The 103,909-nt window shown below is 41.3% G+C and overlaps 4 protein-coding genes across 7 annotated transcripts; 1 reads left to right on the top strand and 3 right to left on the bottom strand.

Moving 5' to 3' along the window:
• Positions 1-2,739: 2,739 nt before the first annotated feature.
• rps6kc1 (ribosomal protein S6 kinase polypeptide 1) lies at positions 2,740-37,546 on the bottom strand. The gene is made up of 16 exons (XM_049590573.1): positions 37,378-37,546; positions 36,196-36,231; positions 35,067-35,187; positions 34,576-34,691; positions 34,400-34,493; positions 34,252-34,305; positions 33,720-34,142; positions 32,868-32,992; positions 32,444-32,542; positions 27,658-27,705; positions 26,904-27,036; positions 22,799-24,442; positions 19,510-19,599; positions 9,779-9,861; positions 7,274-7,369; positions 2,740-5,503 (listed from the first exon to the last, which is right to left on the bottom strand). Exons 1-16 carry the CDS (start codon positions 37,477-37,479, stop codon positions 5,402-5,404), a joined length of 3,366 nt encoding a protein of 1,121 aa, XP_049446530.1. The 5' UTR covers positions 37,480-37,546; the 3' UTR covers positions 2,740-5,401.
• A 109-nt stretch (positions 37,547-37,655) lies between these two features.
• On the bottom strand, positions 37,656-51,844 carry moxd1l (monooxygenase, DBH-like 1, like). Its single transcript, XM_049590584.1, has 13 exons — positions 50,841-51,844; positions 48,930-49,076; positions 45,287-45,439; positions 44,976-45,059; positions 43,421-43,576; positions 43,206-43,311; positions 41,114-41,286; positions 40,925-41,013; positions 40,210-40,306; positions 40,010-40,069; positions 39,494-39,588; positions 39,248-39,359; positions 37,656-38,410 (listed from the first exon to the last, which is right to left on the bottom strand). Exons 1-13 carry the CDS (start codon positions 51,150-51,152, stop codon positions 38,255-38,257), a joined length of 1,740 nt encoding a protein of 579 aa, XP_049446541.1. The 5' UTR covers positions 51,153-51,844; the 3' UTR covers positions 37,656-38,254.
• Positions 51,845-54,219: 2,375 nt separating this feature from the next.
• On the top strand, positions 54,220-80,513 carry snx9b (sorting nexin 9b). 4 transcript variants are annotated; one of them, XM_049590580.1, is made up of 20 exons: positions 54,220-54,507; positions 57,162-57,248; positions 59,316-59,390; positions 61,103-61,225; positions 61,889-61,966; positions 63,869-64,031; positions 66,647-66,682; positions 69,777-69,915; positions 70,894-70,978; positions 71,170-71,295; positions 71,401-71,518; positions 71,614-71,744; positions 71,853-71,956; positions 73,448-73,551; positions 73,722-73,799; positions 74,009-74,085; positions 75,953-76,042; positions 77,438-77,552; positions 77,644-77,735; positions 77,856-80,513. In XM_049590580.1, the coding sequence occupies exons 1-20, from the start codon at positions 54,496-54,498 to the stop codon at positions 77,901-77,903; spliced, it is 1,881 nt and encodes a 626-aa protein (XP_049446537.1). In that variant the 5' UTR covers positions 54,220-54,495; the 3' UTR covers positions 77,904-80,513. The 4 variants fall into 4 exon arrangements, with proteins under 4 accessions (XP_049446537.1, XP_049446539.1, XP_049446538.1 ...); XM_049590582.1 differs by lacking the exon at positions 61,889-61,966 and having other exon boundaries at positions 54,221-54,507; XM_049590581.1 differs by lacking the exon at positions 66,647-66,682 and having other exon boundaries at positions 54,221-54,507.
• Positions 80,514-83,445: 2,932 nt separating this feature from the next.
• Positions 83,446-90,107, bottom strand: LOC125897023 (techylectin-5B-like). The gene is made up of 8 exons (XM_049590047.1): positions 89,917-90,107; positions 87,584-87,799; positions 85,509-85,628; positions 85,313-85,427; positions 85,076-85,213; positions 84,661-84,877; positions 84,335-84,530; positions 83,446-84,254 (listed from the first exon to the last, which is right to left on the bottom strand). The coding sequence occupies exons 1-8, from the start codon at positions 90,070-90,072 to the stop codon at positions 84,108-84,110; spliced, it is 1,305 nt and encodes a 434-aa protein (XP_049446004.1). The 5' UTR covers positions 90,073-90,107; the 3' UTR covers positions 83,446-84,107.
• Positions 90,108-103,909: the final 13,802 nt, after the last annotated feature.

The raw sequence follows: 103,909 nt of genomic DNA, 5'->3' as shown, positions 1-103,909 counted from the left end.
TGTGGGAATTTTTTTTTTTTTTTTTTGGAATCTCCGTTCACTGTAGAGGCATGCAAGAAAAACAAATGTTTCCTCACAAATTCAGCGAAACGTGGTGAGTAATTTACTACACTAGTGGAAGAACTCCTTCATGTACAGCAGCTTAAAATATGCTCGGAGGGATTCTGTGTCTGTTGTGAAGGCACATCTCACATCTGGGCTGAGTAAGATTGACAGGTTTCTTCTCTGAGCTGAAGTGAACCTCTCGCCCTGAGTGTGTGTGTAATGAGAGACAGGTCTTATGACAAGCACTAATCAGCCCAGACTCTTGACCCTGGAGCAACGAGGCTGACACCAAGGGGATACACCCCGACACTGCTAACAACTCCCCCGACCTGTGTGTGTGTGTGTGTAGACTAGTGTGTCATTTCAGGTAATAGAGTTCATGTTGAGTGAATTTTCTTCAAAATGTGAAAATATTCTGATATGGAAGGGTTATTAAACCATATTTTAAGACATTATCAGGAATTAAATAAATGTTAAGTGATCTTGTTGGTCTTTAAAAACAAATCTATGTTTTGTTTTTTATTGTTTTTTTTTTTGTTAAATGTTTAAAAAACCAAAGTCCCTTTGAAACCAGTTATTTCCAAACCCCGAGTTCTGTCCTTCCATGGTACAGAAAAAGCAATCCATGCCCTTATTGCATCAAGACTGGACTATTGCCTTTATCTTAATCTTTCCAGTTTCTATTAACTCTATTACAGATGGTCCGAAATGCAGCTGCAAGGATGTTGACATGTACTTAAAAGTGAAAGCACGTCACCCCAGTTCTAGCTTCTCTTAATTTTATCCTCATTCACTTAAGAATTTGATTTAAGATGTGAAAGATCAGCTTCCCGTCTCTTAATGGTCAGAGCCCATCTTATATCACACACCTTAATTACTGGCACTCGGCCCGTAGTTCTCTTAGAACTGCTGACAAATTCCTTGGACGACCTACCATCACGACTAAAACTAAAGGTGGCAGAGCCTTCGCTCTCTGGGACCAGTTCCAGTTGTATATCATGTGTGCTCCCTCCATCTCTGATTTGAATTAAGGCTAAAGACACACTTTTATTCACCAGCCTTTTTGGCCCACTAATCCTTCAACTTGGTATCACGTCTATAATTCTGTATTTATACATTGGTGTTTATTGTTGTTGTTGGTATATAGGCCCACTCTTTTTTTACTTTATATTTTAATGACCCTTTAGCTGCACTTGGTCAGCTTAAGCTGGATTTAAATGTGCTCTAGAACGATCACCATAACCACCATCCTCAAGTGGGAAAAGACAAATACAGTGACTCAGATGTGGATCATTGGGTCTAGTTACATTCAACAAGGGACTCAGTGCCAAAGTTTAGTGGTTTGGCAAAAGAAGCATATGTCGGAGTGGTGTTCTTGTTCCCTGTTTTTATGCAGAGTTGTCAAACTCTCTGAGTCCCTCTGACATATTGGTTGACCACACTAGTGGTCCAAATGAAGAAGGATCTGATACAGCTCAATGCAGAGTTTCCTTCAATGAGGATTGCATGTTTCTGCATCAACACCCGGCAAGTGTGGAGATATGGATAGCTAGAAAAGGTCAACATTGTCAGGAAAGCCATCAACAAATGCATAAAAAAGGCTACTGGCAACTTCGGTGGAAAGGTTAGTGAACGCCCCTTCCAGAGATATTTTGACAGGGAAATATCAGAAGCCCGAACCACTGACCCCTTTCGGCGCAAAGGAGCAGTGGCTCTACTCCGAGCTCCCTCCGGATGTCCAAGCTCCTTACCCTATCTCTAAGGCTAAGCCAAGACACCCTTATGAGAAAACTCATTAGAGCAGCTTGTATCGGTGACCTCATTCATTCCGTCATTACCGGAAGCTCACGACCATAGGCGAAGGTTGGAACCATAGATGAGGTAAATCTTCGACATTGGACCTTTAAACGTCAAGACATGGTCTTAAATTTGAATTTGTGATCTTAATTGCTGCAAACATTTGATCTTATTTCTTTTTGTCAAAATAAGTCCAGCTCTCCTGTGTGAAAGTCCACATCTCTGATGTTGCACGTTTAAAACCTAGCACTGAACCTAAAAATGTCATTTTGCTTCACACTTGAAACTTACCTGTTCGCAAAACGTTAATTAATCTAGCTCACCCTAGTAACCATATTCCAAATTAAACCTACCTCTGCCAGGGACCACATATATACTACTTACCTTTATACTTCCCTGCAATGGTTGAGTAAGAAAAACATGATTTGTCCAAAAATCAGTCATAAATCTGGTTAAAAAGTTATCTTGAAAAGGTTTTAAAAGCATTACATTTTAGTGTCCTATACCAAGAGACACCTTGTTAATGAAAAACTAAGTATGATTTTCAAAAAGTTTGCTACACAGTTATTGTTTGTCACATTTCCCAAATGGACTGTCAGATAATGAAGGCATGAAGCTGGTAATACCCCTACTGTATCCAAAAAAGGCCCATGTGTATCAATGAGTGCTTGAGATTTACTGTTATGTATGTGTGTGTGTGTGTGTGTGTGTGTGTGTGTGTGTGCTGGCTCCTACTGTATTACCGTCTCGGTGACACTCAGCAGGAGTGACAGCAGTTTTCTAGGACTATCATCGGCCCTGCTGATAAGAGGAGCCTCAGAGCAAACACAACACACTCCCAGCTCCTTACACGTAATCGCTGAATCTACAAAAGAAGCAACATCAGATGTTCTCATCCAGGTAAGTTTATTGTTATCCAGGGTGCACTGACAGACCAGTACAGTTACACAGCACAGACAGGAGTGAGTATTCAATAGAAAACAGAATCTGATCTCACTGTGGTGTTTATGTCTGATAAAAAGGGTTAATAGTTGAGATGTGGACCTGGTAATTTACAGAATCTGTCAGTTAACATATATCGCAGTGCAGTGGAGTACAACAGAGTGCAACATCTACAGTGGAGTGATTATCTGTGTGTTGTTAGAGACATGTATTACGATGCGTTTGATATATGCTCCAATAAGTCTCATCTGATTACACATGAAGTGATATATGGCGTGTAATGTCACCATGGCAATGTTTACCATGTAATTCAGTCATTGTAGATATTATAAAATCTGCATTAAGATCTGCGTTGCAAGTTAGCAGATGTGTCGCTCAAACATAAAACAATCAAAATAAAAAGGATTTGATTGATGAGGCAGTAAGTGATTGACATAAGTTGGACATTATTGAGGCTTTGAGACCTGGGTGTACCTCTCACTTAGCACGACATCCTTTAAAAGGTCTATTTACAAGACACGTATTATTTATTGTTCGATACATTTTCCATAGTATTAAATATATTACGTAAATCATATTCTCCCATGCAGAAAATGCAGTATTGTACAGTACAGAGAGTCTCCTCTGTTATTCATAAAAACAATCTGTAAAAGGGCTGGTATCAGATGTGTGGTTGAAGCCTCATTCTTTTTTATTCTTTCTTCAATATATGAAAACACGCACTCTGTTCCAGCTATAATCTATTAAATAATTCAATCTTCATATAACTAAACACTTCACTCAACAACAAAACCATCTTCTACATCAAAATATTTTGTTCATTTACCTTGTTTAGTGTTCATCTCTGTGACTGTATGTGGGCTGGTTGGCTGTAAAAGGGTTTGGCAAAAAAGTCTCATAGGAAATGAGATATCATATCTGTTCCTACATCAGTTCAACGCAAACCCAGCATCAAATAAGAAGCTCAACCTGTCTCACTCACAGCTAATCTCAGTGGGCTCTCTGAGGAATGATGAAAGTGTTATAGGTGGCGACAAACTGAGTGTATTGCACGTGTGTTCTCAGGAAAGCGGACTTAAAGCTGGGGTAGGCGGCTTAAGTTTGGCTTCAATGGGCAAAATCCCGTAATAAACTTTGATCACATTGTAATTTAAGTGGACTGAGAAGACTAGACTTCTGCACCTCCTCTTGGCTGTGTTTTCAGGCCTTAGAAGATTTAGGCTGTAACAGGAGACTTTGGCCAATAAAGGTAATTTCAAAAAGAGGGCATTCGTAATGGCTGTTCCACATATGCAGATATGTGTGCACATCCCTTCAGTGAAGGCCCGATTCAGTAGGTCCTGCTGAGAATGTTGCTATTCAAGTATTGGCATCAACTACCTATACTGTAAAGCAACCCGAAAAACACTTGTTAATATCTGTGAAGCGTTTCAGAGATGAAGAGAAAACCTTCTGCTAACCAGAGCTAAAGGCTCATGGCTGTGGCTTCAAGTTCACCTTCACGTAGCTACCATTACAGCCTCGAATCACAGGGAGTCCTCCACCTCACTCCCTGCTGCTACAGACCACCTCACCGGTAGGAAAGTGGGCAGCAGCTTCGGATAAAGACCCCCAGTAAGCGGCCACAGCTATCCAAATCCAGCAAGCACAAATCCCAACTCTGGGGAAGTGGCTGGACAGCCCTGAGTACCTGCCGGATCAGCAAACTTTCTGTTGCTGCCATTACACAGGTTAGTCCCGGCACTGCTGCTGGCCACCAGCCTGCTGTGGAGGTGTGCGCTGGCTGAATTTCAGCTGCTGACCAAAGGTCCGTCCCCTGAGATGCTGCCCGCTCTCCTCCCATGGAAGCAGTCCACAGCGTAATGAAGCAAGGCAGAGGGATGCTGGAGTGCCTAGCTAGCTAATACTTGTCTAATTTGCAAGAAGGGGCTGAGCTGTGTGCAACTCTACAATGAAATAGGATTATTTAACTCCATGTAAGGAAACACTGTGGGTGCATATGTCTGTGGTCGTCTGGTGGGAGGGGCTTAGGACAGAGAGGGGAGAGCTACAGGAGGAGGGTGAATTTTCAAATTCTGCTGTTTTTTTCCCTTTTCCAGATTTCAGCCTACCTCAGCTTTCAATCTATGTCAGTTTAAATGGATGACAAAAAGAACTTAATAAATGCAGTGAAAACATAAATGTCACCTTTCATTCTCACTTGTGTCATTTGGCTTACAGCTCATGTATGAGGAGTGTAAAAGCAACAATGTAGTCGTTGATCATCACTCAGTACCAGCACTTGTAAATGTATAAATTATTGCACCACACATGTTGTTAAGTGTTCCCTGCACCAAAAAGGTTACACAGTAAACCCTCTGTGAGATAAAGATATGAGCAATTTACAAGGAAGGTAATACTGCTGCTTGGCAAATTCCATACAAAAAAACAAAAACAAAACAAAAACAAAGTACATGGGGACTGAGTGGCCGTACACAAAATGAGTGGTGTATGCAGAAATGCATAATCTGTATTTACTTTATATCTATTTGAGTGTCCAGTCTGAGGGGAGTTCATTCAGGACAGCCAGTCTCCCAGCATGCAGTTCTGGTTCCCACAGTCCCACAATGCACAGCGTCTATTTGGGCCAGTCCACTCTGGCAAAGAAAGGGTGGGATTTGATATCATCCACGCCTCCCACTCCTGCCCCCAGTCTCTCCATTGGGTTGTACTGGAGCAACTGCAGGACAAGACGGAGACCAAAAGAAACACACACATTATTCATTAAGTAGGAGTAATAGTGATGTCAGCTCCTTCACAGCACAAACTACACTGGATTCATTGCAGATTTGTGCCATGTTAAGCAGAAATAAACCCACGCTGATCATATTAATGTACATCTAAAGATTACCAGTGTTGAGGATTTGCAATTAGCTTTAAGATATTAGTATGGTGCATTAAGGATACGTCTGCTATGTCTAGGATGAGTCTATCTGTTATAATCTGCCAGAAAAATTCATTCATTCCTAATCATTTAAAATAGTTATAGTGGGGGCTGGTTTTTATTTAAAGACCATTTTCTCAAAAATCACTCATTTATCTCAAACTGTTCTCAGTGCTGTGATGCCTTTTACTTGCTTGTTCTGTAAGTGAAGGTACAGCTTTTACAACTGTTGAGCAGGTATAGCATGTAATACTAACCCAGTTCTTCTTCCTCTGTATTTATTTCAAATACACCGCTGTTGATGTTGCAGGAAATTGCATATTGTGCATACTTTCCCCCTGGGACAGACTAGCCAAAACCCAAGTTAATCAAACACCACATATACACATTTTTACTTAAGTACTGTAGAATACTAATGTACTGAATTATTAATACAGTTACGATAAAGTTGAATAAAGTAGCCACGGGGCGTCGGTGGCTTAGTGGTAGAGCAGGTGCCCCATGTACAAGGCTGTTGCCGCAGCGGCCCGGGTTCGACTCCAGCCTGTGGCCCCTTGCTGCATGTCACTCCCTCCCTCTCTCCCCCTTTCACACTTGTCTGTCCCATCCATTAAAGGCTAAAAATGCCCCAAAAAATATATATAAAAAAAAATAAATAAATAAAGTAATCACTTTCATAACAAAATTTAACAAACTACTGCTGTGATAAACTTGAATAAATAACTGTTACAATAAAGGCTGAAGTGTTGATGTTTATGCCACGAACATGAAGCTCTCAACAGCTTTAAACATGAGAATTTATTCACTATGAGCTGGAAACACACTAACAGCTCTCCAGCTTATATATTAATAGTATTCACAAGTCGGACTGGTGCTCCAAGGTTGCAAAATGGGACTAAATAGTTGCAGTCTGGAGCCCTAAAGGTACAAAGGCTTCCTCTGCTCACACTATCATTAATCTGATAAAGTTAAACTGCTAGTGTGGCCTCATTAAACATGATGGTTTATTCACTGTAAGATGGAAACAAACTAACAGATATCCAGTTCATAAATTATTAGTATTTAAAAGTTGCACTGGTGCTCCATGGTTGCAAATTGAGACAGAATAGATGCTCAGTATTTGTAGCTTAGTGTGAACGTGCAGCTCCTCCATGAAAAGTAAAAACTGGAACATAGCAGTTATGGTGGATGCCTGTCCTCACTGTAGTTGGCTTGTCAATAGTATTGCTATTCTGCGGTTATCACGACAGCCCTACACCATAGGAAATGATTATTGTGTTTACCAGCCAGTAAGAGAGTGAGTTAAAACTTTCAGATACTCATGCAGCAGATTGTCACTTTAACATTATCATGCACCATCCCTCTTTAGAAGACGCAGTGAATGTGGCATTAGTCATGTTTCTTTAAATTGCACTTGCAAGTGTGAATGACTTTTGTAAAGAATAGATCATAAATACAGAATTACAACAAAAAGATTGTTTTAGGCAGGGAAAATCTATTTGACTGAGCCACTCAATTAAATTCTGAAAAGATTAAAATATCACCAGTAACACACTAGACTCTCACCTGCTCCAGCAGAGATCTGGCCTCCTCTGAAACTGACTCGGGGATGTTGAGAGCAGTGTGGCGACCAATTCCCGCTGGATGGCACCGCAGCAGTGACTGCACAGAGGGAAGGAGGGGTGGAAAGAATAGATAACTATCAGTCAAAACACAGACAACCTGACAGACTGAGAGCTAGAGGGACTGATATAGTGACACCCGCAGAGCCTAGGTCAATGTGAGAGCATCGGGACAAGACAAATAGGAGGAGACCAAAGAGCCCGAGCACCTGAAACAACACTGATCACACCAACAACAAGGTAATGATGTAACTACTGTTGCTCTTTCTTAGAACTGCTGTGTGTGAGTCAGACAGAGTGGAGTGTGACAGAAAGAATAACATGGAAAAAATGATTGTTAGTTTGTTCTTCATGTATACAGAGCTATTTTACTGGAAGAACCAACAGTTAAAGGAACAGTGTGTGAGATGTACGGGAATTTAGTGGCACCTAACAGTGAGGGTTACAGGTTGCAACCAGCTGAAACTTCTCCTGGTTAGAATTCCTTCAGTGTTCAGGAGGTTTTTACTGGGAGCCAAATTATCCACAGAGGTCTCTTCTTTCCAAAACAAAGACACCAGGTCATTAAAGCTGGTAAAAACACTGAATAGAGCGGTTTCACGTTAACAAATCAGTGTTTTTTCGCCGCTCTGCTGTTTGATGCCATCATTTTCCTTCTTTACTCTGTCGTGGTAACGTCTCTACAGGTAACATCAAAAACCCTGTGGTGTTGTTGTCATACAGTTTCCATGGCAGCAGATCGCTCTGTGTTTCTATTGGTCAAAGCGACAGCTGTGACGGGAGCAGTCGTGAACGATGAGAAAATCAAACATGCTAGACTTTCTGTCAGGATGTCGTGAAGCATCCCAGATTTTGTTGCATTGGTTATATTCTACTATGACAAACTACACAAGACAAAACGATGGATTATGGCGTATGACGCTCGTTGTTCAGGAGGGCTAATATTGTAGTGTGAACCCAGCATCTGATAACAAAATTTTTTATTTTCAGGTGATTATACACTGAAGAAAACATATTTATTATACTATATTACATTTCTGAAATATATCCCCCTAAATCCAACACACTGTACCTTTAAGTAGCGGTAAATGTAAAGCCTTTTAATTTGTTTTTAGAGTAAAATATAACCACGTCAAACTGTCAATTACAAGGAACTGCTGCACTCACGGAAACTAAAAAAACAGAAATAATCTCAGAAATGAGAGAAAGGGAGCACAAGACCTGCAAGTGCTTTTTCAACCACAGAACGCAGCCCCATTGTTAAAATAATTGACAATAATGACCATAATCACTCTATGTTGCAACAGCACATCTTTCAGTGCATCTACACCTACAAATTGAAAATGTTAGAACAGAGCGTGTGCGGCAAGAGAGAGCCCGTCAACTGTTTGTGTTGGGGGACCCTGTGTGTGTGTGTGTGTGTGTGTGTGTGTGTGTGTGTTTTCCATCAGTTAGGTCAGTTGCCTCTCTCTTTCTCTCTCCCGATACGTGCTGCAGGAGTTCTGGCTGTGTTCCTAGCTGCAGTCAAGACTGCTCCAGGCAAGATCTTATCCTGCAAGGATCAAGAGACACTATGTGTGCCTGTGTGTGTGTATCCTTGCCAGGGCTGTACCCAGACATAATCATCAAAGGAGACATCTGTGTGACTGAGTTGTTTTTTTCCAGGTAAGTGGGTGTGTATTGTTCTACATGGGAACAGTAGCCTAACACCCCGACTCATGTTTAGGGCCATTGATGGGAACCACTGATAGCTGATATGAAAATATGCCCACTGGCAATCAGTTAGAATTTATTCAAATTTAATAGACGATGAAGAATTGAAGGGACGCTCTGCACCTGCACTGGGTGTCTGTGAGTTTAACTGTGTGTGCATTTGTCCTTCAAGTTGTAATTAGCATGTGTTTGCGCGCACATATCACAGCTGTATCTGTTGTCTCTGAGACGCTCCCCTTCCTCCCAAGCCTGTCTTAAAAGACTGTCCCTCAGACACCCTCTGATCCAGGACCAGCCGAGGCGCAACACCTTGAGAGCTGCCCCGGTCTTCACCTTCCACGCCGACCTCAGATCGGCGTGCTCCAAGCCCAGCGCTGCTCCAGGAGCCAGCAAAGGAGGCCCGGGGAGAGGTGACCCCCTGGCCCAGCAGATGGAGCTCAGGCTGGGGGAGAAAGTCACACCGACACCCCTGGCACTCCCCGAGAACCAGAGTAGGAGACGGCAGCCAAGACGCACCTCACATACACACACACACACACACACACACACACACACACACACACACACACACCAAAACAACCAACTCCACCTACAGACACGTACAGACACGCGCGCCGAATCATACACAACCTGGCACGACCATAAAGAGTGCGGGAGAGTTTAAAGCCAAGACACCTACAGACGTCCCACAACACCTCAGCAACAAAGATAACATTTTTCACACTTTTTGACTCACCATGCCTGTCAGGAGCTCAAACAGGACGGCACCCAAGCTCCACCAATCGCACGCTGCCGTCTCCTCACTGATACCTCCCACCTCTGAAACAAGGGCAAAAAGAAGGGAAGAATTAATCAATAAATCAACACGCAGAGAAATTAGTCATGTGTTGGGGAAGAATAATCAGCTAGTGATAGACCGAAAAAACAAAACTAACCAAATATGTGTAATTAAAATCATTTACCAATCTTAAGATTAGCTAAGTGCATTAAACCCCTTCAGTGATTACATCAAATAAACTCTCAACATTAAACACCGCTCCGCACTCACATCTTGGATTACTTAATATTTCATTGAATTGATACAATCAATTCAAAACGAGCACAAAAACATGGACACAGTCTCACACACACGCACACACAAAAGTGTGTGTCTCATAAAAGGGTGATTTGCATAATAAAAAAGCAGTTAAATTGAGGAAACCGTCTGCTGCAACTTCACACCATCTGCATGACCCGACCTCAAACACAAACACACACTCATACGACGTACACACACACACACACACACACACACACACACACACACACCAAGAAATGTAAAGCAGGAACAACTGAGAACAAACAGTGAAACATTTCTGTTCAGTGTCCTTAACCCCTGCACCGTTTCAGCCCCTGAGAACACAGCAGAATAAGGCTGCAACAAATGTTCATTTTCATTGGTGATTATTTTCTTAATTATTTGTAAAATGTCAGAAAATAGGGGCAAATTAGTAACTCGCAATTTACTAAAGCCCAAAGGCATTTTGATCAGACGTCTCTTTTTTAGCCATTTAATGGTCCAAACTCCAAAGATTTTCAGTTTAATGCGAAAGCAAATTTATTTATAAAGCACAGTTTATACTCAAAGGCAACTAAAAGTGCTTTATAGATGACACAGGTAAAAAGCACAAGAAACAAATGACAAGCCAGTAGATGCTCAAAGAATATAAATGTTAAAGGCAAACAGAGCAAAAACACACATCTGATTTAAAAGAAAATGAATTCTAAGCAATAACAAACAGGAAGGTCTATAGTTTGGATTTGGATTCAAAAGTGCTCAGAATCACCCCAAGTCTCACCTTCTCTGGCAGTTTATTCCACATTGAAGCAGCACAGAAGCTCAAGGCAGCTTCACCACAATTAGGTTTGACTCTGAGAACAAGCAGTAATCCAGAACCAGCCGACCTGAGAGGTCTGTGAGGTTCGTACTGGGTCAAGAGATCTGACAAGTACCTTTAACCTAAACCAGTGATTTATAAAAAGCAACAGAAAATTTAAGTTTACAATGAAAGAAGTAAAAAGCAGCGAATAAAGGGTTCCTACACATTTCCAGGGACAGAATTTCAAAACTTTTCCATGACTTTCAAGGACCCAACATAAAGACAAATAATAATAATAATAAAATTTTTGCCCCACTTGCCCTGTGTTTTTCAGACATGTCAGATTCAAACTGTATTCAAACATAATTTCAGATAGCTGGCATACATAAAAGGCGAGACAGTTTGCAGAGAGAAAATTAAGACACATACATGATGATAACAAAACATGGTCACACATCGACATATATTTAGCAACAGACAGCTAGAGAACATAAATTTGCCATTGCGATTACTGTAACAACTTCATTACACACAAAAAAAATCAAAATCAAAACTTTCAATGATTTTTCTTTCCTAGTGATACATATTTGATCAAAATATTGATCAAGCGAGTAAGCTCTCAATAGGAGCTGGGGTAAAGAAACATCACCAACGAAGGACCAATTGCTAATAATGTGGAAGAAATCTTTGAGAAATTGACACACATGAGACACTGAGACTACAAGAAGCACAACTAGAAAGAACATGGGAGAAATGGACTCTATACAAGACTCAAAAAGACGACACTGGACTGGATTAATAATCAATAGATTCACTAAACCTTAAGGCTGTAAAATGTGTATTTACCCAAGCAGTTTCTGTTTTGTTAACTCTCATTATTTTATTGTGCTGCTGTAACTGACATCTCAATGTCACAAAAATTGTTTTAATTAATTGCGAGAACCCTGCAAATCTGTTCCTTTAAAAATAACTTAAAGGTATACCATGCAAGATTGTCAGTTACTGTTTGTGAACACGCTCGCCAGCAAAAGTAAAAGTCGACCCCAGATTCCTCCTCGTTTGGCGCCTCACTGTATTTGCATTTTTCAACATTTTATCTCTTGGATGCCTGCCGCTTATGTTCTGGCACCTGGTTGCTACCTTTTTATAAAGCCCCGACCTCACCTGAGCACAATCGAGGTACATAGACATTAACGTCTCAAGCATAGAAAGTAAAAAGAAAATACATACAGAGGGCGGAGTCTCTGAAGAAGCATACACCACCACACATTTTTAGTGGGTCATAAAAGACAATACAAAGGGATTAATTCTGTATGAATCTATACTTTTTTTTGTTAGGAGAATCCTACACAGTTTATTCTTAAACAATTAATCCATTACCAAATCAGCAAACCCTTGCAACCTTACTACAGACCCTGATGACAGTCCGTCACTGAGACTCATGTCCCGACAAACAAAACTAATCAAAGGCTCGTTTACCATATTTTACTTTTTCTAAAACCCTCCCTCTTTGGCCTTCTGTTAGTTGATATTTAAAACACATGAAAAGACCACGAAACCCTCTCAAGGCGAACAAAGTCTGTCCACTGTCTCGCACTGTGAGAGCCTGAGCTACAACCAGCCAGACAGCCAGCATTATGGAGATGTGTTGAGACTCCACAATATGTGTTTAAGTAAGACAGAGGAACTGCGAGTGATACTCATTTGCTAAAGTCAAAAGTGTATGTGTGAGTGTGTGTGTGTGTGTGTGTGTGTGCTAGCTCCACTGGGTACCAGATGGCCTCTTGTGCCGCTCAGCTTCCCCCTGCTCTCTCTCCAGAGGGCCGGGACCCAGGGTCACGGCTGCGTGTGCCCAGAGACCAGGCTCCTCAGTTGGGGGAACATAAGAGACAAAGACCCCTCATCTCCTGGAGGCTGCCGGGAACTCCAGGGACCAGCGCAGCTCTCTTGCAGCAAAGGTTACAGAGGGCTATGATACGACTTCCATACACACACACACACACACATGCACACACACAGCCAACTGAGCAACCAGTCTTCAGGGCTCCCCAGGACTACTGTTTTGACAGCCAAGGAGAGAAGATCGTCATTGAACGGACTAGTGATACCTGCGTAGTTATGAGCTGGAGGGGAGATGCTGGACACACATACACACGCACACAAGCACACGTCTCAGAGCAAGGTCGATGTCATCACAATGGATTAATGTCTAAGGAGCTGCAGGGAGAGTACAGTGGAGCTGGCTACACTTACCGCTCTGTCAGAGCGAGGCAGGGAGAAGGGGAGACAGAGAGAAAGAGGATGGGAGGGGAGAATTAACTGCATCCACAGGCCATGGGTCATTCAAACCCCACTGTTACACTGTGGCATGTGTATGCTTTCCAGTCCGACCGTACCTCCACTATGCTGGCGTTCTCTTCCTTGGACAGCACAAGAAAAACTTTTTAAACGAATCAGGAGAATTCTAAGAAAACAAAAGGATACGGAGCGAGTTAAGACACACCGGCGCAAACAATACAGCGCGTTCACCTCGTGGCCTCTTCTTCTTCCCTTTCCCCTCAACAATACAGTTCCCTCTTGCTTTGTATCTTAATCGCACTCCATCTCCTCTCTCCTGGGGGCCATAAGGAACTTTCTCTCTTCTCCTCTCAGACCAACTTCCCTAAAAACTCAACCAACGGTCTCTGTGGAAAGGGGAAGTGAAGTAGACGCAGGTAGGAAGTAAGGAGGATCGGTGTGTGATGTTCCAAGACTGTGTGTGTGTCTGTGTCTTATGAGCTGTGGAGGCTCACATAAACCTAATGAGTTATATATTCAAAGATAAACGAAGCAGTCCTATGTCTCTTCGCTGTGAGGACAGAATATTTAAAAATATTCAAATAAAGCAGAAGTACTTTGAGGTAACAGTTTCTTACTTGAAAAGCTTTTTAAAACAATGGGATGACACGTCTGTGTTAAAAGGGGAACTGATCTTTATCTTCCACTAGATCACACTGTGGCTGAGCAGGTAAAAGGACAGTAAAAAAAAAAAAACACAAAGCAACTATGATGACTGAATCACCACTAACTGACTTCTTACCTCAGAGGGGAAAAAAATACTGAATTTCCCTTTTCTTAGACACTGAAGACAATTGGTTGTGGCCTTGCTTCCCTCTCGCCAGAACAATAAACAATTACCGTTTCTGCTCGAACCAGGTTGCGTCACACTGTGTCACTCAACAGCTTGTTTTTTTTTAATTCTTATTAGAGAACAAAACATTAGCCATCTGATGTTTATCGGTAATGACAGAATGGTGAGAAAGTAAATAAGCAGAAGTGCAGGATAAATAGATTAATACCCTGCCGCTGTGTTTTCCGAGTCCACTCCCGTGTTTTTTTTGGGTGTGAATGTGCGCGTTTTAAAAACATGTTTCCCTCCGTCTTACACACACACACACACACACACACACACACAGTCACACACACAACGCACATACGGTCACAGCAGGCCCCCTGCTAGCTTTCTGGCAAACAGTCATAAATCTGTCATCAGGAATGAAGCCATCACTGGAGCTGACCCTGTCTGGATAAACAGCAATACATAACAAGGGCAGGAGAGACACACACTCACTAACCTCTGCGTAAGTGTGTGTGTGTGTGTGTGTGTGTGTGTTAACAAGCACATGCATCTACAGCTACACGCATGTACCAAACATAGGGGTTTGCAGAGATAAAATAAAGCATATAAAATAGCTGTTACTCAGTGATATGTGATTCAACAACAAAGACAGGTGGACGTAAGAGACGCACAATAAAAAGAGAAAAAGTTGCCAATGTTCGAGAGCAGCACCGTCAATGGAGGTAGAAGTGCTACTATCGCTCAACAACAGCATAACACACCCCCTGCTGGCTGCTAATATGTATTACATCCATTGATCCACATGGGATCAACAGTCGTTTAACTAACAAGACCTTTCACACCTGTGCTGAGGTCAGTTCATTTCACCAAGGCGCCGGCTCTTACCCCAAACATTCTCTTATCTCAGAATATTTTATATTATTTGTGTGAGCTGACTGTAAACACCATCGATGTGTGATTCAAATAACACTGCTCTAATGATTTTTATCACGTCAGGAACTGCTTTGAATGATATGCAACTTTTATGTAAAGACAAGTTTCTATTTTTTTTTTGCCTCCACAGACACTGTGTGCAACACTGGTCTTCAAACATCTATATTCCACAGTGCTGAAAAGAGAAATGTATTAGTCAATTAATAATTTACATTATTTGTCAGCAGGTTATCTACAGCTATAAACAAGCTAAAATTAACTGTTGTTAACACTTTTTAATACCACTTTTTTGGCCTTACTTTAAGCCCAAACTTGGGATGGAAATACATGCCGTAAGTGAAAATATCCTCTTTCCAAGACCAAGTAAACACACTGATGTCAGTTCAAAATAAACATTAATGTAAAATGATACTGATCCACAGTAAAAATAAGCAGGCAGTCTGTTTAGTAAGGCCTCAGTTTAACGATGCATTTTCATCGTGCGATCTTAATGAATAGAGGGGGCGAAAATAAATGTTAAATTTTGTTCTGGGGTCTAATATTTTTTCCCTTCTGTTAATATTATGTATCTCATAATGGCAACGGTGGAAATTCTCACAGTAACATGAAAAAACAAAACATTAAAGATCCAGCTAATCTGAATTTAAGACAACTTTATACTCTTAAAACCCATTAATTAGTAAATGTGAATTTAAGATATCATAAGACCTTTTAAGGACCCGCAGCCACCCTAGCCAAGTTACTCAACCAAACACTGCTTGCAGCTTTTTAAGTCTAAGTCTAAGTAATTATTCAATTTTCCAAATTTCATGCCATTTTAAAGTTTCTAGTTATTTGATTGCAGGTCAGACAAAATATAACATTTGAGGAAAGCACACTAAAAACAGTAATCAACACTTGTGGGTGAAAACAGTCAATGCTTGCAGTCCTAAACTTTGACTTTTCTTGATAAAACCAGCAGGGTCTTAACAGCACTGTAATAATTTAACTGTAAATCAAATTAGGGCTCCACGATATATTGATATTAAATCAATACTGCAATTTAAGACTAGATATTGTCTTAGATTTCAGGTATCTTAATACTGTCAGTGTCTTTTCCTGGTTTTACAGGCTGCATTACAGTAAAATGTTGTAATATTCTGAAATTAACTTCACTGTTCTAGACGATTTAATATTAGCCATTACCCACTTAGTCGTTACAGCCACATTACTGATGAGTATTTATCAAAAATCTCAGCTTACATATTATACTGGGCTGGGCAATATGTTGATATTGTATCGATATTGTGATATGAGACGAGATTTTGTCTTAGATTTTGGATATCTTAATACTGTCAGTGTCTTTTCCTGGTTTTACAGGCTGCATTACAGTAAAATGTTGTAATTTTCTGAACTTAACTTCACTCTTCTAGATGATTTATTACTTGCCTTTACCCACTTAGTCATTATAGCCACATTATTAATAATTATTTATCACAAATCTCAGCTTAAATATTACACTGGACTGGGCAATATATTGATATTATATCAATATTGTGATATGAGACAAGATATCGTCTTTCTAGATTTTGCATATCTTGAAACTATAAGTGTCTTTTCCCAGTTTTACAGGCTGCATTACAGTAAAATGTTGTAATTTTCTGAACATAATTTCACTGTTCTAGCTGATTTATTATTTGCCTTTACCCACTTAGTTGTTGTAGCCACATTACTGATGATTATTAATCAAAAAATCTTAGCTTACATATTACAGTATATCGTTGCAGTATCGACATTGAGGTGTTTGGTCAAAAAAAGTGATATTTGATTCTCTCCACATTGCCCAGCCCTAAAGCAAATATACATTTGTTAGCATCTACCTTTTAAAAAATGAATACTTAATTAAATTGCAAACCAAATTCATCCTTACATAGAGAAGACTGTTCAGCATATTACAGGCTGCTTTTCAAACCTACCGCCCACACACTCTGACAAGTGTTAAAACCTCTAGCTGCTTATGTTAACAAGAAAATGACTACATTAATTACACAATGACTTAAGTGGCAAACACGTCTCGGTTTAGCACTCAGATTCAAAGCTACATTATGCACAAAGCTCCTTGCGCTGAGCTTCACTCCTGTGTGTTTTTAGGTCATCTGCTGCTGGCCACTGAACATATGCCTCTATGTGCTTCTATTTCCATTAGGAGGCTTTTAAACAACCTGTTACTACGGGAATAAAAATGCACACTTTGGATATTAGATGGAGCATTTGTTGCTTTCAGATTTATTACAACAGTGGCACACTGTATGTGCTAGTCACAAGGAGGATTTAAATCTGAAGTGACCTTCCTGGCTTGAGAGAGAGGATGAATATAAGAGAACAGCTTAAAATAAGTGCGTGGGAGAGTGAACGGGTGTGAGGGTCGTTGTCTCGGGTGTTCGTCCGCAGTTTTTAGCGATCCATCCTGCATGTTTAAGAAAGGTGTAATCAAGCCAGCCTCTAAAATGTAAAGCCATACGCTTAAAGCAGCAACACACTGGAAAATTTCTCCGCCCATAGATGTCACGTGCACACACCCAGGCATACACACATAAACGTTCCCCCCCACACACAGAAGTGCTAAGTAGGGACATGGTGCTGTAGTCTAGCAGCAGTTTGTTTTAGGCAGCTTGTAAACAGCATGCCAGAGCTGCCACAAGCCTGCTGAGGGCAACACATGGGGTTACAGCGCTGCTGGCTCACTGCTGCACAACAGCACACTCTACAGGACAATCAGAGAACTACTACAAGAGCAAGCCTCTCAACAGAAAGTACAAAAACAGACATTTCTAAACTAAAATGTTAAATGCTACTGCCATGATGACTACTCTGTGTAGCCTTTATATGTGATTCCTTTGAGGGAATACTTTGCCAGTTTTCAGACAGCTTTGTATCATAATAACAAGGGTAGTATGTGTAAATGAACTGTGGTAAACTTTCCCCATCTTACAAGATCTCCCTGCTCATCTCTCAGCTCAAGTGAGTCATCCTCCAGATTTTCACTGGCTCTAAGGGCTTTTGCTCATACTCCAGATTTACTTCTGCTCGAATTCTGACCACACTCAAATCAAACTACAAAACTAGGCAGTGCTGGCCAAATACAAACCAAGATTCTGTTACTTTATTGCTTATTTCTTGCCTAAAATGTATTCAGAAAAACATTTTTGTGCACTGTTTGGCTGTAATATGAGAATATGTGAACAAGTAGTGGGTGCAACAGTTGCCTGTATTGTAAAAACAGAGGCTGAAAATACTCAAATGATAAAACTAAGCAGTGCTGATCAAACATGAAACAAGATTCTGTTAATTCATTGCCAAAAACTCATCTGAAATGTCCTCAGAAACATTTTTTGTGCACTGTTTGGCTGTAATATGAGAATCTGTAAACAAGTAGTAGGTGCCACGTTTCCTGTATTGTAAAAACAGGGGCAGGAAATACTTAAATGATAAAACTAGGAAGCGCTGATCAAATATGAACCAAGGTTATGTTACTTTATTGCTTATTTCTTGGCTAAAATGTCCCCAGAAACATTTTCTGTGCACTGTTTGGCTGTAATATGAGAATCTGTGAACAAGTAGTGGGTGCCACATTGCTGTATTGTAAAAATGGAGGCTGAAAATACTCAAATGATAAAACTTAACAGTGCTGATCAAATATGAAACAAGATTCTGTTAATTCATTGCCAACTACTCGCCTGAAATGTCCTAAGAAACATTTTTGTGCACTGTTTAGCTGTAATGAGAATATGTGAAGTAGTGGGTGCCTGTATTGTATTTGGAGGCTGAAAATACTGAACTCAAATGGTTAAACTGAGTTGATCAAATACAAACCAAGATTCTATTACTATGTTGCCTATTTCTGGCCTAAAATTTTTTCAGAAACTTATTTTAGTGTACTGTTTAACTGGGATTCAGTATCATTGGTTACGAGCTGGCCACCATAATGTTTCAAGTGTTGAAATGAAAAAGCTCCCATTATGTCATCCACCAGTTTGAGTTTTTATTGGTCTGGTGCTGCGCAGTGCATTCTGGTAGTTGTAGGTGTCTACCTCTCCAGCAAAAACAAACACCACAGCATTTGTTCTCCATTTCTCTGATCATGTAGCACCAATTTCAAAAATATCTGTGTCTTTCTACTGCATAGACAGTCTTGCTTCATTAACAGACCATCTTCCCAGTAGTGACATACGTATTAAATGGCAATAAAGCAAAAGAGCAGAATGAAAAAAGCACTTTTGCGTATGGGTTTTGGTCGATTTCAGAGTCAAGAAGAATCAATGTTCGTGTGTTTCTACTCTCGAGGGTAGTTTGTGTACACTTGGATTGTTTATTCATGTCTGGCTATGAATGAGGGTTTTGTGACCATGGGAAAGTGGCCTACTTATGGCCTTGCATGCCTGCATAGAATTAACCCCACATAAGCCTCCTAACTGACACGCACACACACAAAATAAGGCACCCAATTAATAAGTATAGAACGTGTACATGAGAGAATCACAGAGATAAAGTGTATAATCATGTGTGTGCCTTTCTCACCTGGTGCACAGTACATATTGGTGATGGCCTCTTTGTCACAGGACTCCTCCACATCATTCCAACTACAAAAGTAGGTGAGCTGAACGTGACCTAAGGAGACAGGAAGAGTGGGAAAGTGTTAAACTCAGAGTGTAAGACACATTCATCTAATACTCTACCTCTGATCAACCCCACACAATCAAGTGTCACCTCGACTCGCTACTTTTCAAACTGTTTACTCACCTTTGGAGCACTTCCTTCCTCCGTTCCTTTCTGCCTCTCTACATCCCTCCACGAGCTTTTCAAGCACACAGCCCCGGCGATTACTCCTGTTTAGCGGCTACCCGTTAACGCTATCATTAGAACTAATGGTGTCATTAGGTAGCCGTGGCCATTAGCCTGGGCTAGCCAGACTGATGCACCACACTACGCCGTTGATGGGCCCTTTAGAACAATAATTACCACCAGGGAGACGAAAACAGCCACTCAGCTAATTAGACGCTTGTTGATAACGAGGTGGAGAGAGATGATTGTAGGACGACAAAGGAAGAAGTTGAGGGGGAATCTGTGACCTCTTAGTAAAACAACACTTTTGCATCTGGAAGAGCCTTCATTTTAGTAAATAGATTACATCATGGTTGACTGAGAGAGACGGTCCCTCAGTCAAATACTATCCGCACTAATAAAGGCATAAACAGAGATTTCAACTTCGATAATTCTCTTTTTATGCTTGAGAAAACAAGCAAAATAATATGACATCCACACAGTACAGCTGCTTCAGAGAGATATGGTTTTATGCTGGCTGTAAAGAAATATGAGCAGATGTCACCAAGAGTTTATAGGATTTTCATTAGGTATTTATTGAACTATTCATCTCTGAAATATCTGCAGTGAAGCTCTCAATAGGCCACCAAATAGGCTGTAAATGATTCTCCTCCTGCAGCATCTGTTCAGTGCGTTTCTTGGAAGTTGACTTTTAAATTCATGTCAAGTTCCCTGGTTTTGTAATTTGGTGCAGTGTATCCATCTTTGCTTTTAAAGTAATCTAAATGGCCCGTTATCTCCACCATGAAATGACAGGAATCATGTGTTCGGGTTTAACAGCAAGCAGATGTTTGCATTCTCTCAGTCCATTAAAGTTTAATAAGACTCACAGATGAATCTCGCACTAAGCTGATCTAGAGCTCTTCTAAAATTTCTATAACCAAACTGTATTGTAATGCTGCCCTGATATTATAGCTTGTCAGTAGCAAAATAAGTGACATTATTGTTTGGCAGTATTACAACTAATATTCAGGGTTCCTACATGCTTTTACTAATGAATTTTCAAAAGTTTTCCATAAAATTTTACCCCATTTCCATGACTTTACTTAACCCTGAGAGACCCATGGGACCTTTGACGATCTTGGATAACTTTACTGTCTTTCAAAGGCTATAGCAGGCTGAGATTTGATGCAAGAGCAAAGATATTGGTATCATGTGCTACTAGAGAGAAACCTTAGTAATCCATTGGTACCAACTATATCAAGCTAGTTTGTCACAAAGGGGCTAAAATAACACTCCAAAGTTAGGCTACATTTTGGCAAAGGAAAAACTGGCATGACCTTCTGCGTAGGGATCCCTTGAACTCTGCCCTCAAGGTATCAGAAAGTGGTTCAATGGATACCCACGAGTCTCCCCTGTACAGACATGCCCACTTTATGCTAGTGCCATACAGTGCAAATTGGTTGTTGTGGATTCAATGAGATCAACTTTGTTCATGTTTGATGATTTTAGCCCCCATAGCAGCCATTTCGTTGTAGTAAGACCTTTTTTGAAACTTGACCTCACTGCAAAATATGACCTATAGAGTGTGCCAGGGCTGACGTCAAAACCCGGAAGTTCAGCATCGCGCTGGTTCCCGGAAGAGAAAGTGAATGTGATTTTTGCATTGCATTTTGGATTATGTCAGAAAATAAGCTCTGTGGCTAACACAAGTTTATGATACTTACAGGTTTTGTTCAGCGAGATAATCTTCACATATGAACACCTTTCATACCGCATTTGAAGCTTAAATGCGATCGCCAGAAGTAAAAAGCTAACATTAGGCTTTAATGGACTACATGACTACTCCACGGTCGCATGACTCTTGACGTCACCGCCACTAAGCTTTCAACTGATTTCGGCCGCTTTATTTTAAAAACATTGTATAATGGGGAAATCGGACTGTTTAAGCTAAATAAGAAGCTGTAATGGCGGACTGCCAGCACTCTCGTCTGTTCGGGGGTGATGACGTTTTTGTCCCCAACAGGGTTTGTAGTCGTATTGAGCAACTTGTTAGCAACCGCCTTTTTTACGACACATAAAAGCTTCAAAATTCACAAGTAGGGTATTTACTGATGTGTTTTATGTCGTAGAACAAAACCTGAAACTCGCTTAAGTTTTTGTTAACCACAGACCTTATTCAAGGCATTTTACCAAAATCCCATTCAAAAAACGTAATGACTTTTAGACGAGAGAACCAGAAGTGCTAAAAGTGCTAACGGAGTTCCAGGTTTACTGGCACACTCTATTGTGACCTCGTGAATAATCTCAGCGTCATGAAACCTTACAACCAGAAGCTAAAGGCCTCGGGCATTCAGAGGATATGGAGGAGGCTGTATCAGAGGATGTATTGCTTTCATAGGTATATTGACAACGAGGGGGTTTCTTAGCAGTTTTCGGTGCTCGCTGTCCTATTCCTGAAAAATGCAATTCTTACATAAATCTCCAAATGTTAAATTTGCATGGATTTTTCTATGGTGTTCTCCAAGGTCTTGGTGTCTTAATGTTGTATCTCTGTGAAGTTTTGACCATTTTTATCAATTCATGTGCCTAAATTTAGCACCAAGTCTGTGTAACAAATGTGTATCTATCCAAAAATTGCTGCAACAACTTACGGCACATGATTGAGTGTGGGAAGGGCCATCATATAGTTCCATCATAATGTTTTAAGCCTATATACACTCTTAACATACCTTTAAAAAATGTAAATAGGTGCCGAACCAAAACACAGAAATTGTTACATATTTATGACTAGAAAGACTTGACACAGTGCTGAGCTGCATCTCAAATTAACTCCAGGTTTTCTGCTTTCAGATGATTTATAGCACTTCTATTAGACATATACTGTTGACCTGTTATGTCCCCCTAAAGATCCACTGTCCCCATGACTTAAATGGGTCCATGGTAAAGAGGGGTGGAGTAGAAGAGGTTAAGAGAGTGTGAGATAAATGACAAGACTGAGGGATCTGGGTTAACAAAACTTGATAATAAACTGTGGTATAAATACCTAGGTGGTCGAGCAGGATGTTGTTGGGGTTCAGGTCTCGACAGATGATGCCCTCTTGGTGCAGAGAATCCAGCGCTGTCACCATCTCCACAGCCCAGCATCGTACAAAGTCCTCCGGGATACGAGCTTGGGATGCAGCCAGCGACAGCTCGTCCAGCTCTGCGAACAGCCGCGATACTTCTTTATCAAATTCGCTGCCACCTGTATTACTAATAACTCTTGATGATTCAATATCAAGATCTAATAAACTCTCAACCACTGCACAGGCCTCAGTCCCGTTTGTGGCTGGGCTTTTGGGGTCTGGATTCAAGTCTGTATTTCTTCTTGAACTGGTCCCTAGTTTATCCTTAAGCGTGTCAGTATCTGGAAGGTCAAAGGGAAGGTCGTTATTTTGGCATGCAGGATGAACCTCCATTTTGTCAGAAGCCTCTTGCCCAAACACCAAGCTGCAGTCATCCCAAAGTGAGTTAAAGGGAGAGGAAGATGCAGCACTGGTGTCACAGGTTGCAGAGGCTGTAAAAAAAGATGAAAGCTCCTGCTCCAGTGGCTGCTCCTCCTCCTCCTCCTCAGGCTGGCTGGGAAGCTGTAAAACATCAGGCTGGATGAGCTTCTGAGGAGAGGCTGTGGCCTCGAGGCCCAGACACACCCCTGAAGTTTCAAATTCCTCCTGTAAGGAGTCTACGGTCCCACCTGTTACAGGGAGGTTGACCAAAAGGTCTGGCGGGTGACCCTCGTCCTCTACTACTGCCTCTTTAAATGATATGACTGGCACTGATTCATTGGAGCCTTTATCGCTACAGTCAAACCCCCAAAGCTCCGAGCTGTGGCCCTTGACCTCCTGAGCCAGCTCTGGAAGATCGTCAGTGACATCCGAGCCCAGGTCTGATGTAGAAAAGACAGGGATTGGCTTATGACAGGTGCGCTGCTCTCCTGAGTCGACACACGTCACTTCGCTTGCACTGTCTTTACTGTCAATGCGGAAAAACTCCATTGGCGTGTGCTTGGACTGATCCAAAGACAGAGGCACAGCAGGGGAGGGCAAAGGACTGAACACGTCACTATTGTCCTGTCCCTCGCCACGGTATTGCTCAATGTCAAGGGTGTGGCCACTTTTTTCGGACGACTCTGTGAAAAAGCCGAGTTCCTGAGAGCTGATGGGTGAAGAGAGGCTGTCGTTGCTGAGCAGCGAGCGGCTACGTGAGGAAGTGGTGGTCGTCCCAGCGGGTACCTCCAGTGACAGCACTTCCTGTTCACTCTTCTCTTCCTCCTCTTCTAGTGCATCTGGTTCTACTTTGTCTTGTTCGTACTCATTGCAAAGTGTCAAATAGCTGTTGGTGCACTCCTCCTCAGAGGTGGCCCCGGAGTCCGACTGGGCCCCGGTTTGTTCGATAAGCCTTGAAGGGAGAACATTTTTCTGAGGTGACGCGCTGACTTTCTCCCCTTTGTTCTGCAGCCCTGAGACAGAATCAGAACAAGCAACTGTTCCAGAACCAGAACTGGCTGAACCAGCATCCAGCTGTGGTACAACATGTTGTGGAGAGTGGACAGCCGCTGTGTGGCTCTTCTGGATGAAAGGAATGTCAAAGCTCTCCTCCGGGCTGGAATTACGCAAGTACTTTCCAATGTGAGACCACAGCTTTCCACCTAGAGATGAAGGAAACAGGGCATTAAAGACAGAGAAAAAAGAAGGGCGTATCTAACGCAGTGGTAAGCAGAGGTCTTAAGACAGAAAGCTGGGCAGTGTCTGGATATTTCAGCAATAAAGTAGGAACTTTTCCAGGGACGTTTTCGGGAAATCTCACCTGGGTTTCAACCCAGGTAACTCTGGTCTAAACTTAGTTCCTAGGCCATACTTCCTGTCTTCCAAAAAGTCCTCATTTTATATATGTTTCATTTGATTATTTCTATTGTTTTTATCTTGTGTTGTTAACAGTTATTGTATTCTTTTATTTTGTTTACTCTAATTGTTTGATTTGCTGTAGCTCTGCGCAATCTATAGGGCAATCAGTTGCCAACTTTGCTTATTTAAGTCAGTGATGGTATTTTATCTTTCTTATTTTTTGTTCTTTGTATTTTCTTAAAATTGCCTCATTTTATTTGCTTGAATTCGGCATCATTCTAAAATCTGGGATCAACCACGTAAAGCACTTTATGAAAAAACTTTAAAAAACTTTATTCTTATTATTATTATATCAATGGACTGAGGGTTCACATCTAGTTACCTGCTTTGCCCAACTGGTAACTGAGTCAGTATTTGGGAGGCGGATGACTTAAACACTGCAGCTTAAAAAAGAAATTAATAAAAAGAAATTAAATGCTCTCTGTAATCCATTTAATTTACCAGATATTCACATTTCTCCCGATGCTATGGCAGTGTGCCTATAGGTATCTCTTACTGTGCATTCAAACCAAAAGCGTCATGAGCGCCAGCGGTCGCTCAGGTCGCTGGCATCGCGCTGCCTGGCAGCTCTGGCAGCTCTGGCAGGACTTGCAGATGGCTGCCAAGGGGCGGGGCTTTCAAGCTGCACTGCAGAAGATTTCTTTCTTTCTTTCTTTCACTGTCCCGCATTGAGAATATTCCTGGTCTGCTGCCTCAGCGGCGTCGCTGCTCATTTGCATAAAGTTGAGCTTCTCTCAACTTCACAGTGACGCTCTGGTTGCTGGCATCGTGCTGCTCACTGCTGCCGATGCTCCAGACGCCCTTCGTAGCAAGCGTACATTGAAAATGAATGGCTGCCGGCCACTTATGACACTCATGACGCTTTTGGTGTGAATGCACTGTTACATGTGATGCATTTTAAAACCTTTTCAAGATAATTTTAAACCAAATTTAAGACAGACTTTTGGGTAAATCATCTTTCTGATTCAAGCACTGCAAGAAAGGTAGGTAGTATAAATGTGGTCCTGTGCAGTTATTAGAGTGAGTTAGGTTAATCTAAATTTTGCCAACGGGTAAGAGCTCGAATTAAGTGTCTGGTTCACTGACAGGTTAACATCAGAAATGTGGACCTTCACGCATAAGAGCATGACTCATTTTGACAAAAAAATAAAACATCTGCAGCAGATAAGACCTCAGAAATTCAGGTTTCAGGCTATTTAATGTCTTTTAGGGCCTTATATTTACAAAATTGAATTTAAGACATTTTAAGACTTTAAAGGACCTGCAGACACCCTGTGTAGAAATCCAAAAAAGGAATGTGCGAAAGAGACTTTAAGCTCCTGACTTTGGTTTCCTTGGTAGTTACTGAGACTAATTGTTAAAAAGGGTAATTAATTTCCACTTAGGAATGAGTAACAAAGTCAAACTAAAACAGTTACGCCTGAACCCAGTTTGGCTGACTGGTGTTGTGTGTGTGTTTTAGGTTGCTAGTGTAATGTTAGCATTTTGACGTCTCTCTGTCTTACACACACGCACAGACATACAGATACACACACAGCTGTAGCATGAGCAATTGGAAGCCAGCATCTGTTGTGTGTGATGAGAATGGATAGGGAGTTCACAGTGATGATAATGATAGCGGGGCAACTCGATGGCTTAGAAAGTAAAACCATCCACATGTTGTTTTGTCCAATGTCACTCAGGTCACTGCCTCCCCCTGTCTGCCTGTCTGTCGTCATTCAACCCATCAGCTGCTAACAGCATACTAAAGAAGTATAAGAAGCAGCCCTGGATCAGAGCTGGGACGTAACTGTGGTGAAACTACGCCTTTTCCTGGCATTTGATTGGCTTTATTAGATCATGTTCATATGATATTCAATACTGTCCACTAATATTAGCGCAGGGTGGTTATAGAGTGCACCAGATTGAATAGGTTACAGGGCATTAAAAAATATGGCTGCATTTCATTGAACGCACTCACCCACACACACGAGCTACACACACATCCTAGAGTGAGTGGGATGTAAGGAGGCCCAGGTGTTGGCATAGCTAATGAAGCATGGCGCCACCTGGTATTCAGAATAATGACCTGTGACACACACCCATCTCTATCAAACATCTGTCTGGAACAAGGGCAGAGGGAGGGGTGGGAGAAGAGAGGAGGAGGGACCGGGTGAAGGAGAGGAAAAGAAAGAAGAGGGAAGATGAAAGCGGTGTGCGTCTTACCTTCGGCGTACTGCAGCAAGAGGAAAACTGTGTCTTCAGAGACAATGAACTTCCTCAGCTGCACCATATGGGGCACGGAGTGAGGCATTACTGTCCTCTTTGTGCGTCCACAGTCGCTGCTCTTCCTCAGACCCTGCAATAAGAAAGGAGAGGAAGATGAGGTGAGTAATTAAAGGTGAAGCAAGCAGGGAAATCTGCACTTAAGGACAAGAGGAGAAACAAAAAATTAACCCAAATATGGAGGGTATGAGCGGCAGGAGGTGAAGGAAGGTGAGTATTTTAGTTTGTGTGAAGAATAAGGCGTAAAAAAATGAGGAGCAGAGTGTGGCAAAGGAGAAACCTCCCATTAGCGAGTTGCCAGCTTTGCCCCATGGCAACCCAAAGTCACTGGATTCATCAAGCCACATACAGCGCGTGACTTTAAAAGAGCCACACAAATCTATCAGCACTACACGTAAAGTTCACATTGGCTGCATGTGTGTGTGTAGGGTATGTGTGTGTGTGCGCGCACGTGTGTGTATTCATCTGTGCCTGCGCTGTGCGTTGGCATCTGGCACACGTCTCACACCTGAGAGCAGAGGAGCTGACAGGGACAGGCCCATTAGAATCAATTACACCGGTCACACACAGGGGCTTCTGGCACACTTCACACTTACACTTACAGTCAGGACGACGAGCAAGCGGGGTGCGCGCGCACACACACACACACACACACACACACACACACACACACACACACGTGTATTAAACTTACTTTGAGGATGAACGTCTCTTGTGTTCTCTTGTCCATGACCAAAAGAACCTGTGATGGAAGAGTGCCATTAATTGCCAGATATGAACAGACAGTCTAAGATGATGTAGTGGTTGTGTCCTCCAGAGCAGTGTTTTTCAACGACTGGGTCAGGGCACACATGAGGGTCACCGCAAGATAAATGTAGGTCCCTAAATTATGCCAGAAAAATTGGCATTAACACATCCGATCCTGCTGTGTTGCCTAAATCAAGTCCCAGCTATGAAAAGATTACAAAATGAATCTATAGATGTCTCCTCGCAGCTGTCTGCCTCCGTCAACCAGTCAAGTTGGAGTTTATTTCCACGTCTGCCCAGGCTCATAAACCGGTAATATATGCAGTGAAGACTTCAATAAAAGGTATTATGCTTATTTTTTGGCAGAGGTGGTGTTGAAAAGTATTTTTTCAGATCATAATGGTGTCACAGTGAAGTTGACCTTTGACCTTTTGGACATAAAAAGTCCTCATTTCATCAATTTATCTCATTAGACATCTGTGTGACTCTGTTTTCATAATTAGCATATGAATTCCTGCCTTATGATCAGAAACATATTTTGTGATGTCACAGTGACCTTCAACCACCAAAATCTAATCAGTTCAACGTTAAGTCCAGGTGGACGTTTGTGCCAAATTTGAAGAAATTCTCTCAAGGCTTTCTTGAGATACTGCATTCACAACAAAGAGAGGGGCAACGTCACAGTGACTCTGAACTTTGACTCCCTAAATCTAATCAGTTCTTTGATGAGTATAAGTGGACGTTTGTGCCAAATTTGAAGAAATTTCCTCAAGGCATTCTTGAGATATCACATTCATGGGAATGGGACATATAGACGGACAATCTGAAAACATAAGGCCTTCGTACATGGCTGTCAAAGAGGCATAAAAATGTCAAACATTTGCTGCTTCCACTTTCTCTAATATATAGTATTTCTGTTTTTCCCTATAAAAAAATAAAAATACACATATCATGCAAGATTTTCCTAGAACACAATGTAAATACTTATACAAATGTCATCTCTCCCAGTCACGACCCACTACAGAGACTCTGCCCTCTGCCTGTATTTTCTTATATTCTGGTGAGCTACGAAAATCGCAGACACATCGCCAAAGGAAAATGGCAAATATAGGGAGGTGAAACGCAAAGCGGACAAAGCTGGGATTGGCTTTCATTTTCACTTTAACTGGCGATATTGTTTCCAAACAGTGTCCAACAATTTCTACATAGTAAACCTTTAAAAAATCATTGTAAACTGAGTATCTTAAGATTTTAGACAATCGAACTACGATGGCCAACACAAAAACGCAAAAATTAGATGGCCCTATCTAAAGCCAGTGTTTGATTTGTCCCTGCTGGGCTACTGTAGAAACAGCATGGTGGACTCTATGGAACAGGATCCATTCCGTATGTACATATAACAGCTCATTCTAAGGTAATTAAAAAATACTCAATATGTACTCAATACTTATTTTCAGGTGATTTTAAAATAATGAAACCACAGTTATGAACATTATATACGATTTCTGCCAATAGATGCACCTATATCCTACACACTGGTCCTTTAACAATAAAAAAAAAATGAAATCATAAAAATAAATCATTAGTTGCAGTCCTAATGTACACCAAAAAAGCACATGTGAGCAACCTGCGAGCCAAACATTTGTGTTCATCTACTGAATGCACACATTTTTTTTCCTGTGATCCTTTTTTTGAATTTATTTTGGAACATATGTGGTCCTTAAAAAAGGCACTTCAGATTCATGTAATGCTTCATGGCAGACACAGTAATTGTCATCTCTAAATCTCAACCTTCTTTCCATATCTGTGCCTAAATTCTACTTAAAAAGGGAGCTTCTAGGTTGCTCTTTTGACTTCCTTTACCTTTCTCCCTTTGGCTCTTCCTAATATCTTTATTTCCTCCCTCCTTCTGTCTGACATCTCCATTGCTCTTCTGCTCCCTCCCCGTCTCAGGGGAGAGCTTGAGCATATGTGTGTGACCTGGCCTGTGTTCGTGCGTAGTGCGGTGCGCGCGTATGTTTTGTGGGTGCGTTCTCTCCATGTGACCCTGGCTGGGACCAAACAGGTGCAGGCTAAATGGATATGAATGGAGCTGTGAGTAAACAGAGTGGCAGTGCTAGCCAGGGCGCTAATATAATTAAGACACAAACATCAGGGAAGGGGGGAGGTGGAGAGGAGGGGCGGAGGGGTGGGGGCAGTAGGGTGAGGAGCTCTCTCCATCTGTCCCCTCTGTCCCCATTAAAAGTGAAAGGAGGAAGGAGGAGGAGAAAGAGGAGAGGAAAGCCGGGTCATTTCTGGATGATGCAGTTTCCACTTATGGCAGTTCTTTTTTGGTTGTTTTTTTTCTGCCATGTGTCTGATGTGTTTCTGACATATTGTGGATTTTGCGTGCACCTCTGTAGAGTAACACATGTAAGTACTGTGTCAACATTTTCCTTGGGGTTTTGTGTGTGTGTGTGGAGGACGAGCATCATTGATTCAATGTTGTGTGCCGCTCCCTGAGCTGCTTGCCAAGTCATTTCATGGCTGAGTGGTGAAGTTGCTTCGCCGGCAGCTGGTTGAGAGGACCAGCAACCTAAACTGACCTTGTGGTAGTCATAACTGACGCTCAACATACACACACTCAGCCCTTACCATACCATTCAGTAAATCTATTACGCTTTATTGCTTCGGATGAAAAAGATGGTCGAAGAAGGAAAGGACACAAGGAGGAGAAATTTGACACATCCACATTTGTCCTGTCTGCCGGACACAAGTGAAATTATTTTGTTAGGGCCTCGATTACTGTTGCCACCTTAAGGATTTTCCTCTTCAGTACAGGGTTGGGTACTGTTCATGTTTGAACCAATACTGGTAGCAGCTGAGATACTGTGTGTCTGCACGTCTAGCAGTGATATTAGTCTATTACTAAAATGATATAGAAAAGAAAATAGCTTCCGCCTCCTGTCTGAAGTTGAACCAGCCACTAAGCAGAACTCCACTGCTGGTCAAGGAGCACCATGGCTGGTTTCGAAGCTTCGGGCACTTAGCAGCACTACAATCTCCTGTTTGATCACGACATTCTCTCCCAGATGCATTCAGGTACCAAAATTTGGTGAATTTGATTAAGCATGAATCTGTACTCAGTGGTATCGACGTAATTCTTTTGGTACCCAAACCAACGTCCATATATACTATATTACTGGAGAAGAACATTCTGACATCAAATCAAATACATGTTTATTTCCTATTTAGATCAGTTTTTGTCTTTTTGTGTCTTTTCCTCACTTTCTTGGTAGAAAAAAAAGACAAATTATTGATTATGATTATGGTTGCAGCAACACGCCTATTTCAAGGTATATACCGTGAAATGAAAGTTTGTTATCATACTGTGTACATTTGCTTATCTACGTTATTGAAAGAAAAAGCAGCTGGATGACAAATCTCACAATTATTTTAGTTAGATACCTGATATCCGAGGATCGGATATCGGCACCGATCACGTTATTTTTACAAAATCGGAATCAGTAATAAAAGATCGGAGGAATCAAAACAACAAAAATGGCCAGGTTTTTCATTTATGTTTTTCATTGTTGCCTCCGCTTTCCAATGTATTGTAACTGAGCGCCCTGGGTTTGCCTAACTGAGTGCAGCTAATGGGTAATAAACGGACAGGAGTCGAGACAACAGGTTCAGCAGCCACCGCTTCTCTCTTTATTCCGAGCAACACAGCCACACCTACAGCCGAACCTCGCCTACCACAGCCCTATGGCAACTCTGGAGGGACAATTTGTTCGCAATTCAGAATTTGTTTACATTTTGTGCTGCTGAACCACTGATAAGCTTTTTGGATATTATTTAAATAAAAAACAAACCTTATGGGACAACTTGGATGCATTCTTTTTTTTCTTTCTTTCTTAATGCTTTACAAAGTATCGGATCGGACTCGGGTTCAAAATAAAGCACTCTGTATCAGATCGGATGCAAAAAAAATATGATCGGGACATCCCTAATTAAAATAATATAACGTTTGCTCAACCAAAAATCACCTTTACATTTTCTTTCTTTAACCCTTCAAAGCCTGGAACGACATCACTTGTCTTATGCTGCTTTCAGACACCTTTCGCAGGTATTTAAACCTCTGAACCCTGACCTAATTGGTGTGAATCTTTTCAAAAACATGGGAAAAAGGGCAGTGAGCAACTTGATGGGAAATGTCCCACAATTTGCAAAAAATTAATAGATTTAGGGTCTTTTTTTTTTTTAACTAGGGCAAAAAGAAAAAGCTAAAAAGAAACCATTATATTTATAAGTATTATTTATTGTTACATATTTAAAATTATGATACAGAATTATTAGAATTTTTAAGCATTTCCTTGTTTTTATTCTATGTTATTTTATTTTAATTTGTTGTATTTTACTAATTTTCGTGTTTTTAATTTTCTCTATTCACTAATTTCCTGCAATTTTTTTGTGACATTTCTTGTTTCGTTGCTCATTGCCTTCTTCTCATGTTTCTCGGAACAAATTAAGCCAATTTGCTCCAGTCTGAAAGGGTTAAGGGTCAATCTGACTGATTATAATAATTCTGTAGTACCGTGACACCTTGAAACTGCAATATTTTTTGAGATGGTTATTATACTGTGAAAATCTCATACCATTGCAACACTAATTATGTTAATAAATGAAACAACATTAAAGAAAACTCACAAAACGTGGCTGCAAGTTGCAAACATTGTCAATAGTAAACTGACCTTATCTATGACCCCCAACACCCTGTAAGCTCTCAGCTCCTCAGATGAACTCTGCTGGCCTCCTCTGCTGGTGGACGGGCAGCACTGTGCCCCCAAAGCCTTGGACAAAAGAACATTTCATAGAGCATTAATGGATTGTAATTTCATCATTAAATCATGGCTGTATTCATTGGTTATTGTATTAATAATAATAATTATTATTATTACTAATTACTTGTTTTGGACTGTCAATGTGCATTATAAAAAGACTGGTTGAACATTTTTCTCCACAGACTTACTGTACTGTTTCCATCTGTAACAAACCCAACTGTACTCTGATATAGTCTCAAGTGGTATCAGGACCCCAGTGGATGCATGCACACAAAGCAGATTTGCATAATCTAACACACAGTATACAGGCCGGCAGCATTTCCCTCCCACTCACCACTGTCTGCGTCGACCCTTGACCCATGTTGCTTCCCAGATGCTGACTGGATATCTGTTCCGCACGCATCAGATACTCAGCAGTCTTCTTCTTCACTGCCTCTCGCCGCGTGGGACTGGGCTCACCTGAAAAGGGGTGAGCGAGATCAATTGTTTTTCTTTACCTAGCAGTTTTTAATAGTGCGGGGTGAAAAGTTTCTGCACAAGCATTTTATTTACTGACAAAACAGCATGTTTTATTGGGACAAGCTGCTAGAGGCGAACTCGAGTGGTCTAACTTGCTGGTACCCACATTCAAAAAGGTTCTAGCGGGCTGCTTTCAAAGTTTGGGTTGTGACCTACAGCACCTGTGGACCATGGCAGATTTTATTGGGCCTACTCATAGTCATGGCAGGTACAAGCTAGTAGACCGTGAAAAACATTTTATAGTGTCCTTTGTGACTCTAGAGGGAGCTTCATCATGTCAAAAACTGGACTTGGAGGTGGGTCTATGTGTCCTGGAGGATTTCCATGTCCCTGGCAAATGGGAGACACTGCAGACAAATATCTGTTTTTTTGATTATCTGTTATTATTTAACTATTTTAAAAGCTTGAACCGTCTCTTTTTAACTTGCCTCTTGTTGCCATATATGTCTCTCTCATTGTCATATAACGTACAGGTTGTGTCACTGATGTATATGTGTAGTGAAGAAACAAACAAAGTCAGAGTGGAGATACAGAAATAAAAAATTGTATACAACACTCTGTCCAACTTTGGGTACCAATGTAAACCCTGTCTAAGAATGGGCTAAATAAAAACGGAAAACAACTCTTTGTGTATCTATACTTTTACCCAGCTCTCTCCCAAACTGACCTTGCACTCCTTGCAGAAGCAGGTCCACTCCGCTGCGATAGCAGGAGAAAGCTGCCTGAAAGTCTTGCTCTTTCTCCTTCTGTACAGCCAAACAGATGAGCTCACTGGCTCTGTCTAAGTAGTCTGACTTCACGTCTTTGGGGTTGCCACCGCTGGCCTTCTTCAGGCTGCCGGAGAAGAGTGGTGTTCGGCCTGGCCAGCTGACCTCGGGGTTAGGGGCTGAGGAGGCAGGGACAGGGGCAGGAGATGGGGTGCGACGATCATGCAAGGAGGGCAAGCGAGGGCTGCAGCTGCTGCTAAAGTTGGTGGCTCCCCCCTGTGGCTGGTTTGGGGAGGTGCGGCCCGAGGCCATGCCATCATCCAGCCCAGCCAAAGAGTCTGTATCCACAGCCAGGGAGGTCAGGTCGCTGTCACTGGACGGGCCTGGGGAGAAGAACATTGCTTAGACCAACACATATACACACCTCATAATGAGTTTACGTATGAGCTCTAATGTAGGTGGGTGTTATCTTGATACATAAACAAACCTTACCTCCATACTCAGATGTGATAGTCAAATCATCCGCACCACTGATGTCTCTTTGAACTAAAAAAAAACATCCACACATCTCTGAGCAAGTATGACTCAACAGACATTGTAAATTAAGAGGAAGATAGATCTTGAACGTGTGAAACTCTACCGTCAGAGCTGCAGTCTGATAGACTGTCTGCCAGGAAGTCAGAAAAAGGCTCAGCTGGTCCGATGAGCTCCGAGCCGTCGTGGACTTCACCTCCCTTGAGAAGAATTTAAAACATTGCACAATCCACCATCTGTCTGAGAGTATGTTTATGTTTATGTATGCGTGTGTTTGGGTACCTTGAAGAAATCTTGGATGTGCTGACTACTGTAGAGAGCAGGGATGTTAGCAGAGAACTGGAGCAGATCTTCAGAGCACTGTCGTCTTTCCTCGACTACCGAGTCATCAAAACGACCTGCACATGCATTCATGGACAGGAAGACAGACAGAGTAAGGTACAAAGTAAGAGTAGTGCTTACAGAATGAGTATTAACACTGAGCTGCCTCAAGGGGGAAGAGTCGTCGCTACTTCTCTGGTGGTAAGAAGATCCAGGATTACAGCAGTATGTCACTACAACTGTTTGTCTTAGGTCACCTCAGAGAAAGTTCCCTAACATGAACAACCAAATGTTTAAGCAAAAGAGAGACCAAAACATCAAACAGAAGAAGAAAGCTCTACACAGACATGTCCAATTCAAGCATTTTAAAAAAAAAAAAGAAGCCTTCTGTCTTGTTACTTTTGTCAGGACAAATGTCTGACACAAAGGAATCAAGGTGATTAGTTTCTTACCAAACACTTTGGCCTTGGCAAAGGGAGGAAACAGCTCCGACTGGCTACATACATTCTTGTGCAGCTGCCAGAGGTTCTGATGAAGCTTCCGGAAATCACTGTATCTCTTCCATACTGTTATCTACAGAAAGAGAGAGAAGAGAGATGGATTAAGATTGGTGGGAGGAGGACTTTGGGAATCAATAATCTTCACCAAATGGACTATAGTAATTTTCTCTACCAAACACTGCTAAAAGAGGGAACCTGATTTTGTATTTGTCTGTAAAAGTAATCTAACCCTAATCTATTACTGTGAGGCATAAAGCAAAACGAGCAGAACAGGAGCACTGCTCAGGAATGGAGGTATGTGTTCCAGGCAAAACTCTTTCACTTTGTCTCAGAGACACACACATGCACTAATTTACATCATGCCTGCTGCATTAGAGCTGGTTCCAGACTAGACTGCATTCCTCAGCATATGACACATTTAGGAGAGCTTGCATGTGAGTTTTGACAGCTTGTTCGGGGGAATAGTTAAATGTTCCGTAAAATCTTTTAAAAGACTAACTTGAGCAAAAACAAATCCTTAAAATGGTGACACTAAAGATGTGACAGGTATTATTTGATACTTGAGCCGCTGATAATAAAAGCCTGAGTGTTCATAGTCTGATTTAAAGACAATGAACTTGAAATGTAAAAAAGAAAAGCAAAAAATGAATGAAAACAACTCTTCTGATGTTGACCTAACTCTTGGCTTTTTATATTAGTTACACTATTTTTCACAACTGACTTTTCTGGACGGATAAATGAAGCTTGCTTTGTAAAATCTAATGTCAAAGGAGGTGGACAAGGAACTAGAGCTGCACACAACTTGCACAGCTTCTTACCACAAATTTACTGGTGTAAATTTCATAAATAAATAAAATAAAATAAAATAAAATAAAATAAAATAAAGCTATTATTATAAACTGGTCTTGGATGGTTTCAGAAGTCTTAATCTGAGGTAACAGATCACTTATTCTTTATACAGTAGCAGTGTTTATCTTCCAAACCTGCGGGAAAATTAATTCCACAATATTCCATCCAACTTCTGCCACAGCTTTGCACACTCACAAACTCCCAATACACAAATAATGGCTGCATGTCTTACCTCTTGGACATCCTCTGGGTTCTTCCTGGAGATTATCTGTGTGGAAAAAGGAAAAGAGAAACCTTAAAACTTCAGACTCTCTCAAAAGTCTATTCTTATCTTAAAGTTTAGGATGCCAGCGCTGATTTTGCTGCTAGGACCTTCTTGTGAGACTGGCACGAGTACGAGCGGGGACACAGCTCTGACTGTGACAATGAGTGCATTATATAGAGAATGACGGAAGTCTTGAGTGTAGGAACGAGACATCACCAGCAATCATAATAAACAGGATGGCGGGCAGGCGGGGACGAAGAAACTCAGCCTGTCCTTGTCCTATCTTATTAAGATGGGAGTATCTGAAAAATCACTGCATGCACTGGCAACTGGAGGTCTGAGAAAATGTGGATGAATTATAGGATATGTTATTAATTTCATCATCAGATGACTTCTCTTTGCAAGCACTTGGTGTGTGAGTTGCTGGATATTATCAATGGGGACAGGAAGCCATGATTACAAATGACAGCCTGGTTGTCCAAAACTGAAAGTAAATGTTGTGTCGGATTTTTCTCCTACAGTATAGCAACACTTTACACTTAGAGATAGATACAGAGGGCTTAAGCAAATGACATACAGGTTATAAAGTCAACCCAGGCTTTGGCATCTCTTCATCCAAGTCTGTTTTGATAATGGAGACCCCCCACAATGCTAATGACTGATTTCAAGGCACTTTACTGGGAAGCTTGCCTGAGACTGTAGTGTCTGTATTAAACAGCTATTTAGTTATGTTCTGCTCACTTATAATTGGCATTATCTCTTTAATGCTACTCTATTGAAACGCTAATTAAATACAACACTAACAAAGCTAGCTAGTTAGCTATCTAACGTTTAAAAGCAGCTACCTAGGTCGGAGTCAATCAGCCTGGCTAATGATGCTAATGAAAATTAGCATCAAGATAATCCACTAGAGGGGAATAAAAACACATTTTAAAACATAACCATGTCTGAATGTGCCTGTCAGCTAATTATGCAGTGTTCACAAAAGCTGTTAACACCGACAGGTAATCCTCAAGCGGTTTTAAAGTAACGTTACTTGTGTTTACATCATGTTAGCTTGGTTAGCACAGCTCAGGCTACACAGCTAGCTAACAACACTTAGCATTAGCTCTGCTGTCAGAGTGCCCATTCATCCTCCCCTGCTCTTACCCTTGCGGTGACTTTGTACACAGTGTAGCCTTTCAGGTGCTTTTTAGGGTCTGTGACAGTATAAAACCGAGCCAGTTCTCCTCTGTCCCGCTGCGATATCATTCTGATAGTGACAACATTGCCAAAGCTACCAGTCGGCTAGCCACATACATTTATTCCTTGGCAGCACAGTGACAGGAAGGCAAATAACTGAGAGCTCCTCCCTGTGGTCAGACTGTGGAACTACACTTGCATCCACTTGGTGTTGCTTTCTTCTAACACCAGTTTAGTTGGGGTGTTTATATATTTTATTAAATCATAACTCATGAAATGATTGTCTACTTTATATAAATGTATACATATAAATATCAGCAATTAAGCTTACAGTGCATGGCATGAACACAATACAATACAAGTACACAAACAGAGATAAGTGCATATGTTGTATGCCATATATTCCAATACATAATCATGGCATATGCTAAAATGGAATTAGAAAAATATAATATAGCTGGGTGATATCGATAAAACCTTCTATCACAGTGTATGTCATGTAGCTCAGGTGAAAAAACTTTAGATTCGAGGTACAATACAATAGATATTAAAGTATACATTTGATCATGTAGGGTGATACTGAACTACCATAAAATGTAATAAATGTGTGTAGCAGTTAACTTTTTTGTGCTTTTAAGAAACAGATTTCTGCTCTGTTGTTAACAATTAATGCCAAACAGAAAACATATGCTATGAACAGAGAAAATAAAAACACATGCTATAGGCTACACCCTGTCCTGTAAAGTTGAATATACTCAGCTGGGTACAACAGATTTTTTTTTATCAACTGTGCCTCCCTTTTTCAAGATTGCAATGGTTTGCATCTGTCGCTCACACCACCACGTTACATTGTCGCAATCCAGAGCAGCAAAAGCACAATTCCTGCTGGGTTCAGAATCCAGGAAGTGCCAACTTTGCTTGCCGAGTTGTTCTGACAAGTGACAGTCGGCGTCTTCATCATCTCCCTGATGATGCCATCTCCACTGAATGCAAAGTTGACCTATGAAAAAGAAATGATATAACATAGAAATACAGCTTTGTGTGATACATGGTGGAGGCAATGACCGAGGACTCCACAAACTCTTAAAAGAACAGTGTGCAAGATTTAGGGGGATTTAGTCGCATCTAGCGCTGAGGATTGCAGATTGTAACCAGCTAAAACTTCTCCTGGTTAGAATTCTGTCAGTGTTCAAAGTTCAGGAGGTTGTCACTGGGTCTTTTCCTCTCCAAAACCAATGGACCAGGTGATTAAGACCAGTAGACACTGAGCAAAGCAGTTTCATGAAACAAATTAGGAGATGGGTCGCTAGCTCAGCACCAGCTAATGTGTGCTCACCTTTTTTCTCTGATAACTTAAGATCCAGATGTTCAAGAGGTTTTTACCAGGAGCCAGATTATTCACAGAGGTCTCTTCCTCTCCAAAACAAACAGACCCACTGATTTCAACAGGTAAAAACACTGAATGAAGCAGTTTCATGTTAAAACAGTCAGTGTTTTTCTGACGCTGTCTGATGCCACAAATGGCCCTATCTAGAGCCAGTGTTTGGTTCGTCTGTTCTGGGCCACAATAGAAACATGGCGGACTTTGTGGATGAGCACCTGCTTTCTGTGTAGATATAAATGGCTCTTTCAAGGGTAACGAAAACATGATTCTTATTTTCAGGTTATTATACAAGAAAGAAAACATGCTTATCATATTATATTCCAATTTGCCAAGATATCCCCCTAAATCCTGCACACTGGACCTTTCAAAAGACAATAAATCCTCAACAGAAACGTCATTATTAGGCTGGAGGTAGAAAAGAAAATACAGAGAAACATTCAGACTGTTACTTACATTGTCATCACTGACTAACTGCATTTGTTTAACGCTCTTTAGGAACATCTCCTGTGCAGCAATGTCATCCGGGTCTGAAGTGGGGGGCACTATGGACGTTCTATCAGAGCTACTAAAAAAAAGCAAACCAAGAGACATCTGCTTGTAAAAAATATAATGTATATAACCTGTAAACTACTTTAAACCATCACTGGTGCTAGGTCCAGACTCAGCAGAAATATTAGGGTTGTGTTCATTGATAGATACCTTGTATTCGGGTGGCTAACACATGTGTTGATCGGTATTGCAGGATAGTAGAGCAGGAAGGCCAGACACATCTCATCAGTAGTTGCTAACCCCATCTGAGGGAGAAAAATGTTCAGTCAACACCTTCTGACACTCCAGACCGTTCCTCAGGAGACAATCATAATGTAATGTGATGTAATGTATTTTGCTTAGTATTTGAAGTACAAAAACAATAAGGATATAATTAGAAAGCCAAGAATCTCCTCTTTCCAAAGGTATATGAAACTCAAAATGTGTTTAAGGGTTAACGTGACTGAAAGTAATTAGATACCGGTTATAGGTTTGGGTCCCGATAGGACGACTTCTGGGTCCGGTATAGGTCAACAAAGGAGGGACAGATTTTGGTATGATTATGATTATGCTTACATGAACAAATGACTGAGGAGAAATCTGGACCCTGTGGCTGGACCAGCTGGGAACCACTGATTTAAAGCACATTGTGTGTGTATTAGCAAAGGTCATGCAGTGTTTACCTACCGTGGTGACTTTGGTGCGATCGATTGTACTGTAGGTGCACTCCACTGCAATCTCATCACCCTGTAATGGGAGGCAAGTAATGTGACATCATAAATTAGAGGGCACCGTTAATATTATATAGTTTTAACAGCCCAAATACATGATAACTAACTGAAAACAGCCTTGTAACATATTTGGGCATAGATGCAATGGAGACTTACCGGCTTGATGGTCTTGACAGCTCCCAAACTGATGCCCTGCTGTATCTCGAAGTTGAAGTTCTCATCCAAGGCCAAGAAGTCTATTTGCTTTCCGTCTCTACAGAGACCAAGACGTATGACATAATGTTATGTTTACAAGAAAACTCTGGTACACAACTAGGGGTGGATTATGAGACAGTGAGCCCCTGGGCACAGACAGGCCGAGGACCCCACCACCTCTCCTGCATAGGAGCAAGACACACAAGTCATTTCTCAATCTGTGTTCTTGCCTGTACTTATGTTCTTGCGGACTTGTGAAACGTCATCAGTCGCATGTGATGTGAACTTGCTCTGCCCGTTCCATCGGGGATGCATAGGGAGGTGATTTGTGTGGACTTTTGACAGCCAGGTATCCCAGAATGCATTTCTCACAGACTAATGGCAATGGCAGCCGTCCTTGGGAGTTTGTACTCCCGAGTCGAACTTGCCAAGTCCGAACTCCCAAGTGCGCAAGTCTGAATTTGGCGTACTTGATATTGAGAAATACCTGCAGACTTTGTGGATGTTTTGCTTCTTTTGGTTGTTTTTGTTGTTCTTTTGTGTCTCTTTGGAGGTGTTTTGTGCCTTTTTTGCTGATTCTTATACATTCCCTTAACAATTTGTTACTGTGTTTTAATTCTTCTTCTTCATCTTAGATATTGACTGACATAATTGAAGACCCCTCTCTCTGTCTTACCTGTAGTGGGCAACTCTGACTTTCCTCCCAGCCAAGTGAGTGTGCAGCATCACAGCAAACACATGAAGGTCAGGCACAGGATTCACAAGCTTGGGGTGGAAAGCAAACATTATAAGGAACAGGGTCATAAGCAACCAAAACTAAACGTAACTTATCCCAATTTGAAATTTATATTAAACCACTACAGACCTGAGAAAACAGACTGGTATTACACACACCATAGGTGTGGAATTGAGCAGCTCTTGGGGGGATGTTGTAGGGTGTTCGATGACTTATCATCACACCTGTGTGCAGGATGGCCACATCATTTTGTCGGAGTTCGGCTGTATAGTGCAGTCTCAGTCCTGAGCTGTCTGTCCTATCTATATGGAGACATGTAGGAGTTTAAAAACACTGCATCTTGGTCATGTGATTAAGAGAGTATAGAATGAAATACAATACAATAAGACATGTGCTCCATTACTTTGTATATACAGTATGTAGTACTGTTTTAAAGCTGGGGTAGGCAGTTTCATTTTAGTGTCACTGGGCAAAATCACATGATAAATTTTAGACATATTGTAATTGACCCGGGGCGGCACGGTGGTGTGGTGGTTAGCAAGAGGGTTGCCGGTTCGATCCCGGGCGTGGGAGCCCTTCTGTGCGGAGTTTGCATGTTCTCCCCGTGTCAGCGTGGGTTCTCTCTGGGCACTCCGGCTTCCTCCCACAGTCCAAAGACATGCAGATTGGGGACTAGGTTAATTGATTACTCTAAATTGTCCATAGGTGTGAATGTGAGCGTGAATGGTTGTTTGTCTCTATGTGTCAGCACTGTGACAGTCTGGCGACCTGTCCAGGGTGTACCCTGCCTCTCGCCCGATGTAGCTGGGATAGGCTCCAGCCCCCCCGCGACCCTCAAGAGGATGAAGCGGTTAGAAAATGAATGAATGAATGAATGAATGTAATTGACCCTTCGCTAAGCCCCATCCCCAGACGTAGACTGGCCAATCATAACGTAGCATTGGGCCGTCTCATACTCGATACTCGTTACCTGGAGAGGTTGGAAAAAGATATACGTTTCTTCCCTGTTCCAAAACCAAAATCAAACCCTGAAAAGTGTAGGGTTAGCTAGCTACTGAAGATATAGCCTACTGAATGTATACACATGCTGCTTTTGCTTTGTAATGATTATAACAGTGAAACAAAGACCAACCCTGCTGTACAGGAACCAGTGAAAGGAAGCAGGGAAACTTTGCTGATATTCAACCAGCTCTGTGTCATCGCAGTGTGTGCAGATGAACGTTGTTTGACTTCCCCAGAGATCCCTGCTCGTCCGACTGCAGAAGATCAGGTGCTGGCAGCAGCACGGGGGCAAAGCCAAACACTGTTCATCTGCACAGACTGCGATGCCACACAAGTGGTTCACTATCGGCAAAGTTTCCCTTTATATTCATTGTCTTGTGTGGCGATCAGCAGTGATGTGGTGGTTCACTTTTACACTGTGATCTGTAGCCTATAGTTCGGCTTTAGCTTCTAACTATCTTTGTCTTTTTAACCTGTTGTTGCTGCTGAGTCAGTTTGACATCCTGGATATATATATGCCGCTTACAAGGGGAATTCCGTGTTACAAACTGGGGAAGGCAGGAAGGGTTAAACAAAAAGATGCTACTGGTTGCATCATGGGAAGTGTAGGACCCAGGGACCCATACCAGGGACTTAAAATCAGGATATCTCAGCCTCTGCTTCTTTAACCTCTTGAGACCCTGTGTCCTCATTTGAGGACATCACATTTTGGGTTTACTTGACCTTATACTTCATTCTACTTAACTTTGACCTGTTGTCCTTGTTAGTGGTAGTTTGTGTCTAGTGGTAGTAAGAGCACAATACGCTAATCCATGTAGAAACAAGATGGCAGCCATCTCTGCCAAGTCAGTCTGCAACTGATCCCGACACAAAAGTGGACAAGGTTCAAAACCTGATCACATTGTATGGTTGAAACTTGTATATTTTACTGTTGTCCCTTTTGAGGACATTTGGACTTTATTATCATCTCATCTGAGGACATTGAGACTTAATTATTGTTGACAATGTTTAGTTTTTACACTTATTGGGTCCTACTGATCCCAAATAGCTAGGAGAAATTAAAAACACATACCAGACAATAGTCTGGGTCTCAGGAGGTTAATTTTGAGCCATTCCTTAAACCATTAAATTTGTCATAGAATCTATAAATGTCTAATTTGGAGCCAGTAATATATGCGTACCTGTAACTGTATTAAGAAAAAGAATCTACAGTATTTACTTTCGTCACTGTTCGGGTTATTGTAGTGGATTTCCAGCCGAAAAAACTGATCATTTAAGTCCGCACCGCCAACAGGAATACCCGCATACTCTGGAAGCTCGAATACCTGAGGGTTCAGGGAAAAACTGTGGATCAGTTCAAGAACAAGCATCACAACAAGATCGACAACTAAATGAATCTAAACTTTCACAGATGGACACTAGATTCTCCCTTACCCCTCCTCCCACTCCCCATGCAGCCACCACCCGGAAGCAGTGATCCCCTATGTCACCCATGTAGCACGGCTTGTCGTACGGCTCCGTCACAAAGGGAGGGCAGAGGTACAGCAGCATGTGATGCACGAGGTCAGTGTGTTCAATCACTGGTTCAATCTGAGATAAAGTAAGAAGAGATTTGGTACAGAAGGTTTAGAGAATGGTATACAACAATGGCACCACCGAGAGGGGTAGGGCAGCATGTCTTCCCTAATACAGTTGCTGGCCTTCCACTGGGCCCCCTGGTAAAAATAACTGGAGGCTGAAATACTGCGAGAGGCTGCAGCATGCTATTTTTTTTAAGCTAACCATGTTAGCATCGCTTTCTAGGAAGGGGTCTCCTAATGCTCCAAAGTCAGGCTAAATTTTGGCCAGGGAACAACTAGCATGGCCATTTCTAAAGGGGTCCTTTGTACACTCACCTCAAGATATCGGAATGAAAATGGGTTCTATAACTAACTAACTCTAACGGCAATCGGCTGCGTATCATGCTGACGTTAAAGGTTGCCTTTTTAAGTTGGTTTCTGACACCACAAGTCACTGCCCAGGTGCCAGATTTCAACGACTTTGGAGTGAGGCTCAGTGGTGACAAAGTCAACTTTTGTGTTGCCTCACGTTGTCTGTTTCTTGCCTAAAAAGTTGCACCTGAACACACGCAAAGTCTACAGGTAACAAGCAACTAGCATGTACAATCTGCGCCTGCCTGGGAGGAAGTAACTCCCCATACTAGCAGGGGGCAGTAGTATGTATAATTTCGGAAAGCTGATGACCGACAATTAGCCTCTTAGCACATTAACAACACAACCTGTTGCTGAAATGATGAGATGACATTTATCGTGATCAAGCAAATAATAACACAAACAATTACAAACATTATTTTAGTTGATACAGGAAGTTTATTTTGACCTTACTCCCTCTTGACTTAAGCTGATTGTTTACTTACCTCACTTATGTTTCTCTTGTTGTGCTGAGCTGAACAGCCAGTCAGAGAGTTTTCACTCCCCAATGGACTCTGCCTTCTCCGATGTTGATTTAACATGCTGAATAACTCGGGCCAACTAGCGCCAATAGTGTGGGACACACCACCAAACTAGCGCAACAGACCCTAACCGACCAACTGTCTGCTTGGTATGTCAGGGCCCTTTATTTATGCACATCAGATAATAAGTAACATTAAATGTAAAATTAAAAAAATAAATTTAGCCTATCAGTATGCGAGATTCCATAACTCTCATATTGATACAGTTTTGAACTAGCCTATAAACATCAACAGATAAATCAAATTCCCTAAATTCAGTTATGGCTTTTGTTTTGAGGGTTGAGTTAACAATGATGGATTATCACTCTTACTGCTTTTGTCAGACTTGTTTTGCATTTGTAACCCCAATTCACTTAAAATCTGAGTAGTATTATGTGTAAATCAAACATCTCATGCAAATAATAACCTTTAATTGTTGATCTTGATTAAAGGTGACTGAAGTGTGATGACAGTAACATGAATAAAGGATGAAATTACCTGATATATGTGATGTTTTGTGTGTAAGGGAGGAAACTTCATGACCTTGCAGTGGTAGTAAGTAGATTTAGCAGGGATAGTGATCTGCAAAAAATAAAGATAAACAGAACACAGTTAGTCTTCTTCTTAATTTGGATGACTACTCACATCAGAATTGTTTTTATTTTTTGAATTGTTTCCCGTTCATTCATCCAAATACTGAAAAAAAAGTGACAACTGTAATGTATCTCAGATACACTATAAAATTATGACAAATCTATTTATTTTCCCATAAACATTCCTTGTCTACCATCAGTATCTGTTATTCCTACATTGTCCACTGTGGCATTGATATATTTGAGGCTGGTTATGGTCGTCCTGGGCATAAAGTTCAGCAGGTTGAGTTCCTTGGTGCCTCTACGGGCCGCGTGGTAAGCAATCTCATCTGTTAGTCCATAGGCATAGATCACCTTAATGGCTTGAGTCTAAAAAAAGAGACAAATGTTAGTGAACAAATATGATACGATACAAAAGCGACAATATGAGAGGGCTGTCATTGACTGTCCAACACCTATCGGTCTGATGACAATAAGTATACCTATACTCCTGAGAAATCGAACTTTTATTTTATATGTGTTTTTAATTTCTACTAGCTATTTGGGATCAGTAGGACCTGATAAGTATAATAAATAAAGATCGTCAACAAGAATAAAGTCCAAATGTCCTCAGACGAGACAACAGTAAAGTCCCAATGTCCTCAGAAGAGACAACAGTAAAGTCGCAATGTCCTCAAACAGAACAATAACAAAGTCCCAATGTCATCAAAGAGATGACTATTAAGTCCCATTGTTCTTAAACGAGACAACAGTAAAATTCCAATGTCCTCAAACGAGATGATAATAAAGTCCCAATGTCCTAAAACATAACGATAATAAAGTCCCAATGTCCTCAAACGAGAGGATAATAAAGTCCCAATGTCCTCAAAAAGAACGATAATAAGGTCCCAATGTCCTCAAACAGGACAATAATAAAGTTCCAATGTCCTCAAACGAGACAACAGTAAAGTCCCAATGTCCTCAAACAAGACGATAATAAAGTCCGAATGTCCTCAAACAAGATGATAATAAAGTCCCAGTGTCCTTCAGCGAACTGATAAATTCCCAGTGCCTTCAAAGGAGTACTAATTAACAGTGTCTTATCTTGTTAACGTTGCAAGTTGGTCAAATGTGTTGCCATATCAAACTACAAACATTACTAATCATAAATAAACAAGTTTCAACCAAAAAATATGATCAAGTTTTGGGCCTTGTCCACTTCTGTGTCGGGACTGGATACTTTGCTTGGCAGAGATGGCTGCCATCTTTCTTTTATGGATAAGTATATTGTGCTCTTACTACCACCAGATGGGACAAAAAAGGGATTAGGATAAGGGGTCTAAGTTAAGTAGAATGAAGTATAAGGTCCGGTAAACCCAAAATGTGATGAGGACACAGGGTTTCAGGAGGATATACAGATAGAGATTTGATGTGTTCCTGTGTTCCCCAAACTGTATTTCTTAAACTTCAATGTTCTAATGTTGCAATTTGCTATGTGCAACCACAAATGTCAACACATACAGCCAGGTGTTATTACCAAAACAGTATAGTATTTCAGGTAATCAATGCGAACAAAATCTTGTGTGCCTCCTTTTGTTGCTATTGTCTTCATATATGAAAACACCCAGTTCCATGCATGGTAAAGGAACATTCAGGTGACACTAACAAAGGAAAACCTACAACAGAGTTTACATGGATACAAGCAAGAAACTTGAGCTCTATACTGGGCATTGTAGATTTACATCAGCTATACAAAAGACCATAGAATTCAAAGGAATTAGCAACAACAGTGGAGAAAAGGGAAAAGTTTGTGCTCCATGGTGTAAAACAACAAACAAAGTTTAAGTGAGGTGTACTTAGTCGATGAGGAATGTTGGCCTGTTGGCATGTGATGTTGCCATGGATACAGTAGCCTCCTAGAGGGGCTACCATTTTTACAAACATGATTCATTAATAAATTTTCCTTTCAGGCGGTATAAGTTTCAACCAGTGTGACATCAACAAGATGGATATTTTTCTGACATTGTATAGTGAGGATATTTCTGATCTTGTCACCTGACAGGAAGAAATTAATGATGATTAAACGCCACCTAAATGATGAATTCCAGCATAATATTTCCATGGCCTCGGAAATTGCAATCAATATTTGTACCCTTTAGCTCCTCTCTCTCAAAGCTACAGCCCAGAGAAGTAAGTCTCAAACTTGTGATGTCATCAAGCGTCAAGTCTGGAGCTGCTCCATAGAATATGAATGGGCAACTGATTTGGTGGACTCACAGAATGCAATTGCATAGTTCCTGCTTTGTGTTGCCAGCTGTTTAAAATCAGCTCACAGGTTACGATTGGCACCCAAACCAGACTTTGGATATTCCTGTTTTATACCCTCTGACATAAAAAAAATGAGTTTTAGCACTCTGGTTTTGGGATTGGGAGCTCATATCACAGTCATTATAAAGGCTACATACACATGCTATATCTTGTTTTTTTTTTCAGGACAATCTGGGCTATCCAGATTTGCCATCATTTCATGTCCTTCTATGTGCCTGTATTTTATATTAATTTTTATATCAATGAAAAAAACAAATCTGTGTGACTAAATTCTTACATTTTTACATGTATCTCACCATAGCAAGCTAGAAAATGACATATTCTGCCATATATGAAGAGGGGAGACTCTCTGGAATCTGGCAATATAAGAATCATGATGGTGGGACATTCTGTCACTTCACAGCTGTCCAAAACATGTGGTTTGTGCCAGGCGGACATGATTGCCAGTATTTTTTCATTATTGCAAGAAATTCCATTGACTCATTCACAAGTCAAAAATGTGTTTTATCTGAAAGAAACATGCAATATTTACATCTAATATCGTAGAAAAATAGTCAACCAAGTGCAATGATGTCCTCCGAGATAATATTTCCCACTTTGTTTGCAGTAAAAAAAAAAATTGGGGCATTGGGGGTGGGGGCGGGGGGAGGGGGGGTTGGAGGGGGTGGGGGGCACATGTCCCCCTCAATACATATGGTGACTATGGCCCTGTCATGCATGCACAATTAGGCTACACTTGTCTGGATGCGCAAAGGTGAAGTGCGCTGGTCTTGTCATACAAAGTTTGATGGAGTGTCAACTGGACAATATGGAGATATTTGCATCTTGAAAGCCGGACTACAAATGTGGATAGACAGGGAGAAACACACGCAAGCCTAAGACGTGGTAAGATACGATATTCCTCACTATATGAAGTGACTGATAACAAGATCTGTATAATGGATTGTAAAGAAATTCGTCAGGTTTTTATTTTGTAGACAATTAATCTGGATTTATAGCGTGATGGGATGACAGCACAGTGATGTGTGTGGTATCATTGGAAAGCTCTGCTCCTGCGCTTTCATGTGATATGCGTGGCATTTCTGTGTGAGCCTGCATTGGCGAGTAATCCATCCAAGAGTAATGTGTGTGCAGAGCTGTATGAAAGCTCTGTTATACATAATTTTAGTGTAACTTTATCATTTTCTTTCGCTGTGAAAACATCGGACTACCAACAAGTGCTTCGCCTTCTCGGAAAGCTACAATTCCGCTGTTTCACGTGATATGCGTGGCTTCTCGCTATGACGCACGGGAGAAAATCAATAGAGAAGAACAGGTGTGAATTTGGACGCACTAGGCGTCGTTCGGGCCCATAGGGTTAACATGAATAAATTTTGAAAATGGCTGTAGTTCCCCTTTAAAACCAAATAATGGATACATCACTGAATACTCAAGCAATATTTTGTCAATATTTTGATGTAATATTGCTGCAGGGACTCAACAGCTTTCCATCTAATACCACATGTGCTGAATATACTGTCAGATGTTGAGATATAATATCTGAATGTCTTACAGTGATATGGAAGTCTTTGTCATCACACGCCTGAATGGTCCTCTTAACGGTCATGATGGTTTGACCGTCAGTTTCATTGAGAGAGAGGAGAGTGTAGCTCTGCTGCTCATCCACCACAGGCATGGTGTTCCCTGTGGCATGACGATCCTGACGGATAAAAAGACAAAACTTTCAGACATCCCCCAGAGAAAAATGTAATATATCAGAATCAGAAATACATTATTGACCCCTGAGGGGAAATTATGACTTGTTACAGTCACTCCAATTTAAAGAATAGAGAATGATAAGAAGTAAGAATAAGAGTATGAAAGTGAAGTATATAAAATAAAATAAAATAAGATTAAACTAAACTAAATTAAATCTAATTGAATTAAATAAAAAAGAAAATAGAAATGAAAATGTACATTAAAATAAAAATAAAAATAATATGTGCATTATGCTACAGTGTTTAACACTAGAACTTAAGATATAAAAATATTTAAAATTATATATACATATATATATATATCAAATATCTTTATGATAAATTTTATATGGTATTACATGTATGTATAGCTGCTGCCCTCTTGCAGGAGATTTAGCGCATCATTGCAGGTTGAACAGATTTTAAATTCATTCATGGCTACGTCTATAAAGCTTTTATCCCTTTGATACCTGAGCAAACTGGCTTGATTTCTTTTAAAAGCTTGGGTGGAAGGCAAAGAGCAACGAAATGAAGCCAAAAATTAGCAAGAAATTAGTAAAAAGAGAAAATTAAAAACAGAAAATTAGTTTTAAAAAAAGACTTGGAAAGAGTGCTCAAAAATTCTAATAATTCTGTAACATAATTTTAAAATATAATAATAATTATTATATTTTTCCCCCCTAGCATTTTTCTTTTTTCCCTAGTTTTTATTTATCTTTTTTTTTTTTGTCTGACATGTTTTTCCAGTGTTTTTGAAAGAAATTTGCTCAACGTTTAAATGCTTAATACTTGTGAAAGGCGTCTGAAAGCAGCACAAGAAAAGTGACATCACTCCAGGTTTCAAAGGGTTAAATAATGATTGGTTTTGTCATTGTTGCAATTATTTAATTGTATTGACATTGTTGGTTGTTACATTTGATGTATAATGTTGATTTGTTTATTTACTATGATGTACACTGTATTTTTATGGCTGCAGTATAGGTGTAGACAATAAAGATAATCTTGAACTTGATCTTGATGTTGCTAGCATAAATGTTTATAATATATATTAAATTCATGTATGCAAGTTTCTGAAAACAACATACACACAAAAATTCTGCATACTTATGCGTATTTTTATTATTAATTTTGACATGCATGTCTGTTTTTTTATATGTACTGATATATCAACATAAATCCAACATCCATTCAAAAATATTTTGTATTTGCCATTATATACATCAGCTTTCCCGCCAGGGCCGGAGTTCAAATCCTGTCTGATAAGTAAGTAAGCTTGAGTAAGTAAGAGTAAAGAACATGTGCAATATGTGCAGACCTTGTATTTAGAAATGAAATTTGTATACATGTTCGATTTGTATATTAGACATTTATACAAACGCATACATGTTTTATGTTTAAATAATTATAGATGTGACATATGGCAACAAATGTATTATACATATAAAAACATACATATTTGTAAAGGCTAATTATATATGTCAATATATGGAAGTGCTCCAATATCTCTGTTTTGAGCTAATGTGTGCATATAGGCTATTTCATATATGGAAATTAAATATACCATATGTGCATATGTTACATGTCTGTAGGGCTAACATAGGTTGCGTATGTTTGTTGATGATAATGGAAAAATTAATCTCAGGACATTTTGCCTGTGATACTTTAGGGTACCAGGCACAGAGGAGACATGAGACAAACTGCAGCACATGTCGTTCTTAATATCTTACTGAGAAGTAGGTTCCACTGGATCCAACTCCACCGATGATGATGTCCGATCCCTGCATGCCTCCGTTCGGACTGAAGCCAAAGCTCACCCAGCCTGTCGTGTTGACTGTCAGCTTCAGTGTAATGTTTCCTTGCAGGTTGTCATAGCCCCACTTCAGGCAGACCAAATGATTCTGGTCCAGGTAGTCCATGAAGGGCAGGTTGGGGTCTGACGCCCCTGTTGTCTTTGTCCAGACCGAGAACAGGCAGAGGAAGGAGAGCAGAGAGAGCATGATGCCTGTGCTGGAGATCTTCAAACTGAGCTCTCTGTCCATGGATTCTGTTGCTATATACCCTCCCACCCTCCTGGGACACACCTGTTTTGCCAGATGCACTCAGGTGATATGAAGAAAATGCTCAGTCATCTCACATTTGCCCGTGTGGAACAAAAAAATCACTGTTAGTCACTTTGGCTGTGGCCTCAGAAACATTCAGATTTCAAACCCAAGGATTCCTTCAAAAGCTTCAAGTCTGCAAGTTCACCGTCTTTGAGTCAAGTCTATAATGTACACTCAGACCTCCTTTCTGTCTCTCTCAGAAAGCTGTGGTCAGGTAGGCTGCAGGTGGACTTCACCTACTTTCAGTGTCCCGTCTCAGCCCCTCTCTCATTGATATCAACCCGTCCTGCCGGTTCTTTCACATTGGCAGACAAATGAGACCGCTCAGGTGTTTGATATATGAGGAGGTGACGAGGAGGGAGCAGGAATGAGAGCTGGACCTTTCATTTTGGCCTGGCTCAGTGCTGTCAATATACCGACTCTAACCAAAACTCTCTTCATCTCCTCAAATATCAAACACTTGACTCCAGCCAAGACAGTTTCATCATGCAGGAATGTGAATAATGTGATCATTCTTTGAGTGCTGTATACTCAGCATTAAAAGTCACTGTTGAATCTTAATCAGCAATGCACTCATATTCTTGTGTTTACTACTATTTCTTACTTTTCAACAGACAGCCCAAAAACTGACTGCTGTGAAAACACATGACGTATTAGAATAGGATTGTTGTGGAACTCAGACTGTTAACTGTGTCAGTATTAGTCTATGTACATCAGATAATTTGGCTGAACTCAGATAATAGTTCAGCCAAGCAAAACTCCCAAGCAACGCTTTCCAGCTCCTCCTGGGGGACCCCAAGGTGAGATATTTAATCCCTCCAGTGTGTTCCGGGTCTCCTACAGGTGTGAAATGCCCGGGGGCCCAAACCAAATTGTATCAGTATGCAATTATTTAATTGTATTGACATAGTTTTCAACTAGCCTGTATACTTCATCATTCATCCATTCATTTTCCATTACAGCTTATCCCAGCTGACACTGGGTGAGAGGCAGGGTACACCCTGGACAAGACGCCAGACTATCACAGGGCTGACACATACTGTAAGCCCCTTTTACACTGCCAGATTTTCTGCGAATGTTGGGCCGCTTTGCCGGCAAGCTGCGAGCATTTAGACACACAGAGCCGGATTGGCGAGTTGATCCAAGGCACCCAATTTTTCTGCCTCGTAGGGTAGTCATATTGGCAGAACCCTTTTAGTTTAAACAGACCGAGGCAACCTTCCTCAACGGGAGGGGCTGTTGAAGACTTGTGGGTGGAGCTGTTGATGACGCCACACGTGTGACCCACTGGCGGTGGATAAACAGGAAACAGCTGACAGCAGGAATTAGCGAGCAGCTAGTAGCAAGAGGAAAACGGAAACCTGACAGACACTGTAAAGATGAGCAACTGAGGAGACAAGGAATTGCGCGCCCTCCTAGTCCTCGCAAACGAAGAGGCCATTAACCATCAGATGACAGGAACGATGAAGGATGGGGCCGACTTATGAGACAATCACCAAAAGACTGACTAGCTGTGGCTTCCCTCCCACGTCACTGTTTACGTCACACGCTGAGTTACATGTTTTGTTACTTGCTCACGCCCGCCATTGCCCCGAAAAAGGCGCATTCTGTATAAACAGAAGTTTATACTGCCAATGCTGAAAGAAGACTGATTGAGCTTTCCTGCAAATTTGCACTATTAATTCCCATCTAAAAAGGGCTATAGAGACAGACAACCATTCACACTCACATTCACACCTACGGGCATTTTAGAGTCACCAGTTAACCTGCATGTCTTTGAACTGTGGGAGGAAGCCGGAGTATCCGTAGAAAACCCACGCTGACACAGGGAGAACATGCAAGCTTCTTGCTCTGAGGTAACAACACTAACCGCTTTACCACCACTTCAACAGCATGACTGAATTCCTGAAATTGAGTTATGACTTTTGGTTTCGGTGTGCCACCCCAAGATTCTCAGTGGCCCTATCTGGCCACCCCTATGAAAAAAGTCTGAGGACACCACTGGCACAGGCTCCATATTATGTATTATGCAACTTTATACTTCTACTCCACTGCATTTCAGAGACACACATTGTACTTTATACTCTAAGATAAATAAAGTATTTAAAAACTGTTGGATCAGCTAGAAAATCATTGTCACAGAGCTGAAAACACGGCTGTTTTTCCGAGGTCATAAAGTTCTATCTAATCTAATCTAATCTGAAAAGCTGACTCTTTGGGGGGAATTTTTGAGGTTTTGATCTATCCTTGGAGAAAGAATTGAGAGTCAAAACTCTAATTCATGATATCTGTAATTACATTTTGACAAGGCAGAATGAAAGTTGAAGATTTCTCGAGATTTCCCGAATCAAAGTTCAATAGACGGGGCGAAGTGTCCTTTCCCAACCACAAGAGGTAGCCAATCAATACTGTACCTTGCTTGTGATGTAATGGCACACAGTGTCCAGCAGAGGTCGACTGCAGCATTAGAAATGAGTGCAGGGTCACTCCCTTTCAGCCGTTGAGCCAGCTGTGAGCTGTCAACAACATTAAACAGTAAATACAACATTGCATTGGAACATTAGAATAATACAACGGAACTTTGACAATGGCTGGAGCTCAGAAGAAACCAACAGAGACTGAAGAAGTCGGAACCTCTGAGCTTTACTTTGGAAAATGGCTTATTAAGGAAATAAAACAAAATTAAAAAAAACATTAGGGAGGCTGTTAGTGTTGTAGAAGGCATATATTGGCAATGTGGCTTATGCTTTTATTATTGTTGTTTTTTAAAGCTGTAAAATGTCTTTAAGTTTATGAAATATTTTTATTAAATATAATAATTATATTTTTGTGATTTAAATATGTGCCATTTTTAATTTATAATATTTATGCATTTGTTTTTCTTTATTACATTTATTCAAAGTGAGCTACATTGTATTTTTTACTTTATGTTAGTCATGTCTTGGAGGGCCATTTCGGACCGACACTACCTTTCCGGTTTCTCCCCGCAGCTCAGGTCACTCCCTCCCTCCGCACTGACAGCAGCTCTTCGCGGTTTAAACTTGCAGCCACACTGAACCAACTCGTCCCTTCCTGCCGTCTTCTCCCAGGTTTTTGACTTTTTAAGTGCCAGAGTGTTTTTAGTAATGTGTTAAAGTGTGTGGAGCGGCGGCTCTTCACCGGGAGGAGTTACCCGTTTTGTGTTCAGTTGAAAAGCAGCGGGGGGAAATGTCCAGCTGAGGACTGGAAATCCTGAAAAACGCAGGGCCTGTTTCTGTAATGATTGATCAATGCTTGGACAATGGCGCTAAAGGTAAGTCTCACAACTTTCCTGCTGTGTTTTAACGTCACCTCGGGGTGTATTATGTCCTCTTGTTTCTCCTGACAGCTGTATTTTAACATATAATGCGGGCTGTGGACTCACAGGAGCTCCCACACACTCACACACACACAAACACACACACACACACACACAGTTGTAGTTTCTCGCTTTAGGTTCACGCTTCACTCGATAAGCTTCATATTAAGACTCAAAAACATCTTCATACTGCGGTGAAGAAGCGTGTAACGGACGCTTAGTACACATTTGTATGCTGTAAATGTGACACAAATGTTTTTGCTATACATGGAAAATGTGCCTCATTAAGAAAGTGTCTTGTGACATTTTACTACCTTTCCAGTGCGGGTCATTTTTACCTCTGTGGAATGCTGGGAAATGTAGTCTTTACTGTGTGAGTGGCTCATTGACTGTATAAATATGGCGTCGTTCAGTCAGTACAGTATGTGAGTGAAAACAGAGAGCTTATTGTTAATGCTCGCCATAGACTACAGTGTTTAACCACTGGGGATACAGTTAGGGACTGTTCTTTATGTATCACATGAGAGGGGTGGCTGGGGTGTCACTTTGGGGGATTTTGGGATCCTATTTTGACAAAAAATTTTCTGTTAGCCTCCCCGAGTGAACGACAGAATATGCAGTAGTCTCCCTTCACCATAAATTAGTCATTAGATTTTTACAATTTATCCTTCGACGTTTGAAAGTTAAAAGGAAGAAATCCTGGTTAGTTTGTGCAAATGGTTAATTTTTGGCCACATTTTAAACGAGACGTAGAATAAAGTGATTTTCATGAATTATGACTGTAAGCTCAGATTTGGCTACTTTTTTTTTTTCTGACGGAAGCGTTTGTCGCACACGATGTGTCCACAGACTGTCGGAAATGTGAAAATCCAATGATAACTTTTGCTTTTACGGTTTCTGGCTGTGATAAATGGTGTAATTTGGGCAATTTTTAAAGAAAACATGCCTTCCAACTTCACCCAGACAGACGTGGAAGGAATTTTTCTATAAAAATCTGTGGTACAATTATAAAAAATACAACTATTAACTATTAAACATAAGTCCCTGCCCAGTGCTTAAAAAATAATTTGACATGCCTTGTCCTTTTTGCACCACCCTCTCCCCCATCACAAGTAATGAACAGTCCCTTAAATTAAGTATTATTGAAGCTGTTTTAATAGTGTTAGCTGCCCATGAGTATTGATTTTGTGCTGTTAGGGAAAGAGTGTCTGGGTTTGAGGCTTATTTTGGTTACAATTGTTGTTCCAGATTCCTACCTATTTTAGGTCAACATCAATTCCAGACAATGTAGATTAAAAAAGAAAGAAGAGTCTAGTGTCCACAATCTATGAATATGCAATAGGGTTTAGTCTAACAATTATATTCATCATTGATTAATTGATAGATGGTATAGCCTGTAAAATGTCAAAAATTGTGAAAAATGCTCATCACAGTTTCCAAGTGCTCAAAGCCAAGTCTTCAGATTGCTTCTTTTGTCCAATCAGCAGTCAAAAACCCAAACACTCTTCACTTACAATCATAAATTACAAAGAAAAGCATCAAAATGTCACGGGTCATGCTATTTATGCAAATATTATTCATTACAAAAGGTTTACTGTCTCCCACAAGAAGTCTCTTGCTTCACTGAGAAGTGCCTTCTCAGTGTATGTGCACTGGAGGTTTTATGTTTCCACATCTCAGTTGTTAAAGTTACACATTAGACCGTGATTGGCTTAAAGACTACACAAAATTACTTGTTGATACACCCTTTCGGGTGAAAGTGATAGTCTCAAACTGTCATGGATCAAACATACTACGGAAAAAAACAATATTCAAAACACATTTTTTTATTGGAGCGGGACTTTAAATTTTGTACAAATCACATCATGCCATTAACCCAGGAAGGCCTGGATCAACCAGTTTGCCGAGGCAGACTTCAAAACGGAAAGAAACCCTATGTAAAAATAATAACTGAGGCTGTGGCCAGAAACGTTCATAACTCTTTCTCTTATGTAGTTCCTGTTTCAAAACATCATCCAGCTTCTTCAACTCCTGGGAGGCCCCAGGCTGTCGTGAAAATAGATCTTTGTTCAGCTGAGAGCAAATAGCCTTGAATCTCAACTTGTTGGTTAATGAACAAGTTCGACAGATAGTCTTGCTAGCACATGGCAGGCTGACTTCTTAGTGAAGCAAAGAACTGACAATCCAAGTGGATTAGTCAAATTTTATGTAGAATAGTTTTAACGCTATGACCTCTCGCTGGCACATGCGTGCGTTGGTGTGTGTGCATCTCTGGGGCCAAGGGATTGAAGGGCAGATTATTAGATGTGGGTCAGTGTGAGGAGAACTGCAGGCTCCTGTATTAAACTGAACCAGGTAACGTTATGATTGTGGCCTTGTTTTTGGTTGATACTTGTGAGTAGTTAAGAGTCAGCAAAACATGGCTAGAAGAACTAGTTTGGCCTGTTGTACTGCGCCCTAATTTAACTCCACGATTCAAAATCCTGAGGGTTATACTGGGTGTGTATGTGCACATAGACGAGCAAATATACGTTCACATGCTGTCGCCATAAAAATGTTGAACAAACATGCAGTAAGCCTTGTGTTTTTTTTCTCTCTATGGTGTTCAGGCACAAGTTTTATATGACTTCACCGCTGAGGCTGGAAACAACGAGTTGTCGGTGAAAGAAGGCGAGACTCTTACCATCACCAATCAGGTGAGTTTACACCAACCTGCCTCCATATGCCCACTCTATGCAGCAGACACATTTGCATGCATTTTGAGTTGTCTGTTTTATTTTTATTCAGCTTGTTTGCATGAAGTTTAAATGCCTGTGGTTTTGTTGATGGTTCCTGTTTTGTGTAGTTTGTTTTATCTGATCATTGATAGTGAGTCTGGGCCGTATGTTTGTCACCATGGGCTGTGAAAGAGGAAAAAAGGCTAAAAAATGAAGTTACATTTTTAGTGGAGGTATTTCCTGCCTTTAGTTTCATATTAGTCAGCTGTGATACCTTGCGTTGCAGCCTTAAATGCTAACGTTCATGTGCCACCTCTAGAACCTTGCTATTGAAAACCGACAGCCCTACAAAGGCCTGACTCACATGATCCCAGGTTGTATATAAACGAGGAGTGTTATACAGAGGAAGGAAAACACAGCGAGAGAGTACACATGATGTCATTACAGCCAGTCGCCAGCAGTTCAAAGGTCACTCACTGTGTGCTGACCTACATAGTTTTCTAATCAAAGTGACTCCTGAGCCAATCAGGACCTACTGTATCAGGAAAACAGACTATTTTTTTCTTCTCTAAATAAACGGACAGCAGAGGAATTTGTCCTGGGAGCTTACAGTGTGTTTACAGATACTCAGGTCACCTGGTTATTGTCAGCTAAATAAAATGTAAATGTGAAAGCTGGGGTCCTTAACTGCAGAGGTGAATTAAGAGGAACACAGTTAAAGCAACACAGCACATCAAATAGTTCATACAATGTGTGTGAGTATTGTTGTGGCAGCAGCACAATGGGATCAAAGGGAACATCGTAACTTGTAGCAAAGTGTCCTTGGATCAAACTCAAAGAGACCCATGATTTCTGTCTTATTTTGGCATCAAAACTTTTCTTCTCTTTAAATTGGAGCTGCAACAATGAAAGGTCCAGCGTGTAGGATTTAGTGGCATCTAGCGGTGAGTTTGCAGATTGCAAGCAACTGAAACTTCTGCTGTGCGCTAAGCATGTAGGAGATCTACAGTGGCAGGCGCAAAAATGCGAATGGCCCTATCTAGAGCCAGTTGGTGGTGTGTCCGTTATGGGCCACTGTACAAACAAAATGGTGGACTCTATAGAAGAGGACCTGCTTTGTATGTCGATATAAAAGGCTCATTTTAAAGTAACAAAAACACAATGATTCTTAGTTTCAGGTGATTATAAATGAATGAAAACATAGGTATGAATATTATATTCAATTTCTGCCAGTATATCAATTTTGTCTTTTATATTTCTTGTTTGAGAGCTGTGTATTTTTTATTTTATATTTTTGTTCTCTGTTGTCTGTCTGTAACTTACGTTGCTGCCTGCCTTGGCCAGGACACTCTTGACAAAAAAAAAATTAATCTCGAGAGGGGTTTTTATGGTTAAATAAAGGTTAAATAAAAAGAAATAAAACTATCCCCCTAAATTCCTCACACTGGACCTTTAATTTGTTAATTGATTAGTTGTCAACTATGTGTAATTTGTGTAAGTCTTTAAGGAAAATGTTAAAATTCTCTGATTCCAGCTTCTTAAATGTGAATATTTTCTGTCTTTTTTTTTACTCCTCTATGATAGTAAACTGAATATCTTCAGAGTGTGAACAAAATAAGACATTTAAGGACGTCATGATGGTCTTTAGGACACACTGACAGACATTTTTCACCATCTTCTAACGTTTTATCAACTAAACAACTAATCGATTCATCAACAAAACAACTTACAGATTCATTGACAAAGACAATTATTATTAGTTGCAGCCCTACTTGCTATCATAAAAATGCTCCAAACTGTCTAGGCTATAGCATCATTCAAAAATACTATAGAAACAAGGAGATATCTGGTTACTGAGAAGCTAGTAGTAAGTAACCAGGTCACTACAATGCATTTAAACACATTCTCAAATTTCCCTTCCATGTGACTTTTCCCAGTAGCCTTGTCTTTTGTGTGCTCGTGATGCAGACACCTACTCTCTGCTGGTCTGAGCCAGTAGCGGTCTGTATGTTGACAGATTGTTTTTTGGGTCTCACTTTATTTCAGAATATCGGAGGCGGCTGGATTGAAGCTCAGAACTCCAGAGGAGAGGTTGGACTGGTGCCAGAAGACTACATTGAGGTAAGAAAGACAGTCGCTTAGTGTGTGATGGTGATTTCACTCCAGGATTAAATTAAGCTACAGTTTGTGCAAACTATATCACAGATCAACCAAATATTAAACATTTTAACCTCTCAGTGTCTCTGTGACTTTGATATTAGTCATTGTAGTCAAGGATATGTTTCTGCAGACTGCAGACTGTGCTGCTGAAACTAAAATCACAACAGGATGTGCCTCCTTCAGGGTTTTGCTGATTACGGTGTTTGTGTGTGTGTGTGTGTGTGTGTGTGTGTGTGTGTGTGTCTCCAGTAACTCTGAGCTCATCATGGGGATATGATTCACTCTGAAGACATCCACAAAGAGACACAGCAAGAGTTTGATTAGAAGTCTGTTTAACAGTTTAGCCTCACACTAAACAACCTTCAGCGCCGCATCTAACAGTACAGCGTCTGTGTGTACGAGGGCGATCGAAATTATCCATTAGCTTTGCTTAGAAAACAAGCTCAAGTGGATGTGTGTGTTTGTCTGACCTTAAGTTATCTCTTCAGCTGCCCCTAGACTGTTATGGATTTGTTTCCAAATCATAAAAACCCACTGATGACAGTTGCACTTGTTGCTTATGCAACATCTAATGAAAACCATAAGGACACGGCCTGTTTCTCAAGCAACTGTTTTCTATTTCTGGGCACCCTGCGGGTAAAAATAAGATGTGCAAAAACAAAAGGATGATGAGCTGATGAGAATTAAAGGGAAGGGTCGGATCTTTTGAAGTAGGGTTGTATGTTGTACTCATCCGTAGTCGGTGTGTTACATACAGTAGATGTCAGTCGGCACGCCCCCAGTTTGGAGAAGCAGGCAGGAGCATTTCCACAGAAGCTGAACAATGTAGTGCTGTGGACGTGAGGGCGGCAGCATGACAGAATTTTAAAAAAAAGTTCCACCCACTCCCACCACCTGATTTACCTTTGTTAGACCTGCTCTGATGGGAAAGTGGTAACAGCTTCAGTTCCTCAACTGTGCTCTCGTCAAAGCCACCAGACTCCATTGAGAAAAACAGTAATTTAAGCTTGCAGTAAACAGGAGCTGCTGGTCTATCGCTGCTGTGATAGGTTAGTTTTTTTGTGTAATTGTGAGACTTTTATGAATCTAAATTCACATTTTTATGCCGAAGTCACACAATTACACTAACAAAGCAACTGACAAAGCCAGCTGTAAATCAGTTGCTCATTTGTTCAGTGATGTTAAATTACTGTTTTTCTCAATGGAGTCTGGCTTTAAAGAGAGTGATGAAATGGCTATAGCTCCTAATCGGACATTGAAGGGTAACAGGAAGGTGAAGCGGTGAAATGTTGTAAATTTTTAGGTGGCTAAAATGTTTGGGTACTCCTGCCTGCTTCTCCAAACTGGGGTCAAGCCAACCAACATCTGCTGTAGGTAATACTCTCACTATGGATAAGTGCCTCACACAACTCCACAAGATCCAAACTATCCCCTTAAGCGTTGTATTTTCATATTGACAAGTGGTAAAGCAAATTTTAATGTGCAAATCCAAGTATCACCTGCCAGTGCTATCCCAGTTTGCAAAGACAGCGGATGCCAAGGAGACCCGATCACATTACCACAGAAGAATGTACCTTTAAAAGTCATTAAAGCAACAGTGGAATATCTGGATTTGTTCTCCTAATGGGACTGTTTTCTCTCTCTCCCTCTGTCTTTAATCTTCTCACTCGTAGTTTGGTAGGTCGCTTCCCGCGTTTCCAGCAGCGGCACCTCCTCCAAGTTTGGGAAATGTCGCAGTTCCAGACCTGTCCATCTTTGATTCCTACGCTCCCACAGCAGCACCTGCACAAAACCAGGTAATGCCGTCGACTTATGATAGTGTGGGTGTGTTAAATTCATACTGGTGTCATATCAAATGCGTGTTTGTTGTTTATTCACTCTTGTTTAGTCAGAGTTGTAGATTAAGTACAGCCGTAACTTCTCTAAACTAATGCTGGGGAAGTAAGCGTAAACACCCACAACAATGCTGTGCACAGCACCCCTGCCGTGTTCCCATTGTCTCACACAATACTATCTGTGATTGGGTGATTCTGAAGAAAAAGCAGAAGTAAGCTATGACAGAGTTCTACTGACGCCCGTGCAGCCTGCGCGATCCCCAGAGATGGAGAAGTGAGAGCAGCTGCCGTAGAAGATATTCACTGCGGTCATGTCATTTATAACTGACACGGGCTTTAGCTCTAGTAAAATAGTACCGAGAGGAAATAAGTTCAGTGAAATCTTTTGTATCTAGCTGACAGGAAGTTCCACAATTATGAGAGTACTGCTGGATCAGTAAAAATTTGGGCACAGTAAGAGGTTGAGTCAAGGCAGGAAATGTGTCAGCCAACATGCTCGCTTTCTCTCTCCCTCTCACCCACGCAAACACATCCATATCCAGCATCACTTTAACCCATCCCATGCTGAGTGTTAACCTTCACTGCTGGCGCTTTGTGATGATGTCACCTTCTTTTCCCCTCAAGGTGGATGCTGGGGGCTTAAGTCCCCAGCCGGACACCCCTGATACCCCAGTTTCCCCCTACCTTTCGTCCCCTGATGAGGTAACCGCCACTTAGGGCTGGTGGATGAGGCCAGTGGCATGAAACCAAGCCCGCCACCATCACCCGATCTCTGCCCCAAGCCACCCCACTCCCACTCCCACTCCCTGACTGGTCTGCTTTGGCAAATCCCCACCTACTCCTACTGCCTGCAGACAGCATGATCTCACCCTTTCCATGCACCTTGCACCACAGTGCATACATTCACACGTTTCACCAATCTACTCCCACACTCTTTGTCTCGATTGTATGAATCAACAAAACATTAAAAACTTAAAGATCAGAGTCAGTGAATCTCACATATAATTCACCAATCACATCTATGAATCAGCAGACAAGAGCACGAACATTTACTCCATGATGATCAGATCTCATAAGTAATCTCATTTAAATGTTTTCAATGCCATTTTGACTGTCGTTGTATAAAATGAAATCTATTTATGTACAAGGAAATGTGCTGCTAAATATGAAAAACACAGCATTTTTCTGTGAAACTACACGTTCATTCACAGTACTTTCATGCATGTCTGTGTGCATTATGCAGTGTTTCTAAGTAACCCTGCACTAGTTCTTCCCTCAGGCAGCTCAGTACTTGTTTAGCAGGTGTTGAAGGGATACTTCAACCCCCAATAACCAGAAGTATATCAATTACTCACCCTGTACTATGTTGAATTTGTGAAGAAAACTTTTCTTGCATGCCTCGATGGTGAACAAAGAATCCACAAACATAAATTATAGGGTTCCACGTTTCACAACAGCAAAACTACATCAACACATCTGTTTATAAACTCTTACACAACTCATGCAGTATAATCCAAGCCTTATTCATCCACTCTTATGCTTGATATTGTGAAACAGACAGCCGTTTTCAACGGGCAACCAAACTAAAGTGAAACTTCTCTATGCTCTCCTCAAAGCCAGACTGCATTGAGAAAAATAGTAATTTTACCTTGCTGAACATGAGAGCTGCTGGTCTCCCGCTGCCGCAATCAGTTAGTTTGTTTGTGTATTTGTGTGGCTTTGGTGAACCCAAAGTAACCCGTTAAAACACCCAAATCACACAACAACACAAACTAACTAAACGAGGCAGCAGTAGACCAGCAGCTCCTGTGTTCAGTGAGGTAAAATTACTGTTTCTGTCAATGGAGTCTGGCTTTGAAGAGAGCATATATACATGTAGGTTTCCATTTTAGTTCAGTACCCTGTCGGAAAGGACTGTCAGTTGGAAGTACTGAGCATATGACTGGATAAATGAGACTTGGATTATACTGCAAGAGTTGTGAGAGACTTTATAAACAGATATTTTGATATAGTTTTGCTGTCGTTAAATGTGGTCCCATTTTACTCCAATTCATCGGGAAGTTTTTGGATTCTTCGTTCACCATGTAGGCATGCGAGAAAAACCGCCTACTTCATGAATGCAACACAACAAAGGGTGAGTCATTCATATACAAATGGTCATGTGAGGGGGTGAAGTAGTCCGTTAAGCTGACTGCATCCTACAAGAGACACATACTACACACTGTTGCATGCCTATGCCTACAAGTGTAAATAGTGGGCCACACAGTATGTCTGCCCTGCAAGCACGGCATGTAGCTGCATTTTCAGCTCTTAGGTGTGTTAAAACATGCATTGAAAGCAAGTTTTTTAATATGCAGCATTTTGTATTAGTTTGTCATTTGTAGTTACTGCATGTGTTAACATTTACAAGTTGATTGTCTTAACAGGTTCCCCGTTAAAGGCCAGGTCTGCATCGTGTGTTTGAAAAAGCATGTTGTTTTAATACTGCTGTCAGCTTCTCATTAAACAGACTCCAAACCAGACTGGACTCTGTGTTCTCTCTCTACCGTCTCCATACTTGATCTGTGATTCTTTCGTCCCTCACATTTCTCTGTCTCTTTCCAGGCGAGCAACGGTAATGATCCCTGGTCGGTGTGGAACGCAGACCCCTCGGGGGGCTCCAGCAACAACTGGGCATCCAATCCAGAGGGCACCCAGACTGGGAAGAGTGCTGCTGACCCCTGGAGCGCTGTACCACAGGGCCATCCACAGGCTTACCAGGGCCCAGGTAAGAACAGCTGTTCAGTTAGCAGCTATGTTTGGACCTAATTTTAGAAACACAACATGTGTCAGTACAGTAAAATCACTGCCTGTGATCTTGTGTCATCATTCAAAACCTTATGACAATTTAAATTGGGAAATAAAGACTTTGCTGCATATGTCATTCTCAAGTGCTTCTGCTTTCTATTTAAGTTGTTATATTTGTTTGCTGACCAGTGCGTGCCAGGATGATATATGTTATTTGAATCTAAAATTCCCACAGTAGCAGACATAATGATTCAGAAAACGTGGTGCCAAAAACAGAGATTACAGAGACTCTGCATCATCTTATTGTGGTTGCAGGCATGGGAAGGTCACACAGTGTTCTTGTCTCTTGGCACTGTTATCTTGCCAGACAGTTTAGCGTACTGTTTGCAGATAGTTTGCTTTTTTAACTGTGATTGTGGGAACAGGATCAAACATATGGCTGCAGTTGATGGGGCTGTTCTGGAAAGCTGAGGCTTACTGTTGAGTCGTCTGGAGGTGTGAGCTTAACTCATCAAATGATCAAATTGTGATAATAAGCAAACTCATGTAACACTACACTATAATTGTGGAAGCAAATAAGAAACATATGTGTTTGCCCAGTTTGCTCAGGGAACCCAGCCTATCCTGTCCTAGGTAGCCTGCATGCTGCTATTTGAAATCTTTCTACTTTAATTTTTGGATCACTGAGCAACCTGTATCTATGTATTTATTTAGTTTTATTCTGAAACTTTAAATTTGTGGATCTGAACATTGACAAAATACGTACTCAAATCCAGCTTTTGAAATCGCAATCAAGATCCCGTTAAGCTCAAATGGTCCACCAGTGCATACATTGGTAATTTTATTTATTTATATATAGTACCTTTCATGCACAAAATTGCGATGTCATTTCTTGGAGTATCTTTAAATGCTTCATATCCTCAAATTTGTACAACCTAAGCTAAAAGATTATGCAATTCAATAAACTATAATAATTGAAATTGTGCCATTTAAAAAAAAAATAAATACAAAAATTGGACGTTTTTTCGTTAGATTTTACAAAATAAACTCATAAAACATCAATCTTAATTATTTCTAAATGCAGAAACATTTACAAAATATTTCTCAATACTGCAATTATGTACATTATTTAGTTTTTGAGATGCACTCATTTTTATGAGCAGAGTGCAAAGACATCGTGATAGATTTATCATTCATTCTATTGGCGTCACAGCACATATTTGTGCGGTTTTGCACCACACGAAACGCAAAATGATGTCATCTTAATGGCACATCATGATGACACAGAAAACAGAAGCATTGGCTTTCTGCTGCTGCTGCAAAAAATGAATATACTAGCTGTTATGGTTTTTATTATAGACAGATGTAAACAGGATTATGCAAACAACAACCTCCCGTGGCCATTACAGCAAAATACTGGAATTATGACAGCAAAATCCCACATTAGCACTGTACATAGGTAAAGTAAGGTAAAATAATGACATGGTACAAAAGACAGAAGCCTTAGCTCTCTGCTGCAAAAAGAATGAATGCTCCAGCTGTTCTAGTTCTTATTTTAGATCAATTTAAACACAATCATTAAAACTGCAAAAAGGGTTAATTTCATAGAGGTGAATTCAGAACAAAAATCTGTATATATGGTTTTCAAAATGAAATATTTCAATGCTATGACTTAAGTAGTGTTCTGTTTTGCAGTATTAAGTATTCAGTGTCTGTTAAAAGTAAAAAAACATATGTCTCTTATTTTCTTCCACATGCAACCCACTTAGATTCTCTGTTGTACATTTATAACGGCCCAGTCTGTTGTGAGGATCAGCTCTCTGTTGGGCTGCTTACTCTGTATTATCATGATAGAACAGATTCATGTATAAATTAAATCACAATTCAGCTCTCCAGGCGTGGTAAAAGGTCTCTGTTTGAGAAGAGTAATATCTGGAACTATGAGAAGTTTCTGTGTCGTACGACAGAAGATGATTTAAGTACTTTGCAATGTGTTGAATGTTTTGCTTGTTTCCTTTATTTTTAATCTTGAAGAAACAAACATGTTCACCAGGAAGAATTATACAACCTGTGTTTCACAGATTGAAATATAGGCCAAAAAGTCCTGCCAAACTGTTCTTAAAATCAACTTCCTTTTAGTACCAGAGTGGGTTGAATATTTGAACAGCATAAGAAAGAATGTTGTTTATATTGTTTTGTGTTCTTCCATGTAACATGAGACTATGTGAAATGCAATGAATATACAATAAACCCTCTAATCTGGGACTCAAGTTAGCATCATCAAGTGTTTATTATTAGCATTTCACTGAGATCGTCATAGATTTGGAGTGACTAACTCCCAGACGTGGTTCAGCTCAGTTGCCTCTCTATGGCCAGTGCTTCCACAGAGACGCTCCAGCATGTGGACAGCACAATCAAGCCATGACTCTGTTTTTGCCAGGCTGTGGAAAAGTTAGCCTCACTCATGACTCAGAAGGACAAATTACTTGACCTGTTTTTTAAATTCCCCAGTTGTTATTTTAGAAAGAGAACTGGGGGAATAAGTGGCAAGGAGAGGAATTAACAAACTTTTCCTTTCTTTCTCTCTGGCCAAAGACATCTACCCGTATCCTTACCTTATCGATTACACAGGTATCCCGTGCATCGCCTGGTGGAAGCTTTGTGTGTGTGGACTGGCAACGAGTGCTCACGTTTTCATTTTAGGAAATTATTTAGTCGTTAAAGCATGTGTGTGAGGCATTTGTATTTTGATATTAACACTGTATTAACTTTATTTTTGATGTGGCAAAGTGCCAGTTGTGATTGATCTGTGGAGTGTGACTGGGTTATATTCTCCATCTGATACATGCAATGTATTTGTCAAGAACGTGTGAAAACTTTTGACACCTTTCAGGCTTTTGTTTTGATCATGAGTTTCATAATGTGTCACAGTTGCAGCTTATCTCCCTGAAAGGAACACAGAGTAAAAATGAAAGACAGAATAAAGTTGACAAGAGGAGGTTTAAAGATTTGAGGCTGGTTTGGCCGATTACAGCTCTGTAAAACTAGGTTAGTAATATTTTAGCAGGACTGTTAGTTTAGCTGGTATTAATTGTTGGTTTAGCTACACCCTCGTTTTATATTGGATAACAAACTGAATTACTAAGATGTTTGATCATCAAAATATTGATTCTTCAGTTACATGAAACAGGAAGGAAAGAATGAGGGAGGAAAGGGTTGGTTGTCACACTTTTACTTACATTTGAACACGTAAAAAACTGAATCCTTAATAGATTCCTTTTCAATGTGTAATGGAAGCTTTAAATATAAGGTATGAATGGAGTGACCTAATTCTCTTTAAGCTTATTCTGTTCAAAACAATACATCCATCTCTATCTTGGGGTTGGTTGTCACGTGCTACAGCCCAGTTTCCACCAAACACTTTTGGTATAGTACCTTTGGAACCAAAAGTAACCCTTCAGACATGGTACCTAGACCCTAGCGTTCTGACCACAAAGAGTACCCTTAAATGTGGGTGGGGTTGTTGTCACTCACTACATTTCCTCATCGCTGGTGACACACATGGAAGTCTGCACCTCATTAATCGTCCACAGAACGAGGCTGCACGCCAACATTTTCAGAAAAAAAACAGAATAGGCTGCAGTGAGAGTCTCTCTTAATGGGATATTCAAAAATAGGGGGTTTGGGCATTTAGTCCCAATCCCATTTCTACCCCTTAAATCTTCCACCTGGTATTGAGTGCCCTCGTTTGCGAGATAACCCTTGATGAGGGAAGTGAGAAATATTAGGGCAGAGATCTTTCCCTAAGAAATGAGACACCACCTCATGCAGGTTTGAAAAAGTGCTTGTGTTGTGGCGTGTGCTATGTTTATTCTTCTCCGTCTGATGAATGACCGGAGAAGAAATGCTGAAAACAGGAGGCGCCTACTACATCTTCTAGTTCTGATTGATTTTGTTCGAGCTAGTCGATTTGTTTAAATATTTTTGACGCTGTGTTGCTGATGAGTTTACGCTAGTCCAACCATCTGTTGTTTGTGTAGCCTACATTCCGATCGTACAGTAACAAATTGTTTTCCAAAACTTGCCGAAGTTGCTGACTTCGCAAGGTGTCCTGGGAAATTTCATCCTCCACTTCATTGAAAGTGTGGGTCGGGGCTCCCTTGGAATCTAGGGTGGGTTTTAAGTGTTGAAAACCACTTCCACTACCTCAATTCTGTTTTGGGACACAGGCCCTTAGTCTTTTGCAGGCAAGTGCAGGGGTTTAGTGTTTCCATAGCCATAGTAGTCTGAACATTTTGGTACCTACATTTTTTTTAACAGCACACTCTAAGAAATGAGATCTAATTAATGTGACAACCAGCCCTGTTCTCCCCTAGCTACATTAACTTTAACCAGTGGCATATGGTAGTCAGGATGGGCCATATTGCACGCTATCATGGCGGGCTCTAGTGCCAGATTTTGTGTCGAAACAGCTACTGTAAATTGTACACTATCATCACGTGATCAAATGCAGACGTTGACTTGAATCATCACTGCAAATCTGTATGACAAAAATACTAAATGAAATAAGAAATTATTCATTGAATGTTTTTTTTTTAAATACTTTATTTATAGTTTATATTGACTACTAACTATTTCACAAAAGAAAGAAAGAAACATTGACGGAAATATGTTTGCCTTCTGAAGGGCATACATAGCAGCGACAGATTTGTATTTTAATGTGTGTTCTTCTTTGAACACAGGCGTATATCTGAGGTGGTGAGTTGAATCACTCGCAAGGGCCTCTCCTCTGCTTTAGAGAGAGCGGGCCCTCCAACCACTCGGGCCACATTGCAACCACACTGCCTTCACTGTCTATATTTACGCCCCTGGCTTTAGCTAAGGCAATCTCGTTACCTAACTTTAACTGAATGCTGTGATTTGCAGTTATGCAAACCTTACATCTGAAATTATATCTATAGTATTGTAATACTTTATTTGGTAAAACAACTCCCTTAACTCAGATCAGATATGTGGTGCTTGCATTCTGGGTTTGCAGGGCGTAGACGTGCTGAAGCAATGCACTTATGATTTCCTGACTTGCCTGTTGTGTGTGTGTGTGGGGAATATTTTGTCTAACAGCTTGAGGTCAAATTCAGACCTTAAGATTTGCCTAGCACCATAGTGTCTAATTCACACGGTCTTTTTGCTTTATAGCCTATACACTGCATCTGTGTGCTTTGAACCTAATTTTAGAGTGCACAACTGTTACGAAAATCACACTATGCAAATTATGTAGGCTTTTGTTTTTAGTTGCATTCAGGGACAGAAATCGAAACATGTTTCTCATTGAGAATCAGTTTCAAGATGTTGGCTGTTTATTTTACTTAGCTGTAGTTTCAGATACTAGAAATGATTTTGCACCACAATCAGTGCTCTGTTTTTATGAGAAACTTGAGCTAAGGCAGAAAAGAAATGTTGTTTAAACCCTTAAACACATTTAACCAAACATAATTTGTCCTGCATGTCCTCAAGCAAGTACAACTGCATTTGTACCTGCAAATCACATTACAGTATTACCTTTGGACCAGACAATGGTAGTCAGACTGTTACTTTAATATGTAGTCATCTCTCTGTCCAACTGACATTTTCACACGTTGTACACGAAGGTTGCTAAACTCAGAATATGTACTTTCTGTGCCTGTGATTTTAAAACACCACCATGCGTGCATGTATCTACCCTCAGGAGCGGAGGATGACGAGTGGGATGATGAGTGGGATGACATGAAGTCCACTGGAGGTTACGCCGAGTCAGAATCTGGAGACGGTGGAGCAATACAGAGAGGAGGAGCTCATGCATCTTCAATGAAAATCTCCCTCAACAAGTGAGACTCAAAGACGAGGCTTTGAATTCTTTGTTCTGCTGCTTCATTTTTCTATGAAGACAGTTTTGATGGTTCTAGAATCTGTGTCAAGCACTGGGTACAACACAGCACGTTACTGTCTGAAAAGAAAATTGCAATCATACTGTGATTTTAACCAGTACAGATGGTTTGTAATACGTTTAGTGTAGATCAGATCTGCAACCTGAGATCACAAACTCACTAGAAACCTTTGATGATGGTGAAACATTTTGAAGTTATTGTTGGCATAATCGTGTTTTTAGGCCCCCTGAAAGCTGCCTCTATCAAAAAGTATCTAAACTGTAAGGAGGCTCAAAGTAAAGATCAGGTTTAATTTAGTAATACAAGTTGTTTTACTTTCAATACTAAGAAAAAATGTGTGGAAGCTCCTTTTCTGTCTGTGATTGATTATAGTGACTTATTGTATATGCATGCAGCCTTCTCTATTTTACAGAGCCTTTATTCAGTGTATCATGCATCTCTACGTTTCATTACAAATTCAAAGTCTCTAACTCATCGCTGCATTCTTTATGGTTTGGTGGGTTGGACATTTACCACTCTCAGGAAACAGCATTGGTATATTTTTATTTACAAAGCGATACTAGGTGAACTTCGTGGGAACAAAAGATGAACTTCAGGCACTCATGCGTGGAGCAGGAACAGATGCATTTGAACTAAAAAAAAAAATCTCTATACTAAAGTGAAAAATTGGTACGAACCAAATGTCAAAAATATGCATGTAAAAAAGGGACATTACTATAACAAACATCAAAAAAAATACATCAGAAAAAAGGAAGGAAGATTACTTAAATCGTACCTCTAAACCTAAACTAAGGTGTAGTGTTTCTGTCCTAAAAAAACAATTAATAATGATAATAAGTAAGTAAGTAAATAAAGTGTTAAAGAGTGAAAGACAGTGATCAGGACCATCACTAATCAAACATCTCTTTCTTTAAACAGGTTTCCTGGGTTCTCCAAGTCTGGTCCAGAGCTCTACCTCCTATGCAAGCAGCTCGCTAAAGGCAAAGAGAAGCTGCCAATCTATGTAGGTTATCTTTAAATGTCCATACAGAATATCATCAGGTGTTTTACTTGTTATATCAGTGGTAAATAAATGGTAAACACAATATGCTGTATCATAACACTAGAAACACTTCTTTTTGCCAGTGTGAATCTGTGTTTGTATGCAATGAAATTCAGCACAGCAGGTTTCTGAACCTTATGTTTTATGTTCAGATTGGAGAAGTTGGTCCAGTGTGGTTTTACCCAGAGACACAGCTGGACTGTGTGGTGGCTGACCCCAAGAAAGGCTCGAAGATGTACGGCCTCAAGAGCTACATCGAGTACCAAATCACACCCAATGTAAGTGTCATCATCATTTTGTTGTCATATTCAGTAAACTACAACAATGATAAATATTTGCCTCAAGTTTGTATGTGTCTATAACTCTTTGTTATTGGTTTGCAGACCACAAACCGAGCAGTCAATCACAGATACAAGCACTTTGATTGGCTGTATGAGAGGCTGCTAGAAAAGTTTGGGTCAGCCATCCCCATCCCCTCTTTACCAGACAAGCAGGTGACAGGTAAGCGCCCGACTCTGTGACCAAGACACAAAAAAGGTTAACATGGCTGACAAAATAAATACAATCACTTCTGTGCATCCTTCTCTTCATTCCAGGGCGGTTTGAAGAAGAGTTTATAAAAATGCGTATGGAGCGGTTGCAGGGCTGGATGACCAGGATGTGCAGGCACCCGGTTGTTTCCAGCAGCGAAGTTTTCCAGATTTTCCTCAACCACAAGGATGAGAAGGTGGGCTATTCCTCCTCCACTTCTTCTCCCCTCTCCCTTCTTGAACAAAAGATTGAAAGGTCCTGATTTTATTATTGTGTGATTAAAATGAGCGATTCATTGGTACAGGATTGGAAGATGGGGAAGAGAAAAGCAGAGAAGGACGAGGTAGTGGGAGTGATGATCTTCTCCACAATAGAGCCTGAAGCTCCGGATCTGGATCTTGTGGAAGTGTGAGTTTAATCAGACTTTACTCTAAATTGCTACAAATAAAAAAATCTGTCTCAAAAAGCACCAACGTTAAAGGTGGAGTCTACAATTTTAAGATATTAAAAACCCAAACAAACACACAAATTTATGGACGAGCATTGTCAAGGCAACGACATTAACAACTGTATGAGCCAGCCGACCAAAAGAGCAATATGGCAGAATTCACAGTCTGCTGCCTGAGGGTAAGTTAGCCTCGATAAGTAAAGTTACTCAGGCAAATATGTGTAATTCTAAGTAAAAGAATGTGAGGTCTGCTGTACCAAGTTTTCAAAGTAATATCTCTGATGTTATTTCAGTATTTTGAACAGAACACAGCCCTGATCAGACTGAGTGCTCTTTGCAGTGAAGGAACTTCACAAATATGTGAAGTTATCTGCACAAAAATGTGGCACTGGGCATTTAGTCTTGCCCTAATTGAGGGTGAGAGGCTGTTCCCGAATAAAAAGTTGGTCACAGGGAAACGGAGATCCAGTTGGGTAAATGAGGAAAAGTCATAGGGAGTACCACCAGCAAGTCCAAGAGCTTCACTTGGATGATGGTCAGTTTGAGGCATATTTTAGGATGAGTCTGGACCAGTGTGAAAAACCTGCTGTCAATTGTCTAATGGGCCTAATTACATTTGGTAAAACATTAGAAAGAAGTTGAAGTGACAGTTTGTTCAGGTATATCTTGAGGATGAAAGTGAGCTGATGAGAGCTTCACGCAAACCATGTACGCTTTTACATGTCATCGCCACCACAGAAGGCCCACCTCTCAGTTCATGTGATTGGACATGGGATAAAACTCCCAACATCTTCTGGTGCTTATTTTGCTCTTAGTTGAAGTTTTTCAAATGGAGATGTTTAGGGTGCTGCTGCAAAAACACAAGGCGCATAGAGCAGAAAAACACGAGACGCTTAGCAAGACAAAAGCAGCGAGCAAAATGCTTCGCGCTCATTGAAAACCATTACAAAAAGCTGCCCCAGGCTGCTAATCTGGGCTCTAGTTTCTATTTCTGGTGCTGTTGTCAAGACAGGAACTCTCAGTTAGTTGCTGTAGCAATTCATATTCAGCTAAGGCAAACCCGAACACCAGGAGTCTGATCTTGGACCACCACCACTGCCTGCCAGCCAGATCAGCAACTTTCTGTTGTGGGTTGGATCAGCACACTGAGACCCCTGGCTCTGGGGTCTCCAGAGCTGCCGTCCTCTTCCCTCCCAGCGAAGTCACAAATAAGTTAATTTTTGGAAAGCAGTGTATTTACACACAGTTCTGACTGCGCAGAACTGTGTATGAGCACCAGATTTTCTTTCAGTGCACACAGAGCTGACAGCTGGCAGACTGTGAGAAGAATATATTCACTGACTTTGATGAAAAGTGTATCAGATTAAATACACAGACTCCACTTTAAATTGTGTGGCTGACTGTACGTGCACTTGATCATGGTTTATGTAAAATGTGCCCCTCGTCCACAGGGAGCAGAAATGTGAGCAGTTCAGCAGGTTCACCAAATCCATGGATGACGGGGTGAAGGAGATCCTCACAGTGGGCCACGAGCACTGGAAGAGATGCACAGGCCGTACGTACACGCTGAATAAATGTTTTCCCACACACAGGCCACACCTACACTGAGTGCTGTAATTACTGTTTACATTGAAGAATGATCCATTGTGTTGTGTATTATGTCAACTCAAGACAAAATCATTCACACAGTGGGTGTGTATTTGTTTCATTTCTCCCCCTCCACAGCTCTGCCTAAAGAGTACCAGAGAATTGGCAAAGCTTTCCAAAACCTCTCTTCTGTCTTCACCAGCAGTGGATACCAAGGTACAACAATACAAACATGATGTTAAATGTTATTTTAAGTGACACCATCAAAACTTTAACACGTGTAATCATTGTAATAGTAGTAGCAGAAGTAGATGCAATTTACTCTGCAGTCTTTCATTATGTGTAAGTCTTGTTTTGGAACAAATTGGCACACAGATACCTCTAAGAATCATGGTGATGACATTTTAACGCCCTCTCTGTTGTAGGCGAGTCAACCCTGACTGATGCCATGACAGCAGCAGGCAAGACATATGAGGAGATCGCTCAGATGGTGGCAGAGCAGGTAGGTGCTACTATGTGGAAATCTTAAGCATTTTGTACCCAAACCTTTACTGTTAATGCCATGTTGGATATACCGCACCTGTTTTCCTTCATGAACAAGGCAGTAGAGCACGGCAAAATTTGCGGAGAGTTGCAGATTGTTGGAGATATATCAACCATAGAAATGTCTGCCTTACTGCATCACTGCGCAGAAGGAAAGGTCACCATTAATGTTTACATCCATCATAAGCACAAGCTTCTCGTCCATGAGTAGATGCACTCTACCTTCTGCACTGTGATACGGTTGGCTGGTGTAGTTAGGTTGAAAGAAAATAGTTTCTGCATGAAACACAGACTGTATACAAAGATGGACGATGTGACAGCTCCCCAAATTGAAACCAAAACATCGCCCCCCTGGTGGCTGGCTGCGGTATAGGTCTTAAACCCCACCCCCTCCATGTTAGCGGATGGGACATGGCCAAACTAAAAATTCAAAGCACACAGCAAATAAAGATGGTTTCTGTCATTTTAGGTGGTTCATATCACATTATTGTATGTTTAAGTGTTTCTGATAAGTTATTTGATGCTTTAAAAAAGGGGATTTTACATTATGATTGACAGCAGTGTGTGCCAGTTGGTGGGCTTGCAACCAATGGTGCTGCTCAGAATTGGTTGGAAGGGTGTATAGGTGGGAACTTCATACCGTGGAGATCTTTGCGGCGCAGACTCTGGCTCCAAATGATGTCACCAACACAAGATGGCAGTGGCTGTTTCCGGGTTTTTTTGGCTTCAGTTTTGTACATTGGGAGTAAGTTGAGACGCATCGTCCATCTTTGTATATGGTCGATGACATGAAACTGCTCACGACAAGGTCTGTGGATTATCTTGAGTAAAGGGGTCATGATTTCTGGAAAGAGACATTGCTGTTGAGTTTTTTTTAAATGTATTTTTACGGCTGATATCTCCAACACTCCTCAGGTAACAGGAAATATATGTAAAGGTCTTTGTATCCTCAAAAGTCTTTTAGTCTATTTTAGACCCATTTATCAGCGACATTGTTTAGCATTCACTCACTCAATAATAATATCTCACAGTGTCCATGAACATTTCCTGCTTGTCGTCAGTGTTTACATCCTAGTTCTGATGTTCTAATGACACCTTTAACCCAACGTCCTGTTCATGAAGTCTATATTTGTAAAGGAGGAAGCCACAGGCAAAATTATCTCTAGTATTTCCTAAAGCTTGTTTTGACCTCCAATTTGTGGCTTGTCTGATCGTTCTGTGTAGCCTGATTAGTGTGATGTGTAACAAAATCAAATTTGGGCCTTTTTTGATGTCCCAGCAGCGTCCAGAGGGAGGATTCATCTGGTAAGCTTGTGATGCCCCAGACATTCTTTATCAGCACGACTGTAGAAACTGTTGGCTTTAGCTTAGCGATAAGAGTGCTGTGATAGTCTGGATATGGATTCATCATAAGAGCCAAAGGTGTAAATCAGTGTAGTGTATCTGTTGCATTAAGGCTGCAGACAGCTTTCCCTTGATGCATTCAAGGACAAGGCAATAATGTAGACGTTGAATTTCATATATATATATATAGCCAGATGTACTGCAGGATACGGAGAGATATCTGCTAACTATTATTGCCTTAGCTGAACCTGTGGTCTGCGAGGAGAATGTGCACTATTAGAAACTTGAATCCTTTTTCTTTTTTAGGCTAGAGCCTTTTTATAGGCAGTTAGGCTGTTGGGAAGTTACTCCTGTGATGTGATGTGATGTCTCCCTTTGTTCTTTCTTATCACATCAAATCTGTGTGTTATTTCCTGTTTTTGACCTTACCTTAACATTTATATGTTTTTGTCCCCGTCCATCTATCTTTGCTTCTTCTACAGCCCAGAAAAGACCTTCACTTCGTCATGGAGACCAACAATGAATATAAAGGTCTTCTCGGATGCTTCCCAGACACCATTGGAGTCCATAAGGTACTTTGGGAAATAGTTACACAGAGGTTTATTATTTATATACCTTAAACTTAAGGTGTAAAGGCAGTTTTTTTAAAGGGTAACTGGTTCTGCAGCCCAAGCCAGTTACACCACCTGTTCTCGAAGTCCCCCTCCAGACACATGTTCAAGTGAGAAAAAATACTCTGCTATGATTTATGTTTTGTTTAACATGGTTTTACCATAAGCAGATCCAGTCTTGGTAGGTTTCGCTCTCTGCTTTCCCCACTGCTCGAACAGCTCTACAAGGGCTAGACCAGTGACCGGTTGACCCATGACAGAGCAGTGTGCATCAAGATGGCTAGCGTCTGTTGCTCTCCCTAGTAGCCCCAGTGGGTCCTGCACCATTGGCCTTTGAGGGCTTTTTTCCAGCATTTTAACTCAGAGCACATGAAGAGAAATGGAAGTGAGGAACATAAACAAACAGCTTAAGTCATTAGGGTGTGAGTTCAAAACAAACTTTTTACAGAAGGTAAAATTGTTTTTCTTTAGCTGTTGACCTCTTAGCAGAAATGTTTCATGATGCTTTGTGTGTTATTGTTTACTGTAAATGCGCTCTGTTCTGTCAACATCGGATTGTGTTGTTAATGTGCTAACTGGCTAACTAGCATCAAGACGGTCTTCCGGTTTTCCTATTCCCTGTGAAGATTACAGACTACCACCGTCTGCTGGTGTGGAGAGTTGCTTCCTCTTATGCAGGGGCAAAATGCGCATGCTGGTTGGCCGTTGGCTGTAGTCTTTGTGGTGTGTTCATGTGCAACTTTTTGGCTGAGACACAGGCAATGTGAGGCAACAGAACAGTTGGCTTTTGTGGCTGCTAGTTCTTTGAAGTTGGTTTGGTGTGTCGTGGGCTTCAGAGGAAACATGAGGGGATTCAGCCATACGTGTGCCTCAGTCAGACTCAGATGAGGAGTCTGTTGTGCACCAAAATTGTGTTTTTTATTAGCTTGTAGGCTAACTGGAGGTGACTAAGAACAGGTTAGCTAACACCACGTTAGTTTTGTGAAACATGTAAAAATATCTGCTATGATGCGGATTGGTAGATAGTGGAAGGAAGCTTCTGGATCTTGTTTACATCTGAAGACTGTACCACTTTGACTATGCTAATGCTAACTCTGCTCTCTGTATTGACAAGTCTGTTCTGTGCTAGAGGTCAAGACAGCTCCCCCTTCAGTAGAGGAATGTGAAAACTCCTCTCTAGTGACAAACTTTGCACAGATACAAGTATGTAAAGTCAAGGTCAGATATTTTAGGGGACATAAACAGAGTGGAAGGGGACTTTAAATTCCTTCTCTATATCTGGATGCAGATGACTTAAATGATCTTTTGTCACTGAAGACTCTTGTGTTGTTGTTTACTTATTTTTAATTCCTGCAGGCAGCCATAGACAAGGTGAAGGAGGCTGACAAGCTGGTGGCCACCAGTAAAATTACCCCTCAGGACAAAGTCACCATGGCCAAACGAGTCAGCACCATGTCATACGCATTGCAAGGTAACACGCTCACTTAAAAACATTCAAGCAATCAAGTTTATCGTAATGTGATATCTGATTCAAGCGCTTTCCCCTCTGTTATCTCCCACAGCTGAGATGAACCACTTCCATAGCAACCGTATCTATGACTACAACAGGGTCATGCAGTTGTACTTGGAGGAGCAAGTCAAGTTTTACGAGACGGTAAAGGCATTTTTATCGACCATCTATCACAGTGAATTGGAGGCAGTAGCAGTAGTTGCCTAATTACCTGGGGAGAGTTGCTCAGTGCTCATGTGAGTTTTTCTCCTTCTGAATCTCCAGATTGCTGCAAAGCTGAGACAAGCACACAGTCAGTTCACTACAATGTGAAAGCAACGGCCTTCAGTCTCGCACTACAAGACAAGAGGAGTTAAACCAGCTCTACATCCAAAATATTATGCTTACACTGCATTCTTTTCCCTCCCTTTAATTTAAATTTCACTTCTCTCTTTCTCTCGCTCTTACCTCATCCCTTCCTGTACTGCTCGTGCCAACAGTCCGAGCTCATGGTGTAACTTTCACCCGCCGCTCTCAATAGTCTCTGAACAGTTAATGAGAATGTGCAGCAGCTGAAAAGGCTTCGACACTTTTTTATTTTAGGGCCTGCAATGACAACAGAACAAGACACACTTGTTAAGCACACCATTTCCTCTGCCCACAGTCTGCAGCTTGTGACACAGGAAGTAAACGTCATAAATTGCTAAAATGCATGAGTGAAATCCCAGAGTTTCTCTAATGCGATGCAAGTTTTGTACAGCTATAGCTGCCAACATGCCTGTGCTCATGTTATATCTACTTATTTCAAAGCAATACTCTGCAGTTTTTCATTTTCCATGTTGAATGGTGAAGGAAAGGATTCACATGTTGTCTGCACAGTGCTGTAGTGACGCCGAAAAACCAAAGCCATCCTCCAGTCTGTCAGTAGCAGGTGGGGCTGATTTCTGAATGCAACCTGGCAACAAATTAGAGCTTTACTTTCTTTTTCTCACCAATATTTAATTATGTTGCCTCTTATTAGTACCGTTAAAGGAGCAGTGTGTAGGATTTACTTGCCGATCGCAACTAGCTGAAACTCTCCTGTGTGCCGAACTGAGCTCCTGGATAGTATTCCTTCAGTGATCATTGTTCAGGAGGTTTCTACAGCGAGCCGAATTATCCACAGACTTCTCTTCCTCTCCAAAACAAACTAATCAGGTGATAAAAACTAGTAAAAGCACTAAATCAAGCAGTGTTATGCTACAAATCGGTGTTTTTCTGATCTAGATTGGCTTGTCGCAGACAGGCTGCCAGCCCAGCACCTGCTAATGTGCGCTCACCTTTTCTTTGATGATTTAAGATCCAGACGTTCGGGAGGTTTTTAGTGGGAGCGGGATTATTTGCAGAGGTCTCTTCCTCTCCTACACAAGCAGATCTGGTGATTTAAACCAGTGGAAACATAGAATGGAGCAGTTTCACGCTAAAAGTCAGCATTTTTCCGACATCGTTCCACTCGTCATAGAAGGGCTGCTAACTATGAAGGCTAACGTGAAAACGCAAACAGCCCCATTGAGTGCAAATGTTTGGTTTGTCCCTTCTGGGCAAGGACCCGCTCCCCATAGAGAGCTGCAAGGATGACATTTTTTTGTAGGCCGACATGGAAGTTAGCATCGCCCTGGTTCCCTCGTCAAAAAGCCGATGTGATTTTTCCATTGGATTTTGGATTATTGCTGAAAATAAACTCCGTGGAAAACAAACATTTAGGACACTTAACCCTTTTTGTTCAGCAAGATAATCCTCACAAATTATTTATAAAAGAAAAAGGAATATTTAATTAACTATAAAGGAGCTACATTAAGGCCGTATGACTTCAACGTCACCAGAAGGGGGCTGTAAAGCTGTGTTTAGCCACTTGTTACCAACTGTCTTTTTTTAAGACACCTAAGGCTTCAAAATTCATGAGTGGGGTATTAACTGATGTATTTTATGGCGTAGAATGTAACGTGAAAGTCTCTTCAGCTTGTGTTAACCACAGATCTTATTTTAGGCATTCAACCTAAAACCCATTCCGTAAGACGAGGAAACCAGGAGTGCAAAAATAATAAGTCATTTCTGTGTTTTAGAACTCTATAAAACAAAAACATGTCGATCCTTATTTTCAGGTGAACGTACACTTAAGAAAACGCACTTACTGTATTGTATTCCATTTCTACCTATACATCTGCATAAATCCTACACACTGGACCTTTAACATTTGACAAAGCCCTTACATCTTTGTTAAAAGCAGTGGAGCAATCACTTCATGAATCCAAGTGTTGGAAGAGTCGTCAAAGGCAAAGTGTGTCCTCTGTATGTCCACTGCTGGCATTCCCTAGCCCCCCCTTCATCCTGCACTTCCTCAAAAGCTAACAGGAAGCTCCACCTCCTTCCTGTCTTGCCCCTTTGAGGAAAATAGAAATGGTTGACTGAGTTGCTCCCCTCCTAGCCTGCGTACCATGACACTGCAGTTTACATTTCAGGAGAGGTGACAATGTGGGATAAATGATACTGGAGTTTGGGTTCAATTAATCGCTCCCTCCTTCTCTCTCTCAGTTTTCCTGAAAAATGTTTGTCCTTTTTGTTTTGTCCAGATTACGGTGTTTTATATGAAGGTGTAACAGCAACATTAGCTGTAAGGTTCTGTACTTTGAGAAGAGTTTAGGACGGAGCCATGGAGGATGTCATGTATGCAATTTTGCTTTTCACCACCCAGTTTTCAATCAGTCTATAATCTTGTTCACTCTTTTTCTTATCACTTGATACATGAAATATACATATATATATAAATATATATATTCTATCTGACCTATCAGGTGCTTCTTGTCATTGAGATACTATTTTATGTATAGGAGTATTTGCAATACAGTGTAACTCAAAGAGGAGCAAAAATTCTATTTGATTTATTAAACAATGATTTGTACTCATCGGGAGTTTGTTTCTTTGTGTGTGTGTGTGTGTGTGTGTGTGTGTGTGTGTGTTTGAAAGGAACTTTGTCTCGTTCTCTGCGTGGTTCAGAGTGCACAGCACACGACGCACTCTCTGACTTACACACAGTAAAGCCCTTATTCGCCGTAGCAGATTTCTTGCATAGAGATGGATAGGAATGAGAATGAGTCGGCAGCCTGTGCGAAGGGTCAAAGAGTGTGTTTGTGCAGTCCTGGAGAGGAGGAAGTGAAAGAGCCCTTTTACCCCACAGTCAGCCCCCGGCCCCCATCAGGTGCAGCTGGATGTGTGTAGGCCACATAAAGCAGAAATCTCATACACCAGATAGGACATGCATTCTCATGGTATTTTTGAGTGTTTGTGTTCAAGTGTGTTTAGGCCTTCACTGGATCTCAGAGCTCTCATTTTAAAGATTAACATAATTTCAGTTTTTGCAATAAAAATACTCATACTCAGTTTTTAAAATCGTGTAAAACATTCCCAAAAAAGACACGTCATGGAAGCAAAATAGCCCAAAAACTACAAACTGACCATTGCATGACAAACCTGTTTTCACTTGGGGAGTCTCCCTGTTAAGTACACTGTGAACAAACCTGCAGCTATTGTCTGTACCCTTTGGCCTACAGTCTTCACCTCAGCACAGCACATGCCTGTGATATTGACACAAACCTGCTATAGGCTAAAAGTCTGTGGAAACCCATGCGTGAAGTAATTTGAATGTAAGTAACACTTTCTGGACGCCACAGATAAACGGTAGTGTGTGTGGAGTGTGATAAGAGTTATCTATTACTTTCAGTGGTGACGGAAGTACTTAGATCTTGTAGTTAATTAAAAGTAGCAACACCATTGCAGAAATACAACGAAAGGTCCCACATTTGGAATGTTACTTAAGAAAAAACTTTTAGCATCAAAATATAACTGAAGAGTAAAAGCAGACATTTATACAGAAAGGCCCATTTCTGTATATATGTTAATGGGCTAATTTTAAATACTTCATATGCTGCTGTTTTTCCCCCCAGAGGTTGATAAAGTCCTGCCCTAACCTATCATATTGCATCATCATTTATTTGTCAATTATATTTTGTATTATTAATCAGAATATGCAAAGTAGCCAAAGCTATCAAATAAATGTAGTGGAGTTAAAAGTACAATATTTCCCTGTGAGATGTTTTAGACTAGAAGTAGAAAGTAGCAGACAATGGAAATACTCAACACTATAAAAGGAAACTATTTGCTTTAACTTAAAAAGTTGGTGTCTGGAACTACTTTGAAATTTTAAGTTGACTGAATTTGAAAAGACGAATTGGTGGTTAGCATTGTCACCTCACAACAAGAGGGTTCCTGGTTCTGTGTGGAGTTTACATGTTCCCCCTGTATCAGTGTGGGTTTTCTCTGGGTACTCCGGCTTCCTCCCACAGTCCAAAGACATGCAGGTTAACTGGTGACTAAAACGGTGGTCCTATGTCACACAATGAGAGAGGTTTAAGGATGGCCGTTGTCACAACCTTGCAATCCAAGCCAGACTGGGATAAAGTTCTGATAGTGTCAGAAATTTGGGGTGACCGTCTCACAGTGTGACTGCTGTCATGACCTGCGTCTATTAACCAACCAGCAGCACGACATGACACGCTGATCAGCGCGACAATGCTAAATGCTAGTAGATGCTAATAAATGCACTTCAAGCTCTTTGGCCTCTTTTCCTTTCCTAGCCACGACTGCATCCACATGGTCCTCCTCCTCCTCCTCTTCTTCAGACTTTTTCGACACACATATTGTAAAACTTCAATCCAAAGCCTAGTCCCAATGAAACGCCCAGTCCCTTTCACTAGCCCAGTGTGGTTCTTTGGATGTATAAAACAGGTTGTTGTCTACCCACTTGAGCTAACGTTAGTAAGGTGCTTTGCCAGGTGTGGATGTGAGCCTGAATGGTGGTCTGTCTCTATTTGTCAGTCCTGAGATAGTCTAAAGCCTAGTTCACATTACACGATTTTCACCGCGATTTTGATGTCGCAGAGGATCTTGAGAGCCACCTTGGGTCGGAGGTGAGTCGGCAGATAGTCTGCCACAACGAGTCCTGCATGTGTGAACAAGCCTATGAGCAAGTCGCCCCCTCATCTGTGACTGGGACTGGCTTTCTGGCATGCTAGAAAACTGGAGAAGTCTGACAAGACTGAAAAAGAGCATCAGCCAATGAGAGCGTCCCACATCAGCACGCAGGAGGACGGAAGCAATGTGAGGAGGAAAAGCCGCATGGTTGCCACTTGCCAGGTCCACTTATAAGCCATGACTTAGGGCTTGTTTCTTTGTGAAGTCGCTTACAAATATTGGTAGTCGCAGGTTGTGGTTTTTTGGGCTTGTTTCTAAAGTAGAGTTGCTTATTTGCGCTTGCTCTCTAAATATCACCTTTTTCTATTTATAGGCTATCACTTCTTTTGAGCTTGTTTCCATAGCCCTGTGGTTGCTTGTTTCTCTCCCAAGATCTGGCAACACTGACAAGCTGGCAAGCAACAACAACAATGGTTGCATCCACAGGATCATGGGGAGTGCGTTGTGTTTGGACCCAGGCCCTGGAGGCAGATCTGATTCAACACTGTTAAGAATATCCATGCCTTTACGATGACCTCTTGTGGTGTGCACACGTACACGTAACGCAGTTGGAGAGACTCCCGATGACAGAAACACGTCGCCAGGTATGAACACTCAAAAGATTACGATAGTCTCCGCGATGCAAAATCGTGGTGAAACGACACTAACTTTTTAAGTAAAAACAAATTGTTTTTACAGTAAGTTCAACAGGTTTTTCTTACAGAACTTGAACCGTTGTCTTAATATAAAATAGGGTCCTTTGTGTCACATTTTGTGTATACAGTGTTTATTGTACAGTCCATACAGTATGTATGTATACACAGTCCTCATATAGCACATCATCTCTGCCTGACCCTACACTGTGAGACAGTAGCACTTATCAAAGGGTTAGTATATCTAATATAATTTAGCGTTCTTATGTTCTGACTTGTTATAGTATTAAAACCCTTTTGATTTAATTTTTAAACAGTGGATTAAACTCATAGTTGGCTTAAATTTAAATAAATAATTGGATAATATAGTAATCATAAATATGGAATAAGCACACATCAGATCATTGAGTCATGATCTTCCTGCCACATGCCTCCTCTGTGAGCCCCTTCACTCATCTGTCAACACATCATACAAATGTACCTTTGTGTTTTTGGCTGGAGTAACAGTGTGTCAAGTGTCAAAGTATCAAACTAAAGGTACAAAATATAGTAGAAAATAAGGAGGAATCACTTCCTCTGTGACTGTAGTACAAAGTTTGTGTTTTCAACAAAAAATGTGCAGCAGAAAATGAGTCCACAGTTTTTGAGGAGCATACCAGCCATATGTCCATGTGCAGCTTTTTAAAAATAGCAGAGGAGAGGCCATTGTTGTTGACATAAGTGGCATTCAGTTCCCTCCTGATGAGCTCTGTCAACAAAAACATCGCTGCATGTCATCATCGGTACGGTGTCCCAGCAATCCCTCCTGTGTCCTGATGGTTGTCATGGTAACAGTGGGTCATGGTGACAGACGGGTTCGGAAGGAGCGTGGTCGGATCATCATGCTGACTTTGCGTAGGGAGTAATAGTCAGAGTCTCTCCAGGAGTACCAAACAATCCCATCAGGACCCAGCGGGCCCCGGCCTTTAGGAGTGTAATGGCCTCCCTGCAGGAACAGGAAGTAGTTAACACTCTCATGACTTTAAAAGCATTAATACAAGGTCATGGCTGTCTGTGTGCACTCACCCTGTAGTAGACGCCATTAAGGTTGGCGTAGAAGCACTGGTTGTACCACCAGCCGCCGTGGGAGATCTCAGCGCAGATGTTGCCGCTGTCTGGAGTGCTGAAGCCCTGCTTGTCGTGATACCAGCTGAAGGAGTCCTGCACTGTCCCGCTGAAGCCTGACACATGGAGACGGTACTGATGATCCTCATCTTCCACACTGAGAGAAGACGCGCACACACAGAGAGGAACATTAGGAAATTATGCAAAAGGTTGTGCATGTTTAGTAATAACTCAGAAGTAAGCCCATGTGTTTGCCAACTGTTTGTGCACTTCTGTAAGACAGTGACCTGAAGCTCTGGTAGAGGGCGTGTTTGTGCTTGTTGCTCCAGTCCTCCAGGTCAATGCGGAGGCTGTAGTCTCCCTGGGTGCTCAGGTCGTGTATGTGATTATTGCCCAGCCAGAACTCTGAGTGCAGGTCACCGAATCCGTCCCTGTAGTCCCTCCAGCTGCGATCGAAGCTCAATGAGCCGTCAACTCGTCGCTGGATCACAGTCCAGCCACCACCTGAGGCAAAAACAAGATATGGCACTGGGAGGGGAAGCATATGCCATGTCTAATGGGTTTTATTACTTGTTCCCATCTGGCTAACGGAGGAATACAGGTGGACTGCACCCAAACAACCCCACTCTGTGCTTTCCAACACTGAGGAAATTCAGCTGAAATACAGCTTCGCCAACTTGTGTGATTGTGTTTGTGACTCACCGTCTGTGTCCATGTCACAATAGACCTCCACAGGCATGCCAGCCACTGATGGCACTACTGTGTAGAGACCTGATCTCCTCACTCCATTGTAGTAGATGGAAGCACAGTCTATAGGACAGTTCCTCACATGCTGCATCCCTATGGGAAGAGTGTGAGACAGGGAGTAAATCAACAAGGGTAGTTTGGCGCCCTCTGCTGCGAGATCAAAACACATCAGACTGCATGTAGAGAGTGTACCTGGGTGCAGAGCTTCTTGAGCACTCATCAGCGGGTTGGGACGGACGACGTTGATAAAGCACCCTGGGCTTCTTTTTACTTTATCTACCAGGAGTGTGAGATTATGGAGCTGGTTCTACACAGAAATACACCAAAAAAAATCACCAACAGCACGTAGATTCTGATGCTTTTGTTTTCAAAATCTTGATGGGTGTACCTGGAGGTCGAGGATCAGAGTGCCCTGGAGGTGCAGCAGGGTGGTAGCTTCAACATAGTGATGCTCCAACTCATGAAAACGCTGCTCCAAGGAGATATTCAAGTGGTTCCTCTCCTCAGTCTGAGAGCATACATGAATATATTACCAAAGCATGCACACAGACAAAAAACAGGCAATAACTGAGATCTGTGTAAGAAACCGTTTGAATCGGGGGTGTCAAAGTCATTTTAGCTCATGGACCACACACAGAAATTTGATCTCAAGTGGACTGGGCAAGTAAAACCATTGCATAAATAACACCTCCACTTTTTTCCCTATATTTTGCTGTAAAGAACTGCAGTTACACTCTGAGTATGTTTATCCATCTACAAAACAGACGAACAGCCAGAGATGTCTTAAAAAATAAATGCAACAATATGTCACAGTTTTTCTGAAGCTGCTGATTGACATTTTGCACAACGTTCGTTAAGTATTCATTGTGTTTTCAGAGAGCTGTATTCTGGCCAGAGTGAAAAGGCCTCTTAGTCTTCACAAGAGCATTAGTATCAGGTTTGGACCCCTTGGCTGATCAGTTCTGGCCCAGGGACCATTTGTTTGGCACCCCTGCTTTAAAAGGTGCTGTATGTTACATTCAGAGTGTTAATATAGTAGCAAGCCACTTTCGATAGAGTTAGAGTGGAGTTTAGACTGGTGTCTAGACTCCAGCCTCATCACTTCCCACAGATATGTTTATGTGAAATATTGGGGAGTAATAATTAAATATGCCCCCCTATTTGGAGCCTGCAGGTGGATTCTGAAGTGGAGGTAGGGCTGAAAGAGCAAGCAGCAGTACTGATGCAGGGCAGCAGCGGCATGGAAAACGCAAAGGGAAAGCTTTTGTAGATGACATATGGAGAGTGACGTATGATGTGTGTATGAATCAGTGCAGCTCAAGTTGACTGCCTGAACTGTTTGCAGGCGTTGTGAGTTTGTGGTTTGTTGTTTGTTGTTGCTGTGTTGCGTGCATGTGAGTATCCCACTGGCTAGCTCATCGCCGCCCCCTGCATTGAGCTCATTGGGCGGGTACCGCTGATGTCAGGATGACATCGTCGTGAAAGCACAGTGCCTATCCACTGGTTCCTCCCTAGTTAACACCGCTAGCCCTGTCAGCACTGTTGCTGTTGTTTAGCACTGTTCATGGAGTTAGCACCATTAGCTGCTAGCTGCCAGCTCAGCCACCTCCATGTTCTGATCGGCATAAAAGATCTAGTGCCTGGGTCTTCAACTGGGGGTCAGCTACCCCTCGGGGGTTCTCAGAGTTACCACAGCGGGGCAGCCAAATTATTGTTTAATAATTTAAGTTTTAATTAAATTCTCTTCTAAAATCTATCTGAAAATACACATTTCCATTAAAAATACCACATATTACTATCAAAGATAATGTGGTGTGTATGTGGTCTATTCTGAACCTGGACTTTCCATGACCTCCAACCCTGGAGCCCTCTCCCATGTACGACACATGAAACCTCTTCACCCTCCACCTTTGGCCACTGCCCAGCTGGGAGTCTCTGTTTGTATAGGCTCACTGCCTGAGACGCACGAGGCAACACGTGGAAGAGTAGGAGGCTAATCCTGTTAGTGGCTGAGGTCAAGGACATGCTGGGGGGGAGCCAGCTTGATGACCAGGCACCACGTTACAGTGCAGAATTGTACACAACCCATGTGTTTCCTGTACTGAGAAAGTTGTCTCCTTTCTTTAAAAGTGAAAGTGCATATGAAATCAGATCACGTTCGATACTTGGAATCTAATATTCATGTCTGTGTTTCAACCAAATAAAGAAATACAAAATAGAGAGGTAGATATTCAATAAAAAGTCTGGCTCTGAAAGGTTATATTTAATGCCACACACAGAAAAACAAAATAAATTTACCCTCCAAAATAAAAAAGTCTGTTTTGTTTCCTCTGTGAAAAGACACAGTCACATTGCCACAACACCCAGTGAGCTCCAGGTGGACTAAAGCGAGCGCTCAAAGCAGTTGAAAGGATTGTTGCTGATAGTTGACCCCGCTCTGCTAAGTCGATACGGAGCTCTCACCTGCAGCTCCAGGACTCTGATGCGGTGCCGGTGGTTACTCAGCTCCTCCTGCAGCTCAGAGATGGTCTCCTTCAGCGCCACGATCTGCTGCTTCCTCTCCTCGTTCTCGTGCAGCCAGTAAGAAACCTCGTCTGTGCAGCGGAACATATCAGGGCACTTCTGCTCGTCCAGCTGAGGCAGTGTGGCCACCAGCCGACACATCCCATCCTCCATCACCTGTTCCATGACAAACAACATCTAACTTTCAGACCCCAGCTGTGACTGTGACTTTTTCCCTGACAAATTAATAAATTCTACAACTGTCAGATTCAAAGATTAACTGCAGCACATTGCTGACAGCAGAGAGAGTTTTTATTTTCAATGCCATGTCCTCACCAACCAGCCACAAGCTGATCTTGTGTGTTTACATCAGATATAAAGAGAGGACTTCAAATGCTTGTGCTGATATAATCACTTTATGTTCTGGCAGTATTATCTCGATACATTTCTCAACCGCTAGACAGCTTTAGTTTGTACTGTGACCGCTCTCCCTTTGATATCGCTGTGTGTTTAAGGCCAGTGTGCACTGCTGCAAATCTATAAGACTGTTTTATTGATTTTTTTTTCCAGGTATTTAAGTCACCAGATTGGCCACAAACATGTATTACTATCTGATTATTTTATCCTTGAACAGTCTAAGTTGATTTTCCAGAAAGTTAACTTAATCCTGATGCATGTCCATACTGTGAAATTGCAGATTGCACAGCCCACTTGCCAGAAAAAAGGCATTGTACAATTCTGCTAACCACCGATACATTTGTAGCGCAGTGGTTCCTAACTGGTTCCACAGGGTCCAGATTTGTCCTTAGTCATTAGTTCAAGGTCCACACAGTTTAATATATACAGCGTCATACTTGTGTTTGGCCATGTGGTCAAGCTAATTTGCTGGCTCTGACAAGTAGCTGTCCATTAGTCACTCACTCTGCAGCAGGAAAATGCACTTCAGCATAAAATTTCTGTGCTGGAAATTTACTGTACGTCAACATAAAGCTTTTTTTTTTTTTTTTTTTTTTTACAAACTTGACAAGTTTGCCAGTCACTTGTGGTCCATTCAGAACAGACATGTGATCCACTTTTGGACCACGACTTACCAGTGAACAAGGCTGTGGTTAATGTGTTGTTAGGTTTAGGCACAAAAACCATTTGGTTATGGTTCGGAAAAGATTTTTTTTTTGGTTTAAAATACCTAGGTCTTTTTTTTGGGGGGGGGGGGCAACCCCTGCTGGAAAAACAGTAATGACTTGGCAAAAAAACAACCGCTTCTCGTATCAGTATCCCTGCTTGAAACACAGTAGTGGGTCACTACAAAACAACAACGTCGACAACGACAACGACAACAACAACAACAAAAAACGGTTTTGTTTATTGCTGGTCTCAAATTGTGGTCTACAGTGGTCTGCAGCCAACACATTCTCACTCCAACCTCGTCAGATATTAACATTTTCGTCATTGGCTTTCCACATCCACATACGACGTGCAAGGTACTCTGGGTTGTTGACGTTGACAAAGCACCGGATTTTGACGGAGTGAGACCGGGCTCCTGCAGCAGGTTGCATGCCATCCACCGCCCCCTCCACCTCCCAATGATGAAGTCAGCTCATATCAGGGGGGTAAATAATACCCGTCGTAACTTTCTTACCCCGCTGGCTCATGTACTATATCACTTTAGAGACGATGATATGATATGTATGAAACTTACAAATGTAACGTATTTGTGGTTTGCAAAAACATTCAATGCCAACATTTTCTTCTGGTGACTGGGCTGCAATTGCACGGCAGTTGATTGGAATACAGCAACAGTGTTTATAAAGAAGTAATTCTGGGCTGTAGTCGACTGTCATTTGTCGTTGTTGTTCAGATTAAGATTTTTAAAACATATTATGATCGTATAAATACAGTATGATGCAGTGCTTTAGATATTACTGTCTGTCCAGGCCCCAAAGAGGTAAAAGTACAAAATATTTTACATTTTACTGATTTGTCTTGCAATCCCTTGGAGGTGGCCTGACCATTTGCTCGAGAACCACTGGACTAAACCAGCTGCAGAACAATTACGTTTTCTGCTACAGCTGTCTTGTATGAATAATTCTGTACCTCTGGCAGAGCACTACATACATTAAGTATTTATGTAAATGTAGTTGTTGTTGAAACATCATTCTGATGCCTGCACAGCTGCTCTCTCACAGAGCTGATACATCTCTGGAACAAAAGGAGGAAAAAGCCTGCAGTAATAAGTCTCTATCTGTCTCTGCAACATGACTTTGGCTTGTGTTCAGGATGTTTACAGTGATCACCTGGTTAGTGTACTCCCCACACTGGGATCCCCCGCCATTGCGCTGAGTGGTAGTGTTGAGGTCGTCTGCTTTGGCCTCTGGGAGCAACACGATGAGGATACAGAGAGCAGAGCACACGCTCCAGCCGGGAGGATTGGTTAGGGACAGGAGAGACATCGCTGCCGCCCGGTTAGTCTGTCCCTGCCTTGTCAGTGAGAGCGAGGACGGGACACGGGAGTGTGTGCTTCACCATGTGAGGCTCTGCTGGCTCTCCCTGAGAGGAGAGGAATGCTGAAGATCAGTGTGTTGTGCTCCTACAGTGGAGTATAATTCTTTCTGTCCATCTCTTATACACACATACACACACACACACACACCTGTCTCGGAACAACTAGGACCTGAGAGTAGGAGAGTGAGATTAAGTCTATCACATTACTGTAGTTTATCCTCTGGTAACTCAATAAACACACACACACACACACACACACACACACACACACACACACACACACACACACACACACACATACACACACGCTTGCGTCACTTGCTCTTAAAGCCAAACTGAGGTTTTGACTTAATCAAGTTTAATTAAGGAGGCAGGTAATAGTTTATGTATTCTCAGTTTTTAAGTCTCGCTCAAAAACATGCACACATGCACAGATATCAAAACTCAATGTGGTACCGTCCTTTGCAGGAAATAGCTTTTGGTAACACTGTATAATAACCCTACATTGATTAATAGTAAATAGTTAGTTTAATTAAACTTTAGTAACTTTTGTTTAATTGTCATTTTAACAATTTGTTGTTGCACAAATTATAACAAGTCTATGATATATTCAAAAGTCTAGGTTTTGTTTCAACATGGAAAACTGTTGAGTGTCAAAACACTTAATTTCTTTAATTCTGGGGAATTTTCAGGGGCTAATTTTTGCCTTTTCTGCATAAATTTATGGTGAACGTGTCTTTAATTTCATCAAAGTAAAAACCCTCTGCTACTTTCATTAATAATAACCAAATGATTTGTAAACCTTTAAGATATTGATTAGGAACTGTCTATAGACATGATTTGGAAGGCAATTACGAAGTGACAACTGATCTTGTTAGTGGAGTATGTGATTCTGTAGAAAGATAGCTGACTGCTAACTCTCATTTCAAACTAACAAGTACCAACCCAAAGCATCATCACTGACAGACTGTATGAAGTAATGGACATAGCCATTGTGACAGCACCCAATGGTTTGTGGGCTGCTCTTAAGCCTCAAGTTTGGCATTACAGCAGTTGTTGGTGTTTTGGAGCCAGAAACGACCATGCTTGGATGAAAGGATGGATGTGACTGAGAGGCAGACAGCCTGTCACTGAAAGCAGCTTGCCCCCTTCACTGTGTGTAACATTAAGCCTTAATAAAATGTAAATGGGTGAATTATATGAAGGAGGAATTAGCTGTAGAGACTAAAATAATTTTTGTACCAGGCTGTAAACATGATCATTTCTGCTGTAAAGTTGGACATTGTAACATGGGGGTCGATGAGGACTGAGTCACTCATGGAGCCAGCCTCAAGTGGCCGTTCAAAGAACTGCAGTATCTGGCACTTCCGTGCTAGCTTCATTTTTCAGCTGCTGAGGTTAACGCTTTGCATCATTCAACTATCTTTTTTCAGAATCACACATTATTAAGTTTGTTGGGGCATGGTAGTGAGGGAAAGTGGGGGCCCCAGTTGGAGGGAGGCCCCTAAAAAGCCTGAAATGAGAAGTTTGGTTTTGTTTGTAGTCGTTGTTTTATTTACTTACTGCAACAATTACATTAAAACTGGCTGAGTAAATCAGTTACAAGACTGAACTATATACAAAAAAATAAATAAAAAATCAAAATTTCTTTGAGGCCCCTCTCACCCCTCAAAGACACATAATGGTTTAGTCCACCCCTGCACTAAGATTCGTCTCTAACCGAGGCCAAAGTCAAGTCAACGGGAAAATCAAGGCTCAATAATTAAAAAGAAAGAAAGAAACCAAACTGACTATAAAAATAAATAAATAAATAAATAAAAAGATGCATGATAGAGACATGGATCAAGAGGGGTAGAGCAGGGGGCCCACAGAGACTAGAATTTGATGCTACGCTCCTGTTTACAACACTTTACAGCTGCTTAAAAGATATCTTCTAAAGCATATGCAGACATTATTTGAATTGCTGTTATACCCCTGCATTTTGAATGTTGCACCATTTATTTATTTAGAAATAAAGCTGCCATTGCTGAGTTGTTGTGTTAACTTTTGTAATCCCATCATTCTCATCTCCCAGTTTATCATGTTGCATGAACACTGACTTTACTTTCTCTTTATAAATGACAGTTGCATTAATGGTGCATAATTAATCACCCTTTCAATAGGGCCAAATTACTGTTACATGGTGCTTTGTAAATCACCTATTTAGCATTAACTAATTATTATAAGCATTAGTTGTACCTTAATGAAAGCCAGTATGTCATTGTTTGTTAACAGTGAAATATTTTTTAAATAAAGTTTAATGACATATCAATTTACCATTTATTAATGATGATTATAAAGTTTTTAAAGTCTACTTTTTTGGTTACACTCCTCTGGTGGCAGACACAGTAAATGGTGGTGTACTCACCCCAGTCACAGACCATCTTCTCCCCCCTTCTCGGCCCATTTTAGGCCGAGGGGTTCTCTCCATTCTCTTCCTTTCCCTCTCTGTAACTCGTCCTGTATCAGTCACTCTCTGTCTCACACTGTGTGCCTCATGCTCTGCTTCTGTCTCTACCTCACTCTCTCCTCCCCTCTCTCTCGCTCTCGGTCTCAGTGTAGACATCTTAGTCCCATAATCCACCTCTAAGAGGATTCACAGCCACTGAGGGATGGAGGGAGGCAGACAAATAGGGCAGCGGTAATAAAATTATTGGGAAAAAGACAAAATGCTGCAAAATGTGCTTTTTTATCAACTAGCAGTATTTATTTCTTTCATGATAGAGCTTGAGTACTAAACAATGTTGCATCAAATGCTGTGGCAACATGCACTGACTGTATTTCCAGGCTATAAAGCTTTTTTGATTTTCATATCATGAGGAACAACCTGATTATGTTACAGACAGATCAAAGAAACAGAGACTTTTCAGATTTTATTTTTAGATAAATAAATAGTGTCAGTGCATTTCGTGCTGTTTTTTGGAATCAAATGCACATAAATTACATGCATCAGCAAAATGCCAGCACACACCAGCACCTACAGTGAATAAGCATCACCTACAGGCACAATAATCCCACTCCATGCTCGCGGTAATGAAGGCTGATGTGAGTGGGAGTACGAGGGGTGCTGATCCTATTACAGTGGCCAAGCCGCTCTTTACATCTTCATGCTCTTGACTATGGCTCAGCAAACATGGTCTCCTTGTTATAGGAAAAATCTAAAGGCTAATTAAAGCCCAACAGTTATTAAACAGACTGTTATAATATGCAACAAAAACCAGCATTCTGTACCGTGACTGTACTTTATCAATTTGCAACACTGCCTGAGGAACTCTTTGACACATAAAGAGGCCCTGAGAGAAAAAAAGCAGCTTCCTGCTATCTTCAAATGACTCCTCACATCACACGGAAGACAGGGATGTCTTTTACCTGGCCAATGCATTGCAAATATGATCATTACAAATTTAAATCCACCTTTAAAGTCTCAGGGTAAATGTCCATGTTGCACCTGGTGGTGTCTGCTGTGTGCATGTGAGAGAAGCTGTGTGTGTGAGGCCACATGGTGGCACCATGTAACAACTTAATTACCTGCTGGCCATGACTGTGGTGATAATGAAATTCCCCACAGGCAGGACTGCTGCTGATACTAGCAGAAGACAACAAAGCCAGAAAAGACCTGAATGAATGCAGAAAATGATGAGTAACGGAATCTCTGTAATGTGGCGCTAGAACTGATGCAAGTGTTTATTATCATTAATGTTCACTGTCAAGTTGGAGGTACAGAAATTTATTCTTTCCTTTTTGTTTCACCCTTTTTGTTGCACCCAAAAATGCCTGCGAGACTAGCGAAAGCACGTGAACACACATGAACGCGGTGCCCATGTCTCACAGTCTCGTGCAAGCGTGCACACATGAGCGCGGTGCACAGAGAGGCAGTTAGAGCTACAGGCTACAATGAGGCTAAAAACAGAGTTCAAATGCCTTTTTCCGAACAACTTTTTATGTTGGGGCTTCAGGACACTTGGATCACTACGGACGAGCAGTATGGAGATATTTTGTGGTTTCAATTATGTGTTTTTGGACGTTTGAATCAGGGGTGCCGTAAGCCTCCATTAGGTGGAGTTGTGTTGCTACCCCCTCTCCCCTTGGATCTCCGCAAGTGTTATGAGGACTCTAAAACTTCACCTGAGCCACCATCGGCATACGGGTGAGTAGATATTGCTGAATTTTCATTTTTAGGTGCACTATCCCTTTAAGTTAATAAACAACCTTTTAGGTTATGGCTTTGCTAGCTTATTCAACAAATGATGAGACGACTGCGAGCTGACGAGAATGCGAATCAGGCACACAATACACTCAGGAGTCCTGTGGCTCCAGGCGTTTTACAGGGAAGGTGAAAATGGTTAACTGTGGGACTTGGTCAGTCAATACATGTGCGTCTGTGGCAAACACTTCACAGTTTAGGTTAAAGTTAACATTTATCATGTTAAAAGTCAAAGCAGTGAATGTTGATGCTGCATTGAAAGGGCAGTACATATAGAGAAGTCGAGGAAAGAGTTCATTCATTTGTCCACTTTGATGGAGGCACACTGAAAGCACACTCCCCCAATTCCTGTTTCCTGGCCCTGGGATTTAGGCTCTAATAGCTAAAAAGCAATACAGTAATCTTATTTTACGCAATTAGGCTGGCAAAGACCTTGGAATTTGAAATGAATGCGAGTTGAATTAGAGAGGCTGCTGTCATCCAAAAAGGGTGGGGGCATGATGCAAGGGCAAAGCACCCAGATGTGTTTCTCAACTGTCATCTATTTGCCTTCATTTTCCAAGATCCTCTTGAGTCAGCTGCTTTAATGACTTGTAATAAGAGCACAGGAAAAGGAGAGCTCCATAGTCAGCAAACTTACTCATTAATGTTGCTTACACATAAGCTATATAAAGCTTGCTAACATATCATAACCTCAGCCAACACAAACTATTGCTCATAACCAAGGGGTTATCTCCAGGTCTGAGAAGTGAAGCCAATGTGGAAGTGCCTTAAACATGCATTCTTTCTAATGGCCAGCAGGGGACGACTCCACTGATTGCAAAAACGAGTCAGATTGTATGTTAAAACTCTAACAAACTAAGTTGGTCAGTGTTGGGCCCATTGGTGAGCATCTGTTCACCTCAGTCGCTGCAGTGTGTTCACACTTTTGGCCCTCTTCTGTGCTAGTCTGCTTTTTTTCCAGACATCAGAATATTGAGTCTACGTCAGCAGCAGTGGAGCCCCATCAGTGATCGAAATCACTCTAATTGGCAGTTCAGCTCAGTGCACGAGAAGAGAAATGGAAGTGAGGAACGTAAACAAAGAGCTAAAGTCAGGAGGAAGGGAGGTTGAAACAAACTTGTTAAATAATTCAGATTGTTTTTCTTGGACTCTTTAGCAGAAAGGTTTCCTGATAGTTTGTGTTGTGGCTCACTGGTGCATGTTAAATATGCTTTGTTCTTTCAGCACTGGATTGTGTTGTTAATGTGCTAACTGGCTAACTGACTAACTCCCAGTTTCCCTTTTTGAATGGCAATTACAGGCTACGGCCGCCTGCTGGTGTGAAGGGGTATTTCCTTTCATGCAGGTACAGAACATTTGTGCTGGTTGGCCCCGGTTGTAGTCCTTGTAGAATGTTCATGTGCTTTTTTTTTGCGCAGGTGACATGAGGCGACCCAGCAGGCAGCTATTGTCACCGCTAGTTCTCTGAAGTTGGCTCGGTGTTTGGGCCTTTAAGTCTATGAGAAAATGACTCTACTCGTCACTTGAATTATTACCTGGGTTAACAATTTCAAAATGAGTTTGTTTCAATAGCTAGTCTCAAGTCTTCTTCAATATAGCACGATGGTCATTTTGTAAATGATGGTCCCATTTAAAATAAGACTGGTCTGCTGCTGCAAAAGTAAATCAAAACATTTTGTCTTTAGTCATCACTTAAAGTGTTTTCGGATAACTTCATTTCTGTGACCACATAATGAAAATTGAATCCTTTGCATTGAAAACCATCCCGCTCACTGAATTATTCATGATGCGAAAAAAGGCAGATAAACATTTGTCATGATGTCAAGGGGCTTCTCCCAGCACAGTGACATGGAGCTAAAAGCTGAGGCTGAGTGATGTGACAGTTTGACAGGATGCAGGACAGGTGGTGATGGTATAAGAGGGACGTAGGAGGTATTTCACTTCCTGTGCTGGGAACATGACGTGTGTGTGTGTAGCACACAAAGAATGGAGCACAAATTTGACTTTTGAATTAATTTCCTCTGACTAACAATGCAGGACCCTTTGTTGAAAGGCTGCCTCCAGCATCGTGCCTAGAGACCAATCATGTGTAACCAAGGGGCAAATGTCCATCACACAGGATAAAAAGAAGAGCAAAGCAGCTGTTGCTCTGAGTGAAAGGAAGGTGTTGAATGTAAAAAGGCGCAGAGAAATAAAACTGTTTCATGAACGAATGTCTATTTATATACACGTCTGACTGTGTGCAGTTGAGGGAGAATGATATTACAAACCCAGTGAAATGTCTAAATCCACACACAGCATGTTACTCCTTTGATCTTACACAGCTTTCTCTGTATTTTCTGAATTGAATGAGGAGTTACACAAAGCCCTCTCACCATAACATCTAGAGCTCCACTGTCTGCCATGACTGGAATATTGATTTTGTAGAAACACGATGAAAAGCTCTTTTATTCTTTATAGATCTGCTGTGATCTCTCAGTCACATACAGATGGGCGACATATTAAAAAAGAAATGAGCCAAGAAACATAATGAAAAATGCAGGGGCTTCCATACAGGCTAGGGGGCGGAGGTCACTGAACGGCTTGATCAGAATAAAAATGATATGAATGATAATAATGCAAAGGCTTCTGCAGCCACCACATTTCAGCCCTATGGAATTTTAGACCAATGTGTTGGACGGCGCTCATTAAAACACTAAATGGAATTTTTTTTTTTTTTTTTAGGGATAATGTTTTTTAATCCCCCAGCAGCATTCCAGATTTGGAGAATCTCTGCCTAGGAGAATTAAATCTCTTGCTTTTGCAGATAATGGTGGCCCGACACCTTTATGTTTGGTTTTTCGTACAATTTTCTATATTTAGGCCTTGTCTACACGGACATGGATATTTTTGTAAACAGGGTCCACATACTCCACAAACCTCTGCCCGAATGAAAATGCAAAAACAATTGTAGTGCTTTCAAGAGCATGCCAAACCCGCAGGCGGTGATATGACCCTAATCCTGAAGCCACACAAAGAAGATGTTGGCCAATAAGATGCCTGAAAAAACTCTGGTATCAGACAAGGAGATTTAAGAGCGAAGTCTTGGCATCATGTCATGTCATACCAATGAGGTACAATACATGTACAGTAAGATCTGCTCTGCACTTGCTGAAGGTCTCAATAACTGGCACACTATCATAGAACATAAGGAAGCTTGACTGAGGTGTCCGCAGTCGGCCTTGGGTCGGAATATATTTGTACAAAAATAAGGGCATGGGTAAGACTTACCGTAAAGACCATAAACCATAAAAGACCATAAACAAATGCTTTCTATTTGCAGCTTTCTAAAGTACATTGGCCACCATCCATTTGACTGAACCCAAACGTTCTCTCAGGCAGAGTGCACCCAGGTAGGCTATAAAAAGCGCACCCAAAGAGCACCTAGGCAGACAATGTCCCTTTATTTCTAGCACTGTCCGCTGTAACCTTCCAACACTGCAGCTCCAGCTTGCACATGTTTCACACCCCATAGTTCCCATGGGATTAAAGAGCGTGTCCTAGCCTCCTTTGAACGGACTTGTTACCGGAGGGCTTCCTGGCGTTGTGATCTCTGTCGTGCATTGTGACGCCTCTGTTCCTCAATTTAGTCAAAGAGTAACTGTATATTTATGTGTAAGCATTCCTGTTAGAAAGGTTATTTCATGAACACAAGTAGAACCAATGTGCAGGACACAGACTGAATGACAATGAAAAACAGATTTAATGCCACAAAGGACGATTAAATGAGACTGGTGGTGAGGGATGGTGGGAGTCCAAGGTGGCTGAAATGAGGCTGGTGTGGGCACACAGACGTCGGAACTAGGGTTCGGGAGGTGCGGCCGCAATCCCTCCCATCCGCACCCCAGACTCCCTACCCACTGCATTACGCTTTAAAAAAAAATAAAGAATCTGAATTTAAACTCAATTTGTCTGACTTACATTTATCTCTTTCATATCATTAATGCATAGATCTATGCTTTTGATGTGATATGCAACCTGCCTGACTACATACAGTAGCCTTGACATCCAGGATGTTGTGTCCATCCTGCAAACCTTGCAGCCCCAAACCCGCTCCATGCTGTCGGAGGTGGAGAAGCTCATTAAGCTCTGCCTGGCCCTGCCCATGTCTGTCGCGGCATCCGAGTGCTCTTTCTCAGCCTTGCGCAGGCTGAAAACCTGGCTGCGCAACACCATGACGCAGGAGAGACTAACACATTTGGCCATTATGAACGCTCACAGTGACCTTATGGATGAAAGCGATGTCTCGACCCTTCTTAAAATCTTCATCAGTAGGTCAACTGAGAGAAGGTCCACTTTTGGAAATGCATGAAAGCTCTGAGGGCCAAATTCACAAAGAATGAACTGCGGCCGCTGATAGCACCTTGAATTGCACTTCACTTGCACCCGCAGTTTGCTCCGTCTTAACGTCCTATTCACAAAGGATATTGCGCTAATGATATACCAGCGCAAACACGCCCACAAAGTTTGGCAGCTGAGTGCAGTTTGCCCCTGATTTGCCCCTGATTGCAATAAGCCACACATGGCAAAGTTATTTTTTTCACTTAACTGCGTATGGCTATTAGCGCTGGTATTAATTAGACTTTCTTTGGCAAAGTACTGAATACTGTATACCCTCATGTAGTGATGTCTGCTGGTGAGTCAGTCTAACAGTGTCAGATGGGTTGAGGCTGTGGATTTGAACAAGTTTGACCACTTTATCACTGTTCCCTCTCACTTGTAGCTGTTTTTTCGTTATCTTTTGAATTTAATATGAATTATGGAACCGTTTTTGTTCACGTTTGTTTCCCCCGTTTCGTAAAATAAATTATTGAAAGTTGCTTTTGAAGTGCGTGACAGAAGTGCGTTTTGAGAACGACCGCAGACTGTCACCTGTTCAACGCATCAGTATCATTAAAGTAATAATGTCAAAATATTATTTACAGACTGATTTAACAGATGATCACTGCTGCCACGATCACTGGAAAGTCTGGGCAAGAGGCTTCCACAGAGTAGCGCCAAGTTTGCACCAGCTTTCTAAAGACGTTATTTACTTCACTCAAACTGCGTGTGGCTATTAGCGCTGGTGTTAGTGAATTAGACATTGTTTATCAATGAGGCTCATTTGCATAGAAAGGGGCAATTTTTTTGCCAAATATATGCATATTACCTCATTTAAATACGTGCAAATAACACCGGAGCACCAAGACACAATCTGCTTGGCAGCACATTTTCTTAACAATAAAGATGATGCGTTCACATTCTAGTTCTCTTATAACTGCATGTTATTAAAAAATAACTTCAAATCAAATCCTTAATCATTGATAAGTGTGCTTGCTTCCCCTGCCCCTACCAACAAAAATCCTGCCCCCCCTCTCAGAAAATAGTCTGATGTCCATGTGTGGGCAGACAACAAAGGGAAGCATATGCAGAGCGTGTGAATGGTGTTGGTGCCACCAACAGTGGCTACGGTTACATGATGGCTTCTCATTGGAATGAAATGAATCTGAATGAAATCATTTGGAATTAAAGTCTTTCCAGGTAGTTTACATGGGAAATATTCATTCCGAATGAGGGTTTACATGGGAGATCCGTTCAATCACCTTTATTCAGGTCTGCGCAAGGTTTGTGGCAGGGAAGGTTTCTGATTGGATAGGGGGCGGGCGGATGTTATGTGTTTACGTTTACTGGAAGAAAACACTGTAGTCCTCGCTCCGGATAACAAGATGCTTGACGACGCCGTTATTACTGCCTTTTTCGGGTGTGTTTTGCTTATATTCTTAAAGCAGCAGTACGACAACAACCTTGTTCTGCTAATGCTTATCTGTTGAGGAGGAGAAGGGAGGTAGAAGGTCGAAGAAGGGAGATAGAAGACCGTGCTGTGGCGAATGGAAACCGGTGAGTGCAACGAGTCCGACTGCTCTAGCTCAGCCCGTTGCTATGCAGCCCGTTGCTATGCGAGCTATATACGTCATCGCACCAGAAGGGCAAGGAAATGAGCATGCGCAGAAAGACCGGAATGAACTTAAAGAGGAATGAGTGTATACATGCACACAAAATTCTTTCATTCGGAATGACAAACCGAATAAACCACCCCCTTTAATCGGATTTAACTTTCAATCGGAATGACCATTTTTCAATCGGAATGACCGTTTACATGACCACTTTTAATCGGAATGGCCGTTCATTCCGATTAAAAGTGGAATTAAACTGTCCATGTAATTGTACTGACTGTGAGGCCGTTTACACGTACACGGTGATTTTGATAAACGGAGACATCTTCCTTCGTTTGTGCCCTTCGTTTACACACAAACGGAGATTTCTCCTCAGAAAACGAGTCTTTCTAAAAACTCCGGCCAGAGTGGAGATTTTGGAAAACCCCGGTTGCGCGTTTGCATGTAAACTGAGATAAACAGAGATAAACGGAGTTATAGGCAGCCAACGTCACAGTATGTAATTTGCGCCTGTGTCAAAAGTGCGACCTATGTTGCTATGGTGACAATGGATACATGGAAGGCTTGAGCTTCTCGTTACACTGCCACCTACAGGTTTGGTGTGCTCTTGTGTGTATATACACGGGTAAGTGTAAACGGAGAACTGATATGAGGCAGGTGTGCTTGATGAGCTGATAGCAGACAGGTGAATGTGATGAACAGCGCCAGGGGAATCAGGAAGGGAGACCACGCCATACCAATACACACAGAGAAAGCAAAACACAGGGAGAGAAAGGCAAACAGAAACACAGGGAAGCGGAGACACTTGGGACAAACAGCTCTATCAGGTTGGAGCACCAGCACTATTTTCATCACGTCTGCCATTTCAGGAAATTCTGTCTCATTTCTGACAATAGATAACAGGCCACATTCTGACATCTCAAGCAAAAACAGTTTTTCTGCCTACAAGTCAATACTGAAAATGGAGTTTCTGAAAATCTTTAGCCGACAGTTCAATAACAGGTTTGTTTTTAGTGACCTTAAATGTTTGTGTGTGGACAAAAAGCCAAAATGCATAAAAAAAAACCCCAGCTTAGTTTCTAGTTCCTAAAATGTTGAGGCAGAGGGTACTTGCTGTAGCTCTGGTTGAGGGTGAGAGGCTGTCGGTAAATAGTTTGTTGGGCACAGATAAACGAAGATCTGTGTGGGTACATGAGACCCTAAGAGAGAGGGTGGATCATGGGGAGTACCACCAGTTGGTCCAGGGGCTTCGCGTCCCTGATGGCCGTTTCTAGTACTGCACTTGTATGCTTCCACGCCTGCTGTTTTCTATTGAGATGGTGGGAACTGTGGTTTGTAAAGTCATATAGCTCTGAGTATCCAGCAACTGCTACCACCAGTTTCCCCTCCATTGTTTACCAACTGTAAACTTGTTGTCGTGACCACCACGTCTCTCAAATGATCCAATTCGACAATGGGAAAAAAGCAGAGATCACGTACGGGGGGTTTCGGCTCTGAGTTAAAAGTTTTTTCAACTTGGAGTTCAGAGTGCTCTGACAAAAATGCCAGGTGCTAGAGGGCAGAAACATGAGGTGCATAGCAACGCAAAAACAAAGAGCAAAAAGATTCTCATTAAAACAACTACAAAAAGCCGCCTCCAGCTGCTAAAATACTTCCTGTGTGATCGGGGCCTGAGTATAGAATACCCATGTCCGTGTGGACCAGGCTGTAGTCACCAATCTCTGTGTGTATGCATCTTCACAGAATTTCTTTATTTTCAGCCAGGTTTTAACAGAAGAAGAAGAAGACGTCGAAGAAGAAGTCCATCATTATTTCCTATAGATTTCCTCTAATTTGTTGGAAGTGTACAGACCAAACATTAGCTCTATTTTCCTATATTAGTAAAAATGATATTCTTGTCAGGAAAGCTTTACAGCAAATTTGTGTAACTAGAGACCAATAAAAAGTGCATGTGTATAAAGTCAACAGCAAAATAATACCATGATACCTGCTGTCGAAACAATAAATTACCAATGAAACCCACAGGGACTCCTGATAAGCCTCCATGTGAATGCTTCACACTTGTGAATAATGGATTAAGTATTCAGAGCTGTGGTTGAGGAACATTTTTTTTAAATTGTCGCAGCATTCTTGAAAGAAACAATTACATATGTCACTAGATTCATTTTAGCTTCTGATAAGTGCCAGAAAATCCTGTATAACTGCTCAAAGAAAACCAGATGATTGTTCACCGATGGATTGTTTCCAGCTGCTGCCAGCACCGTGACACACACACACCTATTGCTTTCCAATGAGATCGTTTTTCTACACCTCGCCTTTAGGACAGATCACAAGTCATGTCACCTGGTCGTGATGCATTGAATGCAGTGAGAGGCTTCCAGCATGTGACTCGATCAGTCAATATCAATTTGTATGCGTCGCCTATCTGCACCACGTTCTGGACGCATTATATTTATCTGCAGCACATGCCATTTTACCGGACAGTTATTCATAATGATGCAACCATGATCATCAGATTTCAGTCTCTTTCAGTCCACCTCACAATACACGCACACGCACACGATAGATTTCAAGTTCTAGCTTGTGGCGGTAATAAATTTGAGCAGACACCAGACTTTAATCTGCTCTATTTATCACTGTGCTCCCCTCGGTATCATGTATCATGTCAACCTTATTACCCGAGTGCACCACAGGGACATGCCAGACTTGAACTAAAGTAAGTAAAAGGCAGAAACAGCTAGAGGAGGTGGCTCGGGCTAACACAGACAGATTACTGTCTTTGATGATAACAGCTTCAGATATCATCTTCTGAAATTGAAGGGGGTCACACAGAGCACCTCGGATGAGTCAGTCTGCGGTGATGCATTTTATTTGGTAACTTACTCCTGGCAGCATTCATTTGGAGGAGAGTTGGAAATCAAAGAGAAGAGGGTCACGAAGAAGCTAAATTTTGCAGGTGAAGTGTTCATTTAAGTGCAACATTTTCCTCCGCCTTGCCTATGTCTGACTGCCGTTTTTATTTTACAGATACTAGAGGTAAGTTAAACACATGACATCCCTTTCCACACTATATTCCCCTCCAATGCCTCTTTGAATGATTTATAAGAAAAACCTGAGGGCTTCACCTTCCTCTGCAGCAGGTACTAATTACAGCTCGCCTCAGAAACGTCATGGGCTCTCATTTACCATGTCACTGGTGTGTTGGCAGCTTCATCCAGCACATGGCTGCCTGTCTCACTGCCTTGCCAGAGGCGAGACCTAATCTACTCCTTCACATTGTGGCGTGAAGGAGTACTTTAACTTCATGTTTTTATTGAAAATGCACTATGCATTGAACTCACCTGCAACCTATAATTACTTATCTACAAAATAATGTCAAAATATAAAGATCAAGACTTCTTTTAATTGTATAGTTCTCAAACATAAAAAACTAGAATGCAAACAGGCAAAGAGAAGTTACTACATGACATCATGTTAAAGATGACTGCAAATTTAAACCTGCATTAACTAACTTTATGGCGACTTGGGGGTAGTGGAAACTGCTGTTAGCTGTTAAGTGTTAGCACA

Source organism: Epinephelus fuscoguttatus, linkage group LG11, assembly GCF_011397635.1.
Source record: "Epinephelus fuscoguttatus linkage group LG11, E.fuscoguttatus.final_Chr_v1".
NCBI lineage: Eukaryota > Metazoa > Chordata > Actinopteri > Perciformes > Serranidae > Epinephelus > Epinephelus fuscoguttatus.
Note: the sequence above shows the minus strand (reverse complement) of the source record. Positions and strands in the feature narration are given on the sequence as shown.

Bases quoted from the DNA above. Each gene is read 5' to 3' on its own strand.
- moxd1l (XM_049590584.1), bottom strand. From the start codon at position 51,152: ATGGACAGAGAGCTCAGTTTGAAGATCTCCAGCACAGGCATCATGCTC. The intron at 45,060-45,286 runs GTAGGAATAACA...TATTTTTTGCAG, and splicing joins TCAATGCCACAGTGGACAAT to ATCACTATCCCTGCTAAATC. The intron at 39,360-39,493 runs GTATCTATCAAT...GCTTTTTTTTAG, and splicing joins GTTAGCCACCCGAATACAAG to TAGCTCTGATAGAACGTCCA.
- LOC125897023 (XM_049590047.1), bottom strand. From the start codon at position 90,072: ATGTCTCTCCTGTCCCTAACCAATCCTCCCGGCTGGAGCGTGTGCTCT. The intron at 85,428-85,508 runs GTACACCCATCA...ATTTCTGTGTAG, and splicing joins CTCTGATCCTCGACCTCCAG to AACCAGCTCCATAATCTCAC. The intron at 85,214-85,312 runs GTACACTCTCTA...CTCTTCCCATAG, and splicing joins TCAAGAAGCTCTGCACCCAG to GGATGCAGCATGTGAGGAAC.
- snx9b (XM_049590580.1), top strand. The intron at 69,916-70,893 runs GTGAGACTCAAA...TTCTTTAAACAG, and splicing joins ATGAAAATCTCCCTCAACAA to GTTTCCTGGGTTCTCCAAGT. The intron at 71,296-71,400 runs GTAAGTGTCATC...ATTGGTTTGCAG, and splicing joins AGTACCAAATCACACCCAAT to ACCACAAACCGAGCAGTCAA.
- rps6kc1 (XM_049590573.1), bottom strand. From the start codon at position 37,479: ATGATATCGCAGCGGGACAGAGGAGAACTGGCTCGGTTTTATACTGTC. The intron at 36,232-37,377 runs GTAAGAGCAGGG...TTTTCCACACAG, and splicing joins TGTACAAAGTCACCGCAAGG to ATAATCTCCAGGAAGAACCC. The intron at 5,504-7,273 runs GTGAGAGTCTAG...CTTGTCCTGCAG, and splicing joins CCAGATCTCTGCTGGAGCAG to TTGCTCCAGTACAACCCAAT.